Below are 144,179 nucleotides of genomic sequence, written 5' to 3'. Positions count from 1 at the left end.
CCGGCGCTATATATATTTGTGTGTGTGTCTGTATATATACACATATATATACAGACACACACACAAATATATATAAAATATAAATGAAGACATATATATAAAGAAAGAAATATATATATGAAGAAATATATATATAAAGAAAGAAATATATATATAAATATATATATAAAGAAATATATATAAAGAAATATATATATAAAGAAATATATACAAAGAAATATATATATATATAAAGAAATATATATATATATTTCTTTTTTCTGGCTGAATTTCTTGGTTGTATTCTTTACCTATATATCCTGTCTTGCTTAGATATATATTGGTTGTATTCTTTACCTATATATCCTGTCTTGAAAATATATATATAAAGAAATATATATATAAAAGAAATATATATAAAGAAATATATATATATATAAAGATATATATATATTTCTTGGTTGTATTCTTTACCTATATATCCTGTCTTGCTTAGACAGGACCAGACTCCTCTTTCTCAGAATTAACCTAGATTTGAGGTGCTCAGTTCTGGATCTCCCTGGGACCATTATCCTAACTAGACGATCTCACATCTTTAAAAATCTGATCCTCCTCCTATAAACCCTGTATACAAATGACAACACTGTATTATTAATTATACATTCAAATATCTGGTAATCTTGTGATTTACTTGTTTTATGAAAGTCCTTTGTAAAAATTATCTTCTTAACCTAACCTAGTTCCTGACACATTGCAAGCACTAAATAAATTTTTGATGAAAGGAAATTAATTAATAATAAAGGTGTGTAATATATATCCATGGCTCTAGTCTTACCTCCCACAAATCAATACATTGAATACATTTCTTTCTTTTTTTTTTTTGAGACAGAGTCTCGCTCTGTCACCCAGGCTGGAGTGCAGTGGTGCAATCTCAGCTCACTGCAACCTCCTCTTCCTGAGTTCAGCAATTCTCCTGCCTCAGCCTTCCAAGTAGCTGGGACTGCAGGCAGACACCAGCATGTTCGGCTAATTTGTGTGTGTTTACTAGAGATGGGGTTTCACCATGTTGGCCAGGCTGGTCTCAAACTCCTGACCTCAAATGATCCACCTGCCTTGGCCTCCCAGAGTGCTGGGATTACAGGTGTGAGCCACCATGCCCGGCCTGCATTTCTTTCAAAGTGTTATTTCTAAAAGGAAGATAATAAATTGATCTATGATTCCATTTTCAGTAAGTTAGAATTCTAAATATTTTCCATGGCATATGGAGTCGCTTGTTTTCTGTGTTAGGCTCTTCTTGCATTGCTATAAAGAAATACCGGAGACTGAGTAATTTATAAGAAAAGAAGCTTAATTGGCTCACAGATCTGCAGGCTGTACAGGAAGCATTGTGCTGGCATCTGTTTCTGGGGAGGCCTCAGGAAGCTTGCAATCATGATGGAAGGCAAAGGGGGAGCAGGCACATCCCATGGTGGGAACAAGGACAAGATGGGGAGAGGTGCCACACACATTTACACATTCAGATCTCATGAGTACTCACTCACTATTGCAAGGACAGCACCAAGCTATGAGGGATCCACCCCCATGACCCAAACACCTCCCACCAGGCCCTACCACCTGCATTGGAGATTACAATTCAACATGAGATCTGGATGTGGACAAATATCCAAACTATTTCACTTGTCATCCAAACACTACTTGTATTTCTTGCTTATCTTCTGCAAGGGTTATTTCTTCTTCAGGGATTCTGTTTGTACTTGTCACTTAGTGGGACTCTTATTCTTTGAGACTAAGGATTTTCTCATATAGTTCTTTTTATATGTTTTACAAAGGCATTTATCATAAGGCATTGTCCTTATTCCTCTCTCCCCTTACTAGATGTGACCTCACTGAAGCAAGGATTGCCTGTTTCGTGTAAACCAGCATAGTGCCTGGCACAGAGCAAGTATTCAAGAATTTTAAAAACAAACTCTATCCATATTCCTCATTTTCATGATCTGTTTCTTATTCCCCTTCTCAGACCACACTATTTTAACTTCACAAATATGCCACAGTCTCTTCCATGACCTTTTGCCTTTGTTTGTTTCTAGCTTAGCATATTATACTGCAGGAATACAAGATGAGATTTTCCAAGCTTGCACAAACCTTCTCCATCATTCTTGTTGTCCACCTCTTTTGCCTTGGCATGAGCTTGGACTTTGGAAGAAAGATTGGTTTTCTTTTATAGATGTTTGAAAATATAACTTTAAATCTCTCTTCAAAGATTTTCTTATATGTGTATAATATAAACCGTCAAGAGAAAAGAACATCTCTCTGCTTATTTATAATTGAGAGTCTCCAGCTTACAAATGGAGTCATATCTTTTTGAAAAAATGTAAGACAACACTTTGAAATCTATTTTACTTCTTAACAGAAATAATATACATCTAAGAAATTTGTCAGGCCAGGCCAAAAGGGATTATATATATATATATATATATATATATATATATATATATTATATATATATAAAAATAAAATATATATATTTTTTGAGATGGATTCTCACTCTGTCTCCAGGCTGGAGTGCAGTGGCATGATCTAGGCTCACTGCATCCGGCTCCCTGTTTCAAGCTTTTCTCCTGCCTCAGCCTCCCGAGTAGCTGGGATTACAGGCATGCGCCACGATGCCCAGCTAATATTTATATTTTTAGTAGAGATGGGGTTTCACCATGTTGGCCAGGATGGTCTTGATCTCCTGACCTGGTGATCTGCCTGCCTCAGCCTCCCAAAGTGCTGGGATTACAGGTGTGAGCCACCGTGCCCGGCTGGGATAATATATATTTTTAAAAGAGAAAAAATTGAATAAACTGGCCAGTAGACTTTTCGTAGATGATGATTCTGGAGGGAGAGGAAGGCATATTTCTCACGGAACCTCGAACTCATGCCAGATATCACGCTCTGCACATCACAATCATGATCAGTCGGCTCAAGGTAGGAGCCATGTGTTGAATTACCTAATAGATATGAAGTCGTGTTAGGTGCAGAAAAAAACAAATAAATATAAATTAATAAGACAAACTCCACATGAGACATCAGGGAAAACACAGTCTTCAAAATACTTCTATGGACAGGTAATAATATATCCTCATAGAAAATAAATGATATCCCTGAGGCCACATTTAATAAATAAAAAGTCCAAGAAAACCAGACCTGTCCATGTCCACAAACCTGTATTTGGCAACTCAATTACCAACACCCAAAGAAATACATAAGCAGGATGAATCTGTTCTAGTTTACTCAATAGAAATATTCTGGCAGGAAAAAGCAAACAAAACTATATTTCTTTATTTCTGATTAAATACATAGGTAACAGGAAGTAATAAATTTTTTGTCCGGATATCCAAATAGTGGGATTTGAAAAAGTAGCTAATAGATTAATTAGCAGTGAAGTTCCTAAAGAAGATAAGTGAGGTTTATTTTGACATCCATTTAAGTTTGTTTATTTTTTATTTATTTTTTTCCTCTTTTTTTTTTCCTTTTGGTTTGTTTTCTGAGAATGGTGTTGGGGTAGCTCAGTTTCAGTTTAAAAGAAAGAAAGCACCAGACAGGCAAGGAGTAGCCTGGTTAGTACCCCTGAGGAAAGAGAGGGTAAGAGGTGGTTTTCACCAGGGAGGTTGATAAAGAAGAGGATATGCAAAACATTCTATCTTTCTGAGTTTCACAAAATCAAGAGCTTCCACAGGAAAACTGAAAAGCAGATACTCTTGGGAACTCCTTCTTTTATAACCAAAATATGAAGCCTTTCAGGAACACTAAAGATTCACGAATGTAGGAGAAAAATACAGCATAAACTTTCTTTTGGAAAAGTTCCTTTTTCTCCTACAATCTTTTATCTTTCTCCAATAATATGCAGGCATTATCTGCTTCCCTTAGTTTCTCCAAGTCTCGCCTCCTCAATGATTTCAGTGAGAGCCTTCTCCCCAGGAGTCAGAATAAATTCTTTGAACTATTTTTCTCTTTCATATTCACCCTGCACACTGCATTTAGATATGTCTTCCTAAGTCTTTTTACATACATCAAATGCTGATACTGGTTCTCATAACTGTTGTCACTTCAACCAGTAACTTTTCTTTTGCTAGATATAAATCTAGCACTGCACTGAAATTGATGTCATGCTTAAAGTTATTAATTCACAGACATAAGTAGATTGGAAAAAAAAGGAAGGTGGCAGATTTTTCTGTACTATTATTAAACAATCGTCAACAGAAGCCAAAGAGAACTGTTATTACAATGATGCATAAGCATGTTCTAGTCTTTTCTGCCTTCCAGGGCACTTGTTCAATCAATTAGCTGGATTTTTTTCTTCTGTCTTAACAGTTTCAACTCTGTTGTTTCCTTTCCCTCTATTTCCATATATGCTCAGATATTCAAATCTTTAAAAAATAATAATTTTTAGGATCTGAGGCTATTTCACACTATTTTTCTTCATTTCTACTGCTTTGCTGCTAAACTTTTAGAATGGAAGTTATCATTTATGTCTGTAAGTCCTTTACCTTTAATTGCTTTTTACTATTGTAGCCTAAGATTTAAAAATAATCAATGCCTTACCCCACACTTTCCAGCAACAAATTCTACCATCTCTAGTCAACCACTTTTCCTTCTCTACTTACTTCTCCTATTTACTTCTTCATGCCACATAATAAATATTACTTGATTTTCTAATATTAGACAATATCTAGTATCTTCCAAATACAAAAGAGAAACATATATCTCTCTTATATTAGTGTCCCTTTTCCCCCAAAACATATGGCCTTTGTTCTCCTTGTAATGTTAGGTAAAAATTTACCATAAAATTATTATTCAGTATTAACATTATTTTACTAATAAGTAATGTTCAATGCAGACCTATATTGGATAAGATAATTAAAATTTCCTTCTTGCCCATCATTTTTTCTGAAGTTACTAATTACCTCATATTTTTTTAAATTCAGGGGATACATGTGCAGGTTTGTTACATGGCTATACTGCAGGATGCTGCTGAGGTTTGGGCTTCTAAAGATTCCGTCACCTGAGTAGCAAACATAGTACCCAATGGGTAGTTTTTCAACTTTTGTCCCCCTCCTTCCCTACCCTCTTTTGGAGTTTACAGTGTCTATTGATCCTGTCTTTGTGCCTGGTATACCCAATGTTTAGCTCCCTCTTATAAGTGATAACATGTAGTATTTGGTTCTCTGTTTTTGCATGAATTCACTTAAGGTAATGGCCACCAGATGCATCCATGTTGCTGCTGAGGACATAATCGTATTATTTTTTATGGCTGCATGGTATTCAATGGTGTATATGCACCACATTTCCTTTATTGAATCCACTGCCATTGGGCACCTGGGTTGATTCCATGTCTTTGATATTGTGAATGGTGCTGGAATGAACATATCAGTGCAGGTGTCTTTTTAGTAGGAAGAATTATTTTCCTTTGAGTTACGTAGCTACCCATCAATAATGAATGAATATGAGAATATAAAAGTTTTCTCCTAATATGGTCAGGTACATGAAGTAATGGATGCATTGCTTTTTTCCTATATAAATATCTTGAGAAACCCTTTACCTTCTTACTCTAATTGTATGGGCTGCCCCTTTCCTATTTGGGGACATTTTCTTGGCTCTTAAGAGTGGGAACTTCATTATTTCTCTCCTTTGTCAAGTTTCCCTTTCCTAGTTCCTATGTCTTTCTTCTTCCCTCCCTTCCAAGTTTTCCCTTCTTCCCTCCCTTTTTTTCCTTTCTTCCATCATTCCTTCCTCCCTGTTTAATTTATCATTTTTGGAACACATCTTGTGGTACCTTTCTGATATATGAAGGGTAGATTTTTGAGGCATCCCACTTTTGGAAAAAAAGTTCTTACCTAACATACATAATTGAAATTTCGCTGAATATATCATAATGGATTGAAAATAATTTTCTCTTAGAATGTTGATGAAATTCTTCTATTTTCTTTTATCTTCTAGTATTTCTGTTGAGAAATCTAAGGCCAATCTAATTCCTGATCTCTATCTTTACTAACCTGAAAGATTATTGTTTACTGAAACAAACTTTGTTCTTCTCTCTTTTTTTCTATTTTGGACTCTTCAGTCGGCGATTTTGCTAAATTACCTATTGAATCATGACATCTTTCATTTGTCAAAATCAAGTATTCTGAGAATAATGTGCACACTTCTTGGCATTTTTGCATAATTATTTATACTTTACCCACCAGCCTCATCTCTTCACAATGAAGTCTTGCACTCAATGTCTTGAAATAGTATAAACCTTATTTCAGTTAGCTGAATATATTATGTTCTCATAAACATGTTGGCTTTTGTACATATTTTTTTCTGGTATACCCTTTGCATTCACTCTTACCTTTAACTTTCATCCTTCAGGTTCTAAACTTGGTAACTTAGCTTTGTTTAGGGCTCCACATACATCTCTAAACCAGAAACTAATACATTCGATCATATTTTTCTGTTTCTGTCTCCATGTCTTTCAGTCAGTTGACCATTTCTTTAGATAAAGACTGTGACTTGTTTAGGATGTTCACCCAAGTCCTAGATAAAGGCCTGACATCAATAAATACTTTCTTTTAATTAAGTGGATTCCATTGGTACAAATCATATTTTTATTCAAGTCATGCTTCACATGCAATAACTTCCTTGAATTGTGAACTATCATTTTCATTTTAAATTCTTGCAATGTTTTAAACATTATTTGCATCTATCACATTTTTCCTTGTGGTTAACCTACTTTTGAATACACGTAACTAATTAGCAAACATGATTTTTGTTTGTTTGCCTAGCATAAAGTTTTGTACCTAACAGTCATACACTGAGAAGATCAGAAAGAAATAATAGGAGGTGGTAAATAAGACATTTCCCTTATTTAACCTCCAACTTATTATCATTCTTTAGGGAACTTCATGGGGATCAATGTAAAAAGATTTAGAGTAATTATCAGTGGCACTCTAAAGTTGTCTGCATACAAATAGGACACTAATAAATCAGGTGTGTGTGACTCAGAGAAAGTAATTATTAGTAAATTTGTCTGTCAAATATATTTCATTTAAAATTTTCTGACTCCAATTAATTTCATCTCAACGTGCAGAAATAATCCCAAGAAGCTTATTACTCATTCTGAAGAAACAGATGCTGTGAAAACCAAGAATAGTGGAAAAAAATCTTTTTGTTAAATAACACATCTAGCAAAAGATATTCCCTTCCATCTGTGGTCTAATTATCAAGAGATTCCAGGATATTAGACTTCTAGACTGGCATCATATTTTTTAATTACTGAGGAAAGAAAAAGGAACTAAAAAATCTTCCAGTTTTTAAAAGCACTATTTTAACTGTTATTTTTTAAAAAGTCCAAAAAAATAAGATGAAGTAAAACTTCATTCAGATTTTATGTTCTAAACCTGAAATTCTCTAGGTACAAAATGTTAGGACTTGTATTTGAACTTAACAATATTTGTTTAAATAACTCTCTTTCTCACCACAAAGATAATGTATCTCTATGAATTCTGTAAGGTTTTGTCAAGCCTTAAACAATCAATTGATATGTGGAAAGTTTCAATAAAAGTTCGTTATTCTCTAAAGTAGACTAGAATATGAATTGAAAATAACCTCCTTGTAAAATATATATTTGCTTTCCCTGATAGAGAATTACAAAGAGGAGAAAGCCCTTGAGAAGTTTCATATCACGCTAATACGGAAAATGCAGTGTAGAGGTTAGAGGAGTAGATGCTGGATTTCACTGAAAGAGATCTAGTCCTATAGACACCAGGGTTAGTCGTAAACTTCCCTGCCTCATATTCTCCTTATCCTGTAACAGAAAAAGGTAGCACTATGTACTGCATAGGACTTTTAGCAATGTTAAATAGGTAGTAAGGAGAGTCTATGAGGCAGCAATTACCCTTTTAGTATTTGGCCACCCTTGTGGGTGGATGCCATCAGGCAGATGTGGGCCTCAGCAGAGTGATTTAGGCTCAATATTTAGGCTTCATATCTAGACACAGATAACCACTTAAGATGTGATCATGACCAATAGGCATCCCGTTGTATTCTTATATATGCTAATTTGGTATACTACATTAACAGAATGAAAAATAAGAATCACATAATCATCTCAACAGATGCAGAAAAAGCATTTGACAAAATTCAACACCTTTTCATGATAAAAATTCTCAATAAACTAGGAATAGAAGAAAATTACCTCAACTTAATAAAGGTCATATGTAAAAAGCCCACAGCTATCATCATATTGAAGATGAAAAACTGAAAGCTCTGCTTCCAAGATCAGGAACAAAGCACAGATATCCCCTCTCATCACTTTATTCAAGATAGTACTAAAAGTACTACCCAGAGAATCAGTAAAGAGAAATAAATAAAAGACATTCACACTGGAAAGGGGAAAGTAAAATTGTCCGTGTTTGCCAATGACATGATCTTATATACAGAAAACCCTAATGACTCCAACAAGAAATTGTTAAAATGAATAAACAAATGCAGTAGAGTTACAAGATACAAAATCAAGTATACAAAGCAAAGTAATAAACTTAATACAACATATATAGAGGTTTCTGAAAAACACACAATGAACTTAATGAGTGTACCTTCCTAGGTTAAAAACTACTAAGAAAAGGCTGGGCATGGTGGCTCACAACTGTAATCCCAGCAATTTGGGAGACTGAGGCAGACGGGTCACGAGGTCAGCAGTTCGAGACCAGCCTGGCCAACATGGTGAGACCCCGTCTCTACAAAAAATACAAAAATTAGCTAGGCATGGTGGCATATGCATGTAATCCCAGCTACTAGGGAGGCTGAGGCGGGAGAATACTTGAACCCGGAAGTCAGAGGTTGCAGTGAGCCAAGATCGCACCACTGCATTCCAGTCTGGGTGACAGAGTGAGACTCCGTCTCAAAAACAAACAAACAAACAAACAAAAACTACTAAGAAAAGAAAGCCTCTCCTCATCATCTTGGAATCATCATGACAACACCAAAGACATTTGTATTTCTTATTTCTTTATACCAGTGAGTCTGTCACAGGGAAAAGTGCTTCTCACATGCTTTACTGGTAGATTTTAAAAAAAGAAAAAAAAAGAAAATTAAAAAAAAAGTATCTTTTTTCTTTGTGTTATTTATTTATTTATTTTTGAGACAGGGTCTCCACTCTGTCACCCAGGCAGGAGTGCAATGGAACGATATCAGCTCACTGCAACCTCTGCCTCCTGGGTTCAAGGGATTCTCCTGACTCAGCCTCCTGAGTAGCTGGGATTACAGGTGCCCACCACCACGCACAGCTAATTTTTGTATTTTTAGTAGAGACAGCGTTTCGCCATGTTGGCCAGTCTGGTCTTCAACTCCTGACCTCAGGTGATTCGCCCACCTCAGCCTCCAAAACTGCTAGGATTACAGACGTAAGCTACCATGGCCATCCCTAGTATTTTTTTTTTTCTAAAAACATGGTAAAAGTGTTTAAGTCCTGAGACGAGTATATAAAACCATGTTTAATCCATAAGAAAACAAAATATTGTGTATATCAGCAATAGTATCATCTTGTTTTATTTTTATAGTTTACTTTTAAGTACTTTACATTTTTACATTTTATAGATAAAGTATAATCTGACCTACAAACCACTATTTAACATTTTATATACAAATATATGTCAAAATTCCAATAAAATAAAAACGTATTATTTTTTGCTTTCATTTAATACATGCAATTTATATATATAATTTTATTTTATTTGCTTATCCTTTTTCATGGAGTTATTTTAAGAGATATACAAAATACACAAAATACAGCAAGAGGTACTAATTAGAAGACAACATTTTTCACTTAAAATATCTTTTGTCTTTATACATATTTTATCTTATCCTAATGTATACTTTGCACATACTCTTAACTTCTAGCCATCATTCAGGTTGTAATAGAAGTTTGGAACCTCAGCCTTGTACTAGAGCACCACATACATTTCTGAACTGAAAACTAAAACACTATGTTGGTGGAGGCTCCATCACCTTTTCAACAAAAATATGAAGAAAAATGTAAAAGATACAACTCACAACATAATTAAAATCTAAAATTCTAATAAAATATCCTTTCGGAATTTGGAAAACATTCCAGTAATTATAATTCTAAGTGCAGTGGGGCTGTGTTGGAAAATTGAGAAATTTATTGATATGTATTTCACGGCCTACCCAGTTTTTAAGTCCAAAAAGAAAAGCCTCCTGCTTGCTCTGTATCCAATAGAAAGTCATTTCTCTATCAGATTGATGCCACTCTTTTAGGTAGACAAAGACACTGTTTCTTCAACTCAGTTTTAGTCATCATTGCACACTGAGTTACATAATATAGTAGCATACTCTTTCTAATAAACCCTCTTTCTGGTAGAAATAAAAAGAAATTTATTTGCAACTTCAGCAAAGTCTCAGGATACAAAATGAATGTCCAAAAGTAACAAGTATTTCTATACACCAATAGACAAGCAGAGAGCCAAATCATGAATGAACTCACGTTCACAACTGCTACAAAGATAACAGAATACCTAGGAATACAGCTAACAAGGGATGTGAAGGAACTCTTCAAGGAAAACTACAAACCACTGCTCAAGGAAATAAGAGAGGACACAAACAAATGGAAAAACGTTCCATCCTCATGGATAAGAAGAATCAGTATCATGAAAATGACCATACTTCCCAAAGTAATTTATAGATTCAGTGCTATTCTCATCATACTACCATTGACATTCTTCAAAGAATTGGAAAAAAAAACTACTTTAAATTTTATATGGAATCAAAGAAGATCCCATATAGCCAAGACAATCCTAAGCAAAAAGAAAAAAGCTGGAGGTATCACACTACCTGACTTCAAACCAAACTACAAGGCTACAGTAACCAAAATAGCATGGTTCTGGTACTAAAACAGACATATAGAGCAATGGAACAGAACAGAGACCTCATAAATAACAACACACATCTACAACCATCTGATCTTTGACAAACCTGAAAAAAGCAAGCAATGTGGAAAGAATCTCCTATTCAATAAATAGTGCTGGGAAAACTGGCTAGCCATATTCAGAAAACTGAAACTGTTCCTCTTCCTTACACTGTACACAAAAATTAACTCAAGATGGATTAAAGGCTTAAATTTAAAACCCAAAACCATAAAAACCTAAAAGAAAACCCAGGCAATACCATTCAGGACATAGGCACGGGCAAAGACTTCATAATGAAAATGCCAAAAACAATTGCAATAAAAGCCAAAATTGACAAATTAGATCTAATTAAACTAAAGAGCTTCTGCACAGCAAAAGAAACTATCATCAGAGAAAACAGGCAACCTACAGAATGAGAGAAAATCTTTGCAATCTACCATCTGCCAAAGGTCTAATATCCATAATTTACAAGGAAATTGAACATATTTATAAGAAAAAAACAACCCCATCACAAAGTGGGCAAAGTATATGAACAGACGCTTCTCAAAAAAAGACATTTATGCAGCCAACAAACATATGAAAAAAAAGCTCAACATAACTGATCATCAGAGAAATGCAAGTTAAAATCACAATGAGATACCATCTCACACCAGTCAGAATGGTGATTTATTAAAAATTCAAGAAACAATAGCTGTTGGAGAGGCTGTGAAGAAATACAAATGTTTTACACTGTTGGTGGGAATGTAAATTAGTTCAACCATCGTAGAAAACAGTCTGATGATTCCTAAAGGATCCAGAACCAGAAATACCATTTGACCCAGCAATCCCATTACTGGGTATATACTCAAAGAAATATAAATCATTGTACTATAAAGATGCATGCACCTGCATTTTTATTGCAGCACTATTTACAATAGCAAAGTCATAGAACCAACACAAATACTCATCAATAATAGACTGAATAAAGAAAATGTGGTACAAATACACCATGAAATACTACACAGCCATAAAAAGGGATGAGATCATGTCCTTTTCAGGGACATGGACGAAGCTGGAAGCCATCATGCTCAGCAAACCAACACAGGAACAGAAAACCAAACACAGCTTGTTCTCACTAGTAAGTGGGAGTTGAACAATGAGAACAGATGGACACAGGGAGGGGAACATCACACATCTGGGCTTGTTGGGGTGTAGGAGATGAGTGGAGGGAACTTAGAAGATAGGTTAATAGGTGCAGCAAACCACCACAGCACACGTATACCTATGTAACAAACCTGCACATTCTGAACATGTATCCCAGAACTTAAAGTATAAATAAATAAACGAAACTACAATAATCAAGCAAGTATGTTAACGGCTTATGGGTGGATATATGTATCAAAGTAACAGAACAGAATCCAGAAATAGATACACATACATATGTGGTCAACTGATTTTCAATAAAATCAAGGTAATTCAATAGGGAAAAATATTATTTTCAATTAATAATTCTGGAGTATCTAGATATTCAGTTGGGGATAGCCCCAAATTTTCTCACACTGAGATTATAGTTATGAATTTGGGATATCAATATATGAATGCTATAGATGTGGCACTCTGTTCTTCTCAGTGCATTCTAATAGAAAATCCATGAGGCCAATATGTCCTATCACCTTGATAGTTGGTGTAAGTGGTGTCTGCTGAGTCTATCCACTATAGTTATATATATATATACATATATATACACATATATATGTACATATACATACATTTCACATATTTTCTAGCTTTAATTGCTAAGGCTAGAATCAATGAGTAAACTCAGGACTCAGGTTCTGTCTCTAAACACCATTATCTATTGAAAGGTGCCATATATATATATATACACATATATATATATACATATATATATATATATGCTTGTATGTGCTTGTCTTTAATAAGTACCTTGTGGGGAGACACTTTGATGAATATAAGTTTCTCATTACACTTTTTCCAACAAATTTTGACACCCATTAGATTTTGCTGATAACATATACTACTGAAGTGTTTTCTTCATGGTGACCTATTACCTTCATTAATTCTACTTGTAGTAATTGAAATTTCACTCTAAGGAAGAGTTGTTCTGTCTTATCAATTTATTTATTTATTCATTCACTCGGTTGAGTATGGGTTAAATTATATTTGTATTATTTTATAGATTATAACTAATATTTTCATTATTTCAGCTCCCAGCATTCCATTTTTGCCATGAGAAACTCTCTCAGTGTCGCTTTTGTGTCCTTTCAACATGCCCCATAGTTTATAAGCACTTTCCTACTTTCTGACACCACAAAATGTTACAGGTTCCTCTTGGACTTTTCCTGCCCTGGCGCTGGAATTAAACGTCTTCAAGGAGTCCCGGCACCTTTCATTAGATGATGGTGTTTAGAGACAGAACCTGAGCCCTGAGTTTACTCATTGATTCTAGTCTTAGCAGTTAAAGCTAGAAAATATATGTATATATACTACCATACATATACATACATGTATTTGATTTGTGCATCTCTCCAACATTTATATGAACGATTACCTCTAATCCTACTGAAACACCATAGGGTTCCTTCTAATCTTCCACCCTTCTATTTGTTTTCTTGGCAGTGAGAAACCTGTCTCTCATTAGTCACAATACATTTTCTTATTTATTGAACTCAAGTGTACACATAAATTGGTTTCAGAATTGCTAACTCATATTCCTGTGAGAATCAAATTTTCTAACTACAGTACATATTTATATTTCACTTTGTGTTTGACTTTACAATATGGTAAAAATATTGTTTTCTAGCATCACTTAGGTTAGTCTTCTTTTTTCCCAACTCGTTGAGTGTAGTTATGTTATTCATTCGTAAACAGGTTATGTGTTACTGTTTGTATTCCATTTTAGTCCTTCCTCCATATACTGGTTGATTGTTGTTATTTATTTACTTTGGGATATATGACACCATACCATGGTACTAGCAGAGGCATAAGAGTCCAAGAAATGTCCTAAGAAGTGTCTGTCCTCTCAGATGCCTATTACCCCGTTCCTTTTCCCACTATTTCTACCCAGTGCCCACCAACTCTCTGTAGTAATCAACCCTACTAGTTTGTAATATTTATTTATTGTATTCTCTTGCACAATGTCTCTCAACAATAATTTGTAGGTCTTGATTATCTTGAGTCAAATGTATTTCTAGATATTTTGCATAACAGAACATTTAAAACATTGTTTTGGAACGTTTACATTGTAGTAGAGAGAAATTCAATTGATTTTAAATATCAATCTCTATGTTTAATAGGTATATATTCCCTTGCTAAAATCACATAAAATTCTTGTAGCTATTTTATAGATGGCTTAGAAGTGTCAATTTTCACAGTTACATCACCTGCAAATAAAGATTTTGCATTTTCCTTTCTAATCTGTTTGTCTTTGATTTTCTTGCTTCGTTGCACTACCTAAAATTTGTAATAAATCATTTACTAGAAATGGTAAAGGTAGATCTCTTTATCTTGAGGCAGCTCTGGATTCTGTTTTGTTCTCCTAAATTGTCTTAGTTCGTTCTTGCTGCTACAACAAAATACAGCAGAGTAGGTAATTTATAAACAATAGACATTTATTTGCTAACGGTTCTGGAGGCTAGTAAATCCAGGATCAAGGTGCCAGCAGATTTGGAAAATGGTGAAGCTGCCCTGCTTCTGAGAATGACGGCTTGTTTCTGTGCACTCTGGAAGGGAAGAATGATGTGTTCTTACATGAGAAAAGAGATGGAATTGTACACAGAGCCCAGCTAGTTCCCTCCAGCTCTTTTATAAAGGCACTAATCTCATTTGTTATGGCCCACCCTCCTGACTCAATCACCTCCTAAAGGCCCCATCTCTAAATAGTACCACTTTGATGATTAAGTTCAACATGTAAATTTGAGGTGGGGCACACATTGAGACCATAGGATAAGTGTTGTTGATTTTCTTTTTGAAAAAAAAAAAACTCTAATTTTAATTCCAGGGGTATATGTGCACGTTTGTTACATAGGTAAGCATGTGTCATGGAGATTTGTTGTATAGATTATTTCATCATGCAGGTATTAAGCCTAGTACTCATTAGTTATTTTTCCTGATCCTCTCCCTCCTCCCACACTCCATCCTCCATAAGGACCCAGTGTGTGTTGTTCCCTCTATGTGTCCGTGAGTTCTTATCATTTATCTTCCACTTAGAAGTGAGAACATGTTGTGTGTGGTTTTCTGTTCCTTAATAAATTTGCTAAGGATAATGGCCTTCAGTTCTATCCATGTTCCTGCAAATGACATGATCTTGTTCTTTTTTTTCCATGGTGTATATGTACCACATTTTCTTTATCCAGTCTATCATTGATGGGTATTTAGGTTGATTCCATGTCTTAGCTATTATGAATAGTGCTGCAATGAACATATGTATGCATGTATCTTTTAACATAACTAGTTATATTTCTTTTCTTTTTTTTTTTTTTTTTTTGAGACCGAGTCTTGCTCTGTTGCCCAGGCTGGAGTGCAGTGGCACAATCTTGGCGGCTAATTTTTTGTATTTTTAGTAGAGACACTGTTTCACCGCGTTAGCCAGGATGGTCTCGATCTCCTGACCTCGTGATCCGCCCACCTTGGTCTCCCAGAGTGCTGGGATTACAGGCGTGAGCCACCGCGCCCGGCCACTAGTTACATTTATTTGGATATATACCCAGTAATGGGATTGCCAGGTTGAACAGTATTTCTGCCTTTAGGTCTCCGAGGAATCACCACCCAAACTAATTTACACTCCCACCAACAGTGTATAAGTATTGCTGCTTCTCCACAACATCACCAGCATCTGTTATTTTTTGACTTATTAATTATTTTCCTTTTGGTTAAGCAATAATCATGCCTGAATTCCCAACATGAAATCTCTTTCCCCACAATGTACAACTACTGGTTGCTTTGTTTTATTTTGTTTTGCATAAGCCTGCCATCCCTAGGTGTCTGCGTTTTGTCTGAATAGGTTAGTGGAAAATCACTTAAGCAGTGGTATGTTAAGATAATTGATGCCATCTTATAAGATTTACACTCTCTGCCCCCTAAGCTGATTGTGGGTTGAAGGTGCAGCAAAATTGCAAATTTCCTCAGGCTTCCAATTTTCTCTAGGTATTTGGGGTTTCTGGCATGCATTTGTAACTTACCAGTCAACCAAAGATGTAGAGACAGCTTATCAACTCAATCTATCTATGGCCCTCTTGCTTCCAAAATAATTTTTTAGTGGCTCTACCATTCACCCCAAAAGGGATCTCTACCCTTCATCCAGAAAAAACGGGCAGATTTTTGTAGCCTGAGGTGGAGGTAAGCCTGAGTTAGCAAAATAGGAATGCATTCAGGCTAGCAAGCCACAAACTTTCCACTAGCAGTTTTCATTTGTAAGCACTTCTCAACTTCTCATCTTCGGTTGATTTCTAGTGCACTGAAATGCTTCTTTCAAATAAGTGTGTGCAGTTTCATACTTTTTTTAAGGAGTTTGCTTTACTTCCACACACTTTCATTTCCAGGACCTGCAAACTACTTAACAGAACATAGAAAAATATCATTATAGCCTCAAAGTAGCAAATGTTTCTTAAATAGGAAAAAATCCTAACTATAAATGAAAAAAAAGATACATTGGACCATTTTAAGTCTAAGAATTTTTGTTCATTAGTAGATATTATTAAGATAATAAACAAAAGGAGAAGACATGTGTACCATATCTAAACAAGGGCTTATTAAAATACGGTTTTCTCAAGATGGTAGAACCCCTGCAAAGGGAAGGGTTGCAGTATCACAATCCCACTCAGTTTGCTCCTGAAGGACAATGGAGGGAAATCCTCTCAGTGTGCAGAACATTGAGCAACATACCTGGGTGTTTAATTTTTGCCCTTTAAGGCATAATGGAATACAGATCTATGCTGATTCACTGTCTATATGGCAAGTAGTGTTCTCCAGAGAAATGAAACCAACACAGGGTGTGTGGGGAGAGAGAGATTTTTAAGGAATTAGGTTACATGACTATGAAGGCTGACAATTCCAACATTTGCAGAATGAGTCAGCACCCTGGAGACAAAAGGAAGAGCCAATTTTGCAGTTCAAGTCCGAAGGGCATATGCTGGCAGAATTCCTTCTTGCTTGGGGCACATGAGTCTTTGCTCCATTAAGACCTTAACTGACTGGATGAGGCTCATTCACATCATCACAGACGATCTGCTTTACTCAAAGTCCACTTATTTAAATATTAAACTCATCCACAAATCTCCCTTACAGAAATATCCAGAATAATATTTGACTAAATATCTGGGCATTGTGGCCCAGCTATGTTGACACATAAAATTAGCCGTCACAATAAGAGACACAAAGGTGACATAATTAAAAATTTGGTAAAAAAAAAAAAAAGCACACTTCTGAGAAAATGATATTTTCTTTGACTTTTAAGAGTGGGTACGAAGATATCTGTGTCCAGGGCGTTACATACACAATGGGTGGGTTTAGTCACTTGGCAGGTGACAGCCCAATGACTGCAATCGAGGAGGATTTGGCAAGTAGGGAGAACACCTGAGATAGTTCCCAAGGCAGTGCCTCTCTGGACAAAGGTCATAGCAGAGCTTTTATTGCACTGGTTAGCTGAGTTATTCTATGTAAAGGCTGGGCAAAGGCCACATAGGCATAGTTCTCGATCATGGTTCTTCATACATCACATGTATTGAAAATGGCCAACAAGCTCCTCCCTGGGCACAGTTTTTAGTATGATAATGTGGAGAGATTACCAAATTTCATCTCCAACTCAGGCATCTCTGGATCAAATGGGTTTTCATTTTGCTGGAGCTAGATTTCTTCATGGGACTGTTTGAAACAACAGAAACGCAAGTTGTCACAGTTACATGTCGGTACTTTTTTACAGTGTGTACTCCAAAATCTGGGATCTCTGAGATATGACAGGAAAGCTCTCAAATGGCATTCCTGCTGAGGAGGCTCTTGGTAATCTTGAAGCAGCATCCCCTAGGGCAAATGGCAGTCAACAGAGGCAAGTTTATTTAATTGGAATGCTTTGTAACATACGGTGCAGCAGTTTATCCTCATTGGACTACAAACTTTCTACAGATACGAATTTTTCTTCCTGCCCATTCAGTACTTGAAGGATATTTCATTTATCACCATTGTTTTCCAAATAGCATTACTTCTGACCAAGGAGCTTATATTGTGATGGAGTAAGGCACTAGACTCATGCCCATTAATTTACTAATGTTACTAATGTCTCCTTACCCCAATAAACTGGCATAAATAGTACAAGAGTGGAAGGGCTTTTGAAGGTCAAGTCCTGGTGTGATCTGGGTGGTGACAGCCTAGAGACTAAGAATGTCTTTATCTGTATGAGGTTAATCTACTTAATTTTAGGCAGAAGCATGGTTCTGATCCTTTCATTACTAAATTAAATATTGGTAAAAGTGGCATGAATGAGGCCAGGTGTGGTGGCTCACGCCTGTAAACCCAGCACTTTGGGAGGTCAAGGCAGGCAGATCACGAGGTCAGGAGTTCAAGACCAGCCTGACCAATATGGTGAAACCCCGTCTGAGTAAAAATACAAAAATTACCCAGGCATGGTGGTGCGTGCCTGTAATCTGAGCTACTCAGGAGGCTGAGGCAGGAGAATCACTTGAACCTGGAAGGTGGAGGTTGCAGTGAGCCGAGATCATGCCACTGCACTCCAGCCTGAGTGACAGAGTGAGACTCCATCTCCAACAACAACAACAACAACAACAACAAAAGTGGCATGAATGAACACTGACTTAGTAAATGATCAGGCAAGGTTTGGTTCTCTGTTCTTGAAGCATCTTTATTGTAATTCCCCTTCTCTGCTTTTTATGCTATTCATAAGGAAAACTCAAAATCATATTCCCAGTGTCCTTTTCCCCAGAAAGTTTCTAGTCAGTTTGTTAACAAGATACAGTCAGATAAGACTTGGAGGCAGAAGACTTTGGGAAGGTTACTGTTAACTGGAGGCAACTGCACACTTGTGAGAGAGTAGACTGCTGTTTTGGGAGAGTTCTAGGTTACTCTGGAGAAGCACCTGTTTAAATGTTTATGACTGATATTATGGGTGAGAGGGTCCATCTCCTCTGCTCCACCAGCTCTTGCAAATGTTGTATTAAATCCTCCTTTGCTATATTAAAGTCCTTATGCTTATAATAAGTAGCATCAGTTCTGATTTTTTCTCTTATGAGTATTTTCCTATACTTTGCTATATTAAGGTCCTTATGCTTATAATAGTGTCAGTCGTGATCTTTTTCTCTTATGAGTATTTTTCCTATACTTAAAAAATATTTGTTATTGGTTTTTACTGCATATAAGTAAATATATGTTAATAAATAGCAAAATGACTATCAGTTATTTTTGGCAGAAGTTAGTATTTACTGAGATTTTATTATGTGCCAGGAATAATGCTAAGGGCTTTAAATATATTGTTTCAGTTCATTCTCACAATACAGTTCTCTTTTACAGAGGGGTTTGCATTTTTAAAATTAATTAATTTCAATTTTTGAAAAAAATTTCAATGGCTTTTAGCATACAACTGTCTTCTGGTTACATGGATGAATTGCAGATTGGTGAAGTTTGAGATTTCAGTGCCCCTATCACCTGAGTAGTGTACGTTGTGCCCAATATGTAGTTCTTTATCCCTCACCCCTCTCCCAACTTCCCATTTCTGAGTCTCTAATATCCACTATACCACTCTGTATGCCTTTGCATACCCCAAGCTTAGCTCCCACTTATAAGTGAGAGCATATGATATTTGATTTTCCATTCTTGAGTAATTTCACTTAGAATAATGGCCTTAAGCTCCATCCAAGTTGCTGCAAAAGACATTATTTCATTCTTTGTTACAACTGGGTGTATGTAAATATGTGATTTTATTTCTGGGTTGTCTATTGTGTTCCATTATTCTATGTGCCCATTTTTGTACCAGTACCATGACATTTTGGTAACTTTAGACTTGTAGTATAATTTGAGGTCAGGTAATGTGATACCTCCATTTTCTATGGTACTTACATTAAAATCAGTGTATATATGTGTATGTATATATATATATATATGCCACATATATATATGCCACATATATATATATGCCACATATATATATGCCACATTTTCTTTATTCACTCATTGGTCGATGGGTAGTTAGCATGGTTCCATATCTTTGCAACTGTGAATTGTGCTGTAATAAACATACACCTGCAGGTGTCTTTTTGATATAATGACTTATTTTGGGGGGTTAGATACCTAGCAGTGGATTGCCAAATCAAATGACAATCTACTTTTAGTTCCTTAAGAAATCTTTACACAGTTTTCCCTGGAGGTTGTACTAATTTACATATCCACCAGCAATGTATAAGCGTTCCCCTTTCACCACATCTATGATATCTATTGTTTTCTGACTTTTTAATAATCGTCATTCTTGCAGGGGTAAGTTGGTATCTTATTGTGGTCTTAATTTTCATTTTCCTGATGATTAGTGATGTCGAGGTTTTTTTTAGTGCTTGTTGGTCATTTCTGTATCTTGCTTTGAGAAGATACAGAATATCTTCTCTCTACAGATATCTTCTCTACAGAAGATACAGAATAATCATGTCATTTGCCCACTCTGTGATGGGATTATTTGTTTTTCTCTTGCTGATTTGTTAAGTTCTTTGTAGATTATGAATATTAGTCCTTGGTCAGATGCATAGTTTGCAAATATTTTCTCCCATTCTGTTGTTTGTCTGTTTGCTCTGCTGATTATTATTATTTTTTTGCTGTGCAAAAGTTTTTAGTTTGATTATATTCCATTTATTTATGGTTGTCTTTATTGCATTTGCTTTTGGGATCTTAGTCATAAATTATTTGCCTAGGCCAATGTCCAGAAAAAGTATTTTCTAAGTTTTTTCTAGAATTTTTATGTTTTCTTGTATTACATTTAAATCTTCAATCCCTCTTGAGTTGATCTTTGTATAAGGTGAGAGACAGGAATTCAGTTTCATTCTTCTGCATGTGGCTACCAAGTTTTCCCAGCACCATTTATTACACAGGGTGTCTTTCCCCCAATTTATGTTTTTGTACGCTTTGTTGAAGATCGTGTCTTTTGCAGGAACATGGATGGAGCTGGAAGATATTATCATTAGCAAACTAACACAGGAACAGGAAACCAGATACTGCATGGTCTCACTTACAAGTGGGAGCTAAATGATAGGAACTCATGAATACAAAGTAAGGAACAAAAGATACTGAGGTCTACTTGAGGGTGGAGAGAGGGAGAAGGGAGAGGAGCAGAAAAAATAACTATGGGGTACTAAGCTTAATACCTGGTGATGAAATAATCTGTTCAACAAACCCCCATTACACGAGTTTACCTATCTAACAAACTTTCACATGTACCCTTGAACCTAAAATAAAGGTTGAAAAAAATAAAGGTCAATTGGTTATAAACATGTGGATTTATTTCTGGGTTGTCTATTCAGTTCTATTGTTCTATGTGCCCATTTTTATACCAGTACCATGCCATTTTGGTAACTTTAGACTTGCAGTATAATTTGAGGTCAGGTAATGTGATACCTCCACTTTTTGTGGTACTTACATTAAAATCACTGTATTGAAAATGTCTCTCCCAAGTGAGGAGAAGGGTGGATGGAGAGTACCATATCTAGTCTTCTCTAATAAGCCCATTGGTATTCAAAATCCTCTAAAAATTTTTGGTTGAGATCTTAAAAAATTTCTAAATAATAATCCCTAGTAATTTTCTGGTTTACTCCTTTATTTTGGCTACAGAAGAATTAGAAAGCACAATTTTATTATTTAAAGGTTTAATGGAGATGATATTTTATTATCTCAGGAGTATTGGTTTCATTTTCAACCATTGCCTTTCTCATCAGACTCAAATACTTATTTGTTTTACCCAGAAAACTAGATTAGTGATTCTCAAATAAAGGCAGTTTTCTTCCCAGGAAAACAATTGTCTAGAGAGAGTTTTCACTGCCACAATTTGGAGAAGGGGTTTGTGCCACTGGCACATAGTGGGTAGAGGATAGAGATGGCATTAAATATCACATGATTCAACGGAAAGTCTCTACCCCCACTCAACCCTGCAACAAACGATTATTCTGTCCAAAATGTCAATGGCACCAAAGTTAAGAAATAATAACCTAGATACTTATAAGGGTAATGTGATTATTCCTAATACAGTGATAATCAAACTGAGGCTCAGAGAAGTTAATTTATTATCTATCTATAATTATACAATTAGTAAGTGAAATAATCAGATTCTTCTTATTCTCACTATGTGGATTTCTTCTAAACCTACTATTAAGTAAAGTTGCTTTTACCAGCTGCTAAGTGAGAAAATTTTTGGAAATGTCAGACGTGACATTGTATTTAAAGTGCACAGGATATGAAACAACTAGCTACAGCTCTTGAAACTGCATGTAGTCTCACTCATAATAAAATGCTTTCTTTTCAGTGACATAGATTAACTTTCTTCTTCAGACCTATGTTTCCAAGTAAAATGATCTGGTAATCAGTGTAGAAATATTCTATGTAAGTAAATAAATGTAAGTTACAGCACAACTTTATCTTTGGAAAGTAACTTTTTATACATACACTTGTGTCTTACCAATAAACAACAGTAACTTTGTATAATAATTATTCTAAAATAGTAGCAAATAAATTTAAGTATATTTGATTTATAATTATATACTACACTTAAAGAGATAAAGGAAAAATTAGCTGAACTAAGTAAATTTGGAAAGGAGTACCTTGATGAGATATTGTAAAGGTAAAAGCAAAAACAATTGCATTAAAACACTGTAATCTAGTTGGTAAATGTATTTTATACAGGAATATGATTACTCATTCTTGAAGCCCTTTATACCTATACTAGGGTTGAACAAATAACTACATAAATTATCAATAACAGGAACCAGGTTTCTCACTGCAAGAGAAAGAAGTTACAAATACTCAAACAATGGAGGAAATATTGATCAAACCCTGTGGTGCTGAATTAGAGTAAAAAATATTAGCATGAACTCATTTATATTTTAAGAAATACAGAAATAAATATAGAAACATGTATATGTGGGTTAGTATAAACATATTATTATGAATACAGGTATCTATATTTCCTTCCCTGTCCTCTGAGAGGTGTATACCCCAGTTGCAATGAACACACATACCACCCAGATTTGGTTTCTAAATACCATTTTGCAATAAAAGAAACCATGGCTTTCTGAAAAAGCAGTTGGTTCTAGCGTTGGGGAAGAAAAAAAGCAAGGTAAACCTGGAGCATCATGTAGTTGCAGTAACAAAAAAGTGCTAAAAAAAAAGGCTCGGGTTCAACTTGAAGGAGTTTCCAATAACCACAGATGAAAACATGTGAGCAGCAAAATAAATTATAATAGTATTGCATTAAAACCAAAGTAATAACTTTAAATAACGTAGGTGAGCACACCCTGATATTAAAATGATTGAATAAATAAGGAAGAAAGAATAAATCTGTTTTACAGATGAATGTCAATGAATTAATATTGAAGAAATTTTTAAAAGTCATCTGAACACTACAGTCATGGTTAGAGTAATAATATTAGGTTGGTGCAAAAGTAATTGCTGTTTTACTGTTACTTTCAATGAAAAAAAAAGCACAACTACTTTTCCACCAACCTAACAATGAAGATCTATGGATGACTGCTAAAATTAGTTGGAAAAGCTTTAAGAAAAATAGGATATTTGTATAGCCCAAAATATTTATTGATTACCATGGTATATTTAATATGTTTTCACAAATATTAATTTTTTTCTACCAGCGTGTGAAACTTAACTCTCTTTTTCCTTGAATGTAGACTTTATATAGTGACTTATTCTAAGAAATAAAACATAGAAAGGGAAGCTAATGATGGTACAATTTTATAAAAGCAAACTAGCAGACATAAACTTACCTAAATAATCAAGTTAACAGCATCAGCAATAAAACATGTTGATGCCATGTACCCCTGATATAATGCAATAAGAAGGGCATCTTGCCCTGTGATATTCTCTTTCAAGTTTCACAGTGCCACTACATTCACTAGGAAGCATCAGATGAACCCAAATTGTGGGGCGTTCTATAAAATATCCGACCAATATTTTTAAATATGTCAAGGTCATGAAAGTCAAGGAAAACACAATAAACTGCCACAGACTGGAGAAGACTAAGGAGACATGAAGTCTAAATGCAACGTGATATCCTGGGTTGGATCTTGATCAGAAGAAAGCTATTAGTGAGAAAACTTGTGACATCAAATATGTGTGTAGTTTGGTTAATAGTATTGTACCAATGTTATTTTCTTGGTTTTGATAAATGTTCCCCAAAATGTTAACATTTGGGGAAACTGGGTGAAGTTCACATGGGAACATTTTTCACTTTTTTCCAGTTCTCTTGAAAATGCTATCTTTTCCAAAATTAAAAAAAGTTTTTTTAAAATTTTGTGAATGCTTCAAACATATCTAAGTATATAAATATAGATTAACCTTTAAAAGTTTAAGTGACTATTCTAGAAGCTTTTGTTAAACTCAACTAAAATTACATATGTATATGTATGGGTCTGTGTGTATGTGTGTGTGTACATGACTGTGTATGTGTGTCAGTCTTTGCTGAGTCTTCTTGAGAATAATTACAGAGGAATCAATTTGTAACATAGGGTGACTCTTACAGGTGATCCATTTATTCTCATCTCCAGTAGTGCAAGATCCTGAATTTTTTAAAGCCTCTGTCTCCTTTCACACTCCTGGGCATGAGAGGTGCATGCCTTCCATATTTTCTCCAACATGACCCACTGCTATCACTCTTACTTTCCCAAGAGGTTTCAGCTATGTTTATACAATCTAGAGCAGACACAAGACCCAGCAATTAGAGATCTATGGAGGTTTATATTTATATATAATGTTGAAATTTTTTATAAAAAAAATTATTTGTGTATTAAAATGTGCATCCATATTTTTACTATTGTTTAATGAATATTAGATTAGATTAGATGGGTAGATATAATAGATATAGATTTTTCACTGCTGGTTCTCAAACTTTATCATTTATCAGAATCACATGGAAAGCTTATTAATGCAGTTTCCTAGGCTCTATTCCTAGAAGTACTAATTCAGTCTTTTGGGATTAGTATGGTCCAAGAATTTGCATTTCTAATAAGCTCATCGCTTATGGCAATAACTGCTGGTCCAAATATCACAATTTGAGAACTACTAATCTAAATATCTTTCTGCAATTAGATTATTTTTAATAACATGGTGCATATATATAATGCATAGATATAAAATATTTTATATAATCTGTCAAGAGAGATTCTTATAAATATTATTTTTACTCTAATAAGTCATCTGTACATAGGTATAGGCTGGATAGCTCTATTTCAAGAGCCATTGCGGCTAACACATTGCTTATGTTAAAATATAAAAATATGATTATCATAACCCTAAAACCAATGGCACGCATGTAAAAGTCCTGTCTCTATGTATGCAGTATAAATAAAGTACCTACACGGTATGCAAAATACACATACAGAGCCTCGTTTTGCTAACATATCATTGCCATTTTAAGGCAAAGCATCAGCGAACAACATTTATTACTTCAGAAGGAAAAAAGTAAATTTGAAAACACAATAGCTGAGAAGCAAAAGTAAAGGTAGTGTTCAAATTGAAAATCCAGTGACATATAGAAAACAAAAACGTCAACTACGTTAACTACCATTTATGGTATCCTATGCATATAGAATAAAAATTACCAGGCATTAAATTTCTATCAAACGTATTGTCATGTTTTCTATACATATTTGAAAAATTGTATAGAAACATATCCTGCTGTTTCTACAGCACTTGTTAAAAAATGTGTAATCTAGGTTATGAAAGCAATATTAATAATTATTTTCAGACACATATGATAAAATGGGGACTTTTCTCCTTCATCACAAAGGCCTTCGATCACCAACTCCATTCACTGTTATTTTGGAATATTCTTTTTGAACTGCACACTGGTACTCTCTCACTGAATTTTAGGCTGTGTTCACAAGCAAAGGGCAAGTTGACTATTCTAGAGTGAAAACAGACACAAATGTATAATGATCTCATTTTTGTGTTCATCAGTTGCTCATCTTTGCATTAAAATTTATCACACAGAATAAATTATTTTGTATTGGACAGTACACGTAAACTGATTTACCCCCAGGTTTACTTCCTCACTTTAAACCACTGGTCTAAAGAAAGTAATCATGTTCCTCAGATAAAGAATATTTAGAATATGTGAGCCAAAACAAGAAACACATTCACTCATTGTAGTTAAAGATAATCTAAAGTATATCAACAATATTTATTGTGGAACGAACATTTTGTGTAAACTGCTAAGAATTTTTACAGAATGACCATTCTGCTCTATAGGTTTATAGATTGTCTCTTTCCAAAAATTAAGCCCACTTGTTTGTTAATTTACCACACAATAAATAAACATTTTCTCTTTTTAAAGCACTGCCATAGGCATAATCAAGAAGAAACTAAGGTGAATTGGCAATTCCCATCCAAAATAAGGGTCATATTGTAGATTTACAGAAGGAAATTCACAATAAAACTCAATAACTAATAAAAAATACACTAAAAGTGTAAAATTTCATTTTATAAATTTTGTGTAGTTGCCTGAATGTATACATATCTAAATGTATAGGTGGTATAACTTCAAATCTGAAAGTAGATCAGTGATCAATGTTGCCTTTGAAAATGAACTGATTATTCCTGTCCTGCATCTTCAGGAACAAGACTGAGTTAATTACAGACAGAAATTATAGGATGAAAATCTGCAATGTGAAAGTTCTAAACAATGGGAACAGCCACACTAAAAAAGGAATTGTATGTAATAGACACAATTTGATATGTTTAACGTATAAAGAAAAGTGATGAAATACAACTTCTAATGAGATCTGGATGGGGAGTCAGAACATGAAAAATAAAGATTAAGAATCTCAAGTAAGTAACTATACTGGCTCAGGCTTACTTTTTTACCTCATCACTTACAAGGTCTGTGAGCTTAGAAAAATCACTTCACTTCCACAATTCAGTTTTTCCATATGCTAAATGTGATAATAAAAATACCTACCTAATAAGGTTCATTTGTAAACTGTGTTTCATTTCTGGCATACAGGGTATATATGTGTGTGTGTGTGTGTGTGTGTGTGTGTGTGTGTGTATCATGATACTCATGATACTAGAGTTAATTTTAAGCTAAAAGACATAGTGATTCAATGAAAGAATATATAGGAATCCATATTACTTCAAATAAGTTCTAGCTCACAATTTACTGCAAATTTGTAACAACCAATTTCATACAGGTAGGTAAACCAGCAGAAAATAAAATTAATAGATGATAATTGAATGAGTATTCATGGTGATTTGATATTAATGAAATGTTAGGTCCTAATCTGGCTACATTATTTACTGAATTTTGCAGCTTGACAAGAGATCCTAAATCCTAAATTTTGATCTGAGGGAAGTAGTTTTCTTTGTTCAAATGAACAAATTCACTATCTTTAAGTAAACATCTCAAATGCTGTGCAAATAATAGAGACTCAGTATATTTACCAAATGGATAACTGGAACCCTGAAAAATTGGGAAGATTGTATTAATTTATAGAAACAGAAGCACAAAGAACAATTAATTTGAGATTCAAAAATACATCTTTCTTTTATTTTTCCCTTTCTTTTCTTAGCTGTCTTACCTTCCTTTTCTGAAAAAGTCAGATATAAACTATTAGATGGGAGAAAGCAAGATAGGCAGCCGTTTTGGAGTGGGGGTAGGGAGCACAGTGGCGCTGAGCCCTGTAGGAGCCCAGGTGGACTGAGGCAGGTTTCTATGAGGGCAGAGAAGGCCAGGCATAGGAGGCACGGTCAAAGAAGGGAGACAAGACATACACACAGAGAAGCAGGCTGACAGGAGTGCTTGGAACCTGATCAAGGAGAGGAGCGTGCCTATCTTCAGTGGGGGTAACTACATGTAAAGTGGGCATTTAGAATCATAGCTCCCCAAAAAGATAAGTGGGGCATCCATGCACTAGGATGGTTCAGCAAGGGATGCTAGAGAGTAAGTGGAGTGAAGCGAAGTAAGGTTCACACAGGAGGCAAAGAGTCGCACTGGGATGAGGAGAGCAGCTGTGAATGGGGCTGCCAGAGAATGATCAGCCTGAGAGGGTCATGTGTGCCTGTGAGTGGCCTGGGGTGGAGTGTTACAGCCCAAGAAATTTCAGGAGAGCTTTCACATAGAGGGGTACTCTGTTGTAGGATGTCAGAGCCCAAGCAGGGTGAGAAGGTCATCCTGGGATGAAGCTCTGGAACCTAGGTGCAGGGAGGAAAGTCTGCATTTGGGAGAAGGGTAAGTGCAGAAAGAGGAAAATCTAGAATAATATTGTAGTTTGGATAGAAATGGGATATGAAAGTATAAATGCGTGACTTTTAATATAGAAAGATAGGTCAAAAAATAAATATACATATTAACATGCACATGCATGTTTAGGAATATGTGTGTAGGAATTCACATGCACTGCCTAATTATGCTCACTGAAATGGGCATAATTAGAATAAAAGCCAGTACATTTCGTGACTATACATTTGCCTCAACTTAACATTTTTTATGAAAAACAAATAGAGGACCTTGGAGAAATAGTTGATTCTTAAACTGGGCCAAAGAAAATACAAAAGAACATGCAATATTTTGTACAAAAAAGAAAAGAAATACTTAATGAATCAAAGGGATATGAAAAAGGACACAAAAGCTAGTCTAAATGGGACTTCTCTGACCAAATCTGGGGCAATTTGAGCATCAAAATAAATAATGATGATAATATAAAATATAATTCATTAAACAGGAAATCACAGCTTCATACAGACATAAATAAATGAGTAAATTGAAGTTTTAATGAGATATTGAGAATTACATAATTACAATGTATCTCCCAGACAATCCTTATTAATTATGGACAGAAGCATAACTTTACAGTGAAGAAGTCTGGCAGACAGGAAATACCTGAATAAAGTGAGCAAGGTGAACATTATCAGTGACAGAGCAAAGTGAAATATTGTGCCAACCCGTAGGATGCAATGAGCATGCAGCAACATTTGGAATGGTATTTCTGTGATAATCCTGCCTAAAATGCGTGACTTCGATCTAGTTGTAATAAAACATTGGACATTATGAACTGAGGGACCTTTTACAAGTAAGTAGCCTGTAGTCTTCAAAATACCAGGATCATAAAAATCAAGAAAAGACTGAGGAACTTATCAGACTGAGTAAAACTAAGATGTCATGGAAACAATGCACCTTTGGGTCCTCAGCTGGAATATTTGGCTCCAAAAGGCATACTGAGATATAGATCCATCCCAGGTTTAGATAAAATTTATGTTCATTAGCTAATTTTTATGGTGTTTTTTGGTTATATAGATTAATGTCCTTGTTTTTAACAAATACATACTGATACTCCCACCTCAGCCTCCAAAGTAGCTTGGACTACAGGGGTGCATGCCATCACGTACGGCTAATTTTTTGTATTTTTAGTAGAGACCTGATTTTGTCATGTTGCCCAGCCTGGTCTCCAACTCCTGCACTCAAGCTATCTGTCTGCCTTGGCCTCCCAAAAATGGTTCTTCTATCTTTATTATTGTTCATTTGTATATCTACTTTTCTGCATTTAAAAACTTTTCTCTTTATAACTGGTTTTCAAAAATTTCATATAAGATCAGTCTTTTTAAAAATATATTAGTTCTGCTTAAATTTCATTGAACTTTTTGGATTTCTAGGTCTACAATTTTGATTAAATTTGTAAATTTGGGGGCATTATTTCTTTAACCTTTTTTTTCTGTCTACCCACTTTTCAATCTAAGACTCCAATAACATATTTTAGGCTCTGTTATATTGGTCAATGTTTACCAATGTTTACTTCTGTCATTCTTTTCTTTCCATTTGTCATTTTGAATGTTTTATTGTTTGTCTTCAAGTGAAAGTTGTCTTCAGTTAGTTACAATCTGCTTTTATTTCCAGTGTATTTTTCACTGTATACATTTAATTATTGATTTCTAGAAGTTTCCTGTGATTCTTATTATCTGTGGTAGACTCAGTAAGGCCTCCAAAGAAACCAGGTCCTATTTCCTGCAACCTGTGAATGAATAGTGCCTTATAAAGCAGAAGGAATTTTGGCAATCTAATGAAGTTAAAGATGTTAAGATGGGGAGAGTAATCTGGTTTATCAGGATTATTCTGGAAATCACAAGTGTCTCATAAGAGAGAGGTAGATGGATATTTGATACCTGTACAGAAAAGGAGTAGGAAATGTACTGCAGAGGCAGGATAAAGGTGATATGGCTATAAGGAAAGAAATGCCAGCAGTTAGCCAGGTGCGGTGGCTCACGCTTGTAATCCCAGAACCTTGGGAGGCCAAGGTGGGAGGATCTTCAGAGGTCAGGAGTACGAGATCAGGCTGGCCAACATGGTGAAACCCCATCTCTACTAAAAATACAAAAATTAGCTGGGCATGGCCGTGCACACCTGTAATCCCAGCTACTCTGGAGGCTAGGTCAGGAGAATTGCTTGAACCAGGGAGGCGGAGGTTGCAGTGAGCCGAGATCGCACCATTGCACTCCAGCCTAGGTGACAGAGCGAGACTCCACCTCAAAAATAAAATAAAATAAAACAAAATAAAATAAAAGCCAGGAGTCATCAGATATGGGAAAGGACAAGGAACAGATTATCCTCTAACCTCTTATGGGAGCATAGCCCCACCTTGAATTTGGTTCAGTGAAACTGACTTCAGACTCTGTCCTCCGGAGCTGCGAGAGAATACATTTCTGTTGTATTAAGACACCAAGTTTGTGGTAATTTATCATAGGAGCCACAGGAAACTAATAAGTTATTCATTTTTCTGTTCACCATGTCCAAGAATTCTTCTACCTTCTTGAACATTTAAAACCTATAATAGCCATTTTAAGAAAATTATCTATTTATTAAAGTATCTGTTAGTCTTTCATCTGATTCTATTGACTGAGTTCTCTACTGATAAAATAGGTTATATATTTCTACCTATTTGACAGAGTAGTACTTTTTTTGTTAAGTTTATTAAGGTATAACTTTTGACTGGACATCTCATATTGTGGATTTTGGTTGTTGAGTCCTGCATTTTTTTGAATTTTATTAAAATACTTCTGAATTTTGATCTGGCACACTGTTATGCAATTTGAGGATCAATTTTCCTCTTTGGAGCCCCACTTTTAGGCTTTTTTTATCGCAGGCCCAGAGCCATCTTTAGGACTATTTGGCCTCACCTCAAGAGCAAGTCTTTATGCCCAATCTCTGTGCAACATAGAACTCTCCAACCTTGCTGCTGAGAAGTGAACTTCCAGCCTGATGTGGATTATTTGGCCTTTGTTTCCACCAGTTCTTTCCTGTCCTCTCACATTTGCACCTTTCACCATCCAAAGATTCAATGTAAGTCTCCATAGCTCTTTTTCTTTCTCTTTATGTAGCTTCCTCCTTTCCAAACCTTTTGTCAGGAATTCTTCATCAGCCTCTCAAATTCTGATTCCCAAGCTGTTGGGATTCTCCAGTCCTGAGCTATCCCTTGGAAAATGAAGCTGGGAAGAAATCTGGTAAGATAATAGGGCTCCCGTTCTTTTTGTCAGGGTTTATAGCCCTGCACTGCCTGTTGGTCAATGTCTGAAAACTCTTGCTTGAGATTTTGTTTGTTTTTCCCAGTTGTCTGTGGCAAAATAGCAAATTTCCTAACAGCTAATACTTAACGGACAGAAGTAGAAGTCCTTCTTTCTCTTTTGTTTTTTTGTTGTTGTTGTTGTTGTTCTCATTTTCATTAAAGAAACCATAAGGTATTTATAGGGAGGAGGAAAAGCATTTAGATGATTATAGCATTAACATGAAAATAAGCAAATTAATATAATAATATCCTAGAAGAAATAGAAGAAGATGAGACAGTAATGATAATAACTATAATTGATTTAAGATTCAATATGTGAGAGGTCAGCTAATGCAATGTACACCAATTGGTTTCCCAAAAGGGCATTGAGGAAAAGACAGACTTTTATTTACAAGTAATTAGATAAGTCTTAGGGTACATAAAAGCATACATTTATGTTGTAAATAAATAAGGATTAGAATTGAGGGAGAAAGACAGTATAGTTAAAATAAGAGTACCAGCAAGTGATTATGATGGATCTTTTTCATTTTCTTCCAGTAATTAGTATCTAATCCTTCTAATTTTGACGAGTTTCTCAAGCCGATTCCATCAGTATCAGCAGCCTCTGTCTCAATCTAAAATGTTTAATCCTATGTTGCGATACATATTTGCGCGTTACCGCATAATGCCAACTTTATTAACGGCACTGACTTTTGTGGCGTATGCTGTATTCATCACGTTCCACAAGTGTATAAGCCTGTCAGTCGTTTCCCTGTGCTGACCAGTAAGCCATCAATGTCAAAGACACTGGCTCAGTAAAATGCAGAAGAATCCACTGGGGTTTGTTATCATTGAGGCTCAGGCCGCAGAAGCAATACAAAGTCTTTCAGTAACAGAGAATGATGGATATTTAGAAAGGATATCTAATCTATATAGCTACATAAAACATTAACACATCAGTGTTTAGTTAGCACTAAAAGTAGTATTTATATTTATTGTAGACTCATGAAAAGAATGAGATTTTTATGAGAAAATGAAGTTTTATATCCCTCTTTAAAATTTGGATTGGGACAGTTAAAGGAAATTCATTATTAAAAGATGTTTAAAATGCAAAATCAAACAAAGGTGAGTCATCATGGGTCAGCCAAGCAGAGAATGAACTAGATTAACTCATTAGATCTTTTAGAAGTTATGACAAAAATGGAGAACATTTCGTATAGGAGGTCAAATTTCAAGGTCTTTCTATTCACACATATTACTGATACTCCAGATGAATTGGGGACCATATATTAATAACCATTTTGCTCCAATGAAGGAGAAAACGTGAGACAATGGTATTGTAATAGGTAGAATAGTGACCCTTCAAATATGTCCAATTCCTACTCTCTGGAACCTGTGAATGTGTTAGCTTACATGGAAAAAGCGTGTTGCAGGTGTGACTAAGTAAAAAACATTGAGATTATCCTGATTTATCTTTATGGGTATAATGTGATCATAAAAGCTCTTGAAATTAGAATATAAAAGCTGGAGAGAGAGTCCTAGAACCAGAAAGATAGCAGCATGAGTATTGAGCCCCACTTCGCTGATTTTGAAGATGGAGGAACAAGGCCATGAGACAAGTAAATCACCACCTCTAGAAGCTGGAAAAACACAATGAAATAGATTTTTTCCTAGTCTTCAGAAAGTAATGCCACCTGCTGTTATCTTTATCTTAGCCCAGTGAGATCTCTGTTGGACTTCCAATCTACAGAACTGTGAAATAATAAATTTGCGGAGTTTTCTTAAGTCGTGAAATTTGTGGTAATCTGTTATAGCAGTAATAGAAAACTTAGCATCACCATACCAAGGAAGATAAGACATGTGGTTCATCAATGCAATCAATATATTTAGAATAATCCAGGGAAACTATTAGTTTCCAGGAAATGTTTGCCTTTGTTATCTCTATTTGTTGAGATTTATCATAAGATAGTGTATTAATCAATACCATTATAGCAACAAATGGCCCCAATACCTCAGTAGCTTTCAACAGAAAGCTATACGTGTTGCTCAAATTATAGGTAGGCTGTAGATGGGCTATGACTCCATGCCAGGTGGCGCTCTGGGTCTTCGCATTCAGGGAACCAGGGAAAAGAAGCTCTATTTATGAGACATGTCCATTCTCATAACAGACATAAAGGGGAAGGCACCTCTGCTCTGGGGTAGTGTGCAGAGAATTTACTCAAATTCAGTTGACCAATTCATGTCATGGGATGATTACATAAACTTGTCTTCCAGTTTTAACTAGACGTGTTAGGTGAAAATTACCAGTGCCCTCTAAAGAAGTAAATATTAAGCACAACAGAATTTCAAGAGAATAACAAGAGATCACTGCTCTGTTTAAGGGAATGGGTGAAACGGGGTTTCACTAACTTCCCATATAAATAACTCCTTCTGGCCAATGCACAAGGAACATGTTTCCTGGGATTTGATAGACTATTAAAGATTAAACAATACGGTTCCTCTGATTGCTTCTGTTGTATTTGATGCAGTAGAGTCTATGAAGCAACAATAGGTGAAGGGGAACTGGCATGCCCTTGAAAACCTGGATAATAACTTCTCTTCCAATTCTAATGCAGGAGGACAGTCAAGCACAATTTTCATTCATGTGGAACAGAAACCCATTTATGACAGGGCCTGCTCAGCTCAGGAAGAGTTAAGGACTGTAGTTGTCCGTATGACAAATATAGCCCGGTCAATGAATCCAGCTAAAATCCAAGACCCGATCCAATCTGTGGACTTTCTCAGAATTAAGTGGACTGGATCAACCAGACGTATTCTTCAAATTGTGAGAATTACATTGTTCTCTTGCACAGATTCTGCCAATCAACATGAAGCTCAGAGACTACCCCTTTTCCAGGTTTTGAAAAGATAATATTTTTTATTTAAGAATCCTTCCAAGCCCTGTTCACAAAATCAATAGAAAAAATATCTGAATTTAAGAGAGGTCCTAAAGAAAAATAATCATTAAAAGATTGGTGGAGATTAGTGGCACAGTCTACATAAGACTTTATGATTCAATTGTTTAGTTGACATTAGAAATATCTGCAACTGCAACATTGCAGACCAGCATCTGTGGTATATATTGAAATGGGATGCTCAGTGAATACCTCTTAGTATTTTTACTCCAAAAATGCCTGAGGAAGCTGCTGTTAAAAGCCAAAAGTAAAACATGGCTAGAGTCTTACTGGGTGTTGGTCAAACCAGATTGTATTAATGGATGACTATAGACCTCTATCAGTAGGCAGAAAATATGATATGTGAGTATTAATTGGGATCGAACTCTATTTTCCCGTATTGTTCACTCATGTTGTCTGGAGCAACACCATGAAAACAAGTAAATATTTCAGATAAAGAATTAGCTATCAATTTAGCCCATCTGGATATTTTTCTCTTAATCAAGGTACAGTATGCATTTCACTGTTTTGAAAGTAGAAAATAGAAAAAAAACGGGGAAACAATATTACACAAATTTTACTTAACAATCTCAGAGCAGAAGCCTCATTGAAAATTAGAATGAATAATTAAAATATTTGTTTCACAATGGAAGCGTGTTTTGAACAGAAAGTGACAAATGGAGATCTAATTCCTAAACTGTGCATCCTACACATATAACAATTTTTTGTTTGATACAGTGTTCTATGCTCGAGGTTAAACTTACCTTTATCAGAAAAGCTGAAATCAATACTCAAGACACAATATTGATTACATCGAAGTCGCTTGTTCGTATTCCTAAAGGCATTTTGTAGGTGAGCAGTATCTTTACTGCCTTGAAGCATCAAGGCAGCTCCATTGCCAAATAACACTGCCTGTTTTGTTATTTCTTTTTTGTTGTTGTTGTTTGTTTTTGTTATTTTACCAGATATGTAGCACCTATGCTGAAATAGAAACTCCAATTATGGGGAAAAAGTCTGGGTCAAAACAGGTAATAAATGTGGAAAAAGGGGAGAGGACATACAGATGGCAAAGACAGTCACAGGTTAATCTAATCCCAAGGAAGGATGTAGTTACATAATTCCCCATATTAGCCTTGCAGAGCAAGAGAATAAACTCATTGCTCTTTCTTAGATCTGGTACTGAGTAATAGCCAGTGCTGAGAGAAATCCTAAACTGGTTACCTCTGGAGAAAGGAGACTGGATTTCTACTGATCTTCAATAGAAATTCTACCTGGTGAATCTGAGGAAAAGATGGTATGTAGCACACCCTGATGACTCAAGGTCAAGTCAATGGGATAAAGTGAAAGATGCTGTGAAGTTGATCTTCTGTCATCCTTGAGTTCATAAATCAAGATAATATATGATTCAAACAGCTGCCTGGGTGTGATATGAAGCAAACTGTGGCTGCCTGTTGAGTATGTCCCAATTTGTATGATCGTTTGATTAAGTTAAAAGTGAATTTCATGGATTTCATCTAAATAAAATCGAAACGGAACCTGAATAACTTCAAAGGTGTTAGGCATGGGTGTGATTGTGAGATCTGACAGGATAGATATTTTCCCTCCAGAAGCAGACAAAAAAGAAAAAAACTTTTATGGGAAGCCTTTTAGTATACCCAGCTGAAGCTATATTTGGAGGTAGAAAAAAAACCATTGACAGTTGTTAGATATCCAATGTTTGGATGTTCAGATCATTTTCCTAAATTGTACGGTTGTTTAAATGTACAATGAAACAGAATATGAGGTAACTTGTTCAGCAGCTGCCCAGGAGATAGCAAGAGTTTAGTGAAGACGTTAGGAGTTAGTCATGCTATGCTAAATGAGGCTAAAAAATATTACTAGAGGCTTTTTGAAGGGAAAACTTTTTAAACTAAAGGGAATTAGAAGCGGCTCTTACAATAGAAAGATAGCACCATTTTAATAGAATAGAATGATCAATAATGATTGTATTTTCACTTCTGAACTATTCTGGGAGTAGTCCTAACCTCCCCCAGGGATAACTATTAGATATTCAAATCACAATGAAATTTGATTTTTTTTGGAAAGCTCTCTGGTAAAGGGCCTTACAGAGCCAAGTCAAAGACATATACCTACGGGGAAACTTTGGTAACCTTAGGTTTTGGTAAGTCATCACGAATACTACGGCTTTCATTGTTTTCCAATGACTCAAACACCTCAAGTTGGAATGATTTCCATCTTCTTTTTATTTTATGCTATTACCTATATCCTGGAACTTGTTGTGCAAGAGGATAGAAATGAAGGAAAAGGGAACCACTCAGTGTAATTTCTTGGGGGATAGATGGACAGCATTACATAATTATGATGACACAGAAGCTGGTGTCCATGAAAAACCTATACAATGCTATCTGGAATATAGATATGTCCACAAACCAGATAGAATATAGGATTAGCTGGAAAAAAAGTCTCTGTTCACACTCCCGTCGTTGCTAATATGGAAAAATTTGCTTCTGTTGGGAAATGATGAAATATATTGCTATAATCTTAACTGACATATAGTGTGAAAAATACTAATCTATTTGTCATAGAAACCTGGTAACAGAGTTTTAAGTTATTTCGCCTGAAAATCTGAGTTGTGCATACCATAACCTCAGGATGAGAAAATATTTTGGATGCTAAGATTAAGTCTTGAATTGCTATAATGTCTGTAGAGACCAAATGAAGTGAGTTTGGCCTTATGAAGATTACATACCCAATAGAATGCCTCCAACATATAAAAGTTTCAATAATTATGTATAACAGATGATAAATTGTAACTCAACTTACAAAAGAATATCACTATACCCATGAAGGATTATAAATAACAATTTACATGTTTTGTAGGGGAAATTTCTCCTCCCCTTTGTAAAACAAATTCTAGTGATCACTTAGGTCTTAATGGCCCGTGTCATATATTTGCTACTCTTACTGGAAGGAGGCACCCACAGGAAACGAAATAAACAAGATGGTTCATTCTACTCCTTTGACAACATAAATTCAAGTGAACCTAAGGGTTAGTAGACTTATGAAATTTGTGACCAGGGTCCTTATCTATGGAAGGTTCTAAACAGAGTATTTCTGACTAATGATTTTAGGAAGTAAATAAACCTAGAATCTATAGCTTAGTGGGTTCAACTCCCACAAGCTTCAGTATAAAATTGGGATATTGATAAGCTAATCATTATCCACTAAGTGAGGGGAAGTGACATCACACTTACCTTCTTACAAACCTCATCTAGTCTAGGTTTCAAAAAGTAATTTCTGCTGTGGGGATGATGAACCTGTAGCCTGCATTTCATGTCTCAGATCACTTTCTGCTTCACAGAAGCATGTCCATTGCCTGCATTTTGGAATTAGTTCTAAAATTTGAATAATGGATAAAATATTGGATTCTATGAATCTCTGATTTTACAATCATATCTTCATATCTCTTTCTTAGCTCGGTAGCATTCTTAAATCTGTCGATTTTTTTTTTTTTTTTTTTTTTGAGACAGACTCTTGCTCTGTCACCCAGGCTGGAGTGCAGTGGCGCCATCTCGGCTCACTGCAAGCTCTTCATCCTGGGTTCACGCCATTCTCCTTCCTCAGCCTCCCTAGTAGCTGGGACTACAGGTGCCCACCACCATGCCTGGCTAATTTTTTGTATTTTTAGTAGAAACTGGGTTTCACCGTGTTACCCAAGATGGTCTCTGTCTTCTGACCGCGTGATCCACCCGCCTCAGCCTCCCGAAGTGCTGAGATTAGAGGCGTGAGCCACCGCGCCCGACCAAATCTATGGATTTTTAAAGATCAGTTTAAGAAAATTCTTAGCCACTAGGTGTTTCTTACACTCTTTTCTGCTTTTCTTTTTTTTTCTTTTTGCGTCCTTTTTTTCCTTCCCCATACTAAAGTATAGAGACATCATCTGACATATCATTAAGTTTTCAGCTATGCTGAATTCACTGTTAACTATATCCACTGATTATTTAATTTCATTTATTGTAATTTTATTTTAGAAATGTTGTTTCCTCTTTTTAATTGTATCTAGTTTTCTGCTGAAATTTTGAATATTGTTATTTGACTCCTTCAGCGTATTACTTAATTTAATATAAAATTTAAATCTGATAAATTCAATATCTGTATATCCTGTGAGTCTGTTTTTCTTGTCTATTTTTTTCTCTTGGTTTTCAATTAAGTGTTATATTCTCATGTAATTGATTACATTTAATTGAGTGTTGACATTATACATAAAAGAAATAGGGATAATTTGAAGCTCTGGATGTAGTTTTCTTTTACTTTTGGCAGGAGCAAGCCCAGAGAAGGTCACTTTAATTGAATCAAGAAATTAAATTATTTGAACTTCTCTTATTTCCCTTATTTAAAAGTCTAATTACTACAAAGATGTTGTTCCCCAGTGTCCCAATCAGAACCCTCGGTTGTTTACTAAGCCTTTTAACTTTCTGCAGTTTCTAAAAGTAAATTTTTGTCCCCTCATCTCAGACTCTCATACTCCCAATTGTGTCTTTTGCTTTATATAAGGTGGAGTCAATGGAAAAGTTGTACAAATATCATGCTCATGACTTAGCTTATCTTAACTTTCTGATCTTATTCCTAAAAATTCTCTCTGCATTGGGTTCCTATTGAATAAGAAGTGTGGTGAGGAGCATGGTGGGAAGGAGTGACAACTTTATAGTGTAAACAGGTTGGACCACAGCATAATATATGCCAGGCACTACTTTATTTGCATTACGTCATTATTTCAGTTAACAATATTTTCCACAATTCTGTGGAGTGGGGTAGTTATAATTCTCATATTGCAGATCATGACACTGTGGCTTAATAAATTTAAGTAATTTTTCCAAGTTTGCAGATTGTTAAACAAAAAATTCATTATTGACTGTAAGACTTCTCAACTACACAAAAAGCCTCACATGGAGGTACAACATAAAGATCCAAATAATTATGACATAAAATCAATACACCATGCTGAGCCTTAACATAATATTATATTTCGTGTTTTTTGTAATTTCAACAATAACTTTAAAAGCCCCATCAACAAGAAAAAAGTATTTAAATTTATGTGCTTTAAAAATATGCCTCTCAGATTTCAAACTTAAATATTTATTCTGTATCTTAGTAATGCCAAACATTAAAGTTCAGAGTATACACAAAATTACCTACCTTCTGATTTCCTTATCAGGTACACTTCCAGTACAAATAATGAAAAGTGAGGACCTTTGCTTAGGAAAATCAAAGCTACTTATTAGCACCTAATTTAGTTTATTGTCATCTGCTTTTCTTTTTGGTATTTCTGTATTTTTTTTTAACTAAACTTTAAAAAAATTCTGTCATCAATTAAAATCCTCTTTAATCTCACAATAACTATGACAGGAAAGCAAAGTGTTTTATAAACTAATTAAATGTTAATGAGACATGCCTGAAAGACTGTTTGTTCATAAACATAATATAGCTGGAAGCAAATCTTATCAGGAATTAATTAACAATGTATGTGATTAGGATAAATGGCTACCTATTTTCTTTGAAAACAGTTTTACTCCACTTAATACACTTGAAATAGCATATTTCATTACGAATATTATCCAAGTTTGTTATTAAAATACTAAAATACTTCTGGCACTGGTAAACAAGCATCTATAAATGGAGTGTTACAATTCAAAAAGAAGCAGAAACCTCTGGCTGTGATTTTCAATGTCCTCGATATTAAATTTTTTTTAAGAAAATACACATCTCTATTTTCCTCTTAAATTGAATAAAATTTCATAATAAGTACAAAGTGTATGATTTCTGCTTCCATTCAATCCAGCTGGAGGAGGTTTTTTCATGTGACCTCCCAAAACTTGTTAATTGTGCCTGTTCATTCTTCAGTGATGGAGAACCTATTGATAGTTTGTGTGTACCATGCAAGGGACAGGTGAAAATTATCTCGGTGATATCCAATGATTATCTAATAGCATCAAGAGAAAAACTACATAATAAGAGTTTTAAAATGTAAATTAAACAGGTAATTTGTGATGTCTAGGAGTGATTAAATTAATTGTTACTAGTCTAATGAGGTGTTTTGTCCTTGATAATATTAATTCCACAGTGTCTTTCTATGGCAAAGACAAATGTCCACCTGCTTTCTTCCCCCAATATGTAATTTATTTTCATAACCTCACACATACAAACTTCATCAAATATACTATTTATATTTTCTAGGACAAAAATAAACATTATCAGTCTTGATTTTTCCCACAATGCTATTTTTCCTTTAAAAAATACCTTACATGTTAATGTTTTAATTTCTTCTCCCTGTCTATGTTGCAAAAACTAAAGTAAGTAAAAGACTGGCATTTGCTTCCTTCTTATGACCATGTTTTATGGTGACAATATAAATGAATTTTCTGAACACCTGATTTTTTTAAACATGATAAAAATCAAAATTTTTACCTAACAGGTATATTAAGTAAATAAATAAATTCTATCAATAAGAAAGCTCTCACTGTAATCAACTGCTGCTTTCTTGAATATAGCTAGTTTTTGTATCTCTGTTTCTTCTATTGTTAATATGTATTACTATATTTCTATTATATGAGGTAGCAGTAAAAAGTAGAATTTGTTATAATATCTACATCAAATTCAGGTGGCTAAAAATTTTTTATTCGTATTAACATTCACCACGAATCAAGATACAGATTTTGAAACAAAAATAAAATTTTTAAAAGTACACTTTTGGATCATTTTTCTTTACTAAATACAAATTAAAATTAAAAATAGCTTCAGAATCAATTAATTAAGATCTAAGAGCAGTTGGGAAAAATGAGACTCACTTCAAATATGTTTTAAATGTTTGTAATAATTTTATTTTGGGCATATAAATTAAACACAAACAAATTAAGATTGACACTAATGAGAATAAAATTCTCCAGCTACATAGTTTAACAGAAATAAAATTACAAATATTTTCCCTTCTTTGTTTTTTGCTTTGACATTGTATCTCAGCTTGCACTGAAAGATCTATTTTAAAAATACGAATGAGTCATGTATTACACTGTAAGATTAGTATTTGTGATAAATTCACCTAACTCTTACAGATTGAACTGAATTTTATTTAATATGGATCCAAGAATAATTATTAAACAAAGTAATATAATTTGTGGTTTATATAACAGTGCTTTAATGATGTATAATAAATATAAAGCATAAAGATATAAAACAGCAAACTTCAAAGAATGATCAAAAGTGGCATTAACTTTTTATGCACAATGTATAGGTAGATAAGAGAAAATATATGCAATATAGCTATTTCTTAAAATACAAGATTCAGTTGTGAATGTAGGTTGATTCAATCTCTGCTTTAAATTTTAGAACGTCAAATTAAACTACATGAAAAGAAGAAGTAGAATGAAATACAATTGCTCCTGTGCTGGGTCGAATAGTACCTACAAAGCTTCATGTCCACGTAGAACCTGTGGATATGACCTTGTTTGGAGATAGAGTCTTTGCAGAGGTAATTAGTTAAATTAAGATGAGGTCATACTAGATTAGAATGGGTTCTAAATCCAATATCCACATAAAAACATGAGGAAAGATATACACAAAGTCACACACAGGGAGAATGTCATGCATACGTAGATGGAGGCAGAGATTGGAGTGAGGTATCTACAAGCCAAAGAATGCCAAAGATTGACAGCAACCACCAGAAGCTAAGAGAGAGATATGGAAAAGATTCTCCTGTAGAGTATCTTGAAGGAGCCGATTCCACCAACACCATTGTAAATTTCTAACCCCCAAAACTGAGACAGTGAATTTCTGTTGTTTCAAGGTGGTCCGTTGATAGTCACTTTGATAATGCAGCCTTAGGAAATTAATGCAGCCATGTACCTGGAATATCCAGGTTTCAGTTGGATTCAGGTACAGTGGGAATAATAATCAAGTAGTAAGTTCTGTCTTTCTTTGTAGTAGCTTTATTTTCAAGAAAATGGTTACCAGACTTTCTCAGCTAATGTTAGCCATATAGCTAGCAACCCAAATAAAGAGTGAAGGTAACCTTCCTAATAGCCACAGATAAAAAGGCTCTAGATAAGAGATATTTGCCTAGCTCAAATCAAATACACTTAAAATAAATATGATGGCCAGAGGATTAGGAATTCTTTTTGGAAAACCCTGAAGTATACACTAAACCTACAGCTGGGGCTGAGATAAAACTTCATAGAAAGGGAGTAGAGAGGTGATTGCTACCTAAAGAAGTTATACAGAATAGAATTTCCTCACATCTCAAAGAAATTTAGCAGATTTTCACAATATGAAAATACTGGATACTATGATATCTTATTGGACATTTCATAATAAAATAGAATTATCGAAATATAAATTGTTCTATTCATTTGAAAGCTAGAAAAAAATAAGCAGATAATTAGATTTTTCTAATAAGCCAATACAAACTTATCCTCATAAAAAGAGGATTAATTTCAGTTCTGGTAAGAAACTAAGATAATTTACAGTTAAAAATAAATTAGGTAGATGAAGTGATGAAAATTTATTCTACTTTTATTTATAGGACTTTTATTTATTAAGATATCATCAATATCATCTATAGAATACTATTCCTAACTACTCTATGTAAAAACCCTTCTACTATTGTTTAAATCAGAGGTCACAAACTTTTAAATCATCTCCAAAATGGAGAAGTACTGGAAATACATTTTTTATTTAAAATGGTCTTCGAATATTAAGACACACAATCACAGACATATATGCACACATGTATATAAAAATATGGTCAGCACATATGACTTATCAAAGGAAAGATAAAATTTGATTGGAAACTTTTCACTTAAATATTTACATATAATTCTAAATTTTACAGGCATTTTAAAGTCCTCCCTCTCACCATCATTTTATAAATTCTATTCTATATGTTTATAAGCTGTGTGTACCTACTTATCTTATTGACAATATATTCCTTTATATTCATTTAAATTACAGTCTAGTGAAAATCAATTAATTATACATTCGTATATGCAAGGAAATATCAAGCCTATTTTAATTCAGTGAAATATTTAAAAATAAATCTATATAATTGTTGGGATAAATGAGTCACCAATAACTTCATGCATTTATTCACCAAATAAGATACAGTGATCACTTTCTCTTAGTGGAAGAAACAATTTTTTGAGCTGAATTTCAAAAGGTAGGTGGATATTCTGTAACATCAAATTGGTGAGAACAACATAGGGTCTGAAGTGGGCATAGAGACAGAATAAGAATGAACCTACCTGGAAAGAAAGGAATTAGTGGGCTTCAAAACAAACAAACAAAAAGGACATAACCAGGTATAAGGCCTTAGGAAGGGGGTTTTGATATTAGTTCTATTCCAAAGAACATTTGAAACTCTTGCATGCATTAAAAAAGAGAAGGGTATCCTGTAATCAACATCTCTGCTTTCCTCATTGCTTCTCCTCACCCACCCACCCTCTCCAGCTTCTAGCAACCACTCTTCTCCTCTGTTTCTATGAGATCTCTGTTTCTTAGTTGCTACATGTAAGTTAGACCATACAGTATGTGTCTTTCTGTGCCTGGCTTGTTTCACTTAGCATAATGTCTTCTAGTGAGCTAGACTAGAGGAATAAGTTTTAGTAATCTGTTGTATTGCATGGTGAGCAATGTAAAAAATAATGTGTTGTATTTTAAAATTGCTAAAAGAATAGAATTTTAACATTCTCACTACAAAAAGTTGGTAGGTTGATGGATATGTTAATGAGCTTAATTACATCTTTTTACAATATATACATGAATGAAAACATCACAGGGTACCCCATAAATATACACAATTACTATTTCTGAATTAAAGAAGAAAGAAAGGAAGAAAAAAAAGAAAGAAAAACAGAGAGACAAAGAGACAGAGAGAGAAGGGTATAAATGTTATGCTAAAATTATGTATAAAGAATAAAACATAAGGAAGCAATGCAATTTCCAGAAATAAAACTGTTTTAAAATGATAGAAAATGTTTTGTATTGTCAACATTCTCCATGTCCTGCAGATGCGAGAGCTTCAGAGGCACTGCTGGATACACACTGCACTTAAACCTTTTTATATGCAGTTTCATATCTTGGGTATATAATTTATGTATGGACAATTTAAGTGATGTTAAATGAACTTAAATAATTCCAATAACAGTGGCATATTAATGCCACTTTAAGCCTTTGTAGGCTTTTAAATAGAACCAATTTGTAAAAAGCATGAAATCCATACCATAGAGTTGACTTTGTAATAAGAAACTGTGGGATTAACTATTGAAATAATCACTATTATTCCTTGTAAAAATTCTTCTGTAGTTAAAGATTACTGTTTTTTAATCAAAAATTATGTTGGTATTATATGTAAAAGAGAAGGGCTTTTTTGGAAGGCCCAAAAGCATCAAATGAGATATAAATTTAGCTCTTTCCCACTTCACTTCTCTTCCCTAATGTTTCTTCTCCTTTGGCTTTCCATCTCTTCCAAAACTTTCCCTTAAAATACAGGTAAATTGGTTGGACAATATAATGTTCTCCTCCCTAGGATACTCTACTAAAATAGAACATGACATTCAGATGCATCAGTGACTAAATAAAGTCACACCATTCTGTGTGGAGAGTACAAATCTCTGCCTATTATCTTATCTGAATAATTTCTCATGTAGTAAAATAGAGCAAGGACTCAGAGTTTCATGATGTAGAGAACAACATGATGCTGGGGTGGAAAGTGGTTTATAGAAATAGCCAAAGAAACTCTTAGGGTCAAGGGCTTCATAAGCTACTGCTGGGATAACCTAAAGTTACTGTGCATTATACTTTCTCCTTAACTTCAAAAATAGCAAAATTGTTAGCAGAGCACCAATTTTCTACTACCTTTATTACAATACTTATATGGAGAGATTATTGTTCCTTCCTTAAATTTCATTTTAATTAGAATAGTTATAAAATTTTAAGACCAATTATAGGAAATCTATTTTGTGTGTTCTTATTTTTAAAAGGCTCCAAAGTCCCTTTCCGAAGACCCTTGACTTAAGAAAAGGATAAAAGCCTTCTTATGCAAATTGCCCTTTCTTGGTAGTCTATCATTGGCAGCAATATTAAAATTGCTTTCCCTTTCCTGAACAAAATAAAGGCTACGTATAAGCCATGGTCTTCATGGCTAAGAAGATGAGTGCCAGCATTAAACAGGAAAACAACAAATTAAATATTGTTAGAGAATAGGAAATAATCAAGATTTGAAAAGAACACCTAAAATTTGAGGCTAAGCCAAAAAATTACAATGCTTACATAAAGTTACCAGATTCATTCTTTACTTGCCCATTGTTTGATATTTATTATCTCAGCAGACTGCATAAATGCACTAGCAGTCCTCTGAGTATTCAGAGGACAAGACTTCCTCAGATATTTATCATTTTGATATTATTTTGAAAAAATAAAATGTAACTTTTTAAATTTAATTTATTTGAAATCTACAATTATATGCATAGTAATTTCTGAACTAAAATTACATATATAGTTTAGCTAAACTCTTGATAATATAAGTAAATGTAGATTGAGTATATTTTAAATGTATACAAATCTTTTTCAATATTTAAAATGAATTAGAGAACAAAGAAAAATTTTATGAGCTACTATAGCAATATTACTGACACTTAAATATTTATTGCATGCAGTGCACTAAGATGTGTCTTCTCAAGGTTCTAGAGACATCAAAGGTGTGTTTCCTTGTTATACAATGATTTTTATATGTATATTGGAAGGTAGACCATTCTTATGAAAAACTGCAATCTCCCCTGCTTAATATTAAACTTTCAAATAAAATCCATAGGCCACAAGCTCACAGCTAACATCATAATCAATTGTGAAAAGTTGAAAGCTTTTACTCCAAGATGACGAACAGGACTGGGATGCTCAATCTTGCCACTTCTATTCAACATTGTAATGGAAGCCCTAGCCAGAACAATTAAGCAAGAGAAAGAAATAAAAGGTATCCAAATAAGAAAAGAAAAAAAAGTAAAACTGTCTCTATTTGCAGATGGCAAGATCTTATATTTTGAAAACTACTAAACCCTAAAGACTCTGCAAAAAAAAAAAAAAACTGTTAGAACTAATAAACATATTCAGTAAGGTCACAAGATACAAAATTAATGTACAAAAATCATTCATGTTTCTATACTCTAACAATAAACTAACTGAAAAAAAAATGAAGAAAAAAATCCCATTTATAATAGCATCAAAAGAAACAAAGCACTTAGGAATAAATTTAACCAAAGAGGTAAAATATCTGTATACTGGAAACTATGTAACATAGATGAAAGAAATTGAAGAAGACACAAAAAATGATGGGTCAAGAGAATCAATTTCATTAAAATATCCATGCTATGCAAAGTATTCTGCAGAGTCAATGCAATCATTTTCCAAATTTCAATGGCATTTTTCACAGAAATACAAAACAAAGCATGGAATTATTGTGGAGCCACAGAAGAATGTGAATAGCCAAGGCACTTTTGAGCAAGAAGAACAAAGCTGGAGTCAACAAACTTTCTAATTTCAAATTCTATTACAAAACCATAGTTATCAAAACAGAATGATACTGCCATGAAAACAGATACAGAGACCAACAGAAAGAGCTGAAAACCCAGAAATAAGTCCATGCATATAAAATCAATTAATTTTTGACAAAAGTGCCAGGAACATTTAGGAAAGGATAGTTTGGTCAATAAATGGTCTTGGGAAAACTGGTTATCTACATTGAATCCTTATTCTACACCATGCACAAACATCAATTCAACATGGATTAAATGTTTAATCTAAGACTGAAAACCATAAAACTAGAAAACAGAAACATAGGGGAAAGCTCCATGACATCGGTCTTTGCAATGATTTTTCAGGTCTAAGAGCAAATTCGCAGGCAACAAAAGCAAAAATAAAACACATCAGACTATATAAAACTAAAAAGTTTCTGCACAGCAAATAAAAAAATTAATAAAATAAAAGGAACCTGAACAATGGGAGAAAATATTTGCAAACTATATATGATAGGGAGTGAATATCCAAAATATATAAGGAACGTCCACAAGTTAATAATAAAAATACAAACAACTTGCTCAAAGAAAGGGCAGATGACCTGAACAGACTTTTTCAAAGAAGACATGGTCAGTGGGTATATGAAAAGGTGCTGAACTTCACTAATGATCAGGCAAATGCAAATAGAAACCATAAGGAGATATCACCTCACACCTGTTAGAATGTCTATTATCAAAAAGTCAAATGATAAGAAGTGTTGGCAAGGATGTGGAGAAAGAGACTCTTATACTTTGCGAGTGGGGATGTAAATGGCTATAGTCATTATGAAATACAGTATGGAATTTCCTTAAAAACTAAAAATAAAACTATTGTATGACCCAGCAATCCACTTATGGATATACATCCAAAGAAAACAAAATCACTACCACGAAGTGATATTTGCACTCCGATGTTCATTGCATCATTATTCACAATAGTGAAGGTATGGAAACAATCTAAGTGCCCATTGATGATGAATGGATAAAGAAACTGTGGTGTATATAAATATTGAAATATAATTCGACCTTAAAAAAAGAAAAAAATCCTGCCATAGCAAAAACATGGATGAACATGGAGGATATTATGCTAGGTGAAACATGTCAGGAACAGAAACACACCTACCGAATAATCTTATTTGTATGTGGAATCTAGAAATGTTAACTTCACGGTAACAAAAAGTAGAATGGTGGTTACCAGGGGTTATGGGTACAGTTATAAGATGAAATATTCCAGAGACCTAATGTCCAGCATGGTACCTATACTTAAAATAACATATTGTATACTAGAAGTGTGTGAAGAGTAGATATTAAGCATTTTACTTAAGGTACCTGTGTGAGATGATGATTATATTAATAAGCTTGTTTGTGTTAATCATTTCACAATGTAACCTATATAAAACATTATATTGTATACCTTGAATATATGTAATTTTTGTCAATGATATCACAATAAAGGGAAAATAAAGTTAAGCTTTCATAACCCATTTCAATGCTATGTCTATTTCATAAAATCCCTTTCTTGGAACATGTATACTTTTGGATTTATTGAAAGTTATTTGGTATGTAGTGATTTCTCCCATTAATTCTTTAACACACATAAGTAAACAGAGACTTAAATAAGTATTTAGGTTCTAGTAATAAATTGGAATCCTAATATAATAATTAAAATGCAATAATTATATCTCTAGCTGAAATAAGACCAGAGTTACTCTAATTGAAGAGCCTATTTTACTGAGGAAAATTAATGTGATTTAACATTGCAAATACATGAAGTTAATTCTCAGTGTTTATAAAAAATTTGTCATTAGTATAATTTATTTTTTGCCAGTAATGTTAGTCTGTGCTTGGATATTTGATTTTAGCTGTTGGGATAGAAACACACTGAATCAGTCACTTCTATGTGAGGTCAAAGACTAACAACAAAGTATTTTTACTGATGTCAATAAATGTTCCACAATGCTTAATAAGTAAGTTTCTAAATATTCATGGCTTATATATTTTTTCATTCTATCTCTCCCAGAGATGCATAATTTGTATGTTAAAGGAGTTTATTGTCCACTTGAGAAAATAACTTATTCCTAGAGTGTCCTCCAAAGACTTGAAAATTTGTTATATTTTTAAAATCCAAAGGTGTTTTGGAGGAATATTTAGGAAGTGAATGCAGCAATGTACAATAACTTTATGAAGTGACAATTATTTCAAAGATTCCAGTACATTGTATGATTCTCAAATAACTAAAACTCAATGACTAAACATTTATTGAGAACAACTATACATCAGGGACTGTTCTTACTTGTAAAAGCCACAGGCGTAAAAATACCATAGGAGGTCTTGATATTTGTGAAAATGTACCTACAAAGCAGGGTAACACACAATAAACAATTAAATATGCTTTAAAACCTGCAAAATGGATTTAACAAGCAAAAAAGCAAAGTATTAATGATGTGGTTATATATGTAAGATAAGTGTTGATTAAAGAACAGCTTTACTTTGGTGGCTAGAAAAGGTTTTTCAGCAGCTTCAACCAATAGGCCAGGAGCTAACCACAAAAACAAACGAGCTAACCACAAAAACAAACAAGCAAACACAAAAGCAGACAAAAAAAAGTGAAACAAGGAAACAGAGAGAACATCTTTGTTGGTAAAGAGCTCTTGAGTGACTGTAACCCAGAAATCCCCTGGTAGTTTTAGGAAACTAGCCAGCCTTTGTGGCTGGATTGGAGACAGCAAGAAAGTTCACATGGTTAGGATCTTAGGTGTGCTTGAAATCTGCACTGTAAATCTGGATACTGGATATGGACATTTTCCTCCTAATTTTAGGAGGTAGCAAAGAATGGATTTTAAGCAAGAGATCGACATGATTTGACTCATATATTTTATAAATCACTCTTGCAGGTATTTGGAGAACGGATGAATGAGGCAAAAATAGAGACAAGAAAGCAAATTTCATTACTGCATCTCTCCAGGTGAAACTTGCAGTGCAAATGGAGAAAAATGAATTTGTAATCTGATCTGAGTTGAAGTATAAAGGATATTCTGATGAATGAAATTAAAAGTAGCATAAAAAGAGCATCAGGAATGAGTCCTTTCTTTTTGAGTTTCACGGATAAATAGAAAGTGGTGCTATTTATTAAAGTAAGAAAGTTTGGGGAAAATAACAGGTTAAGGGGATATTTAAGAAAAATTATAATCTACATTAAATTTGTTGATTTTCATACATCTTAGAAGATTAAGTGAGGGTTCTTAATAAACAATTAGATATACAAGACCAGAATACAAGAGCAAAATCAGGACAAAAGATGCATATTTAGGAATCATAAACATATAGATGAAATTAAAAGCCCCCTGACTCTATGAAGTTACCTAGCTAGATAATGTAAAAGTAACTCCAAAAGATAATTGAGAAGCAGATTATACCACATTCTTCATATGTATTGCTCCTGATTCAATTAATTCAAGATTTCAAGTTTTGTTTATAAAAAATGATACAAGGTATGGAGTACCACCCTGAGGTGATGGTGGGGTCAAGGCTGGAGCTGAGCCTGGTGTAGCTGCTGTGCATTGAGAGAGGACAGCGATTGTACAAATGTCATCTGCAAAAGTACATAAATTCCCTGGAGGACATAGTGCCGGTCTTGAAGCCCCAAAAGAGTCTCCCAGGTGATTCATTAATATCTCTGTATGGTGGATTTTCCAGAGGAGATGCTGCAGGCACAGAAACCGACCTCCTTCTCCATGAAGGCACCAGCCAACAAGTGTCTGGTCCCTGCCACATGCAGCCCACATCACAGAGAGAGTGCCTGCTGCAATGACAGTGCATGTGTGGTCACCGTGGGGTACACCAGTGAGATGTGGAGTGAACTGCCAGCACTGGCTCTGCAGCAAAGTCTGTGCAGAAAGTGAGAAAGAGGGCTGGAGTGGCAGGACAGAAGCCAGCGGAGGAGAAGCACTTGGGGGTGAACTAGACCTTCTCCTGCTGTGACATCAGAATCTCCAGGAAAAACTGGTGCAGGAGATTCTAGGCTTGGCCTAGAGTCTCAAGACACTGGCTACACAGAGCATCATCAAGAAGGACAATCAGACCATCACACTCACTTACTATGGCTGAACAGAACCTGTAGAAGCTCAAGACAGAGTGAGAGCAGCTGGAGCAGCACATGCAGAAGTCCGTCATGTGGGTGCTTTGGGCCATCCCTGCTTCATTTTCATTAGCATGGTCTTCTTCATTGGTGTCATGCCCAAACTCAAAGATAGACAAGCCCCCTACCCCAGGGGAAAAAAAAAAGATACAAAAGATGTTTGCTTTTGTATTCTCAACAAGCTAAAACCAGATACAATAAAAATCCAGGTTTTCTAGTGTGCTATCAGAGAGCCAGGGGTTCATTGCTTGGTTAGATAAAATAGATTAAAATAAACAAACAAACAAATAAATAAATAAATAGCCAGGGTAAAGAAAGTCTTAATAAACAGAATTCTAGAGAAAGACAAGCCTTTCACTGGTGAGCAGTGTGTGGACAGTATATTCCTGTTTTGAGTGGGGACGTGTGGGATGGTGCCAGCCACAAGGGGTAAGATTTTGCAGGCACAATTTTTCCACCCATTTGAACGTTGTCCACATTTTTCACAATATATTTCATATATCATTGATAGTTATTTTAATATCTGTTTGTTAGTCTCAACACGTAGGCCATGTTTGCATCTATTTTGTCGACTGGTTCATAATGTAACAATGGACAACCTTTTTTCTTGCTTTACATATGTCTAGTAATTTATGTTTAAATTCTGGAAATTGTCTGTAAAAGAACAATAGAGATAGAGGTAAGTAAAATTTTTGACTGAATGTTGTTGTGCCTCTTTTTTTGTATGTCTGTTAGCTGGGAAACTGAGTTGAGCTGGGTTTGAGTATTTGTTGTCATGGTTTCTTTCAGTATTGCCATCTTCAAATTCCTTCCACTGTTGATTGATGCTGCCTTGTTCTTAGTGTTGTTCATGCAATGTTGGTTTTTAGTGCAACTTTTCTGCTTACTTTTAGCTTTCAGTAGATCTTGCAAACCTTTGTCATGGAAGGGCTTTCTCTCTACATTCTGATGTTTCTTTCAATGGCAGTCTACTCTTGTTTCTCCATGCATGGCTTGTGGAGAACAGGGGAATTTTCGTTATCCTCTTTATTTTGTTCCAAGCTTAATATTAAGTAATCCCTCAATGTTTGACCTTCAGAGATGAGAATTTTTCAGTGTTTTTGCCCTTCCTTCTTAACAGAAAATCTCTTCTTCCTACTCAATACGGAGTCTAGCACACAGACAAGACTTCCGCCCCTCCTGCAGTGATAGAAGACCTCTCTTTTTCATTTGAATAATATCTTGTCATAAGTTAGTTTGCTACCTGTCTTCCAGCAGCTGATGACTTTTGCCAATGTCATTGTAATAGTTTTGCCTAAAACTAAAGGAATTGGCGGGGGAGGCGTGGATTTCTACACTTCTCTTTGTGGTAGAAAACTTTCCACTCAGATCAGGGTCATTTCCTTGCTCACAGAGATGTTAGTTTCTAAGCTGAACACAGTTTCTCAAGAAAAACAGCTTTTGATCCTGCCTCTCTATCCCCTGCAAAACATCATGAGAATTTTATGTGAGTGCAGTACACTGTCAAGAAAATAGTAAAAAGAGAGAAAGAGCAATTTCTATCAATTTATCCAGTATTTCTGGAGGAGGTCTTTTCTAATCTTCCCTGTGATCAAGATTCTTGCTTTTCCTTCAGTGACAGACACCTGCTGTGTACCAGCCTGAGTCTGTGGTGTGATGGGCTTCATGTCTCTCTTCCAGCAGCCAGTCGCTGCCTTTTACTCATCCAGGGTGCAAATGAGTTTCTCCACCCTTAATCTTTGCCAAGTTCTATGGGCCTGCATTACCAACATGGAGTGTATTAAGTAAAAAATGAATATTTCAAACCCTAGATCAACTACTACTGAAAAAAAAATGAATCAGAGTGGTAGTTAGAAAGCCAAAAAGGGAACACAACAGAATACTAAAGCAATGATTCACTTCATCCTCACTGCCTGAGCCTACCTACCTGTTCTTAACTGCTTGCCATGCTTCTGGGCCTAAGGGTAAAAACTCTGGCCACTTTTATCATAATATTACTTCAGAGTGTTTTGGCCTTTCTTATAGTCAAGTGCTGGGTTCAGCATGACTTCTGCTGTACGTGATAAGCTTGGGACCACAGAAACACCAGTGTCCATTCAGACTTGACTGGTAACCATAGAAGCTCTATGTTCTCCAACAGCTGCCCATAAAGGCTGGCTAACACATTCCGGAAGTGCAGGGGAGGATAATTTCCCTTAGGGTACACTTTAAGCAATAAGAGGCAGGATACTGGATAAAACTGATAGATAAATTTTTCTTTCTCCTTTTTTTTTTTTTTCACAACGTACTGAACTCAGATGAAATTCTTCTGTTTTGTGCTATTTTGCCGGGGGTAGAGGGAATGGAAAGAAAGTATTTCTTGAGAAACTGTGTTCAACTTAGAAATTAATCTTTTATTTGCTTTTCTCTTTTTCCTTGTTTATTATTAAATAATAATTTCCTTTATTCTAACTTTCTTGGAAGTCATTTCCTAATAAAACATTAGCAAATGATCTTTGCTTCAGGTTCTGTTTCTAGAGGAACTTGGACCAAGACTTGGGACACAATAAAGTAATCTGAAAAAGACAAGAGTGTGAGGTAAAGAGACCAATGGAGAAATGTGATTTTAGGAAGAAGTGGTCTACTGAAACAAATTTGGCTGCTAAGAAATTGAATAATATAATGAGATACAACCATTATATTTTCAGTGTGAAAGCCATTTATGATGTGATAAGACTCAGTTCATTTCAGGAAGATTAAAATTATTTATGATTATAAAAATCCAACCATTACTGCAGTCTTCTATGTATAGTAGATATTTTCGGTTTTCATTCAGCTCCATTCATATATGCCAGATTAAACTGCTAGAGTGGCTTCTTGTTAAATGATCTTGTTAGTGTTAAATATCCTTGCCTTCTAAGTGAATAATGATGCCTCATTGAATTTTATTCTTTTGACAAAAACCAACTCGTGGCATGAATATACCTAATTTCTCAGGTGTAGCTAAGAAATGTTGCCTTAACTTACAACATCAGGAACGTTGTATTACATAGACCAAAACTTTTTAGTTTAAATGGAATCTTCCTCCTAAAACAAAAACAGTTGTTGATTAGATCAATTACTATTTTAAATTTAAAAGTAACCTATACTGTATTATCAAATTGACATTGAGAAACTAGTCGGTAGTTAGATTTTTTTGAACAAAAGCCTTGTAATTGGCTATAAAAAATGTTTATATTTCAGCTGACACATACTTTTTGAGTCCTTCTATACAATCAAAAAGAAGGAAATCAGAAGTGGCTACATTCCACAAAGCAAAAAATACATCTCTGCATTGCAACTGGGAAGACTCAATGTTTAAGAAAAGCTGCATTATGAGAGTTATTCAAAGGCTAGTGCATTTACTTCCAGGACCCAGAAATACTAAGCAAATATGAAAGCTCCGTATAATGGGTTTGCATTCTACCCACAGTGCCACAGTGAAGTCCCAGTTAAGTACAAGTCATGAGAACTTTATTTTTCAAACCACCACTGCTTCTCTCAATGTCCACAACCTCTTTTTCTATGTTGAAGGTTATAAAGATAAAAGTCTCCAAGCCACTGAAAGACAGAAGCTCCAGATAGGACAATAGAGATAGTGATCTGAAAATTTCAGTACACAAGTGACAATCATTTCTGCTGAATGACTTAGGGGAACTGTGCCAACTGGAAGCTGCTGACAGTGTATTCCTTCACTAAAGAGAAGAAAAAAAACCTAGTAATCACCTTAGGTGACAGGTGTAATTCACTGGGCTGACAAAATCTATAGACCAAGGGTGTCCTATCTTTTGGCTTCCCTGGGCCACACTGGAAGAAGAATTGTCTTGGACCACACATCAAATACACTAACACTAACAATAACTGATCAGCTTTTAAAAAACTGCCAAAAAAAACCTCATAATGTTTTAAGAAAGTTTATGAATTTGTGTTGGGCCACATTTAAAGCTATCCTTGGCCACAATGTGGCCTGCAGGCCACGGATTGAGCAAGTTTGCAACAGTCAACAGGCATTGGTTTGATTTTGTGTAGCTAATTTTTGGCCCTCACTGTGTTTCTTCCCATGAGATCCACTCCTGAAAAGCACAAAATCTTCTCTCTCCAGCCCTAATAACTTCCACTAAAGACAAATCCCATTAAGTGGCTTCCCCCTTTTCAGACCAGATGACTCTCATCTATTGTCCCGAGAAATGGGCTACATGGACTGTTCCTCTAGTGTCCTTCCAGTTCATTATTAAGGTAGTAACTCAATAACCTGCCTTTTGGGGGGATGAGTTCCTTTTAATATTCATTACTCTTTTCTTTTTAAATTTTACTTTAAGTTCTGGGATACATGTGCAGAACGTGCAGGTTTATTACATATGTATACATGTGCCATGGTGGTTTGCTGCATCTACCAACCTGTCATCTAGGTTTTAAGCCCTGCATGCATTAGGTATTTGTCCTAATGCTCTCCCTCCCCTTGCCCACCACCCCCACAACAGGTCATGGTGTGTCTTGTTCCCCTCCATGTGTCCATGTGTTCTCATTGTTCAGCTCCCACTTATGAGTGAGAACACGCACTGTTTGGTTTTCTGTACTCTGGTTTATCTTCAGATAGTATAAACTTTTAGCTTTTTTTTTTTTTTGAGATGAAGTCTCATTTTGTTGCCCAGGCTGGAGTGCAGTGGCGTGATCTCAGCTCACTGCAACCTCTGCCTCTCAGGTTTAAATGATTCTCCTGCCTCAGCCTCCCGAGTAGCTGGGACTGCTCTTTTTTCTTTTAACAAACTCTTTACGAAAACAAAATATATTCATTGATGCGGAATTTGTGAGCCTGTTTTTGAAGGTAAGAAATATAAAAGTATCTTATAGAGTTAAATATGCAGCTGTGCAATGATCTAGCAATTTCATCCTAAGTATATTTCCATGATAAGTTAAAAGATAAGTCCACAAAATGTTTTGTATGAGAATTACCATTGCAGCTAATTCATAGTGTCCCCAAAATGGAAACAACCCAAATGTCCATCTACAAGTGAATCTATATACACCTGTGACATAATGGTAAAATGAAAATCTACTCAGGGATAAAAGTAACAAACTACTGATACATTCAACAACATGAATAAATGTTATTGACTCAAGAAGCCAAAGACAAATAATACATGCAGATGAGGTGCAAAAATATGAAAACATACTAATCAGTGGCAATAGAAGTCAGTAAGTTGTTCCTTTTGGTACAGAGGAGGATATTTACTAGAAAAAGATATGAGGAAACACTCCAGGAGGAAGGAAATATTCTATATCTTGTTTGGGATAATGGTTATATAGGTGTAAACAATGACCAAAACTCATTGAATGGATAATTCGATATCTGTACGTTTTTGTTATGTCAACTATTAATATATTTTGGTTGAAAAAGAAGTTATTTTCTCTTTGAATTTCTGATATATCAATGTCGATTCTTTTTTGGAAAATCTTAAATGTTATGATTTACTATGCTTCCTCCTTAAACAATATTGAAGTGTTATTTTTGTTATACTTTATAACTTTTAGAGCAGTAATATTCTCACTAAGCTTTCTGTCATACCTCCTGTTTTCTCACCACCATGCTTAAGATAAACAAGACTTTTTTTAACCTAATATATATTTCTTCAGAGCAGTAGCTTCTATGTACCACATGGCTTAAATGAGCATTCTCCTTAACTTAGCAGAAAATCACACCCATTTTTATGAAAGTAACTCATTGTTCAATCCTTTCTTCATTTCTGGAGATTAAGAGAGAAAACATATACTTTCTCATTGAGCAACTGTCCCTGCTCTTGGGCACATCTTCTCTGAACAGGATGGAATACATGACTACAAAGAGAATATTACTCTTGGAATTCATATGTGGGAAATCGATTTTTCTACAGACAGCAAACTAGCCAGTCTCAATCTTCTCTATAATTTTGTATACAAGTAATATAAGAAAGAGCGTAGATGTTCAGATCTTTCTTTTACTTGAAAGTCTACAGCATTGTAATTGAAATTACAATTGTAATAGAAATGATAGTCACAAAGACTCTTTCAAATATTCCAATTCTGCTTTTAGACATGGCAGAATTGTACTTAACATGACTCTTTGACATTAGTTACAGCTTTGTTACTTTATTTGGCCAATGAGATGTGGACTAAAGTTGTGTAAAATGCTTCTAGGTCTGGTGCTCTCTTTCCCACTAAAGTGAAGGTGGACAGTATACTCCACTGTGGCCATTTCCTCAGCCTGAATGACAGGAGAAGATAGAGCAGAGCAAAATCAGCAGGTGGCACAATGGACATGTATCATGAGTTGGGAATAAGTGTTGCTTTGAGCTGCTGAGCTGTTGAGTTGATTGATTACCAAAGTATAATGTAGAGACCATCACAAATAATACAATTTCTTCTCTCCTTTGAATATCAGTTAGACATCATTCCATTGTTTTTTGTTTTTGTTTTGTTGTTTGTTGTTTGTTTTTCCTTTTACATTATCTAACCAGAGTAACTAACCAGGATTTTCTTGCAGCTTGCCCCTCTGGTTAGCTGCATATTGAGTAAACATTTCTCAATGCCTGACTTCCTTCACCCAGCTCAAAGTGGTGATCAATATGTAGCCTAGACTCCCTACCAAACATCATGAAACAAGAAGGAAAATCAATAACTGCATTCCTAGTGCCATCAGAGGCACACAATGGTAATTCTGCATCTTGTTTTCAGTGTAGTTTCTACAGCATATTCAGCAGCATTTAATTAAACTCCCAGGTCCTTTGCAGTGTTTTCGTTTGGAGATGGCTGGGATAGTGTCGAATTTCTTTACTTTAGAGGCCTGAAATTCGTACTGTGGCAGAAGTTTCTGTGAATTCTGAATTAATAATAAAATTATCATTTTCAAAGTGCCTGAGAAATGGCACATGACTCATGACCCCACATCAGAAATACTCATTCTTTACTAGTGAGGTTATTAGATATAACCCGTATTTCTTCTAGACCTTGGCCGTCAGTGTTTAATGTCAGGGAGGTAATGCAGAGTATCCCGTAAAGTTTATGACTTTGAATAAGCTTATGGGTCTAAATCTTGCAGGAATCTGCCCTAAGCTGCTCAAGGCAGTGGGCACTAGTTATACTTTGGGATTGGCCTTTACATTCATATGGGTCAAATAAATCCTTAAGCTAAGATTATTTCTAAAGCTCTGTCACTCCCCACTGGACCCATGTGGCCATAATCTGCTCTCAAAACTTTTCTTCAATTGGAGTAATGCAATGCTCAATCCATACTTTTTAACAGTGAATTCCTTCAAGAATAACTGACACCTGGTAATGATTAAATCTTCTCTTTTGTTGCCTCCATTTGTTGCTTCCATTTGTAGGTGATAATAATCAGAAGAGATGTTTCGGGGTCAGCTCAACAAAACTAAATTAAAATATCCTCTTAAAAGTTTCACCTGGCAAGGTGCAGTGGTTCATACTTAAAATCCCAGAGCTTTAGAAGGTGGGAAGATTGCTTGAGCCCAAGAGTTCCAGACCAGCCTGGACAACATAACAAGACTCTGTCTCTACAAAATATTTTAGAAATTAGCCAAGTGTGGTGTCATGGGTTTGTAGTCCCAGCTGCATGGGAGTTTGAGGCTAAAAGATCACTTGAGCCCAGGAGTTCAAGGCTGCCATGAGCTCGCTGTGCCACTACATTCCAGGCTGGGCAACAGAGCAAGATCCTATCTCTAAAAATTACAAAGAAAAGAGTTTTACCTACCTTTGGAGTCCTCAATTTTCTTTATCACTCCCAGCAGATTAATTTAATTGTCTTACACAGGGAACAGTGGGAAAGGCCATTTCTATCTTTGCTCTTGATTTATAAGTAATTCTAGCATATCCATACAGTAAGATTATACTCCATTTGTTGACTGCCACTATCTAGAGAGTTATGTAATAGAATGTTATAACTATCCATGTCAAAATATAATCATATGTTTATGATATATTCAGTCCTTATAATAAATGGCTAATTTTAAAGCCAGAAATTTTTTTCTTTACAAGAGAGTGAATTTGATTAATACTCTAATTATATAAATATTACCTTCTTATAAATAATGTACAGATAAACATAATGAAGAAAGATTAAATTCTAACACTTTGAGATAAAATCTATTTATATTTTGATACATGCTCTATCATGTACTTCTTCATAAATATATACAGCCTTACACACAAGTAGATTAACAGATATGAACTTTTTAAATCTATTTTATTAAAAGATAATTATTTTTGGTAATGAATGTACAAAGTTCATGGTTGTGGTTCTGAATGCTTCTTGACGGAACCTAACATTAGCATTGACAACATGTGCTAGAAATGGCATCCTCAGCAAATTCTTCTTAAACGTGGTCTTGGCTTACCCATTGGCAAGCCTTTCTTCATTTCTGCCTGTTTTCTCAGACTAACTTGTTAGCCTCCAAAGGAATTTTATAAGCCCCCCAAATGTCTTTCCAATAATGATTCCTTTTTCTGCTTAAGTTAACTAAATTAATTTTTTTTCCTGTAACCAAAAAATCTTACTTATAATCATTTACTTCAATCTTTCTATTGTACTTCCTAAAATTGTTTCTTATTCTGGCTTGTCGTTTCAGTGTTTGGTTAGAGAATAGGAGGAGATGGAAAGATCAGGTAAATAACTAGGACCATTTCTCTCACACATTCCATTTTTCTCCAGTTCCAAAGATTTGCTATCACTAACACAGCACATAGTTTGCAGCATCCAAAAATCTATTTTAAGATCAACCCTACTAAAGAGTTCTACTCTTTTCATTCTCCAGAATACTCAAGCCAAATAACATTTCCTATTATTAAACACAAGAAAATGAGATAAGAAAAGTCATACATCGACCACACGTGAGGCACTTTTCAAGATACTTTATACAATGTGTTCTAATAATTTTATGTAACAGGAATTATGCTGCCCTCTTTTCAATAGAGAATATCAAACAGGGGGAAATGATTGCTGAGATTCATGGGTAAATGACAAAGTCAATGTAACCTAGAGTCTCTGACCCTAATGTAATGTAATTTAAACTGTATTATCTTCCCCCCTAAATTTTCAAATATATTTAATCTTATATTTTCTTGTAGGGTGCAAGTGAAAATTAAAGATAGTGTGTGTAAATATATGAAATGTGAAAACCTTAATAGTCATTTTCTAATTCCTTGTTAATACAATTATCAGTATATCTTATAGGACTAACTTTAACTTTGGGGTTACTTGTATGCTCTAAAAGGGTCAAGGAATCTGAGATCAAAGTGAATGGGGATCAAGACTGGCTCCAGAGTTTGTCCTTTGAAAACTATTACAAATTTCAAGACAGTGATATCAGAGCATTCAACCAAGTGTGAGATCTTTCAAAGCATAAAGACCTAGACTTGTGACTGCACAGGTCATAACCTCATGAAGCTGGCCTGGACTTATATATTTAATTCTAAATACTCCAAGTGGGGTTCATGACAGTATAAATGGAAAATATGTCACAAATTGATAATTAGTAAATTTCAAGGATAGGCTCGGCCATGATACTGGCCTCTCTACCTTGTATATCACTGGAAATTTTTGGAGCAAAATGTTAAAAATAATTTTTAAAATATTGAACAAAGAAACATTCAGGTAGATGGAGAAATACCTTAATGTATACATAAACAAAACAGAAAAGTATATGACAAAATATGATAAATATGAAAGACAGATTTGAAAGATCTGACATTCACAAAAATTATGTTTAGAGGAATAGAACACCACAAAATGTATTCAATAATACTGCAGAAGAAAGCTTACCTCAAATTTCCTGAAACAAATATTTAAAACTGTGGATCAAAAGAATATCCACTCTATGAGGACAAAAAGATGCAAAATGATTGGCATCTAAATATACAGAGATGAATTTGCTGAAATATAATAAGGAATAAAAAATATGGAAATCCAAGCAGAAAAATAGCTACTAAAGTAAAATAAAACTGAGAAAAAACTTAGGCTGGCCTAGATTTTCCCTTAATAAGATTTTATGAAAGAACATTATTTAAAAGTATACACAAAGTTCTAGATAAAAGAGAATATGACCCAAAAATTTCTTTCAAGTGGAAGGATTGATAACAGATAGACTTTTAATACTCCAAGAAATAATGCATATTTAAGCTTGCCTTGATTAAAAAACAAACCAACCTTTTTTTGATAATCAACTGTTATCCTCATTTAGCTGTTATCCTCAGCATATTAATGCGGGAACAGAAAACCAGACACCGCATGTTCTCATTCATAAGTGGGAGCTGAAAAATGAGAATGCGTGGACACAAGGAAGGAAGCAACACACACTGGGGCCTGTGGTGGGAGGTGCGGTCTGGGGGAGAACATCAAGAAAAATAATTAATGGATGCTGGGTTTAGTATTTATTTAGGTGATGGGTTGATAGGTGCAGCAAACCACCATGGCACACCTTTATCTACGTAATAAACCTCCACATCCCACACACGTACCGTGAAACTTAAAATAAAATAATATAAAAATTATCAGCATGCAAAAAATAAAAATAAACTTAGCCAATCAAGAGATGAACAAAAGCAAAAACTCAAGAATAGAAAAACTATGGGGAAAACACTGGTTTTGAACGCTGACTTTTAAAATATAGATTAAAGGTGAGAAAATTCTAAACATTGTAGTTGCAGAAAGTAGGCAAATGAAATCTGTTTTCTAATAAAAAATCAGTATTTATAGTTTGGGTAAGCTGAGCAGCAGTGCATACAACCTCATATTGCAGAGCAGGAGTTAATACCAATGCCTGAAACTAAAATTTGTCACAGAAAAAAAATCACTTACGATAACAACTTATTATATTCAAAATGTTATGTTAGAGGTACCTTTTCAAAAGTAATATTTTTGTTTTTGAAGAAACGTGTGTCTACAATTTAATAATTGCTTCAGCTTTACTTCTATTTTTGTTGTTTCTGACATTCTATACATATATATATGTAGTATAGTGTTTACATATATATAGTTGTAACCAAGCGAGTTATAGAGAAACGCCACACTTTGAGACTAATTCAGGAGTCCTTTATTAGCCAGCAACCAAGAGACGGCTAGCACTCAAAATTCTCTCGGCCCCGACGAAGGGGCTAGATTTTCTTTTATACTTTGGTTTAGAGAGGTGAGGGGGAGCCTAGCTGTAGCAATCTTACAGAAGTAAAACAGGCAAAAAAAAAGTTAAAAAGACAAATGATTACAGGAAAACAAACAGTTCCAGGTGCAGGGGCCTTAAATTCATCACAAGGTGATAGGTGCAGGGGCTCTGGGTGCTGCTATCTGCCGGACACAAACGTGGGGGCTTTAGGGTACTATCACCCAGGTGAATTCCTGGGAACTGGAGACACAGCTTGCCACAGTACCTTATCAGTTAATTGCACTCTTTGATATGCTGGGAGTCAGCTTGCACAAGTTAAGTCCTTGAGGAAGGGGGTGGGTAAGGAGCCCTTGACGTCTTGCAAATGAAGGAGCCAAATGGAATCCGTCGGGCTTTCTCAGCTAAGGGAGAGTCTATTCATATTAAAACAAGGTAAGGTATCACTATATATATATATATATATATATATTTGAGACAGGGTCTTGCTCTGTTGCCCAGGATGGAGTGCAGTGGTTCAATCACGGCTCACCACAGCCTTCACCTCTGAGGTTCAAGCCATCCTCCCACATCAGCCACCTGAGTAGCTGGGGCCACAGGCGTGCACCACCATGCCCAGTTAGTTTTTTAATTTTTTTGCAGAGACAGAGTGTCGTTATGTTTCCCAAGCTGGCCTCGAACTACTTTGCTCAGTCAATCCTCCTGCCTTAGCCTACCAAAGTTCTGGGATTACAGGGGTGACCCAACATGCCCCACCTTATTTTTCATATTTCAGTTGCAATGGGAATATTGAGAAATATTCCATTTAAGAACAATGGTTTCTGTCTAACTTTCTACCTCTCCACCTTTCTGTCATTGTAACAATCCTTCTATCTGCATATATATGGAGTGTTAATTGTGGTGATATTCTGCAAATGTTGTCAAAGGCCTGTACTAGAAAGTGAGACATTGAATGGTTCTAGTTAGTTTTCAGTTGATTGTTGGAAGACTTGCTGATTCTTTTTAAATATTCACCTATTGTTTAATTTTTTTAAAAAAATTAAAATCCAGAAATTTATAATATTTTTATTTTATGGTATTGACACATTTCGATTCACCTTGTTTTTAGTTTGAGATACTATTTTTAAAAGATAATTTGTGCAATTAAAATTTAAGTTGTACTTGATATATTAACTGAGGTTTTTTAACTTCAACTACCATTTTGTAATTGTGTACACCTGATATTTTTTATTGCTGTTAGGCCTTAATGCAAGGATTTTACATGGTTTCCAGCTCCGTCTTTCAGTTAACTTCCGTACCTCTCCTCTCTAAAGCTGACTTCCTCATACTTCATAGTCATTCACTGCTATTAATCAACTACACTTTAAGTTGGGAGTGTTCTGATTGTCATTTGAGCCTTTGATTTAACTCTTTCCATATACAAAACTAGACCTAGGTTTTCAGTCATGTATTGTAATTTGCTGCTTTTTCTAACCAAGACAAACATTTTTAACTCTAGAATGTACAGAATAGTCAATCCCTCATTCACAATAAAAATGTAATTAGATATTATTTCAGATATTTAGAAATATAACACCTATATTATCAAATCTGTTGTTGACAGAGACAGTAAAATCTTCAATTTATTCACTAGCATTATTATTCTTGAGGATAACTTCTCACGAAATATAATTATTAGATGTGTTAATAAAAAACTCTGTCAAAAATTGCTATTACTTTTCCCTTAAACTCATATTTTATCACTTATCTTCTATTTGCAACATCCAGGAAATGCTTTCCATTAAATATTTTAAAATATGTTCAGAGTGTGTGTAGTGTAGCATACTAAAAACAGCAAAAACTAAAAGCTGGGGAAGGCGTTTCCACTTCTAGTTTAATGGAGTTAACAAGAGAAATGTTTTGGCTGTGTCCTCACCCAAATCTTATCTTGAATTTTAATCCCCATAATCCGCACGTGTCATGGGAGGGTCCCGGTGGGAAGTGATTCGATCATGGGGGTAGTTTCTCCCATGCTGTTCCTGTGATAGTGAGTGACTGTCACAACATCTGATGGTTTTTTAAGTGTTTGGCAAGTTCTTCCTTCGTTCATTCTCTCTTCATGCATTTTCTTGTGAAGATAGCGTCTGCCTCCGCCTCACCTTCAGCCATGATTGTAAGTTTCCTGAGGCCTCACCAGCCATATGGAACTGTAAGTCAATTAAACCTCTTTCCTTTGTAAATTACCCATTCTTGGTCAATTCTTATAGCGGTGGGAAAATGGACTAACACACCAAATTGCTTAACTGAAATTTAAGTAAGTGTTCACTTAGTGGTAAGTACAATATTTTGGGGGAGGGTGTCCTTTTGTGTTTAAATTCCCCTTCAAACCTGCCTCATACATCTGCTCTCCTGGCCTGGTCACTGGCTGTTCTGATCATCTCCTGATCATCAGGTATACAGAATTTCATATCTAGGTCCCTTATTATTCTGAATACTTATTATTACTATATAGCTATATAGCTCCTGGCTCTTTTTCTGCTCTAGCTTGAAACACCCATACGTGATTTTATTTCTATTTCCAATGTATAGGCACTTATTCCTGGTGCATTTATAAATTTTGTGCACTCTGAGCACACTTTATAATTTGTATTGTGGTCACTGTCGTAGTTTGTTTTCTGTTGTTTATAAAATACCTTAAACTGGAAAATTTATAAGGGAAAGGAATTTATTTCTTACAGTAATGGAGGCTGAGAAGTCCAAGGTTGAGTGACCACATTTGGTGAGAACCTCCTTGCTGACAGACACTCTCTGCAGAGTTCTGAGCTGGTGCAGGGCATCATGTGATAGAGTTGAGCATGCTAGCTCAGATCTGTCTTCCTCTTCTTGGAAATCCATCATTCTCACTCTTCTGATAACCCATTAATCCATTAATACAGGAATGAAATAATACATTCATGAGGACAGAGCTCACATAACCTAATCACTTCTATTTTATTTTATTTTTATTTTTTGAGATGGAGTCTCACTCTGTCCCCCAGGCTGGAGTGCAGTGGCACGATCTCAGCTCACTGCAACCTGTGCCCCCTGACCCCAGGGTTCAAGTGATTCTCCTGCCTCAGCCTCCTGAGTAGCTGGGATTACTGGCACCTGCCACCGCTCCTGGCTAATTTTTGTATTTTTAGTAGAGATGGGGTTTCACCATCTTGGCCAGGCTGCTCTTGAACTCCTGACCTTGTGATCCACCCGCTTTGGCCTCCCAAAGTGCTGGGATTACAGGCGTGAGGCACTGCACCCGTCCCCAGTCACTTCTTAAATGCTCTGGCCTCTCAATACTGCCATGTTGAAGATTAAATTTCAATATGAGTTTTAGAGGAGACAAAAATTCAAACCATAGCAGTCATGGTTTGAACATAGCAGTCAAGATTTATGTTCTCAGTTACCCCTGTCAGCTGTATCAGTAATGGTCAGTGGTGAAGTCTCTTAGGAAGAAAACATAAATATTAATTATTACATTGTAATATTGGAAGAAGAGTTTTCTCTCCTTTTTATCCTGTTATACCTCCTTAACTGATGTTGATATTTAATATAAATTCTCTATATTTGATATATGAAAATGAATTAAACATGTATTAAATCAAAGGAGGCCAGTAGATCATATACAGGAGATACTGCAAAGGCTTTAGTTTCCATAAATATTCAGGAGATCAAAATGAGAACAAGTCAATCTGAGGCTATTTTGCTGATGAGAGACCACCTTGACTCCTTCACGGAGACAAAGGTGTGCTAGGTCATGTGAAGTCCCTTTCCAGTGGTTCTCAGAGCATTGAACTGAGAGAAATGAAAGAATCCCAATCCAAGGGCTCTACCAGGAATGAATTATTCATTGTAAATACTGATTAATTTATAGTTATTATAAATCAGAGGTACTTGTCCTCATAGTAAGAGTTGATTGGTGTGATGATCTGCAAGATGAAGTTCTAAATCATATGGTTAATAATTGTCCTTGGTTAAATGAAGATTAATTTTGATCAGGTAAAGGAAGTAAATATGATTAGAAGCAAACTCACAAAACAATAATCAGACTTATTTTTAAAGAGACACAAGAAAGTTTTTGGAGCATTGAGACTAAATTCAACTGGCTATGTTCATTCAGATATTACTACTGAATATAAATGAGATTGTCTATGTTTTTGAAAGTTGCAACAGGAGCATGTATCGTATTTTTATAAATAATTGTAATGGGCAGCTTATTTTACAAAACATAATAATTGGTCCAATTATTCCAACCGAGACTTAATGAAACACTAGATTTTCATGCAATATTAGGTGAAATAATTTATATGCAAAAGTCAGTGTGGTATAACTAGCTAACGCAAAATGATCAGAAAAGGGAAGGAGACACTTATTGTGGCTATGGATGGTTTTTCACAGCTAAATACTGGATCTTCCACTGGGCTGGAAGATGCTGCATAAATCTTTTTCTGGCAAGGCAATACGAAACCCTTCAGAGGTTGACCCCACCTACGTCTAGATTGTCAGCTTGATACCTAGGATGAAATCCCAGCATAACCAAACTAGCCATGTGTTGGGCTTCATAAAGGAGGAAAGAGACTCTGTAATTAAATAATTGCCATAATTAACTGGCTGATACTAAGTCACTGGGAGATTAATCTTGGGATTTATTGGTTTTTGAGGGTGCCTGATAAAGGGGAACTGGAATGTAAGACTAGATAAGAGAGAATGTATTGACTTGAGAGTGTTTCCTTGGGATATATAATTTAACATCTAGTAAGAATTCCGGAGAATATGACAAACTTGCTGCTAAGTGTAATTATTAGAAATGTGATTTTAAAATATCTAAATCTCTCCCAAGTGGGAATGCCTCAGTTGCCATGGCAGATGGTGGAGAAAGAAGTGAGGAGGCTGAGAGAGATGGGCATGCTGGATTGGATGTATTATGTAAGTCCCAAAGTGCCACCAGAAGATTAGTTTCCATGGAAAGTCTCAGAGGATACTTAATTCACAGAGACCAACAGAAGTGAGGGTGGGCAGTGACAGTATCACTAAATTATTTGATGTCAACCCTGAAGACCATGGATGATAGAAAACGAGGCTGTAACAGAGCCAGGTTCATTTATATCTATTAGGTTGAAGTGGATCCCTTCATGCCCGTGGTGGCCCTTACTGCTGGCATCCAAGAGACTGGAATTTCCATGATGACTGCCAAGGTTAGAAATGGATTTGACCAATATCATTGTCCCTAGAGGCAAAATAGTTGAACAGGCAACAAATGTGCTACTTAACATCTATAATAACAATGACAAAAGGATTAGAGAATCAGGAATCTGAAGGTAATTGCCTAACTAAAAAGCCACGACTCTGTTCAGATCACAGACCTGAGATGATATTTAGAACCCGAACCCACTTATCAAAAGTAGGAATGAGTCTCTGGAACACAGGGCTCTGTAACACCAATGCAAGAATATATTGTGACAAGTCTCAATTTCTTTTCCAAAAGGACTTATAACCATTTACTTGGCTGATGGTACACTGAGACAAAGAGAATACACAGACATTTCAAGGACTCTTAGACACATTACAAAAGGATATTGATACCCCAGGACTCATATTATTATCTCAGCCCTGTGTTGCATTGGGGCTCACTGGGACTAGGTAATAATAGAGTCCTGGCAAAAGTCAGTCTCACAGTGGGTCTGAGTATCCACCCAGTGACCCTGTTCCCAGTTTCCATCTACATGTTTGGAAATGATATGTTTCGTAACTGGAGTAACTGCCACATTGGATCTCTGATATGTGGTGGAAAGGCTATCATGATGGGGAAGATTAAAAAGAAGCCTATAAAACTGCCTCCTCTTTCTACCCCACAACCAAGATAGTAAATCAAAAGCAGTATCGTATTCTTGTTGGGGAAGGGAGTGGAGAAGATAAGTGCCAATATTAAAGAAATAAAGGATACAGATGTGGTTGTCTATAATTTATCTCCGTTTAATATGTCAGTTTAGCTACTGTAAGCCAAATGGAGTCTGAAGAATGACTATAGCCTATAGAAGACCTAACAGGGCAGGAGTTCGGACTACACAGGCTATGCAAGACATTGTGTCATTTCTTAATGAATATTTTTAGCATACAGACTTTGAGTTGATGAATGTGCTCTTTTCCATTTCAAATATAAGAGGACCAGAAGTCATTTGTATTTAACATGGAAGGGACAACAGTATTTATTTATAGTTTTGCCTCAAAACTATGTTAAGTGTTCTACCCTCTGTCATAATATAATCAAGCAGAACTGGACAACCTGAACATTTCACAGAACATAACACTGATTCATTACATCAATAGCATGAGCTTTTTACATAGGACAAACAAGAGATGGTTAGTATGTTAAAAGTCTTGGTGAAATACATGCACCTCAGAAGATAAGAGATAAACTCTACGAAGACTCAGGGACTAGCCACTTTAGTGATGTTTTTAGGAGTCAAGACAATGCTAGAATACCTCATGCAGTGACAAATAAAAATTATTGCAACTTACATTCCCTACCACAAGGAAAGAAACACGGCATCTCTTACCCACTGGATTAGAGGTATCATATTTCCCACATAAGGTCACCACTTCGACTTATATACTGGAATTATATGGAAAGCTGACAATTTTGAGTGTGCCTTCTAGTAGGAAGGGATTTTTTTTGCAGAAGTCTCAGGTCATTGTGTTTCCATTTCTGCTGTCTGGACCATACAATCCAGCAGACCATGTCACAGTAGAGGTGACAGTAAGGATAAAAGAGGGAATGATGGGGTTATTGACAAGCTCGTGAAAGAATATGAGTGCATGTCTTTAAAATTCTGGAGCAGGTTTATGCCATCTGCAACAATTACACACCTTTTAAGAAACAGCTTTTGGCATGTTACTGAGGCCCAATATTTGTCCATAGGATTCCAAGTAACTATGTCTGGAACTTCTCACTGTGAGCTAGATTCTGTCAGGCCTATCAACTTCTAAAGTCATATGAACCCAGTAGCAGTCCATAGTAAGATAGCAATGTTACATGCAGCCTTAAACCTAAGCAAGACCAGAAAGTATGAGTGAGCTGCATTAGCAGGTTTCTCAGACCCCTATGTCACTTATCACCATTGCATGCATACTACTGCCTGGGCATATGTTGTATGGGAAGGTCTATATGACCACCTGAAAGATGAGGAACAGTCTAAGTAGGGTTTATAGGCAAGTTAGCTCAGAACATGGGTGCATCATGAAGAGGGACAACAACTGCATTACAGCTACATTTGGGAGCAGACTTGAAAGAGAGTGGAAAAGAAAAATATTTCTAATGAGTCGAACTGTAAGTTTTGCACCTGTTCATCCTTGTATATGACAGAAGAAATGGCCCATGTTGAGCTTATATACAGACCTGTGGACAGGAAAGAACTAGAAAGTTAAAGATAAGGGCATCTAGGTTAGATCCTGTTAATACACCTATGGCAGAGGATAAAGTTTGTTGTGTCACATGTTAACTCATACAAGAAAACATCCACTGTGAACAAGTCACTTAACAACCAAGTAGACAAAATGACTCAGTGAATACACGTAAGCTGATCTTCATCATCAGTCACTGCAGAATTGGTACAACAGGCATATGAACAGAATGGTCATGCTGTCATAAAGGGAGGCTATTTATGGGTCTGACATCACAGACTTACCAAGGCTGATGTAGCTACTACTATTTCTGAATAACCAACTTCCCAGCAAGAGACCTACATTGAGCTCTTAACGTAGCATTATTTCTCAAAGATCTCAACTACTTACTTGGTGGTAAGTAGATACCTCATTCCCTTTCTATAGTAGGTCACTTGGCTTGTCCTTAAAGGGGGAAGATTTCAGGTGGGATTTGCTTTTTCTACACACAGACTATCTGTAAGAGCCCTACTATCCTAGGGCTTTAAGAAGACCTGATGCACAGACAATCCTGAGAAATATGACATCTGACTAGGGGACCTGTTTAACACTGAAGAAGACATGAGGGGTAGGTGTATGACCCATAGTACCCACAGGTCATATTAGTACTGTACCATCCCAAAGAAGTCAACCATATAGAACACCGGAATGGCTTTCTAAAGGTGCACATAAAGCATCAGCTCAGAGAAAACTCTGACATGATGAAGTGCTGTTCTTTGGGGCACACTATATTTCATAAGGAGGAGATTACTATATGGTACTGAGTCTCCCATAGGAAGGACAAATGCATGAAACTGGGAACAAAGGGTTGGAAAAAGTGGTGACTCCCTTACCATCTACTCCATTGGAAAAAGCCCCAGTGACTCACCAGGGAATATTTTTTCCCCATCTTCTTTATGGGTTCTGCAGAACTGGAGGTCCTGCTCAACAGTGATTCATTCTTGCTAGGTGGCCCAATAGTGGGCTCACTATGTCTGCCAGAACACTTTGAATTCTGTGTACCACCGGGGAGAAGAGGAATCACCATACTGGCAAGGAGGAGGAAGGGCATTTTTAAAGAGTGGGAAGAGGGAAGAGCATTTGCGAAACCCAGGAGATCCTGCTTACCAATCCCATGCTTCATTGTAAGTGTAAATGAGCATGGACAGGTACTACACACTGAGGAGTGTATGATAATAAAAGATTACAGCTTCCTCAATGAAATTGAGATAGGCCACCAGAACATGCCAAAGTAGTAGCTGATGATAAGAGGAAATTTAGAGTGGAACTTTAGATTAGCTAGTGGAGAAACGAGAGAGAGAAGTCTCAATATCAATTGTATTGATGAAAGTGTAGTTTATTCCACTAAGTTTCTTCTTTCAAATTTTACCTGATGAAAAATGCACAGGACCACAGTGTTGCTGCCACAAATCCTTTTTGGATAAGTAGATCTGTGTGGCAAAGTGGTTGAACTGGGTTGACCAGTGTGTAACCAGTGTGAATGTACCTTATAGACCTCTGATTTTAGGGAGCTTAATTAACCAGGGGCCCCAAGTGCTGAACTAAACGATGTGTTATTGTACATCCCCATGGGCTAGCCAATGCAGTATGGCAGAAATAGTAAGCGTTATGATTTTTGGAAAATATTGGACTTATCTGATGGCCTGTCTGAATCTTCCCTAGGCTACAAGATATTCCAAGATCCTTTCACACAAACTTTATCCCATTCTCCACACTCAGGGTCAAACACAAGTCAAGGTCTGATGCTTCTTTCAGTCTAACCTGGCCTCACACACATTTCTTTTATAGAAGTTTTTCCAAATATGATTCTTACATGTTTAATATTGTTTTGCTATTTGCTTCTCAGAAAACAGTTGTAATTTTGTCTTGAGTTTTCCTAGACTTTGCCCCTCATGTATTTTGAAGTTCTGTTACTAGGTGAATAAGCATTTAGGATTTTTGGTCCTTTTAACAATTGACACAACATTATGAAAATGTCCCTTTTTATCCTAGGTAACAATACTTGCTTGAAATGTACTTTGACCAGATTTCTCTTCATTACTATGTCTATATTCATTATTTTATTTATAATATATTTTTGTCTTTATATTTAGAGTGGGCTGCTTGGAGAAAGCATATAATTGGGTCTTTTTAATTCGATATGACCATTGATTATTTTTATTTAAGTACTTAGAGCATATATATAAAATGAGTATTGACATAGATTGAAACTACCATCTTTGTATTTTCTTTCTCTATTTGTTTCATCTGCAATTTTTCCCCTTTTCCTCTCTTTTCTGCCTTCTTTTCGAATATTTTTAAGTCATTCCCTTTCATTGCTTTTATGGGAATATTTATAAAGATATTTTGTTTGCCCTTTTTCATTGTTGCATTAGGTGATAGCTTAAAAACTTATTGAAGCCTTACTTAAAACAATATTATATCACTCAGTGTATAATATAAAAACCTTCTAATACTGTAATTCCATTTTCCTTCACCTGGTCTTCTGCTATGGTTATCACATATTTCACTTCTTTAAATTTATGTTACAAATCACATAATACATTATTATTTTGTTTTTAAATAACATTATAATTTAAAGATATTTTTAAACTAGGAAAAGTATTTTATGTTTATAGGCATATTTGGCATTCATGGTGCTTTGCATTCCGTTCTGTGAATCCAGATTTCCATCTAGTGTCATTTTCTTCTGCTGAAGAACTTTTTAAATTTTATTTTATTTTTTTAAGAGATCAGAGTATTGCTTTGTCACTCAATCTGACATTCAGTGGCACGATCATGGCTCACTATAACCTCAAACTCCTGGGCTCAAGGATCCTCCCACCTCAGACTCCCAAGTAGCTGCTCTACAGGTATGTGCCACTTCCTGACTACTTTAAAAAAAATTAGATATGGGGTCTTGCTATGTTGCTCAGGCTGATCTCAAACTACTGGGCTCAAGCAAGCTTCTGATCTCAGCCTCCTGGGTAGCTGGGGTTACAGGTATGAGCCACCTTGTCATACTACTGCTAAAAGAAATTCTTTAAACATTTCTTGTAGTATAGGTCTGCGGCTGATGAGTTATTTTATATTTTTTATAACTTAAATAATCTTTATTTTGCATTCATTTTTAAAGACATCTTCACTGGATACAGAATTCTAGGTTACAGGGTTTTTTTATTTTTCCCAGTATTTTGAAATAATACTCCACTCTCTTCTCACTAAAAAAATTTAAGTCAGCTGCTATTGTTATATTATACTCTGTGTATAATGTGTCATTTTCTTTCTGAATCCTTTTAAGATTTTACTCTTTATTATTATATCATACAATCCAATTATTATGCACATTGCTGTGTTATCATTATATCTCTTATGCTTAGGTATTTTTGAAATTCTTGCATCTGTGGGGTTAGTTTTCAGCAAATATGAAAAATAATATATATCTTATTTTCTAAATGATTTTTCTGTCCCCCTTCTTTGGTGGTTATACTTACACTTGAATTCATCTTCTTGATATTTTCCCAGAGATCACTGTTGGTCTGTTATTTGTTTTCCATCTTTATTCTCACTATCTTTCAGGTTGGATAGTTTATAGTAGTCTGTATACAAGTTCATTGGTGATCATTTCTTCTACAACATTTAAACTTCTTTTAATCACATTTTATTTTAGATTTTTTTATCTCTAGAAGCTCAATTTGTGTCTCTTTTATGTCTTCTATACATTTTTAAACATGTTTATGGGAAGATCTACTTTTTAAACACATGGAATATACTTATAATAATCCTGTTAATGCCCGTGTCAATAAATCTTACCATATGCTTCAGTTTTGCACCTGCTTCTATTGGTTGATTTTTCTCTGCCATATAAGTCATACTTCCCTACTTATTTGTTTCTCTGATATAGTCTTTAAAGTTTCCAAGGCATCATTATGCTTATTCACAACTTCTTAAAATCATAGAAGTGATATATGCTCATGGCAAAATAAAATTCATAAATGCACAAAGCAAAAAGTCAAAGGTTTCTCGAATGTATAAAAAAAGACTTTCTAAAAGAACAAAAAAATTAAGAATTTATTTATTTTTCCTCCACGGTATATCATGGAAATATTTCTGGTAGCATGTTTTTATTATATTTAGCTGTTGTAAATAATTTTATTACAAAGCAAAGTGCATATGAGCAGATATATGTCTTGAAGAAAAAGAGGCCAGAGTTCCCTCTCATTGGGTGTCTGGGCACTTATAATATTTACCAGTTACTCAGAGACTTTTCATTCTACTTAACTTAGGGGGTGAGAAGGCAAATTACCCAGCATTAGTCTCTGCAAGAAGGGGAGGTTAAAGCATATAACTTTAATGATCTGGCAAGTCATCACCCTGAAGATTATCTTCTCTCTCCCCACGCAAAAGTGACCACTGTCCTGACTCCTAATATCATAGTATAGTTGCTATTTTTAAAAGTTTATATAAATAGAATGGCACATTATTTACTCATCAGCTTCTGGCTTCTTTTACTGAGTATTTTGTTGAGTGTTTCATGTGTGTGGCTTGTATGTACTAGTTGTCTTCCATGCAATGATGTTTTATTATTATATTTTCAAAATATATATATCCACTCTTCTGTTGAAGAATATTTGGTTTATTTCTTATTTTTGGCTGTTGCTTATAATGCTGCTAGAAACATTCTTATAACTCTTTCGATGCATACATACATATATATATATATATATGGTTCATTCCCATGATTAATATTATTGCACCATAATATTTTTCCAAAGTAGCTTTATCTGTTTACTCAGTAGTTTGAGATGGTCTTAGTTGTTCTGCATCCTTACTGACACTGAGTATGGTCAATATTTTAAACTTTATATTATTATTGAGCATGCATGTTTTTTTCTGATAACTATTGAGGTTGAGCATTGTTTCTGAAGTTTATTAGCCATTTGAATATTTTATTTGAAGGGCATGTTTATGTCACTGGACCATTTTAAATTAACAGTTAACCCTTAAATAATGCAGGGTTATGGGCACCAATCTCCCATGAGGTTGAAAATCTGTGTATAACTTTTGACTCTCCAAAACCTTAACTACTAATAGCTTATCAATAACATTAACAGTTGATTAACACCTATTTTGTATGTTATAAATGTTATATACTGTATTCTTATAATAAAGTATGCCAGAGAAAAGAAAATGTTATTAAGAAAATCATGAAAAGAGAAAATATATTTACTATGTATTAAGTGGAAATGAACCATCATTCCTTTGTTTGATGAAACACCAATGTTTTCATCCTCGTCATCTTCAGTTTGAGTAGGCTAAGAAAGAGGGGGAAGAGAAGGAGGAGGAGGTGGTCTTGTTTTCTCAGTAGTGGCAGAGTTTGAAGAGGTGTAGGAGGTGGAAGGGGAGGCAGGAGAGGCAGGCACACTCAGTGCAATTGTTGTCAAAACTCTGCCTGTAAGTAGACCCACACATTTCAAACCTGTCTTGTTCAACAGCCAAGTGTGTTTACGTATTCTGGAAAAATCCTTGGTTAATATTATGTTTTTAAAATATTTTATTTTATCCTTTTCCTCTGTCTCTATTCTCTCTCAATGGTGTTTTTGCTGAACAAAGTTCTTAATATTAGTGTAGTTTAATTTGCCCACATTGTACTTGTTAAAATTATTTATTTATAGATAATGTTTTTGTTTCTTCTACAATACTTATTTTATACCAATATTTAAATTTCTTATCCACCTGTAATTGATTTATATATATAGCATGACTTTCAGAACATGACTCATTTTTTCATTATTGATTTTCTTTTGACTAGAATTTTATAATGTATGAGATTGCAGCATGTTTCTGGCCACAGGGAAAGGCTGGAAGACACCAAATAAAACTGTATAATAATACTTTCCTACTAGAAAAAAATATTTTTGGAATATAGGTGCAAACATTAGCAATAAAGAGGAAAAACATAACACTTCAGATCTCACTCAGCTAATAAAACAGAAAGAGAATCTGTAAGACCATGTGGAATACAACAGTATATAAACAATGTATTACCTTTTTTCATATAGTAACTCTCTAATATCGCTATTCAAATACTGTAAAGTTAATTTAACAAAAATATCCACTTAGAATATTCCCTACAAAGTTCAATGCTGTGGTCTCATAGATGAAACCACAAATGACAACAAATAAAACCACAAATGAACAAAGTGTTAGAAGAACTACTATAAAATACGAGATCAGACGAAATTTAAAAGCTTCCTAAGACTAATTTCTATATGAAATAGCATCGGTCAAATTAATTTGAGAGTGTCTTTGTTGTGTTGAGAAACCTTAACATATTTAATATGAAATATTAAAATACAGAGAAAATAAGATTGCAGGTGTTCATGTACCATGATCCAGATATAAAAGGCTCTTCTTTAAATATTTTAATTGAAATATAATTTTAACTACTTTTTTGTTTTTGTCAGGTTGCTAATTTACAAATAGTCATTTACTTGTCACTGCAATAGTACACATTACAGGTAGGTTGCATTTAGACTTATGAACAATGCCCTTAATAAAATGACATTATTGTTCTCCAATAAATGGAAGTAATCTGAAATAGACTTAAACCTGTAAAAACGATAATCGTGGATTGATACTAAATGAACAGTAACTATGTGATAAATGGTGGGATCAATAAGAAGGGTTTAATACTAACATTATATCCACTTTCAAAGGCATAAATTGAGGTTATACAGAGAGTTTAATTTGCACAGTTTAGTGCATTCTAAGAAATTCAGAGGTTTTTATCAATGCATTTCTGTATATGCATTTCACGAAATTATTGTTGCATTCGGAAAGATCACTCCATCCAGACACTCCTCATTATCTCACACCGTGCTTTACTCTACCTAAATAAAGCATTAGTCTGAAGGAGGTGGGGAGGTGAGTAATAGTTCACTCTCCCAACAGAGCCATTCATTATATAAACACACAACTACTGGACAGAACAATTATTTACTAGGTGAATAATTAAATTGGAATCTCAAAAATATTGATTTGTGAGAAGAGAGATTTAGAGAGAAGAGAAAAATAACAAGAAAGAAGGCAAGGAGCAGGCATTAATAATAAATATCAAGGCAATGCTTGGGTAAAACAACAAAGTAACATCCTAAAACAATAATTTTACCCTCTATGGTTGATTATACATATAAAGCTAGTTATGATAGCTTTGTTTATAGGCTGTAGGCTTTGGAGCACCATAAATCCTTAGCAATTTCATTCCTGGTGTCTTTTCTTTCTTCTGCCCTTCTAAATCATTATATATTCACCTAATTTATATGTATTAAAATAAAGTATATAATGGCTAAATTATTCTAGCATTGCTTCAAAGAACTTCCAGAATAATATACTTGTTTTAGAGAAGAGATTAATAAGTTCTTTACATTAAATAATGTCCCTAAGAGATCTCAGGTTTTGCTACCATTTTAAACATGCATGTATATTACATTTTATATTTTATTGCATTTTGAATAAAGTTAGTATTGAAATTACATATCTAAGATATGTTTTGGCATTGAGAAATTTTCAAAGTCTAGAAAGAGGACATGATGAATACACAGTATATACTGTACACTTTGTAACAAGTCCAGTGTGTTAGGTACTGTAGCTTGTAATAAAAATCCTTAATATTTCTACAAGAAAATGTTTAAATATTCCAACCAAGTAAAATACATACATACCATAATAAACCTTTATTTCTTCAGGTCAAGAATTGAAACTAAATGAGATCAGGTCAGATACATTTTGCTTCCAAATGAGATACAAAACTATTCTTAGACTTTCTATTTAGACTTTCTAAAATAGAATACCTTGTGCCAAAACAAACAAGCTTATCTTTGGGTAAATCTGAGCCTAATGTTTTTACTTATTTCTAAATATAAATTCTCCTATTTATTGTGTAATCATGTTCACTCGACTTCTTTGAACTTGTTTTCTGGTCTATTTTAGTTATCTGGTGAGTTTAATCCTCCTCCATGCAATGTTATTCATGCAACTAGATCTCCCTAAAAAAGTAACAATACAGATAGTACACCATCTCTAATAACAATGAAAAATAAGCTTACCTTTCATTAAGTTATTATTCATTAAGATATTCAAGTACTTTTGAATCAGTGCTTATTGAATTCCCTATAGAAAAAAAGGAAATTCGAAAGGAAAAATTATTTATAACAAGAACAGTCAATTTGAATATGTTGTGTGTATGTGTACATGCATACATGCTTGTGTTTGTATATGTACTTGAGGGGATTGCGTGGAAATATTTTGACACTTTCAAACGTGTTTATATAGAAAATTATGTCATTGAGTTGGCAAAGTGTGCCTTGTTCATGTTTACAGGTTGGGTTTCTCAAGGAAGCAAACTTTGAGAGGAACTTTACATACAGGAATGTGATTAGGAAGTACTCTATTGAAATTAGTACCTAGGGTAAGATTTGGATGAGGAAGTTATTTTTGGCCAAGGGCTAGTCCTAAGAGAGAAACTCATTGGAGAGCTGTCAGCTGGGGGAATAAATGCTTTTGTTCTGGAAGTCAGGATTTATTCCTTTAAGATAATAAACTTATTTTGGAGTGGGCTCAAGTTGAAAGAGGAAGATTAATAGAATCCATTGCAACCCCTGTAAAAGGAAAAAAAAAAAAAAAACAAGCTGTTTTCTACTCTACACTCTCACACGACACTTATGACACAAAAATGTGTGGACTTTTTTTGTTTTTGTTTTTTTTGAGACGGAGTCTCGCTCTGTTGTCCAGGCTGGAGTGCAGTGGCGCGATCTCGGCTCACTACAAGCTCCACCTCCTGGGTTCACGCCATTCTCCTGCCTCAGCCTCCCGAGTAGCTGGGACTACAGGCGCCCGCCACCACGCTCACCTAATTCTTTGTATTTTTTAGTAGAGACGGGGTTTCACCGTGTTAGCCAGGATGGTCTTGATCTCCTGACCTCGTAATCTGCCTGCCTTGGCCTCCCAAAGTGCTGGGATTACAGGCGTGAGCCACCGCGCCTGGCCGTGTGGACTTTTTTTATACCAAGCAATTCTCTAATTCTCTGCAGATCCCATCTGATTGGCCTACAATTTAATTTAATTCTGATACTACCTACCTGGTGTTAGCATGAGATACAAGTTACCAGCTCAGTCTCACAAAACCACCCTCATTTCAGATGCCAATTACAAGTCTAGGTCTCCTTTCCAACTTCTGATCCACTGGCTATACATCTGAGGTTTCCACAACTCCCCCCAGGGTTTGATAATTTGCTAGCTTGGCTGCCAGAAATAAGAAAAACAGTAACTTACTAGATTACTGGTTAATGACAAAAGAATGTTTAATAAAAGTTATAGGAAGCCATTGTTTTGGACTAAGCTCCTCTACTCGGCCTCCATAGGCCAGACTAAAAACCAAAATGGAGTCACATATGCTAAAGTCCCACATCACCAAACTAAAGCTAAGTTGTTATCTAACCTTTTGAGAAATCAGGAAACATAACAACCAATTTCCTAAACAGGCCAGATTCAATCTTCAATTGGTGTAATAATGAAGTCCCTTCTACTTTAATCTTTACATGAAAAAGGTAGCCTACAGCCACCTGATGCTAACTAATTAGTTATTTTTCTAGGGTTCTCTCTCCCTGCTCCTGTCTTACAAGGAAGGTAACTTTGAAATGATCAGTCTGCTTTTTGTTTTTTTGTTTCGTCTCTCTTCAGTGCTTTCTGTCTACAAAACCAATCCTCTCTGCTCAACTTGTTGGAATACTTAGTCAATTTCATGAAATAAAGTGCTGCCCGATTCTAGAGTCACAATAGAGGCAAGTGAGATCTTTATACTTGTGATCTGAGACAACAAACTGGATGCCCCTGTTTAAACTTAGATGGACACAAATGTTAAGGAAACAAAGTTATCTGTTGAGAGTCCAGGCCTGGCTGACAAAGCAAATTTCTAAATTTCTGGGGCTAAACACCCTAACATTAGGCGTTCTCTGATTAGAGAGAGGTGTGGCCTTACAAATTCTTTTTTGATAAGCTACTGCAGAACTTAGGCCAGTTTCAACCAGCTTATAGAGGCTGTGCATAGATAATCTTTTTGTCCTATAGTTTACTTTTTGGAAACCACCTTTGCAAATATTGTAGTGGTAAGGGAAATCTGACATAACTGACTCCATCTTGCTTCTACCAGGGTGAATTGCTTTTGCTCCTTCTTGTGTGGAGGCCATAATAGTTCCTCCTTAAGCCAATCCCCTCCTTTATATAAAAAAATTTAAAACTGTATTTGTAAAGACTAACAAAAGGTCACAGGGTTAGAATCTTGGTAAGGGCTTGAACTTTGCTAAGCAAATACCTGCCATGGCTGAGCTTGCTTTTCTATAAGTTGCTTACTGCTCCAGAGTCACATAACCAAGGGGGCACAAGTTATAACTTCCTTAACTACTGCTGTAGGTAACATCACTATTGCCAAACTTAAAGAACTGGTCTTTGAGATATATTTCACATATGGCATTTCAGCAGACCAAGAGACATCACCTGATTCTGAGATCGTCTCCCAGGAATTGACTCAGTTGCAGGAAGACAGTGAAGACACCCATGTGATTTCATCCCCAGCCAATCAATTGTTTCAGTTCCCTAGATCCTTATCGACCAAAGTTCCCTTAGAAAACCCTAGCCTCAAAATTTTTAGGGAGGCAGATTTGAGAAACAGCTCCTTTTCTTTCCTCTGACTGCTCCTGTGATTATTAATCTCTTTCTTTGCTGCAATGCCTGCTTTTCCCAGTGCATTGGTTTTTCTGGGCACTGGGCAAGAAGAACCCATTGGGCTGTGACATTTTGATATAAAGAGCCAAATTTCACCTCATTTTAATGATAAAATCCAACTCCAAAGTAGACCTGAGATGCATGTTCTATATTGTACTTGTTTACCCAATCTGCATGCACTTGATTCCCCTCCTAAATGTGTATAGCTTTTGCCCAAAACCTGCTAAATGTGTGTGATATAGATCCTTTGAGGCATAAAATCCAACCTGTCCTTCCCCTCTTTGAAGAGAGAGAAACTTGGGTCCATACTGGAGACTTTCTCTTACCAGAGTGCAAACCAGTATTACCAGCCTAACTCTCTTTTCTACCGTTTAGCCATCCTGGTGGTCTTTCAGATGACAAACTAAATTTATTGTAATTCTGTCTTTTGACAAAGTTAAAACTCAGGAACAGACAGATGAAAGAGACACACAGGGCAAGATGTGAGGGAGAAGTGCATCCCCCTCTCAACATCTCCAGGTATTCATCAACCCAGGAGATTTCCAAACTCTTTTGCTTAAGCATTTTATGAAGGTTTCAGCACAAAGACATGATTGTTAAGTCATTGGCCATTGGTAATTAAACTCGACCATTATCCCCTCTCCCTTTCTTGGAAATGTCCCTGGAGTGGGGCTGAAGTTTGGACCCTCTAATGACATGTTTGGTTTCCCTGACGATCAGCTTCTCCATCCTTGGGGAGTTTTGAAAGTTACTTTGTTAACATAAACTCAGGTATGATTGAAAGGGGATTGTTATGAATAACAAAAGATGCCCCTTTCTCCTTTATAGCTCCAGAACTATTTCAGGAACTGGGAACAAGAACCAAATATTTAACAAAAGATGCTCCGATTGCTCTTATGACATGGGAATTTACCATGGTTTTAGGAATTCTGGCCAGGAACCTGGGACCAAAAACCAATATATATATCTCTTTATATCACAGTGTTACATCTTGCTTCTGTAGCAAATTTGGGGAGGTTTAAACTGGTATTTATTATCCCTCTCCTTCTTTACACATTTTTTTCTTCCCCTTACCCCTGGATAACACCTGTTAGCACCTGAGATAACACCACTGGATGACACCTGGCTTACCTGACTGGGTGAAATAACACTAACCCCTAAGAAATCTGAGTCCCTATATGCCACGCCTTTCTCAAGCTGTGGCTATTGGACTTGTCCATTTATAATCAAGATAGGACAAATAAGTATCAGGGGACACCTCAAAAGATCTGCTAGTTATGAAAGTCCTTCCCTGCTTTCATTGTATGAAGAATTCTACTTATTCTCAATGATCAGAACTAATTATTTCCACTGAGATTTCTGACTTTTTTTCAAGTCTGCTGGTGTTCTGGCATCAGGAGTCTAGAATGACTGGACAGTATCTTACCTAACGGTTTAATGAAACTCTTGCTCTGCCCTCAGAAGCATCTTGGATCTAGGAAACAGTACGTCTAAGCCTATGGGGGTTAGAGTTACAGTGATGAGAAAGAAAAATAAGACAGTTACTGGGATTAATGATAAGAGGTCCACTCCTGCTTTCACCCTTCTACCTATTGGTGACAAAGCCATTCTTTACTATAGTAAGCCACCAGCTTTTAGACCATATGGTATATTATGAAACCAGTAGATTGCATATCATGTGCCCACTGCCATACCTTCTTTCCTGAAGAGTAGATTTTATAGTTTAATATGATGTTTATGTAGAATCTCATGCTGGATATATTCAAACTTTTAAGCCCTTGAATACTGCAACAGTCAAGGCCCTGGAGATAGAAAAGGCAAACTTGTGCCCAGAATCGATGTAGACTCTAGTCAATATGAATTTCTGCCCTTTCCAGAGTGGGTGGCTAAAAAAAGTCAACTTACCATCAAGTGGCTGGTTGGTCTCTTTCAGGGAAGGTGCCATATTAAGAGATAGTCATTGGTCTCTGTTGCCAGCAGGCTGGAGTCAGTAACTATGTCAGCTTTAGTGAGCGGGAGTTTATGCTGTTAAGCTCATGATTAGCTTCTGTTTCTGTTATTATAGCTGAGTTATTCTGTCTACTTAGGTATTTAGTAGCTCTTCTGTTGTGAATCCTTTCTGGTGGGCATTGAGATGACACACAAAGATTTTGACACTTTGTGTCTACTCCTATAAGTTCATGCGTATGTCATTTGTCCTGATTGTCTTGTTCCCAATCATCCAATCTTTATATTTTTAGGCTCCTAATCAACCAGTCAAACTGATTACTACTGTTTATGAGTACATATATATATTCTAACATGTGGCCATTATTTCTTTTCAGACTCAAGGGTAGTACTGAGTGATCATTGGAAAATTAACCTCTGCACTATTTTTCAAGGCCACCCCTGACTGAGGCTAAGATATAGCCAGAATAAGTTTTTATTTTGCATTCATATATTGAGTTGATGGAGAGGTGCCAGGGTAATAGGTTAGTTACACAGAAGTCTGGGCCACCTGCTTGTGCGACTAACTTCTGTCCTTTGGTCTTATTTATGCCTGTTGCAAATTATATCACTTGCATCTTATAATGAATTGCTGCTAGTGTCATCTGACCTTATGATGTGGTGAATAGGACTAAACCTAGCTTACAAAGGGCAGTTATGGCTACAAGTTTACTTAATATTCCAAGGTTCAGTAATATTACAAGATCTATTTCTCAAGAGGTACATAAAAGTATACTGCAGGTGATATATTTTGACTTATCCCTGTACAAGTCTAGCTTATGATTCTTCTATTGAATCTTACCTTTAACAACCACCACATAGCATATTTTTCTTCAACAGACATCTATGATACAATTTTATCTGCTAGGTTATGTTTCCCATGGGACAGAACCACTTATATCTTAGCCTAGAACTGTTGTAGAGCCCTATCCTTCTCTAAACTCTACTTGAAACTAGAAGCATTTTGTGTCACTGGACATAAAGTCAGAATAATATTTTAAGTGTGTGTGCCATGCTTCTTTTAAAATCTGAAAGTCCTACTGGATAGTTGGCTTACCTTCTAGTGGTGGGAAATGCAAGACACAATAATATAGCCCTTATTTTCAGGGGATGTTCTGGAATACCTCAGATCTACGCTGTTGTGACAATACCCTATTCTTGGTCTATCTTGCAGTTTCTGGAGTTTATGTGCCTTACCAAAGTCTCCAATAAACTTCCCACTTCTTGCATATTAATTCAATTAACATGATGTTAATTTTGGAGCATACCAATGTGCTGCTCTTGCAGATGTTCAGCTGTTTTAGATCTCTTCGAATTATATTGTGACAGAGGACAGGAAAGTTAACATATTCTTGGGGCAAGACCATGAAACTAAATAAAGACAGACTGTAGTCTGTATCAAGTAACAGAAAATTATTTCTGGATTTTCTTTCTAATAGTAATGAAAATAAATACATCTATCAGATCACTAGCTACATATCAAGTGTCTTATGCTGTATTAATCTGCTGTAGCAAAGGTATCACCTCTACCATACCAACTGCAATAGGGGCTGCAGATTGAGTTTGCAGTAACTCGTGATCATCTGTTAGGATTTATGTGGTTTTTTGATGGGTTATGTTTGTGGATTTAATGACACTTATTGGTCTTTAAGTTGGGCATTAATCATCACTATTTCCTCAGGATATGGAATGGTATGATTTTGATTTAGTCTCTTTGTGAATGGAAGGGAGGTAGTTTCAGAGACTTCCATTTATCTTCACCTATGACAGCTCATATCTTACAGACCAAAAACCAATGGGATGTGTTGACCATTTATTGAGTATATTCACTTCAATTATACATTTGGCAATCAGAGAAATTACCATCAGGGGTTCCGTAGACCCATTGCACACTATGAACCAAACCTGATCACAGACTTTGCTTATTACCTACTTCCCGTACACATCCATTCACAAAAATTCATAAAATGTCATGAATCGTCTGGTGTCAAAGTTAATTTGGAACCTGTGTCAATAGTCCTTCAAAGATTAGGTATTTCTCTCTTTTAGGAAATGACTACCAAAATAAAAAGTCATACACATCTTTGGAAAAGATTGAGAACTTGTTGTCAAATATCCTTACATGATGTAATGTGATCCCTGTATTTTGGGACCAAGTTTCTTACATTCAATAGGTTCCAGGTCTGAAAACTAGCTCACATGCAGAAATTGGCAAAAGAATAAGTGTTGATTTGAAGAGATTGCCTCCTGATTATTCATTCTTTAGTTCCTTTGAACCATATTCTTGTCAGCTCCTCATCTATTTTGCTCTTAGGGATGCTATTCTATTAACAGTAGCTTCTGTTGTTTACAGGTAGTGATGCCCTGTTTGAAACTCTGAACTTTGCAAGCTTATCATAATAATTTTGCCTTCTTTCTACTTCTGAGTTAAGACAATTTGGATTTTATTACTTCAGGATCTTGCCAATTCCATTGCCATCAGATGTGCTATAATGATACATCTTACTGTCAGCTGTGAACGAACACATTTTCCACTGATCTCTTTAGAGTTCAGATTACCAGCACATTTATTATTGCCTTAATAAATAAGGTGTCTTTGTGGACCACTCATGCATCATATTTATCTGGTGAGTTTTCTTATTGTATGTAGTACATCTACTTTAGCATATCCACTTTCAGACTTCCCATTAGGTTGGTGTGCATGTATATAAAAAAATAGATGACAAAAAGCAATCCAGGATATAAGCATCTAACTATATGGCAAAAACTGCATTGCTTTTAATGGCAAAAACCACAATTACTTTTGCATCAACTTAATATTTCATCCTTTAACATCTCTCCTGATAAATTTGGTATTTCTGCATCATATACTTTGGGCTGTAAAATTCTCCAAGCTTATAATAGTCATTCTAACATATTTTTTAAGTGCAGTCTTCTAGATTTTCTTGCTAGGTTGGATGTTAAATTCTATATTACAGTAGGCTTTTATATTGATAAACTCTCCTTTGCCAAACTTTATGTGATGCCTCTCCAGTCCCATATACACTTTGCTGCCTCCTGGTGAAGTATTTTGGCAAGATCACACGGATTTATCAGGATATAGCCTTTTTTTCTCTTGGCAAACCCAGAGTTTACCAGAATGTGTTATATTATGACCTAATCTTTGTCGTTGATGTGGTAGACAAGAAGAATTGTATGAAATGCTAGGAGAAAAACACCATTGTCTTGAAAGATAGAGAAATCTTTGTCATCCTCAAGGAAGGTAGGATCACTAGCCTCTAATGGACAGGAAATCCTAGAATTTTTTATTTCAAGGACCCAGCATTTCTATCCCATGCCTAATAATTCCATCTTTTCCTAATCAAAGTTCTCACTTTGATGTAACAGGATTGTCAGTATTGAGACTTCAACTTTCTCTGGAGCAAAACTAGCCTTAAAAGCAGGTCCTGAATTTAATCTGAAGCTTTTTTCTGACCTCTGATAGCAGAAGTTGAAATTCCCTTTGTGTGTTATCAAGGAAACCTTCTGGTGTTCACTTTTTTGCTGTAAAGGGTGATTGATCACCCTCTTCCTTTTATTTTTTTTTTCTAATTCATCATTAACAGTCTTAAGTTAGAGCTACTGGATTCTACAGTCCTTATTTTTTTTCCAGTATTCCTCAAATGCCTAATAAATTGCCACACTAAAATTTTAACAATTGGATCTGCTGCACATCCTGAAGGCTACATGTTCTCCATCTACCACAAGTGATGAGGGCTTTGTTACCAGGAAGATAATAGATGATCTAGCACAAAAACCCTTTTTTGAGTGTGGTTTCTCAAACTATTTCTGGTGCTAACTGAAGGAGCTTATTTATATTCCCTGAAAATAACTCTGAGGAAGATTTGTGTGCAGCATTTGTTGGGGAGTGATATCAGTATCAACATCGGTAGGTAAAGAAAGCAAGTTGAATTATGCAGAGAGAAAGGTTTTACTGTGATCTAGAAATGGGACGGCTTTTTAGAATAGTCTGCAATGAGTTGGTCCTGCACTGACCAGTCATGAGAATGGAACATATTCTTGGGTGAGAAATCTCTCTTCCCCTGTAGGCAAATCTAAGAGAGGGACCTATGTGGAGGTAGTTGGCCAATAGCCCTCTCAGGAGACTAGGAATAAGTGCCTTACTCTTGCAAGAAGAGAAACTTGGGGAAGTATTTTTTGTGAATTTGAAGTCTGGAAACAACATGAATGCACATCAATGGGAGATGGATAAATGATATAGAGCAATAGGCAATAATATCCAACACTAAAATGAATAAGAGTAGATCTGTAGATATCAATGTGGATGGTTCCCAAAGGTCTGAAATTGAATACTAAAAGCAACACACACATGTGTCATTTGCATAAATAAAAATGCCCAGAATTTTTATGTTTTTTATATGTAGAATCAATAGTTATGAAAATTAATTGACTAAAAAGATTAAAATGAAATATTGAAAGTGCTTGTCATAGAAAAGGGAAAGAGGGAAATTAAAATGAAGAGAAACCCATAAAGAACTATAATTTTTTTCTGAATGTTTTTATTTCATTTATATGAAAATGTGAAGCTAGATATTGATAGTATAAAAAATTAAACTCTGATCTTCCTGATTGCAAGGTGAATGTTCTTTCTGCAACAATGTTTGGTAGCCCCTTGAAACTTTTTTTCTGAGTATTATCTGCTATATCCCAAGATGACTCATTTGAATTGTCTCTTTAATCCTGCTGCTTCTACCTAAATTTATAATTTTATCATATTTGTTTGAGTGATGCATATTTGCTACCTGCTCCAATCCATCTTATATACATCATTATTATGTAAATTATAATAATACCCAAACACACCAGTAAAAAATTCACTACCTGCTTCAAACCCATCAATTCTTCCTCATTGTTCACTAAATTATGTACAAAAAACCCTGGAGACAGAAAATGTAAGAAAATAAATGATAAAAAGCAATCCAAGATATAAGCACCTAACTAAAGACCCCTGGAAGAGAAGTAAAAAAAAAGAGAGAAAAAAATTCAAACAAGTAGCATCTTAAATCTTAAATTACTGCTATTTATTCATTTTGCTTTTATAATAAATCTTCAAATATGAATAGGTAACATTCATGTATCTTGTAATTAGGGAAAACATATATTCTGCTTTGCTTGGGACAGCCCTGGTTGACTTGGTTATCCTAGCATATTTATTAATAGTATTTCTTTTTACTCTTAAAATATTTCAACTTGGATTAAAATTTGTACAATCACTGTATATCATACCTTGTTTTTCCAAGCCAAATATTGTTAGAGCCCTTAATTAAATGAATCTATTTTATTTAATGCCTAAACACCTCATCCCTAGTAAAAATTATTATGAAATATTATATTAAGCTAAAGAAACATTCTCAAGATATTTACAGGGAAAAAATGTGTATTGCAAAATAATGAGAATAAGACAGGTGTCAAAATCTCATCAGTAACAGTGAATGCTAGAAAATGTATAAGGTGTTCACAATTGACATAGAGATTTGCTTTAAGCCTAGAATTGTATTTTAATAATCAAGTATAAGAACAGAATAAAAACATTTTCAGAGGTGTAAGAAGACAAAATTTATCTTGTCTTCTCTACATTACATTTTCAGAGAATTATTTCAAGGTATTCTCAAAAAACTGCATAAACCAAGGATTACATATGAAATTCCAGAAATATGGGTCTACAAAAAGAGAGAAGGTAAACCTCAGATCTCAGCTGGGTGACGGGATGAGAGATCAAGCATCACCATTTGGAACATAAGTGACAAATTTTACAAAGGCTTCAATATTATATAAGGGACTCAGTAAAATAGAAAGCAAAATTGATGGCTCAGAAAATCACAGGAATATGGTATATTTTAGTCCATAGCAGATTGAGCAAGAGCAGAAATAATAATATCTGATTTGAAGTTTTAGTGATGACCAATGGAAGAACTGAAACAATCATAGCTATTTGGAGGAGAAGGAGAGACTAAATATACCAGATTTTGTAAATGTGGTAAATCTCACCTATCAAAACAGAAAATAATAGGTAAGATTGAAAGTGTATAAATCAGTATCTAGAAGTACACGCATAGTAGTCAAAGATATGGAGGTAAAGTCTAAAATAAATAAATCTGGTAAAATAGCTGGCTCTGGAAAAGGGCATTAAAGGTAATAAAATTGGGAGAAAAATGTTCATTCTAGAATTTTCTAAGCTATGTAATATCCTTTCTTGATTAAAAACATAAATAAAGAAACAAAAACATGTGAGATTAAAGTGACAATTAAATGCCCCCTATGACAACTCATAATACAATTTGGTTTTCTGGTTTCTGTAATTTCAGACTGCAATCATATAATCCAGAAATTATATCTAGTCTCAGCAGAGGAAAAACTAGACTAATCTTTATTCACACATGCATTCATTCATGTGACAAATATATATAGACATTTTCCACATGCTAAGTATTCTACTACATTAGAATGAAAAGGTGAAGCAGACAAATAACAAAAAAAAAAGCAAATTTTTTTTCTACCTTCAAGTATTTTGTACTAGCGAAGGTAGCAGATACAAGGATACTAAAGAGCATGATGATTGTTTTTGGTGTATAAATTAGAGGATGCAAAGAACATAGAAAAAACATGCAAAACTAAATTCAAGAACATGTACATTTTTCTATGGACAATTTCATTTACTCCAATATCACAGTGATATTATAAAAATAATATGCGAATTTCTCTGCCTGTGCTATAACAATGAAAATCCAACATTATGCATATGCGTACATGCACTTTTTACTGTATTCAATAGTATCTATTCAGGGAGTAAAAACAAATTTTCCCTTTCATTGTAAAATAAACACATATCCTATTTAATTCACCTAGTTTTCAATTAAGAATTCTTTAAATAGTTATTCAGAAACCCAAACTGATGGAACATATTTTAGTATTACAGTATGGTGCTTTAGAGAAAAGTGACTAAAACTAGCATGAGAATGACAAAGGCTTAGATCCACTGAAAGAGGCATTGGTAGCACAGAAAAAAATGGCATGCACATTAAAATAAAAATAAAGAGTAAATGTGACCCAAGGTAACAGAAACCTTGAGAAAGGACCATAAAAAACAAACAAAAACCTTCTGTGGTTTAGGTGGCAAAGAAAGTATTTAGTTGCCAAATATTCAGTTTCAGGAGCTATGCTTGTTATTGAATAACTTTCTAGGTCAGTCACATGGAACTGCTCGGACGTTCAGGTAGACAAACATTCTGGGAAGGGTTGGTAGTCATGGTAAGTAGTCACAAGTTGAAAGCCATCTGAGGCAGGCATAGGCACTGGGAACGTTTCTGACAATGACAAGGAGACAGAATGGTTTGAGTGTTGTCAAGAGAGGATAAATACAAATGGAATTGTTAGAGACTTAAAAAACCCAGATTTAAGTTACATTCAGCATCAGCTCTTATCTCAGTAGGGAATGAACAAGGCTTCTAGCCAAGGAGGTTTTAAAAGCACAGGAAAATTGAAGAAATATGTTGCAGAACAAAAGAACAAGACTTGTGACTGGTGAATACTGGCTGGAAGTGACAGAAGCTGGAGGGACTGAATGATGTTGAGTTTTCCATCTGGGTAGTATTAAAATGATGTTAATGAAAAGAGAAGCAGGAAAGGCAAGACGTGGACTCTTATAAGGAATCATAATGACATAAATCAAAGAAAAATAGAAAGTAAAGTGAAATGTAATGCTAAGCAACACATCGTTATTAAATCATTTTAAGTTTAAGAAATTGATTAATTGATGCAAGTGATTCAAATATAAAAAATATTTCTAGGACTGTTTCTATTATTACTATTTTTCTTAAATGACAGAACTGAATTTTAAAGATACTCTAAACATGACATTATATGAGAATATACTCATATAATAATATATACCTCATAGTTCTCTACCAGTCCTAACAGTTTTAAAAGTTTAATCATAAGTATTAATACTTTTTTATTTTTATTTTTATTTTTTATTTTGTAGATGGAATCTCACTCTGTCACCCAGACTGGAGTGCAGTGGCGCAATCTCAGTTTACTAAAACCTCCGCCTCCCAGGTTCGAGTGATTCTCCTGCTTCAGCCTCCCAAGTAGCTGGGATTCCAGGCACCCACCACGATGCTCGGCTAATTTTTGTATTTTTAGTAGAGACAAGGTTTCACCATGTTGGCCAGGCTGGTCTCAAACTCTTGACCTCAGGTAATCCGTCCCCCGTGGCCTCCCAATGTGCTGAGATTACAGGCGTGAGCCACCGCGCCCGGGCAATATTTTATTAATACTTTGGTATTTTTTCCTTGTATTGTACTTCCAAGTGATGAAACTTACTTTGAAGTTTTCCCAGAAAGGTTTTCTTTCTCTCTGATGACATTAGAATTATTGAAAGATTGAATCTTGACTGTAAAATTAACAGATTGTTAAAAGGCATCTAAATCTTTTCAGATAGAATTAATAATTCATGTTCATTTCCATTCTTTGGTTGTGGAAGTGATTCTGGTTGTTAACAGTTTATTCAAGGAAGAAGTAAGAGAAACAAAAGTTACTATAAAATTTTTGCAGCTATGCGAAAGTAAGTTCCTGATTACCTCGACCAATTCTCCACTCGCACCATAATATCTCACTTGGGCTTATAAAGAAAATAATGTCATTGTTCTTTGTTTTCTTAAATTTCAAAAAGCCGGATTTAATTTGTTTCTCCTTATGAAATTATGAACTTCTCCAAAATGCAGAATATACACACACAATATGTCAACAATAATCTTAAAAAACCTAAGAAAAAATGACCAAATTATTTTTGTCATTTCTATATAAAATATTCACATTTGCTAAATATTATATCTAAATCTTTCAAGGCTAAGCAACAGTTTCATGATAAGACTTGTATATTAATTAAAGTAATCGCATTATTGAATTTCACTTACAAAATATTACCTATAAAGCAAGATAAATATAAAAGAGATAACTATGAGAAAAATAATTATCAAAATGTACCTGCACATTACTATTGTTGGCAGAAGAAAATAATGTTGAGTGAAGTTTTTTCTTTTAGTAATATATAGTTAAAATATAAATGTACATAAAATATATGTGCTCATTAATATGACAGTATATGCTAATCCAAGTTCAAGGGGAAAATCTGATCTGGCCATTTGAGATATGAGTAAGAGAACGGAAAAACGTTGCAATTCAACACAAGCATCATATTGTCCCAATGTAAATTATAGACCTTTTGTATTTAATAATACATTTCTTTTCAGTCTGGGCCCATTTTTTCCTCCTTGATATGTATGAAAAAAATACAGTATTTAATGTTTCTATAATAAATACTATTTTATTGAATTATAAATCAAATAGGCATTTGTAAAATCACCTGCTCACTCAGTTTGATTTTGAAAATGATTGTTTATAAAATAAATATTAAAATATCTGATGAGAGATATATATTGCAATACAATAATAGGAGGGGATTCAATACCCTGCTTTCAATATTGGACAAATCATCCATACAAATTAATAAGGAAGCATTAAATTTGAACACTTTAAACCACATTAACCTAACAGACATGTACAGGACATTCCATTCAACAGCAACAGAATACAGCAACATCAAGTGCACATGAAACATTCTCCAGGCCAGGTCACATGTTGGGACACAGAACAAATCTTCACAAATTTAATAGCATTGGAATCATATCAATATATTTTCTGACTGTAATGGTATGAAACTAGATATCAATAATGGGAAATTTTGATAAATTCACAAATACATAAAACTGAAAAACATGCTCCTGAAAAACCAATGGACCAGTGTAGAAATTAAAAGGGAAATTTAAAAAATCTCAAGAAAAACAAAAATAGAAACAAAACATACAAACACTTATGTGATATAGCACAAAGCAATTTTAAGATAAAAGTTTATAGCAATAAACACCTACATCAAAAAATAAGAAAAATTTTAAATAAATAATGTTACTCCTCAAAAAACTAGAGAAAGAACAAACTAAGTACGAAGTTAGCAGAAGGCAGAACATAATAGAACATAGAGCACAACAGATAAAATAGAGAAGAACAGAAAAACAATAGAGAAAATCAATGGAACCAAATTTGGTCATTTGAAATAGTCAACAAAATTGGCAGCCGTTTAGCTAAACTAAAGAAGAAAAATTGATAAGAATCAAATAAATAAAATTGGAAATGAAAAAGGAGGCATTACAATTGATTTTATAGAAATATAAAGGATCATAAAATACTATTATGCCAACAAATTGGATAACCTAGAAGAAATGGATAAATTTTTAGACACATACTACCCAACAAGACTTAATCATAAAAAAATAGAAAATCTTAACAGGACAAAAAATAGTAAGAAGAATTAATCAGTTACAGAAAGTCTCCCATCAAAAAAAAATTTTTAAATAAAAGAGAATCTGATGGCTTGATGGTTTCACTGCTGAATTCTAGCAAACATTGAAAGAATTACTAATACCAATGCATCTCAAAATCTTCCAAAAAAAAATGAAGAAGGAATACTTCCAAACTCATTTTACAAATCTAGCATTTCCCTGATAGAAAAGCCAGACAAGGACACTACAAGAAAAAAAAAAATACAGGCCAATAACCTTGGTGAGCACAGGTGCACAAATCCTCAACAAAACACTAGCAAACCAAATTCAATGACACATTAAAAGTATCATCTACCATGATTAAGTGAGATTTTTCCCTGAGATGCAAGGATGATTCACCATGTGCAAATCAGTAAATCTGATATATCACATTGCCAGAATGAAAGACAAAAATCATATGATTATTTCATTAGATGCAGAAAGGCACTTAAAAAATTGAACATCCTTTCATCGTAATAATTTTTAAAAAACCTCTTTACTTACACATAATAAAGACCATATATGAGAAGACCACAGTTAACAGTATATTCAATGGTAAAAATTTGAAAGCCTTTCCTCAAAGATCTGGAAAAATACAGGAATGCCATCTCTGGACAGTTTTATTCAACATGGTATTGGACATTCTTGCCAGACCAATTAATAAAGATTAAGAAAACAAAAGACATTTAAATGGGAAAATAAGAACCTTCACTTTTTTTTTTTTTTCTTTTTTTGAGACAGGGTCTCACCGTGTCATCCAGGCTGGAGTGCAGTTGCACCATCAGGACTCACTGCAACTGCAACCTCCCAGGCTCAGGTTATCCTCCTGCCTCAGCTTCCCTAGTAGCTGAGACTAAAGGTGTGCTCCATGACACCCAGATAATTTTTGTATTTTTTGGTAGACAGGGTTTTGCCATGTTGCCTAGGCTGGTCTCATATTCCTGGGCTCAAGCCATATGTCTGCCTCCAGCCTCCCAAAGTGCTGCAATTACAGGTGTGAGCCACTGCATCTGGCCAAAACGTCACTTCTTACATACAGAAAACCCTAAAGACCCCACATAAAAACTATTAAAACTAGTACATAATTTACCTCACTGTAGAGGTAAGTTGAAAAATACAAAAATACTCTCCAAAATCAGTAGTTTCTATACACTAACAAGAAACTGTCCGCAAATGAAATCAAGAGAACAATTCCATTTACAGTAGCTACATAATGTGAAATACTTAGGAATAAACTTAACTTGGGAAGTAAAATAACTCTACAGTAAAAACTGTAAAAAACTGGTGAAAGAAACTGAAGACACTAATACATGAAAAGATACCCCATGTTTATGGACTGGAAGATTTAATATTCTAATGTTCATACTACACAAAGTCCTCTTCAGATTCAGTGAATGTTCTATCAAAATTGCAATGTGATTTTTCATCGAAATAAAAAGATTCTAAAATGTAAATGAAACCCAAATAACCGAGGCAATTATGTACAACCAATAACAAAGCTAAGAAATCACACGATCTAATTTTAAACTATAGTAATTATATCAGCATAGTACTGGCAGAAAAAAATAACTGAAGACACATAAACTATGGAACAGAATAGAAAACCTGGAAATGAATAAAGAACACATGTATAGTCCATTAATTTTTGACAAAAATCCAAGAATACACAGTACAAAAAGGATAGTCTCTTCAATAAATGGTGTTGGGAAAACTGGATACCCACATGCAGAAGAATAAAACTGGACCCTTATCTCACACCATATACAAAAATCAACTCACAATGGATTAAAGACTTAAACACAAGTTCAGAAACTGTAGAACCACTAGAAGAAAACATAATGAAAAAAACTACATGACATTAGTTTGGGCAATATTTTGGGGGGTTTGACCCCAAAAGCATAGGAAATCAAGTCAAGAATCAACAAATGATTACATTGAACTGAAAAGCTTCTGCATGGCAAATAAAACAATTAATAGTGTGAAAAGACACATTAGGAATTGGGAGAAAATATTTGCAAGCCATACATCTGGCAAGAAGTTAATCCCCAAAATATACAAGGAACTAAAACAATTCAACAGCAAGGAAATAATAAAAAGCATTTCTAAAAGGAAGACATATAGTCAACAGACATGGCAAAATGCCCAACATTGCTAATCATTAGGAAAATGCAAATTAAAATCACAATGACATACCATCTCTTACCTGCAGAATGGCTATTATAAAAAAGATGGAAAATATGTTCTGGCAAGGATGTGGAGAAAAGACAACTCTTTTACACTGTTGGTGGGAACTTAAATTAGTTTAGTCATTAGAAAATTGTATGGAGGTGCCTCAAACATCAAAGACAGTATTACAGATGCCCCCGATAAACCCATCATAAGTTAAAGATATTGTAAGTTAAACATGCATTTAATACACCTAACCTACTTAGCAGCATGGCTCAGTCTAGCCTACATTAAATGTTCTCAGAACAATTACATTAGCCTACAATTGGACAAAACCATCTAACAGAAAGCCTATTTTATAATAAAGTGTTGAATACGTCCCATAACTTACTGAATACCTGGCTGAAAGTGAAAAACAGAATGGTTGCATAGGTACTACTATGACAGTAAATTTCAAATGTTCTCATCACAAAAAAGATAAGTATTTGAGGTGATGAATATGCTAATTAGCTCAATTTAATTATTCCAGGTTATAGTCATAAATCATAATATCGCTTTCTACCCCATAACTATATACAATTATAAATTGTCCATTTATAATAAAAAATGATAAAACAAAATAAAATGGTTGTTTTACATCCTCATACTATACTATTATATTTTATGGAGTACTTTTCTTTTAATTTTTTTTATAGATAAGGTCTCAATCTTACCCAACCTGGAGTGCCAGTAGCATATCATTGCTCACTGCAATACCAAACTTCTGGGCTCAAGTGATTCTCCCGCCTCAGCCTTCCAAGTAGCTTTGACTATATGCATAAACCACCATGTCCAGCTAATTTTTTAAGCATTTGTACAGAGATGAGGTCTCACTACATTGCTCAGGCTTGTCTCAAGCTCCTGGCCTCAAGCAATGCTCCTCCCTTGGCCTCCTAAAGGGTTGGGATTACAGGCATGAGCTAACACACCCAGCCTTTTAAAAATATATTTTATATTTTTTCATACATTGCCACAACTAGAGAGAATAGTATTTATTCCCCTTTGTATTTATTTCTAAGTTGCAACAATTAATGCAATTTAACCAATTCTGTTTTTGTCTATTTTATGCTGGAGAATTTTTAGGCAAATTCAAGAAAACTATTTTATACTTAAATAATTCATTACGTATCTCTAACAATTAAGATATTTTTTCTTTTTAGTATAGCCAGAATTTCATTATTATCTATTCAAATTTAAAAAATAATTTCTCAATATAATCTAAAGTCTAGTCTATGTTCAAAGTGCTCCCCTAGCGAAACAATTTAAAAATAAAATAGAAAATGTAAATTGTGCTAAGGATTTGCATGAGCCATTTGTTGAAACCATAACAGTATTCACTCAAAGAGCTCATGAATGAAGTGGCCACACTGGTAGATATGGATATGATGTATAAGCTCAACAACATGGGTTCCTCTTCACACACAAAAAAAGCCAGATCTGGCCTGTATTCCTCCATACTGCTTAATTTTCCAACAGAAGAAACAAATACTGAATCCATGATAACATCATGCTCTGGCATAGAGCAACCAAGTATATTTGTTAGCATGATAAATAACTAAATCTTTTTATTTACTGGAGCAGTCATTTCTTCTTGATGGATCTCTTGTTAAGCATTCACATAACTTAGAAATAGTGCCAAAGTCTGGGTGCATTCTGAGAGGGCCTTGTACACACCTCCATTTAAGGGCTCCTTGTGACCAATCTTCCAATCTTGTTTCTTCCAAGTTCCTCGACATCCTGCAATCTGATGTTTGTTGGTGACTGAGTATAAAAAAGCTAGAAATATATCTATGTTCATATATCTTTCCAAGCATGGTAAACAACTTGATAGGCATTCAGTTCTGCCTGCCATGATAATTTTCCTCCCCTAATTGTCTTTAGTGCTTCTCCTAGATAATGATATTCTCTTTTACTTCTGACTAATAGCAGAATTTTTTTTCATATCTATCCTTACATGAGACATGAATATCTTCTTTTTGGACAAACATCATATAAACCACTCTTTGAGGCTATAAGAAGAAATTGGTATAATGCAAATATGAGCAGCAAATGCAATGTTCTTGTGTTGTTACTCTACTGTCAGGATCTCCTGTAACTTTATCATGCCACTTTTATGTAGTGATAGAATTCTACAGGATACACACAGCTGTATGACTTGAAAGACAAGATATTATTTACATCATTTTTGACTGGTGAGCTCAAATTTTCACTCTGTGTACTATAGTCAGATCTTTCTTACTTTCTTATACGACTCAGCAATTTTTCAAAGTTTGAATATTTTTTTTTTTTTTTTTTTTTTGCCAAAGAGAATGTTACATTTCAGCAAAACACTCTATTCTGTTTCTTCTGTGGGGGCATAGGACAGGCACTATTATGCTTACAACCCTTGCACTGATAGTATGATCTGAGACAGTATTTGCTGAGAACTAAATCTAAATTTCAGGTTATCACCTGAAATTCAGTTGATATTTCCGGTGATATTTCAGGTGATATTTCAGGTGAGAAGTTCAGCTTCTCCTGCAATATGAAAAAGCCAGAATTCTTCTATTCTGGAAACGACTTGAAGCAGGCAGCCAGACAGGTTCCTCAGTAGATGTAGAGGAGCAACATGATCAATATGGTAAATGTCAAATCAAAAATCTAAAAAGTCCCAGCAGGCTGGGCACAGTGGCTCATGCCTATAATCCCAGCACTTTGGGAGGCCAAGACGGCAGATCACCTGAGGTTGGGAGTTCAAGACCAGCCTGACCAATATGGAGAAACCCCGTCTCTACTAAAAATTAAAAAATTAGCTGGGCGTGATGGTGCATGTCTCTAATCGCAGCTACTTGGTAGGCTGAGGCAGGAGAATTGCTTGAACCTGGGAGGCGGAGGTTGCGGTGAGCCAAGATCGCGTCATTGCACTCCAGCGTAGGGGACAAGAGTGAAATTCTATCTCAGAAAAAAAAAAATGATGTAACTATTTCTTAGTAGCAGCCAGCATAACTGGCAGAAACTCATCTTTAACTTTTAACAGAATGGGTTGACATTGTACCTCCACAAAATTCAATGAGATAACGAAACTCTGAATATTTCTAATGTTTATTTTCTACTTTCTGGCACGTATATTTCTTACCAATGTATGGAGAATACCTCCTTCTTCCTTGATCACTGAAGCTTGTAAGCAAGTTGTCATCAATACTGTGGAACATGATGATTGTGAGATGGTCTAATTTAATAAGTAAATTATCAAAGAGTTATAAATTTGTACTTAACCTGAGACACCATGGTAATCATTTATATCTATTGCCTATTAAAATAAATATAATATACTTGCATCTTATGATTAATTGCTGCCTTTGGCCTATGCCATGTTTGAATGCTATCTGTGGCAATTTGTTACAGATAATTAACAAATTATCAAATTAACAATAACATTGAGGCTAATAGTTCTCAATGCATCCCATCTCCTATATCCATGTTCTTGTGTTCCCTTCCATGTTGACTCTGGGCTTGGTCATGAGATTTTTCTTGGCCACTGGGATATTAGCATGTATGACAAGCAAATAATTGAAAATCCTTGTATTTACGGTTTAAGTGCTTGCTCTCTTGTTTCTGAAAATTCTTCCGTTATTATGTGAAAAATAGGCTCCTGGAAGATGACGGCATCTGATGAAGTGCTCTGGTGCTTCCAAATATATCATCATTCTGTTAGAAAACCAAACACATGAAGAGCCCAATCAACACCCTGGGAGAACGAGGCATCTCATGTGAACCCCCATCAAAGTGCGAAGCCTCAGAATTATAATTAAGTAAGTGGTGATTTTAGGTCTCTGTGTTTGGAAATAGTTTTCAAGGTAGAAACATATAATCACTACAGAAATTAATGGCGAGATAAAATCTGTTATTGCTATTATTATTTTAGACAAACTATTGTCTATTAGGTCAAGTAAAAGTAAGAAAACTGAAAGTTTGGCTGGTTGCGGTGGCTCACACCTGTAATCCCAGCACTTAGAAGCCAAAGTGGGCAGATCACCTGAGGTCAGGAGTTCAAGACCAGTCTGGCCAACATGGTGAAACCCTGTCTCTACTGCTTGTGCATATATATATACACTGATGTAGATTTATGTGTAAGAAAAATTAATGACAGCAATGACACAAGGGACAGGAGGGAGGAATTAGGATTTTTTGTTATTATAGGAGACTCACACTAACTGTGAAACAGTATAATGTTGTTTGGAAGTGGACTTAGATTAGTTGAGTAAGAAAATGAAATCATACAAAATGCTCAATTAAAACTACAAAAGGCAGAAAAAGAGTGAAAGACAAAAATAGTAACAAAAAACAAGAGCAACAGATAGAAAACAGTAACAAATATGGTTGATATTAATCCAACTGTATCTGTAACCACTTTAAATATCAATGGTCCAAACACACCAATTAAAAGACAAAGATCATCAGAACAGATAAAAAAAGAAATTAATGGAGAGAATTGGGAACTATAACAAAAATCTAAGACATACGGCATAGTCTGTGGAATTGGGAAGGCGATGGACACTGAGAAAAAACAAAAAATAGTTGGTGAAGATAAGAAAAATAAACAATGGATAATGGTTCTTGCGAAACCTATGAGTAAACTGCTGTTAGACACTGGAAAAATGGTGTCTCATATAGTTTAAAAGCAATTATCAAAACATCATTTGCAGTAACTGGGAAGCTGTAAAACATACCTAATGAACATGTGGACCTTGCCTTCTAGGGATAATATTAAAAGGCTCAATCAACTTCTTTTAGTCATGTATGAAAAGATACGAGCAAATACATTAGCTATTCAAAGGGAAAGGATTGGAAGGCACACATCGGTTTCTGGTCCATAGCAATTCTGAAATCCAACAAGGAGCATGTTGTCAGGTTCTTCTCAAGGGGCAGGGATGTTACTTTCTGATTTCTGTGAGTTCCTTCCTAATTCGATTTTTCTCTGTGGCCTTTAGGCAAACACATACAATTAATACAGAAATTAGTGTTTACAACTGGGGATTATAATTAAGGAAAGAATTAGAGAAAAAGTAGAGGATTTAGGAGTTGCTAGCATCTCTAGTACTTTTAGCAAGGAAAAAATTCTCAAAAATTAATAAATAAATAATACCCTCATGGCAAATTAATTGTGTGACCATAAAATCTCTTTATTAAAGACCTCAGAATGATTTTGGGAAGTCTCTGAGACCCTACTAGTTGTACAAAAGGGTCTCTAAACACACTCAAATTAGAGATATTTGTTTCAAAATGAATTAAGAATATGATATTTGGGTCATAAATTGAACTACCATAAGAACTACAGGAAACTAAAAATTTTAAACAGAGTTGTACTGCCAAGAACTTCCAGCATAGACTGAAAGAAGCAGCAATTGTTCAAAATGAAGTGGTCTCTGAAGTCTCAAAAGGAAGAGTTTCATTGGGCAGGATGTAGTCTGAGAAAGTGGCTCATTTGCAAATATATGTAATTTCTGAACAGAAAAGAAATGGAATCTCAGAGGGAAGCCCAATAAGTCCAAAAAGTTGAGGCAAGGGCCACAAAGGAAAAACTACTTAGGGAAGCACTTCCAGCAAACAGAAAGAAACATCCCCTGCCCCTTTAGTAGAAGAACCTGACAACATGCTTCTGGTTAGATTTCAGAATTGCTATGGACCAGAAATGAATATGTGCCTTCCAAACTTCCCTGTTGGAATAGGATTATTTACTGATTTTAACTAGCTCCTGTCTCATCACAGCATATAGCGTACGTGTTGAATAATTAATTTATTTTTTTCTTCATAGTTCTTCAAACATTTCTTAAAAACATTAAAATTGCTGATATCTAATATAAAATAATGAAATAAAGGTAATTCAGATTGTAATAGCATCACTTAATTCATTTTCTTAATGGAAAACTCTGAATTGCTTCCAAGTTATACTATAAAGTTAAAAGAATTCAATGTTTTTTATCATCCTCCTTAGACACATATCACACATTGGTAACTTAGTTTCTAATTCTGGCAAAGTTGAACTGTTTTGAAGTTCAGGAATGATTCTGTGTTATCTGGAGGATTTCTTCCAAAAGGTTATTTTATTTTGCAAGTTGGAAAACATTTTGTTCTTAATTTGAGAAGCTCATGTATTTCAATGTCTCTCCTCATTACTGCTGCCATTTTGGTAATCAGGTCAATAAGCACAAGTATTCCATTCTCCTATTCCCCAATAACTTTCCTTTTATGTCATGTTAATTAAATAGTTTCAGAGAAATATAAGAAAATTCCTTTACAGTTATTTCTTGGGTAGAATTTGAATCTTGGGGTGCTGTTTCTTAAGCTTTTTTTTTTTACTAGTATTAGTCTCTTTCCTAATACTAACAATGTAAAATTTACCTCCTTCAGTTGTTTATTACAACTTTTAAGACACGTGGGTGCATTTGTTAACTTAGTGAATAAGCAGTTAATATTTGTCCATTTCATTGTGTATAAACCTTATATCAAAAGAAAAACTATAAACAAATACTAAAACTATGTGATGGTATGCGTACTGAAGTATTTAGGAGGAAATCTATTGATGTCTGAAATTTGAAATGTAACAAAAAATAAGAAGGAGTAATGAATGGCTAGGGTGATGGGTAGTGGATACATAATAAGAATAAGTGGATACATAATAAGAAAGCATGGTAAAATCTGGCTGGTGAGTATATGGAGTTTTTATTGCATAAATCTTTTCAACTTTTCTCCATGTATAAAAATTTTCACAATAAAATATTGAGGATAAAAGCTCCAAGACAGATTAATTATCCTCCAGAACGTATAGAAATGATTACTCTTTTACAGCAGTTTTCTGATAAGTGTCCTTTTTTTGTTGAAATCTAATACTAACATATACTGTGACTAGTGTCTTGAAAACTCATAAACAACTTAAGTTGCTTCCTAAAATACTTTATTATTTTTCCTGTTTGTGTTTCTTTGGTGTGGTTTGATTTTTGAGTTGTGGTTTGTTCAATAAAATGCAGAACTTTATAATCAGCAGAAGCATTACAATTACATGACTCATTTTGTATTTTCCTGTAGTAACTAGGACTTGGATGATTTTATTTTATCATGAGGGACTGGAAGTCTCAGGAAATAGGAAGCAATGTGATCAAGATATCTAGTGCGGAGTATCAGAAGACCCTAGACAGAGGCAGAGACAGAGAAGGCAAAGCCCTGGAAACCCCTCTTTGTAGATTGGTAACAGCCATGTCACATCTGTCTTTCCAGCCAAGTGCCACTAAACAGCCTTCATTTCTCCCTCTTGCTTACCAGATGAGAATATTGGTAAGCAAGTTATGTCCTTGTCATAACTAAGCTCTGATAAGGTTCAGAGTTCATGTGGTTAATTAAGACAAGAACAGTACTCAAGTGCATGGATTATTTCCTTTACAATCTTTACATTATGCTGGTCACATGGATTTGTTAAGCTCCAAATTTATTTAACCTATACCCCTAAAATAAGCTTATGGAAGCTCATTGGCTTGATCAAGATACACAAAAATTAAGTAAAGTACTTACTAATGCATGTGTAACATCCACATAGATGTCTGGCTATTGCAAATGCTCAATAAACATTTGTCAAGAAAAAGAAATGAGGACATGTACATTTTAATTGGCTTAATCATCAGCCTTGCCTAGTTGTTAGTATGATGTCAATACCATGTCTCTAGCCTTATGCCATACTTGCATTTTTGGTGCTTCCTTGTATTACCTTTTGTTTGTCATGAATCATATGGCCTGTCCTGTGTTGATTACTTACTCTAGATCTCAAAATATAATCTTCTGATCCAAGATAGTCTCAAGGAGGGTTCTCTCCTATTATGTGTTGATAAAATAGAAAATAAGAGTTTATTCTTTTCAGATAACAGATTCAATACATATGTCAAAACATTAAAAGAGGAAAGCACAAATAAGTTTTGTTCTGGGTTTTCCACTTTCTTTCCTTCTTAAATAGTTTTAAATCTTTAGTTTTTATAGTTTTATAATTTTCCCCATGCTTTGATATCTAATAAATTATATGAAGTTCTTGACCTAAGACATGGCTATCCAAACTTAAGGTATATGAAATTTATATACTTAATAAAACAACTTAAATCACCAAACCAAAACAAAAAGTCACCCAATACCAACATATAGTTATTTCTTTATTCCATTCCCACTCAGAGAATTACTGTATAATTGTAGAATGTACTTTGAAAGAAGTAACACATGTGATTCATATACAACTTCCTTAGAAGGTAATTTTTTATACTGTCTTAAAAATTACACTTTTGGCCGGGCGCGGTGGCTCACGCCTGTAATCCCAGCACTTTGGGAGGCCGAGGCGAGTGGATCACGAGGTCAGGAGATCGAGACCATCCTGGCTAACATGGTGAAACCCCGTCTCTACTAAAAATACTAAAAATTAGCCGGGCGTGGTGGCGGGTGCCTGTAGTCCCAGCTACTCGGGAGGCTGAGGCAGGAGAATGGCGTGAACCCAGGAGGCGGAGCTTGCAGTGAGCCGAGATCGCACCACTGCACTCCAGCCTGGGCGACAGAGCGAGACTCCGTCTCAAAAAAAAAAAAAAAAAAAAAAAAAATTACACTTTTAAGATAAAGATATTTAAATTAATTTTCAACATAAATGTTAAAACCATAAATTTGAGAGATAATACACCTATTAATTACAGAGAACATTCTTAAAGAATGCATTTTCTTTTTATAATTGCAACTCTTCTCACTTACTGTATAATGTAGTCAAACATTTGAAAAGTCTGTAACAAGTTATAGATGAAGGCATAAAAAAAGTATATTATTTCATAGTTTTAATCCCAAGCCAATTACATGTCCATGAGTTAAAACATTTATTGAAATTTCAAAACAATATTTTTAGTGTATTCCATGAAATAAAGTGTCTAGTTCCCCAAAGGAATTTTTACTTTATAATATTACAAAACAATAATACTAGATACTTCTATGATTATTACAGAAGAATTGCAAACTGCATACTTTCAAATTTAAAAATACATATTTTGACTACTTTTACAGCCTTGTTATGTTTGTTACAGTGAGATTTCTCAACAACCATCTTGTACAAAGATTTTCTCTTACGTTATAGTTCTTTTCTTATTGTATTCTAATTAGAGACCCTTAAGTTTTAATATAAATGCTTGTGACTAAATACAAAATGGAGTTACAATATTTAGTGCTCCTGGGAATCCTCATAATATCTGCTCTACTATAGTTATCTCACTGTTTTGACGATCCCACACCACCAAAAATGTATGTTGAGATATCAGCATTTATAGTCATTATTTGTAATAACTGAGGAGATTCTGAATACTTTCTCAAATTTATCTTCACATTATAATTCTGTTTTAATTTTTATCTAAAGTATAAAATTATTATTTTTTAGCTTTTCTTTTATGTTTTATATTCAATGTTTTATTACATACTTTAGATGGGATATATACATATGTATATATCTTTTAGATATGTGATTTATCTATCCAATTAAAAGTTTGAACCAGCAGTTAGGGAACTTCATATTTAGTCTTCTCTTGTCATACAGTCTCAAACTATTTCCTTTTGTACTCTTAAAACTTCTAGTTATAGATGGCATCTTTATTATTTATTTCCTAAAGCATCAACATACAGTAATAAGAATTATCAGGTATAAGTGGTTGTTTGTTTTTTCTGGCAGTTGGTAAATAGTTGATAAATGCTTTTGGAACTGATTTATGGAGGGCCCCAAAAACCAGAGAGTGACTTTTTTTGATGCTAGATCTTTCTGCAAAAATAAATGCACAAAAAGCTATTTCCAGAATGAAAAAAGTATCAAAATACAATTCCTCAAAAACACATTTTCTAAATTACTAATGTGACGAATTGTGGAGTCCTATTAAAAATGTTCAAGCTCTACTTGCCTCAGCATGGGCAAGGCAAGCCTAGGAGCAAGGGCAGAGGCAGGAGTACACAGAAACAGAGACAAACTGCAAACTCTATTTAAGAAAAACTTCGGGAGGCCGAGGCGGGTGGATCACGAGGTCAGGAGATCGAGACCATCCGGGCTAACACAGTGAAACCCTGTCTCTACTAAAAATACAAAAATAGCTGGGCGTGGTGGTGCGTGCCTGTAGTCCCAGCTACTCGGGAGGCTGAGTCAGGAGAATAGCGTGAACCCGGGAGGTGGAGCTTGCAGTGAGCTGAGATCACGCCACCGTACTCCAGCCTAGGCAACAGAGCAAGACTCCATCTCAAAAAAAAAAAAAAAAAAAAAAAAGGAAAACTTCACTTGTTTGTATATCAGATGGCTGGGGTAAATAGAATACTAAAGCTTTGTAAAACTCTGATAACCAGCTTTCAACTTCTATTTAAAAGCCTAGAAATTAAATAAAACTGGTTGATTTAATAAGATGTCCAGAGATAGGCAGGGTCTGGTGTTCCATCAGCAGCTCAACAATGGGGGAACTGACATCTTTGTGATTCTCTAGCCCTTCCTTCCCTTTGGTTAAAAGGACTACTCTAGCTTCAGACATCACTTCGGTGTTTATGGCAGACAGAGGAAGAAGAGATGACCTAGCTGCGTATATAACTTTAATGAGGAAGCAAAAGTTTTCCCAGAAATCCTGAAGCCAAAGCTGTGTTCCCAAAGCCATGCATAGTTGCAACAGAGGCTGCAAAGGGAGCAGTTAGCTTTTCTAGGTTCTTTAGTGGAGGCAGGGAAGGGAGAAGCAGAGTGGGAATGGCTGGCAAATTAGACCACCAACATTACCTTCATAAATAACTAAGTCTCTTTCAAAATGCATAGTTCATATGTCGAGAAATGTCTAACAACAATTTTAGGGTTATAATTTGAAATTCAGTTCTGCTTTCAATCATGATGTATTTGTAACAGGTGCATTTCATTTATACTACTTTTCTTGCCTGCCCCTTCCCCGACATTCTAGAATGAAAATAAAATAAAATAAAATTACTCTCTTTCAAGAAAGAGTGGGAAAACAAAATCAAAAGGTCAACAATGACAAGATATGTTCAACTACTTTTCTGCTCATTGTCCTTCCATGTTAAAGAACATTTGGAAAACATCTGCACATTCTCTGGCATTTAAGAACTTATGCAGCTGACCAAAGCCATGTGGTTTCCTCCGGCTCCATTAACACAGAATACTTTTTCTGCAAAAATGGAAAATTTCCTTAGTGTCCATTTCATCATTTGAACCATAAAAAGGAATGTCTTCCTGATGGCGAATTAAGATTCTCTTCCAGTTAAATTTTCGGAGTCTTGATCAGAATTCTTTACAGGTACTTTAGGAGCCTTCTACACAAACAACGTCAGGTTTCCCAGGCATGATACCCCATACAGAGAAAGCTCCTTTGCTCACTCCAAAATATACCTTCGTTTGCATTTGTTTTAGAAATGATGGCTGTAGATCCAGAGTCTCATGAAGATGAGATCGACTGACTGGATTGTACTACCGTTGTGGGAAAGGTGAATAATCTCTGTTGACATAGCCAGAGGCGTGTTCTCTAACCCACTCTGGCATTCAGTATAGAGACATCTCTGTGACAGTTTTTTTGCAGGCATGCAGTCAGATCTGTGTTCACCTGAGCCACTTAATAATAGCGATCTTCTCAAAAAGATTTTACTCTGTGAAATCAAACACCTTTAGGTCAGTAGTGTCTTTGTGGTATTCTTTCTAATCTCTTGTGAAGGTTTATTGAACGGCACTACATGGAGACCTTCCTCCTTCATGCCTTCCTTTGGCTTTCTATTTAGTCCTGAGACATGGTCCTCTTACTGATGGACCCCAGGTCCCTTGGCTGCACAGAGAGCTCAATTTTTATTGGGAGGGAGCCTCAAAATTCTAGGATACTGTAACCCAAGACTTATAAACCGCTCCTGGAGGGTGGCCTAGGGAAAAAGTGTGATAGCACCCTCTTGGCTTGTGCCTGTAAGTGCTTATATATCAACTGTCATTCTTCTTTTGGAATTCTGGAGTGACTCCCAGTTGCCTCCAAAAAATTCTTAATTCATGATTTTAATGCTTCTTCCTAGTCAGCTATGTTAGTCACCCTTACGGTTCAATATCCTTCAGTATTGGGTTTTAAGCAATAAATTATCTTTGTCCTTTATTGTAATCTAAACATCATCAGTAATATTTTTCCTAAGTGTAACATTTTGCTTCAAATCATTTCTCTGCCTTTTTAAAAAATGTTATATGCCATTTCCTACATGTAACCATTCCAGGTACATTGCTGGACAAAAAATTACTTGAAATATTTCTGCCCAATTATTTTTGTGGCCTAAATTGCATTATACTTAAATCTGCAGAGTAATTCATGTATAAGTTTGTTTTCATTTGTGTGTATTTTGTGTTTGTACATAGTCTTACTTCTGGATTGCAAGGTTCTCAAGTTGAGAGACACACTATCTCATTCCACAGTAATTACTATGAGAATGAGGACTGAGGAAAATAAGTATTTATCAATCACTAATTTCCTCTTTTATCAAGAATGTTAACAACTTAATTTCTTACTCATACAACACTTTGCATTACACTAGGTTGAGTTTATTTACTTTTGAATCAATAATCAATAATGTAACCCACCAGAGACTGTTCAATCAGCGCTTTTTTTTCTTTCTTTCTTTTTTTTTTTTTTTTTTGGATTTAGACCTTTACCATATAAAATTGCACCAAGTTCTCTTTCCGTTTTCTTAGGACTCTGGCATCAATACAGGTAAACCTTTTTATACTACATGTTGAGTTTCCCTATCCTCCCATGGGTGTCAACGGAAAGCTCCCATGAGAATAAATGAAGATGTCTTCACAAGTTCTAGTACTATGTATTACGCTTAAGTTTTTAAGGAGATCTTGTTACAAACTCTAAATACAGGGAACTTATGATTTATTTCTAAAGCCATGACTTAACAAATTCATAAGACAACTCTCACTGGGCTGTATTCTGTCTACCCAAAGTGAAATGAGAATTATGGGAATGGTTTCCAAAAATATGATGAAAAAAAGAAGAGCTAGGTCATCTTCTAGGTCATGACATTTTCTATTTAAATTCCTCTTCAAATATTGTCTAATGAAAAGATACATAAATTAAAACTTCTCTTTTCCAGGGACACATAAACTACTAATATTGCATGAGATCCTTTTTTCCTGATGAATGTTTTTATTACTAAGCTCAGCTTAACAGTTTTAGAGAGCTACAAATATTACATGAGTTATATGGCAGCCTGAAACTATGCTAAATTAAATTAAGTGTTTACTCGTACTTAGAAAAGAAAGAATCTGAGCACTTCAGAAAATTTTCAAGATTAAAATAAAACTGGCATGAATTAGAAATATGCAAAAAAATCAGCTAAATGTATTGATCACATATAGAAATATGGTGTTATCTAATTCCTCAGTGACAATGGTGGCAAATACCTGACTGCTGTGAGATACTAATGTTTTTGTAAGATACTCTTTGATGTTTGAATCATATCTAAGATTAATATGCAGTCTGGTTCAAAGTACACAGTTTTTGTATTGCCACAACCTCTGTATACCTTGTATGAGAAGAAGAGATGTAAAGGAATCATTAAAGAGCTGTTGGCAACACAGAAACTAAATTTTATCAGATTTTTTCCTCTTCAAAAGTAAATGTTTAAATAATAAACTTTAATGCCTTTCACTACAAACAACACTTGCCTAGTATTTGTATATTTAGAAATATAAAATGAATGAAATCTGAATTCAAAGTTACAATTTAATCCAATTTCCGTCTCTCACTTTGTATTATTTGGAACACCAGGGTAGAGATTTAGGTGTGAAAAAGGAGTCCCCTTGGTCTTTCATAGTCCACACCTCTTCTCTCCCTTCTGTCTTTGAAGCCCTGTGAGCTAAGAGATTGAGGTGTTTGAAAACCTGAGACTTTTCCCATATCCAGCCTAACGACCTCAGTGGGTTGCAATATTCCGTTTTACTGAATGTAGCAGGGTTTTATTTGTTCATACCAGGGACATTTTCTGATTGTTCTACCTTTATCTTACTTTCTAGCCACTCTCTCATCCTTCTCTTACTCAGGGTCAGTAAATGCTAGGTAGATCAGTAGTAGAAAGAGGATAGCTTTTTCATGTAGTTTTAAATTTTTAACCTGAATGGTTGGTACTAGCTAGGATGGTCATGGAACTACACATGAAAGCTCTTGTCTATCAGCTCACTGTTCTGGTGTTTGTAATATCATCCTCTAACCTTTCTCTCAGTTTCCCTTTGGTGATTACTCAGACTCTGCACTTAGTGTCTGCAGGCACATCTGAAAATTTCACACGCAGACCACCTCCAATTATGGAACTCAATTTTCTTTTGTTAGAGACTCTCCTTGGGTGGTCCTAATCATGAAGTCCGCCTCCTTAGGGCTTTTTCCTTTGTTTTTCTCTCTTTAACAACACTTTTACAAGGGTCATGATGGCAACAGTCTGCAAAATTTCTTTCAGATTTCCCTGCTCTGTTGTGCTAATTTAACACTTTCTCCCCTTTTATAATAGACTACTCTGGTCCTGTTTTTCAATTAGAATTTTCTGATTAGTTCTTCATGATTTAAAGCATCTTTATCTCTTCAAGGAATCAGATTCATTTAACCTAGAGTAACCTCAATTTTGTACACAACATAAGTAATGCATTCCTTACTTCTACCTTTTAATACAGTCATGCTTAGATGATGTTTTTCCGGTAACCTTAGGGAAAGTTTAAAGAAGGATTTAGGTAAAACATTGTAAGAGCAGAAAGCTAATTGGAATCTCAATAAAAAAATTAATTGCCATATCCTACAACAATAAAGAGATCAAGCAAATCTCCAGTGTATTTTGTCAGCAATATATTTGCATTAGAAAAGATCAATAGAAGGTAATATAGCAAATTAATTTAGAAAGGTGAAATTTGTTAACCCTTGTATTACCATTAGGGGTAGTGCTACTGATAGAACTAAAATTAGTGTTTTGTTTTTTTCATAAAATTAATCTTATTTCTGCTTTGTACTGCATGGTCAAATAGAGTTCCCTGTAATAGTATTAGGTATGCATTAAGGTATAAAAATACTTTATCTGAAACTTTTATGGAACCAGAAGGAGTTCACAGCGTGACTGTTGAAGCTACGTGTGTGTGTTTCTTATTTTCTGATTTCAACACGTTAATTTTACAGACATGTATGATGTATTTTCAACCAGAGACCTGTCACACATTTCTTTCTCTTCCAGCTATTGTTGGGCACAAATATTTGAAAGAATTCACACTCTATTTGAAATAAACTAGGTTGTTTCTTTGTTTGCCAAAGAAACTAGGTTGTTTCTTTGTTTGCCAAAGAAACTAGGTTGTTTCTTTGTTTGCCAAAGAAACTAGGTTGTTTCTTTGTTTGCCAAAGAAACTAGGTTGTTTCTTTGTTCATTCCACAGTAAAAGGAGAAAATGAACTGCATACATACTGCTTAACAACTTTCTTCATATTCCTTTTCTGGACTCGATCAATATCTTCTCATGACATGTTTTTCCTTAATCAGTTTTTAATATTTTCTCTAATAATTTATACCAAAATAACCTCACAGGTCTTTTGATAATTGTTCACCAGAATAATTACTTTTTTAAAAAAATAAATAACTCATAATGCTTTGAAATTTTTATATGTGATGATGGGGACATTTAATTGAGTGTGTATATTTTTTAAGGCCAAACTCGAGTATTTTTCTGAAAAAAAAAAAACAAAAAACAAAAAACAGTTTCCATAGGCATTATATAATTTGAGGGTTTAAATCAAACTCCCTGAATGTTTTCTCATCCTGGGCATCATAGTCTACATGAGCAGTCAGGAAATATCTATGAAGTGTCAGTGTACTAGTTTTCTTGTTGCTGCTGTAGCAAATTTCCACAAATTCAGTGGCTAAAACTAGCACAAGTTTATTCCCCTGCAGTCTTGATAAAGAAAATGTCTAAACTGAGTTGAACAGGGCTAAAATCAATGTATCATCGGGGATGCTTCCTTCTGGAGACCCTGGAGGGAGAATCTATTTTTCTGCTTTTTTTTAGCTTCTAGAAGACACTTGCATTTCTTGACTAATGATAACTGCAACCTCTTGCTTCCATCATCATATCTGCTATGGTCTCTTGTGTTCTGCTTCCCTCTTATAGGGACCCTTGTGATTACCTAACACCCACCAGGATCATATGTACTAGAGACTATGGCCTGAAAAGTTTAAACATAATTTAATGGCGCCTTTTTCTCCCTGGAGTGTCTTTGTACCTTTTCCCATCTCATAGCCGGGTAAAGTGAGAGAAGAATTAAGGAATCGCAGATACACATTTTTCTCCTGCTTCTCTTTTTCTCTTAGCAGTCCTTTTTTTTTTTTTTTTTTTTTGTGGTTACTCTGGAAGCAAGAAAGATGACAAAGCACTTACTATATTCCTGAAATTGTGATTAAAGTTTTCAATATAGATTTTGCTTTTGTTTAGTTGAATATCATGTTAAAATCCTTATGCCAAACCAAATAGGTAGCCAAACCCATTTGTACTCTTGAGAGTAGTTTTATAAAAGTCAATATATGTGATCAATTCTCAATACATTTTAGAACTTTTAAGGCACCATGTTTGTAAATCGTATTTTAAAAAAATCAGTGGTGGAAAACTTTTGGCTTTGAGGTTTGACTTGATTTTTCAAAACAACCAGAATATTGTTGAATCATGCCAGATTAATCTAATTTTAGTTAATTAAATTTAGTTTTAGGATAGTTAGCATAAATCAAGAGATTAACACTATGAGGCAAATATTCTCATACTCATAAATTTGCTTTGAGATTCAATTCATAAAACGAGTTCAAAAAGATTTTAGATACAAATAAGATACCTGAAGCATAATATTATTTTTAAAATTTTTATTTTGGTTAAAAGCCTATAACAAAATTTATCATCTTAACTATTTTTCAGTGTGCAATTTATTCTGCTTATTCATTCTTCCTTTGATGGACACTTGGATTGCTTCCTTGTTTCAGCTATTGTTAATAGCACTGCAATAAACACAGGTGTACAAGTATCTTTTTCAGACCCTGTTATCAATTGCTTTGGGTTTATACCTGGACGTGGAATTGCTGGATCATATAGTAATTCTATTTTTAATTTTTTGAGGAATTGCCATACAATTCCTCAAAATTCTGTGGCCATACAATTTTACATTCCCACCAACAGTACAAAAGGGTTTCATTATCTCCACGTTCTTGCCAATATGTTATATTTTCTGTTTTGTTTTTTAGTTTTAGTTTTATCATAGCAATTCTAATCGGTGTGAAGTGCTATCACAATGTAGTTTTGATTTGGATTTCCTTAGTAACTTGGTGATGTTCAACATCTTTTCATGCACTTAGTGATCACCTGTATGTCTTTGGAGAAATGTCAGTTCAAGTCCCTTTCCAATTTTATAATTGATTATTTTTTATTCTAGCATTTTAGGAGTTCTGTTTGTATTCTGAATACTAATATTTATTCGATACATGATTTTAAATTATTTTTTCTTGTTCTGTGGGTTTTCTTTTTATTCTTTTGATAGTGTCTTTTTTTTTTTTTTTTTTTTTTTTTTTTTTTTTTTTTGAGATGGAGCCTCACTCTATAGCCCAGGTTGGACATGGCTTACTGCAATCTTCAATGCCCAGGTCCCGATTCAAGCAATTCTTCTGCCTCAGCCTCCTGAGTAGCTGGAATTACAGGCATGAGCCACCATACCCAGCTAACTTTTGTATTTTTAGTAGAGACGGGGTTTCACCATTTTGGCCAGGCTTGTCTTGAACTCCTGACCTCGTGATCCGCCCACCTCAGCCTCCCAAAGTGCTGGGATTACAGGTGTGAGCCACAGAGCCAGGCCAGTAGTGTCCTTTGATAGAATCTTTAAAATAATCATACAATCCAATTTGTCTAGTTTCTTTTGTTGCCTTTGTCTTTGTTGTTATAGCCAAGAAATCAACACCAAATCCAGCGTCATGTTGATTTTGTCCTACGTATTTTTCCTGAGTTTTATATTTTAGGTGTTACATTTAAGCATTTGATTTATTTTGAGTTAATTTTTGAATGTGGTGCTGAATGATAGTCTAACATCATTCTTTTGCCTGTGAATATTTATCCCAGCACCATTGGTAAAAAAACCTGTCATTTCCACATTGAATGGGCTGGACAACCTTGTTAAAAGTCATTTGACCAAATACACAAGGGCGTATTTGTGAGCTTTCTTTTTTATTTCATTGTTCTATATGTCTGTCTTTATGCGAGTACCACAGTGTTTTGATTACTATACCTTTGTGATAAGTTTTTAAATCAGGAAGTGTCAGTCCTCCAGGTTTGCCTTTCATTTTCAAGATTGTTGCGGCTATTTGAAATTTCTTGAGATTCCTTATAAATCTTAAAATAGGTTTTCTTATTTCTACAAAATCTTATTGGGATTTTGATATGGATTGTGCTGAATCTGTAGATTGCTTTGGGTAGTATTAACATTGTAAAAATACTAGTCTTCCAATTTATAAACATGGAATGTGTTTCCATTTATTTATGTTGTCTTTAATTTCTTTCAGTAATGTTTGTAATTTTAATTGTATAAGACTCACTTTCTTGGTTAAGTTAATTTCTAAGTATTTTATTATTTATGATGCTATCATAAATTGAATTGTTTTGTAATTTTGTTTTCCAATTGTTCACTGTTTGGTATATACAATTAAAATTAATTTTTCAAGTTGACTTTATCTCCTGTTAATTCAATCATTTAAATTTTTAGTTCTAACAGGCATTTCTTTGTGGTATCCTTAGGGGTTTCTACATGTAAGTTTATGTCATGTATGAACAGAGATAATTTTACTTCTTCCTTTCCAATTTGAATCCCTTCTATTTTTATTTTTTGCTTAATTTCTTTAGCTACTCTTCCCACTACTATGATGCATAAAATTGACAAAAGTGAATATCCTTCTCTTTTCACTGTTCTTATAGGATATTTTTCAGTAATGGGTTTTTTATATGTGGGTTTTATTCTGTGAAAGTACCATCCTTCTATTCTTAATTTGTTGATCATTCTTATCGTAAAAGTGTCTTGATTTTGTCAAATAATTTTGCAGCATTAAATGAGATGATTGTGTTTGTTTGTTTTCTTCCTTCATTATATTAGCGTGGAATATTACATTGATTTTTGTAGGTTGGACCATGCTTGCATTTCAGGAATAAATCCTACTTGTTTCTGATGTATAATCTTTTAATAGGCTGCTGAATTTGATTTGCTAGTAATTTGTGGAAAATTTTTACATCACTGTTAATAAGACATATTGATCTATAGTTTTCTGGTGGTGCTTTTGTCTAGCTTTGATATCAGGGTATGGCAGGCCTCATATAATGAGTTAGAAAGCACAGGCTTACCTTGGTGATATTGAGGGTTTGGTTCCAGACTACCAGAATACAACAAATATTTCAATGAAGAAAGTTATATAATTTTTTTGTTTTCCCACCACACATAAAACCTATGTTGGCCAGGCATGGTGGCTCACACCTGTAATCCCAGCAGTTTGGGAGGCTGAGGCAGGCAGATCACGATGTCAGGAGATTGAGACCATCCTGGCCAACATGGTGAAACCCCGTCTTTACTAAAAATACAAAAATTAGCTGGGTGTGGTGGCACGTGCTTGTAATCACAGCTACTCAAGAGGCTGAGGCAGGAGAATCGCATGAACCAGGTAGTCAGAAGTTGCAGTGAGCCAAGATCGCGCCACTGCACTCTAGCCTGGCAACAGAGCGAGACTCTGCCTCAAAAAAACGAAATGAAACAAAACAAAGCAAAACAAAAAAACTATGTTTACACTATACTGTAGTGTACAAAAGCATTATGTGTAACGAAACATGATATATACTTTAATTTAAACATACTTTATTGCTATAACATGGAAAGAAAAACTTCAGTGAGTCACTATCTTTTTACTAGTAAGGGTCTTGAAATTCATGCCTGCTGACTGAGCACAGTGGTGGTTTCTGAAAGTTAAGGTAGCTGTGTGTTAGTCCATTTTCAAACTGCTGTAAAGAAATACCCGGGACTGGGCAATTTATAATAAAGGAAAGAGGTTTCACTGACTCACATTTTCGCATGGCTGGGGAGGCCTCAGGAAACCTACAATCATGGCAGAAGCGGAAGCAGGCACCTTCTTCACAAGGCAGCTGGAGAGAGTATAAGCATGTGAAAGAGGAACTGTCAAACACTTATAAAACCATCAGATCACATGAGAACTCACTATCGTAAGAACAGCATGGGGGAAACTGCCCCCATAATCCAATCACCTCCCACTAGGTCCCTCCCTGGACTCGTAGGAATCACGAGGATTACAATTCCAGATGAGATTTGGGTGAAGACACAGCCAAACTATAGCAGGCCGTGTCAATTTACTAAAATAAGACAACAAAATTTGCTACATTGGTTGACTCTTCCTTTCATGAGAGATTCCTATAAATCATAAATGTTCTAAATGGAATTTAGGATGGTGAATTTTTTCCACAAGCTTTTCAATTTACTTTATCCATATCCATCAGAGGAATCACTATCTATGAAAGATATAGAGCCTTATGAAATGCATGTCTCAAATAATGAGACTTGAAATTCAAAGTTACTCTTTGATCCATGGGCTGTCTAATGAATGTTGTGTTAGCAGGGATAAAAAGATTAATCTCCTTTAGCATCTCCATCAGAGCTCTTGGGTGATCGGGGACATTGTCAATGAGCAGTAATATTTTGAAAGGAATCTTGTTGTCTGAGCAGTAAGTCTCAACAACGGATTTGAAATATTTACTAAACCATGCTGTAACCAATATGCTGTCATACAAACTTTGCTGTTCCATTTATAGCACAGGCAGAGTAGATTAAGCATAATTCTTCAGGGCTCCAGAATTTTCAGAATTGTAAATGAGCATTGGCTTCAACTTAATGTCACTAGCTGCTTTATCACCTAACACAAAAGTCAGCCTGTCATTTGAAGCTCTGAACCCAATGAGTTACTTCTCTCCAGCTATGAAAATCATAGAAGGCATTTTCTTCATATATATGGCTGTTTTCTTCCAATATAAGGCTGTTTCATTTACATTGAAAACCTGTTTTTCAGTGTACCACCTTCATTAGTTATCTTATCTAGATCTCAAGATAACTTGCTGCAGCTTCTCCTTCAGCATTTGCTGCTTCACTCTACACTATTAAGTTATGGAAAAGGCTTCTTTCCTTAAACCACATGAATAAACCTCTACTAGCTTCCCACTTTTCTTTTACACCTTCCTCACCTCTATTATTCAGCTTTAACAGAATGGAAGAGCAAGAGCTTTGCTCTCAATTAGGCTTTCATTGAAGAGAATGTTGTGGCTGGGTTGATCACTGAAACTTTCTTCATATCAGCAATAAGGCTATTGTATTTTCTTATTATTCACATGTTCACTAAAGAAGCACTTTTAGAGGGCCCAGCACGGTGGCTCCCAGCACTTTTGGAGGCCGAGGCGGGTAGCTCACGAGGTCAGGAGATCGAGACCATCCTGGCTAACACAGTGAAACCTCATCCCTACTAAAAATACAAAAAATTAGCCGGGTGTGGTGGTGGGCACCTGTACTCCCAGCTACTTGGGAGGCTGAGGCAGGAGAATGGCGTGAACCTGGGAGGCGGAGCTTTCAGTGAGCCCAGATCGAGCCACTGTTCTCCAGCCTGGGCAGCAGAGTGAGACTCCGTGAGAATCCACCTCAAAAAAAAAATAAAGGCACTTTTAATTTCCTTCAAGAACTTTCTCTTTGCAATCGCTTCTTTTTTTTTTTTCAATCTCATCCAGCTAAAGTTCTGTCAATGTTTTTGAACTTTTCAAAGAACTAACTTGGTTTTATTGTTTTGTCTATTGTTTTTGTTTTTATTTAGCTCTGCTCCTTTATTTTTTTTGGTTTGTTTGTTTGCTAGTTTTGGTTGTAGTTTGTTCTTCCTTTCTAATTCTTAAGTAGTAAATATAGGTTGTTAATTTGACATCTTTTGTGTTTTTACATTGTGTTACATTGTGACAGAATGTAAACGTGTATTTTACAATGTGTTATAATGTAAGCATGTATAGCTATAAATTTTCCTCTTATCACTCATCTTACTATGTCCTACAAGTTTTTATGATAATACTTTTATTTGTCTTTAAGTATTTTAAATGTCAGCTGTGATTTCTTATTTGATCCACTTATTCTTTATGAATGTGTTATTTAATTTTCACCAATTTGTGAATTTCTCAGTTTTACTTCTTTTATTAATTCCTAACTTCATCCTGTCATAGCTGCATAAGAAAATATATATGATATCTCTATCTGAAAACTAACATAATTTCTATTCCATAAAAGGTCCCATTCACACTTGGAAGGAATGTGTATGCACGTGTTGTTCAGTGGAGTGTTTTTATATGTGTTAGATCTAGTTAATTTATTGCATTGTTTGGTTAAGTCCTCTATTTTCTTCTTTATCTCCTCTCTGGATGTACTATCCATTATTGAGAATGGGATATTGATGTCTCCAATTATGACAGCAGGACTATTTATCTCTTCAATAATGTTAGTTTTGCTAATATATTTTGATGGTTTGATATTAGCTGTTTAAATATATAATTATTATGGCTTCTTGCTGTATTAGAACTTACAACAATATAGACTGTTCTTCTTTGTTTCTTATAACTTTTTAAATTTAAAGTCCGTTTTGTTTGATATAGCTTAGTCATCTCTGATGACTTTTGATAACTTCTGGCATATAATAAATTTTTCCATCCTCTCGCATTCAATCTGCTGTCCTTGAATCTAAAGGGTGTCTCTTGCTGACAGCATATAGTTGAATTCTGTCCTTTTATCTGTTCTTCCAATCTGTCTTTTGATTGGAGAGTTTATTTATATTGAAGGTAATTACTAATAAAGAACTTAATCCTAAACTTTTGCTATTTGTTTTCTGTTTGTCTTGTAGTTTTCTTGTCCCTCACTTCCTGTATTATTGTCTTCTTTTGTGGTTAGTTGATTTTTATAGTACAATGTTTAAATTCCTTTCTCATTAAATTTGTGTATTTTCTATAGCTATTATATTTCTGATTATCTTGGAGATTACATTTAAAATTCTAAACATATATATTAGTCTAATTTGAATAATTTCAGCTTAACTTTAATAATAACAACAACAGAAATCTGCTTTTTTACCACTCTATCCCAAGTCCTTTTGGTTGTTCATGTATAAAATTAGGTTTTTGCATGTTTGTGCCTCAAAACATTTATTAATAATTATTTTAAAGGCACTATTCTCTTAAATTAAGTATAAAAGTTTTCAAGCTAATTTTGTAATATTGGCTTTCATAATTTACCATGTATTTACCTTTATTAAAAACTTTATTTATTCATGAGGCTTTTACTTACTGTATAGTTTTTTACCCTGAAGACTTTCTTGAGCATTTCTTGCAGGACTCTGATCATTTCTTGCAGGGCAGGTATGGTGGCAACAAACTCCCTCAGCTTTGTTTATCTGGGAATGTATTAATTTCTTCCTTACTTTTGAAGGACAGTTATGCCAGATATAGGAATTTGGTTCACAATGTTTCTTTTTTCTCTTTTGTTGTTGTTGTTTACATTTTTAAATATATTGGCCCACTGCCTTCTGATGTCCATAGTTTTGGATGAAAAAATCAGCTGATAATCTTTTGAGAATTCCTTGTGTGTGATGAGTTGTTTCTCTGTCATTGCCTTTAAGACTTTTTCCTTGTTTTTGCCTTTTGAAAGTATGAATACAATGTGTCTTGAGTGCTAGTTTCTTTGAATTAATCTTATCTGGAGTTTAATGGACTTCTTGGATGCTTATATAAGTTTCCAGATATTATTTTTTCAATTATTCCCATCTCTTTTTTTTCTCTCTCTCCTCCTGAGACACCCAGTATGTGTATGTTTCTACACTTGATGGTGTCACACATGTCCCTTAGACTCTGTTAACTTTTTATCAGTGATTTTTTCCAATTTCTTAGACTTAATATTTTCCATTGTCTTATCTTCAAGTTACCTAATTCTTTCTTATGTCTGCTCAAATCTGCCTTTGAATTCTTCTAGTAAATTTTTCATTTTAGTTATCATATTTTTCAGCTCTGGAATATTTTTAGTTTCTTTTAAAATTTTCATTCTCTTTAGTGACCTTTCCATTTTGTTTGTACATGATTTTCTTGTTTTTCTCCATGTCTTCCTTTAGTTCTTTGAGTATCTTTAAGATAGTTGTTTCAAGATATTTGTCTATTACATCTGCCATCAGATCTTCTTGAGAACAGCTTTTTTGTTCACTTTTTATTTGAATGGGGTATACTTTTTTGTTTATTTGCATGTCTTGTGATTTTTTTGTTAAAAATTGAATGAATTTAATTATGCGGTAACTATTGAAATCAGTAGCTTTCCCTTCAGTAGTGCTTGCTGGGTTTTTGTTTTGTTTTGCTATTGTGTTTATTTATTGTTTTTGCTTTTTTGACAGTTGTTGCCTATCTCTACGTTAAGGATCAGCCTGAGGTGTAAACTCAAGGTCTTTTTACATCTTTTCTGGGTTTTTTCCCTTTCTGTGGGCAGGCATGGTCACTTTCTAATTTTCTCCACATATGCAGATGCTTTTGAGCATCCTAGCCCTAAATGCCTGTTTCCCAAAAGGGGAAAAAATGAAAAATAAAGGTTGGATAAAAATTATGAGCTGACCCTTTAAATCCCTGAAAAGTTATTTCAGCCAGATGGGGAGAGGTTTGCAACTGTGGGAGATGGTTCAAAAACAATGGCTACCCATCTCTTTGTAAACACTTCTATGATTGAAAATAGCAATCAGCAGTCAGTGCACAGATCCCTGGTATTTGCAGGACAGGGTCTTTTTGCCCTGGCATCTGCAGGCTGTGTGCAAGCTCTTCCAGGAACATGTGCGCAGCTGCCTGCCAGGGGTTTAGGGTTGGGTAAGTGTAACTGCTACTGTGCTCAGAGCTGAAATTGACCAAAATTAATTACCATTTATCTTTCAAGTATTTCTCCTGGAAATTGCAAGCCTTTATTAGATGCTAGAGTTTCAAAATAGTTGCATGAGACAGATTTTTGCCAGTGGAATTGTTGACTAGGTAGAAAGACAGATTCCTAGTGTTGGTTACTCTACCATCTTGAATCCTCATAATACGCCTATTTTAAGTATTTTTCTATGCTCTGAAAATCCACTGGAGAAAACACATCTTGAAAAGTTAAAGTGACTGGGCATTCTTCTAATATAAATATTATGTATAATAAGCCCACATAGAAACACAAACTGTATTGCCTACATAAGTTAATAGTATATTACTTTGAATGACTATTTTTATCTATAAGAATTTGCCAAATATCTCGGAATAATAAAGTGTAATCTTGTCTAAGTTGCAAATGATTAAACATTCTTGTATTTCTATAGGAAAGAAGGATTAAATAAATGTTACTGAATTCAGATAAATCATCTTTAGAAATATCTATATAATAGTGAGTAATTATTATCTAATCTCTTGGCCTATTAGAAGACATACAGATACATATAATGTTTTATGTATTATATGAATATGTATTTTGTGGTACATGTTAATGGGCAATAGTAACCTAAGATGACAACCTTTTGAAAAACATTAGATTAATTTAACAACTTCACTACGTGTTTTAAAATAAAGTGAGATATTTCAGTGAAAATATTTGTAATAGAAATGAATTTGTCATATGAAAAACCTTCCATGTTATGTTAAAAATAAGCTACCACACATCTTTCTTTGGGTATATTTGGTAAGGATACTTCATAAGCAAATGAAGTTATAATGGTGTTGTAAATTGCCCTCAGTTCAAATTTTCACTGTCAAATGGAAAGATAAAGTGACAAGGAGGGAGATTTACCTTTGCTTGTTTGCTCTCTAAGCTTTCTGCCTCTGTAGTCTGCACATGTGCAGGTGTAAGGTGGAGTAATAAATCCTCTAACATCAATTTAGAAAACATCAAGTCTAGTTTTAGTCTGTATGTGCACTGAGAGCTGGAGTTTCAGGAGAATTACTTTCTGGCTTGAGTGCAATTGTAATTTAATAAACAGTATATTCATGCCACAAAAATTTAAATTCAGTTTTAAATACAATTGTACTAAGCTTACTAGATATTAATTGCATTTCTAATAGAAATAAAAAATCACTAATCAGCCATAAGTTTATCTTCCTTGGCTGAGTGACATAAAAAACCAAATAGATATAATCCCTGAATAAACTTTTTATGTGAAAAAGTTATGTTCAAAATTTTAAAAACACCAAAATTGACTTTTGTCTTGAAATATTCTCTTATCTTGATTAAATGTATATAGAAAATGTCATCTATTAAGATTTAATTTTCTAAAGAAAAATGAAGAGTTTGGACTATACGATCTTTTGGTATATTCCCAGTTTGAAAAAAATTAAGAATAACATGAATAAGATGCCTAATTACATAAGTGTTATATGATACATATGTTTGACAATATATTTAAATATATGATAATTTTCTCTATAATTTTGTTGTTCTCAAAGGCTAAACAGTAAGACGATTCTTATCACTATGCCAAGAGTGATACCTGGTATTTGGGAATGTGATTAAGATGTAAAATCTTTTTTTAACACAAGAAATTTTTCATGCTAAATGAATACCAATCTACAGATAATTATTTTGTGCCTGCTCAGCTCACTTAGCTCTTTCCACAGGCAGGTTAAAATCTGACAGAGAGTAAAAGTATTTTATAAAACTAAGCACAATGAGGTACTATTTTGCTTTTGTTACATTAGTATCTGATATAAATTAGGAGAGTGTAATTAAGGAGAAAGAAAATGAAAAGATGCATTAAACCATACTGTCAAATTTTCAGAAAACAAAAGTAATATACCTGAATACATGGTTTCAATGATTCATTCATTCATAAAATACATATTAAGTATCCATTTTATTCCTAACTCAAAAGAAAACAAATAAAAATGGATTCTTGTCTAAAGTATTTAATAAATTTTTGAAAAGATAAAAAGCAGAGATAAGAATTCAGCTGTATGATATTAAACTAGAGAGTGAAGAGATTTGTAAAATGTGAAACATTGTCTCTCTTCTAATTAATTTTTGTTTGATTTTATAAAATATTCTTCTATTCCATAAAAATATTTTATTTATGTTAAACTTTAATGGGTTTATTAGTGTTATTTTAAATACATTAATAAACTTTTCAATTATTATTATTTCTAATTATAAAAGTAGAAAATATCAATAGACATAATCCATATAAATAAACACTCTACGGTGACCTCAATAAGTGTTAAGAATTTAAGGATTTCTAGACTGAAAAGTTTGAGAACCCTTGTTTAGATCAATTATTTCTCTTCAAGCAATGAGATATAAAATCTATCTGGTTAAATAATATTCTTTCTTGTGTATGTTTTGTTTTCTCATTTGCTTTCTAGATCATGCTTGTACTTTTTTTAGATACCACATACTTTATCTTCTGTTGCTAATTGTACATGCTCCTTAAAAATCATGAGTAATACCTTTACAAGTACTGAGAACACTACAAAATAAATGAATTTTCTTGGAAAACTCACCAGTGATTAAAACAAACATCATTCAAACTAAAAGTTAATTTTCCTAAATAGCTAAAAATTGCTTATTCTTTTTTTGAGATATTCTTAAAGTACAGAAAAGACTTTACATTATGGAAATCACATAGAGGTGACAGAAATCATTCTCTATTGTTTCTTATCAGGAATATTTGCAAAGTAATCACATGATCAAAAGAGGTTCTCAGAACATCTGTGAAAGACTTCCTTTCAGCTGGAGTTATATCTTTCAAAAGCAAGAATTAGTAATTGTTTTCATGTTATAAAATTTATTAGTTTTAAAAAGATCTTAATAATAGCTTTAAAAATACAAAAGGTAATCTTTGCCATTAGTGGTTTTTGGCAAATATATGTATGTTAAGTTTCATTTCAAAATATTGTTTTATTCAAAAATGTGATAGGATAAGTAGAGCTTCACTCTTTTAGTCCATTCATTAAATCATCTGGCCAAAAGTTGGTACTGGCAGCTTCCTGGCTACAAAAATATTGAACAATAATGGAGTAAATAAAAAATAAATGCATAACAACATCTAAGCAATATAACCCAGTTTTAAAACTTAGAATTCCAGTGGAAAGTCAGGCTATAGCTGATTGCCCCAAAGACCAGGGGAAGCTATCTGCAATATGTTCTAAAACCATTTATTTGTTATTCTATTAATTAAATCTGTAACTTGCACTAGATAATCAAATTACATATATTTTATCACGGGGAAATTAACAAATGCTTCTTTAGTTATCTTAGAATAATGAACTGAAATCTGGTTGCTTCAGGACCACGTGATCTAGACAGAATAATTGTGAAGAAAACAAGGACGAACATACTTTAGCATACAGAGTGCAAATTATCAAATATTATATTAGTAAACACACATCTCTCTTTTTCTATAATTTGTAAAAAATTGTCTTTGTATACACTTGTACAACAACAGTACATTTCAATAGAACAATTATTCAGTCTCTATTCTAAGGACATACCAATATTAAAACACATTTAAGTACCATTACTTCAGAAAATACATTGCTCTTACTCTAAAATAGCCTCCAAAACATATCTGCTGCTGGGTAAATTATTATGTGATTATACTTCTCTTCAGACATGATTAAGCTATAAAATATATCACCGGAATAATCTTCCTCTCTCAATTTTATCCAAAAGCCTCTTAATATGACTGTATAATCCATGGTAATTTTTGAATCATGTTGTGAATCCTACTGCAGTCCTCATATGCACTGTTCTCAATTTAATAATTGTTAAGCTTGACAGCCAGAACTGCATGTAAATAAGTCAGTTCTAAGAATGAGCATTTTAATTATTGGTTTTATTCATACACATCCATGAAGTTAATAAAGTACTCTACTTGTCATCAAGTCTGTTAACAAGAGAGAGAAACTCAACGAGAGAGATATTTCATTTCACAATTAAGAGCTCACTTCCCTGTGTACCACAGATACATTTTTATACATCTCAATTAACGTTTTTCAGAGATGAGAATTAAATAAGTAAGCTAGTATCCCAATTAAGAATGTGATTTTGCACATTTAATACTACTTATGTTTTAATTTGTGTTTAATTGACAGCCACTAAAATAATGCAATGCATTTCTTATCATCAAGGAAGGAGAAAATGTTCCTTTTTCTCTGTAACTCTGCAGTAGTAATTTTGAATTCCAAACACTTAAGAGGAAAAATCTTTAAAGGCACCCTCATCAATTGAACTATTAATAGTTAACAGCTGCCTGTTCTGAAAGCAGCTTCCAGAGGATTAACTAATACATAATTAATATATATCTCAATTTTCCCTACTTCTGTATTTCACCTGTCTTAAAAAGAGCTTATCCTGATTTTTTTAATGTGTTTGTTTATTTGTTTCTCTTTGCTTATGATATCAGAAGTCTTAGGTTGAGACATAGTACTATTTCATAATACTTGGGTGATACTGTATAATTTACTAAAACATTTCGAGAGTCAGTTTTCTCACTTTCAAAGTGCAGGCAATTATAATACCCACTTCATAAGGTTACTTTTGAATTAAATAATGTAATGAACATTAAACACTTTGCGTCTTGTTTGGTACATAGTAGGTGCTCAGCTATGATGACTTTCCCTTTTTCAGTTTCTCTCATTTCACTGACTTGAACTCCATCATGCTGCTGAAGTCTCTCTTTTGTGGGTTCTCAAAAAATGACAGTTGCACGAGTTTGCTGTACATTACTTCACAGCCCAAGTATTTACATCTTTGTTAATGAAATCTTTGGAAGAGAATCAGGTACAATTTGTCCTATATTACACAAAACACACACCACAAAATTCTACCTGTATCTGAATCATTTCAGCCGTCTTTACATTCTGCTGTAGGTGTCTCCGGTAGCAGGCTGTGTGCTAAGTGTTACACGGGTTAAACTTAAGTTTCTCAGAACTGCTCCTGAAAACGATAGACATTGTATAAAACATGCATTAATGTTATTGCTGTTTCATTGCATTTTGCCTTAACAATCTCTTTCTTTTTCTTTTTTTCTTTTTTTTTTTTTTGGTATCGGGGCTCAGGGTCTCACTTTGTCGCCCAGGATGGAGTGCAATGGCGCAATCTCGGCTCACGGCAACCTCCGCCTCCCGGGTTCAAGTGATTCTCCTGCCTTAGCCTCCTGAGTAGCAGGGATTACAGGCACGCATGACCGTGCCCAGCTAGTTTTTGTATTTTCAGTACGGAAAAGTTTTCACCATATTGGTTATCAATCTTTGAATAGTCCCTAGTAGTCCTTAAATCTTCCCAATGCTGACACTTTTCTTTTATTTTCTCTTAACCATCTAAACCAAACTGTGACTTATTTTACTAAAATAAAAGCTCTCCTGCATCCCAGCTTCTGATTTCATTGAAAACATTATAGCTAAAAGACAATTTTTTTTTTAATTTCCTCCCTCATCATCCACCACAGCTCCATTTGCAACTAGTCTTCCTTTCTTTCCTTTTGTTCCCATGGAATAATTTTATCTCCTGTTTAACTCCAATCACTTTGGTAACATGTTTTATCAGTGGTCTTCAAAAGATAGTTCTGTGCATCCCATAAAATAATTTTGGAAAACATTGTATACCCTCATACATTTCCAAGTTTATATCAAAATATTTTAACATATGTTTAAATGCTTGAAATAAACAATTTCCAGTCTAGTACAAATATTGACAATTAAAATACATGTTACATTAGTCTTTTAATCATATTAAATCAGGAATACAATTAAGCCCATATATTAATAGAAAGTTGACAGTTTCCTTTTTATCATAATGAATTTGAATTTTCTTTTTTTCCACAGAAGTTTACATTATAGTAATATATTTTATTCTTAAATTATCTTGTTAACTGACAAGTGCACATTCACATATACAACATAAATTTTTTATTTAATACAATTTTTAAGTTATTTTTTGAATTTAAGTATAAGTCCCTAGGTATGAATTTTTCTTCTAGATTAAGTTATTATCACTATTTTTATTACTGCAATCAATTGAACTGACAAATTAAAATTTAATATAAAGATAGTATTTGTAGGAAATTTTGATTGAAAATTAATTTTAATTTAAATTAAATTTAAATTGGAAGAATGGAGCTCTGAAATAAATATATCAATTTAAGTGCTATTAAATTCTATTACTATTAATTTAAATACTATCATTCTCTTACTATTGCTCATTCTATTATTTAGTATTAATATTAAATAATAATCATTATATTACTATCTTTATATGCTATTACAAATTCTGAGAACCTCTTTTAAGTGTTATACTAACAATAACTGTAGGATATATTATTACATTTATTCTAAATGATACATCTGCTGATAATCTCGTTTTGTAATACTATTAATATAATTTTTGAAAGAATTGGAAAATCTCTGTTTGAAGGGACCAATCAGAAATTTTACAAAAACCAAAAAAATTATTGTAATTGTAATGGACTATTTTTATTTGGTTGTTTTTAACTTCTCACATATTGCTTTGTAATAAAAATTAGTTTTAAAAGTATATATTTAATACATGCACACTATGTAATATATATCATATATAATTCTGTGTAATTTTTTCTATTACACAGAATAGAAAAATATTCTATTTCTAAATTAAAAAATTCTATTTTTCTGTTACTATAGTGTTCTAATAGTCTACATGTCCAGCAAAACTTTTCAAAAGCATATGTGGAGGATATTGTTTTCTCACAGCCTGTAAGTTGCTCCATTATTTAAAATGAATAAAATAGAAATGTCCATGTTATGAGAAATTTGGAAGAAACATTCTACTATGCTTTCTGTTTGGCTCACTGGCTCTTCTGTATGGAGTCACTTGCCTGCTTACTGAAGACTATACAATTCTGTACTTTTTGGTTCTCATTTCTTCATTGGCTTAATTTGAAGTATATAATGGCCCCATTCACATATAAGGGTTGTAACCTTTTTTCCCCCTCCTGAAGTTTGCAAACTGTGAAATATGGTACGTGTTATGAGTAACATGAAGCTGGCTAGGTAAATGCCTTCCTTCTCTTTCGAACACACCTATGTTATGACGTACGAATCTCAAAGTCTTCATTTGAAGTGAATTAAAAGAGAAATGAAAATATGATGAGCTACCCCACCTTCAAAAACAATAAAATTTAAATGCTATCCTTTAATTGGTCAATAACACTGCTAGTGACATGCTGCAAAGTGGTGTGGCATAATATTCAGTGAACCATGGAATTACATGCATTTAATTTTTAGACTTATGTCAAAGCAAAGACACAAAAAGAAAACAGTGATAAAGTAAAGAGAGGTGGGGTAAATTTTACAATAATAGACCCATTTTACAATTTTAAGTTGAATGAAATAGTTCTGTCATTTTGAAAGTAACCATTTATTTCAAAATGTATTATTAAGTTTTAAACATACTGGGGAGGCCCCGATTTAAAAATGTGTTTACCAACATCATGCTTTTGCTGAATTTCTCTTTCTGCTTCTTTAAATCCCTTTGCAATTATTTTCCTTAATTTTATTTTGGATTGCTGGTTTTGAAATTATACGAGGACAGGAGCCAGAGAGTAATTTGCTGAAAGTTGCACTGTGGCAGCGGGTGAGCAGGACAGCACGTGATGCCTGCCCACCTTTGTGTAAATGATGATACCTTCCTTGAAAGGCAACATAGAATTTTGGAGAAGAGAAGAGTTAAGTAGAATGAAGCATATCGAGCCATGACGTGCTGATCACAGATGGGCCAAGCCCTTTCAATATTTTATTGAAAAATTACATTTATTTTCATCCTTCTATGTTGGCTTTCATCCGAAGCTACCTATTATTTTAAACATAAACATAAGAGCTTTTTAGCACTCTTTTAATGTTTATCACCTTATGACTTCAAACATGAAGTCTTTTAACATTTCTTACTTGCCCTTTTTTTCAGTAAGCTCAAGCTGAGTCTGATCTCTCTAATCTTGACCTCCTTCTTTGTTTTTCATAATATTGTTTCTGACACATTTTCTGAATAATTTTCATGTGTGTGTGTGTGTGTATCCACTTTTAAGATATTCCATGTTAATACTTTATTAATGGGAACTAAAAGACTCCATTTCATCCCCAAATGATGTAATATATATAACAATAACAACACAACACAGGTAGATGAATCATCCGACTTAAACAAGGCTGTGATTAACCCAAATGTTATAACTATGTCAGATTACATTTTGTTTATGCCTTTTCCAACCGATATACAATCTCTCAATTAGAAACTCTGAAATGTGCCTATTGCCTGTTGTGTTTTGAATGTTTATGCTTCGGAGCACAGCTTAATCTCTCTGCAGCCTTAATTTCTGAGTATGAAAGTATTTCAATGAAAGACAGTTATTAAGAAACTGCCCTGAGCAGAAAATGAAACCATTAATACTTATAAAAGTGTGATAGACTATTTAACCTATTTTGGAACCAATGTCGGAAAACAGTCATTGACACGAAATTTAGAACTATGACATATATAAAGCCACATTAGCATAAATATTCTGAGAATGAAAAAAACATGTCGGTTTGTCCACAACTAAGAAACCAAAGTACAAGTGTCCTTTGTGTCCTTTATCATCAGCAATCATGTAATTTTTCCTTAAATTTTGAAATAGACTTCACTGCTTAGTGAAAGTTTACATGGCCGAAGATAATTATGACCACAGTATAGAAAAACAAATTAACTTAGAAATCTTCACTGAAAAAGAAAGAAGGATTTATGTAGAAACCTGAAGCCACTGTAAACCTTTGTGATAAGCAGGAGCTTGGAAATCCAGAAAAGGGGTAGAATTCAACTGTGGATACATTTGGTATAGAGAGGTGTTCTTGGTGAATCTATATGGGGCATGGTGTTGAGCTAAAGGTATGTGGGAGCTCAGGTTATTGCAGGAGGAGGCCGTCCAGGCAGCATTCAATCAACAAGTATGACTTTAGCCCTTAGTGGTTTTTTTTGTTTGTTTGTTTTTGTTTTTGAGGTGGAGTCTTGCTCTGTCGGCCCAGGCTGGAGTGCAGTGGCGCAATCTCAGCTCACTCACTGCAAGCTCCACCTCCCAGGTTCATGCCATTCTCCTGCCTCAGCCTCCCGAGTAGCTGGGACTACAGGCGCCCACCACCACACCCGGCTAATTTTTTTGTATTTTTAGTAGAGACGGGGTTTCACCATGTTAGCCAGGATGGTCTCGATCTCCTGACCTCGTGATCCGCTCACCTTGGCCTCCCAAAGTGCTGGGATTACAGGCGTGAGCCACCGCACCCTGTCGCACTTTATTCAACAAATCTTGAACAAAAATTTATTCACAGTATTTATTCAACAAATCTTGAACAAAAATTATACAGCAGTCTGTATACTAGGTACTAGAAATAACACAGTAACAAAACAGATATAATGTCTATTCTTAAGGAGCTTGCACTAGGGGGAGGTGAACGTTGTATACATAATTAAATCATTTCAGATAATGGTAAATCCTTCGCAAGTTTAAAATAGAGTGTTGAAAAAAAAACAGAGCGATGAGAATAGGGCTATTGGTGACGTACCTTACACTTGGTAATTTAAAAGGTATGTTATGTTGCTGGCAAGACATAAATGGTCCTCTCAAACAGGGCGATTAAAAAAAGTTCAATGGAGAGACTATTCATAAAGAGAGATGTAGGCAGGACTAGAAAAAAACCAACAAGATGCGGTAAATTCCTTGGAACTAACAACTGAGGAGCCATTACCACCTTTCAGCCTAAAGAAGCCCTGGAAGGAACAGGCAGAGGACCCCAAATAAATTAGCTATAGGAGATGTGTGACAGAGAGGAGCTGCAGGACGTTGCAGGAGAGACAACTTTAGGATAAGCAGGAGGGGGCTGGGAGAGGAGTAACCCACAATCAGCCTTTTCCACTCTCCAGAATCTCACTGACTACAGGTCAGAGGTGAAGGATTCAATTGAAGCCCTCCACAAAAGTTAGCATCTTAGGGACATAGCAAGGCAAAGAATAATATAGGGTGGCACATAGGAAATTACCAACATAGAAGGCCTCTTCAAAGAGGTGACATTTAATCTAAAACTGAATGACTATCAGCAAATGTGCTTTTGAAGATCTGGGATTTGGAAGTTGCTGTAATTGGTAATCCAAAAACTACATGCTGTACTTCTCATTCTTGCTTTTACTATTATAAAAGCTAAAACGTCTAACCTTCTTTTCATGTAGAAATGTCAACAGGGCATATTTCTGGTCTATGTGATGAAGAAATAAATATGAAAATAGGGCTTTCCTAACAGAATATATAAACAAATTCTTGTAGGAAGAAGACTTTGAGGACTTCCTTCTTATTCCTCCCTTTGTATGGATATGATGCCTGGAGGTAGACCACATGGCTTTCTTTCATGAGGACAAAAGACCTACACAAAACATGGTTGTGCAGAAAGTTAGAAGGATCCTGATTCATTTACATTATGATTGAGCTACCAGAAAATTTCTAGACACTCTACCCTTAAATTTTTGTTGTGCAAGACAAATAAATCTGTTTTGTAAAAACCACCATGGTAGAATTTTTGGTTTTTCATTGTTGAACATAATTATAACAAGTATAATTGATGTATGGGGAAAATAGCATAAAGTAGCTATAAAGAAAATAGATAAAGTAGCAGTTAATACAGAGACCTCACACCAGGAACAAATTAGGTAAGTTCAAGGCTGTGTCATTGGAGCCCAGTGGGTAGGATGTGAGTCAGGACCTATTATATCTAGAACCTTAGAGTCTGTCCATCATAATTTGGATTATATCATAAATCTAATAGGGAAGTAAAGAAGTTGTATCAGCGAAGTACATAATGTGATATATTTTACTATAATTCTTCTCTATCTGTGATATAAATAATGTATTATAAGAAAAAGGAGAATTAGGAAGACCAATAGGGAGATTATCAGCACATGTGGCAGAAATTGCTCTTTATCAATATCCATCTTCTTCCCTTCTCCTGGCGTACATGTACACTTCATTATCCATATTTCCTTGCAGTTGGATCTGGTCATCTGATTGTGTTCCAGGTAATAAAAAGTGAGAAGTATTGTGCGTCCTGTGAATACCGAATCCATTACATCCACGATCCGTCTCTCCCACTACTTATTTTACTCCATGATTGTTCCTCCTCTCTGGCTACCTGGGAGGGTAATGCCCAAGGGGACATTGGAAGTTATATATTGAAGATGATGGAGCTGCTGTCAGCCTGGGTTAAATGATGGAGAGTAGTGGTACTTTCCTCATCTTCTTCCTGAAGAAACAAGAAAGAAATATAAGTTTATTTTTATTACATTTTGGGTCCATTTTTTCAGATACTTTACTATGCTATCAACTAGATACAATATTAGATATTATGGGAGAAGCTGGTTTCTGAAGCAAGATGTTGAATAGTGTTTTATATTGATTGAGTTTAAACAACTTGAGGATTAGCCTTCTGTAATTATTTGTCAAGTTCAGATTTTCAGGGACTTTTTTTCCAATTCAATAAAGATTTGAAAGTACTGATTAGAAGATGCAAATAGAGAGTTGACTGGGGAAAAGTGTAAGTAAGAGAGAATGTCTCAAGAGGCGTTTTCTGATATTGAGCACTAGAGATTAGGAGTTTGTAAATGGGAACAAGATGCTTATGCAAATTTCACTAAGTTTGCTGAGGAGCCTATCAAGCTAACTAATTCTGTCAGTCCAACTGGGGTTTTGCTTTCTCTTGTGGCTAATTAATTCTAATATGACCATATTATTTATCTTTCAAACTGGTTCAATTTTGGGAGTGATTGGAGGTGAAATTAACTAATCCATTGGGAAAATATACATAAATGGGGACAATCTTGGCCAAACAGGAATAAATGATGAACAGGTGTCCATGGCAGTTAATGCAGAACTGGTACAGGTAGGGCTTTTCCTCAGCATCCCCAATTCCAGATGGCTAACTTCCTGAATCAGAGGCTGTCAACAACAAAGCACTTAACTCTTATGTTGCTTATTCAATTTTTATAGATTATGTCTTTAGGTATGATGTACATACATTGTATAAGTTTAATTAATTTTGACAAATGCAAGCATTTCTATGAAAACATACAACAGTTGACCACCCCAGAGAATTGCCTCATTCCTCTTTTTATCAGTCTGCCCCCCCAAGTATTGTCTGTTCTGGTTTCTATTACTATAAATTAGTTTGGTCATGGTATGGCTTCGTATAAATGGCTTAGAAGAGTTTGTGCTTATTTTGTGTTTGATCTCTCACACAGCATCATGTCTGAAATTCATGTGTCAGTAGTTTGTGCCTTTTTATTGCTGATTGGCTCTATCCAATGTTATTATTAATGCTATTACAGTATGTTTTATTCTTTCAAAATGATTTATCATACCTGTATAGAGTAGCTCTAAAAATAAGAGAAAAAACTTTAGAGTTATAGAGAAAACCAGATGCCGAAGTCTTTTTAATAATTATCTTTCTACTTAATTATCCCTATAAATTATCCTCTATGAGTAATTCTCAGATTCTGTATCACTGAGTAGAGGAGATTTACCAAGGATAAACTTATGGAGGGCCTAACAGTTTGTTATGGAGTCAATGGAGAGACTCCATAAAGAAAGATATGGGTAGGAGTAGAACAAAACCCAACAGGATGAGGTAAACTCCTTGGAGCTAACAACTGAGGAGCCATTACCACCTTATGCTTAAAGAAACCCTGGAAGGAACAAGCAGAGAACCCCAAATAAATTAGCTGCAGGAGATGTGTGACATCTTTTATTTTAGTGATTGTTACATGCCTTCTCAAGTCTGTTTATAATCCATTTTTCAGGAAAATCTTTAGAGAAAAGTAGGAGAGGTCCATATTACAATATATTTACATTGATTTGGTGAGAGAAGTAAGGATCATCTTGGCAGTTATAAAACTGATCTTTGTTAACCAAGAAAAAAGTGGTATAATATCAATTTAGAAATATAGGTAAAATATTATGGATTACAGAGATGCAATAGTTATAAAATCATACACATTAAGACTGTAAAACAATTATCAATGCTAGAGAAAGATACACCTCTCTATATAACTACATGCCTTATATTGTCAGAAGTTGACCTAGAAAACATTAAACTACTTTCTTTATTCTAAAGTATATTAGCGATATTTACCTGGTAGAAAAATGTTAAATAACAGAATGTATGGTAAGTATGCTAATGCCTTAGCTGAAATAGGAATAAGCCAAAGAAGATGAATTATTGTACAGGACATACAATCAAATGTCTGTTGTTCAACTGAATTTTTTTCTTTTTATTTATTTATTTATTTGTTTGTTTATTTATTTATTTATTTTTTAGAGTCAAGGTCTCCCTCTGTCTCTCAGCCTGGAGTGCAGTGGTGCGATTATGGATCACTTACTCCATGCTCCACCTCCTTAGCTCAAGGGATTCTCCTGCCTCAACTTCTCCAGTAGCTGGGATTACAGGTATGCATCACCATGCCTGGATAAGTTTTTAAATTTTTTTAGAGATAGGGTCTCACTATGTTATCCAGGCTGGTCTTGAACTCCTGTCTTCAAACAATCCTTCTTCTCAGTCTCCCAAGTAGCTGAGATTGCGGGCATGAGCCACTAACATGGTTCTGAAAAAAATTAGACTATTCCTTTAGACGATGATAAACAGTATAGATAAATAAGTTACATATATACACAACATTTGGGCAAATTATTTAACTGTTTGCCTCCAATAGTTCTCTTTTTAAAATAGGTAAGAAATAGCCCTATGTTATAGGGTTATTATGGTGATTCAAGAAGTGAATATGGCCAGGTGCCAGTGGCTCACATCTGTAATCCCGGCATTTTAGGAGGCTGAGGTGGGAGGGTTACTCGATGTCAGAAGTTTGAGACCAGCCTGGGAAACATCGTGAGATCCCATCTCTACAAAAAAGGACATTTAAAAATTAGCCAGGTGTAGTTGTTCATATCTGTGGTCTCAGCTACTCAGGAGGCTGAGGTGGTACAATCACTGGAGCCCAGGAAGTTGAGGCTGTAGTGAGTCATGATTGTGCCACTACACTCAAAAACAACCCCAAATATATGGACAATAACTTAGAGAAATGCCTGTTACATAGCAACTCTTTAATAAAGGTGAGTTGTTGCTGATGTTGTTAGAAACTGTAAATGATTGCCAGGTCCCTTTGGTAAAAAGCACTGTTGCTAACAAACATCTTCACTATTAAATACTGTGGTTAGAGAATGCTTGTCTCTTACTTTAGTACAAAGTGGAGAAGAATCTGTAGAAATTATGAGAGTGGCATGTGAAGGATTTTCTTTTCTTTTTTTTTTTTTTGAGACGGTGTCACTCTCTGTCACCCAGGCTGGAGTGCAGCATGATCTCAGGCTCACTGCAACCTCTGCCTCCTGGGTTCAAGCAATTCTCCTTCCCTCAGCCTCCCGAGTAGCTGGGATTACAGGCGCCTGCCACCATGCCCAGCTAATTTTTATATTTTTTAGTAGAGATGGGATTTCGCCATGTTGGCCAGGCTGGTCTTGAACTCCTGACCTCAGATGATCTGCCACCTCGGCCTCCCAAAGTGCTGAGATTACAGGCCTGAGCCACTGTGCCCAACCATGTGAAGGATTTTCTTGTATCCTGTATGATATGAGAATGAACATTTCCCAGAAGCAAGAGATATTTAAATACTACTGTTCTTGAGTTTCAGCTATAATGTTTATATATTGCCCTTAAATAATAAAAATTGTCTTTCACGATTTGAAAGAGAGAGGACTTTCTAAAAACATAACTGGCATTTTGTTTTTAAAATATAAAATCACCAGTAGAGGTAGTTGCATTGAAATTTCTAGAACCTCAAAGATAATTTATTGCTGTTTCATTTTAAAAGTTCTTGATGGAAACACCCTTCATGTCATATAAAATGGACATCATTCTAGTCACCAACTCCCCCAACTTCTTGACACACACACACACGTTCCCAGTTCCAGGATTCTAAAGCAAATAAGTCATTGTGGCTAGCAGTTCCTCCAATTATCTATAAAACCCAAGTCTACACTTCTTCCACAAATCATCCACTTTAGAAAATGCCACATTGCTATCTTCTTCTTTTAAACATTGGTCCCTTTGGGGTCATGTTTTTTCTTTAATTATATGATGACTGAGCTTATGTAATCTTTATACATGTTTCAGAATTATGAAGGAAAAAATGTTTTAAAATTTGAACAAGTATTTCGAAACCTTGTGTTTTGCCAACAAAATCAATTTGAAGTTAATTTTTATTTATGATAAAATTTAAATATAGAAATATTATATTTCTTGATAGAAATATAGAAAAAATATAGATAAAGAAATAATATAAATGAGGAAAAATATATTTTATAAATTTATACAATAGAAAAATTATAAATAAAGCCAAACTTTGATTTTATCAAGTTGAATATTATTAATAGATCTCCAGCAATACTTTGAAACCAGCCAAATTGTCCCATAAAACTAATATTTATGATTTTTTTGAATAAACATAGAAATTTACTCTACCTGGACTTAAAACTTGAAACTTACGTTTTTCTTATCTGAGTTTCTTTTTCAGGAAACCAAACCTCAGGCAAGGACCTGAAGCACAGTAGATCACCACATCCAGACAATCAGACCCCAGACCTCTCATCCATCATGACTGCTTTGTTATCCCTTCCTAATTCCTGTTTTCCTGCTGCATTCCTTCCCACAGGTAGCTATATTTCTTCCCTGTTCTATAAACCAACAATTTTATTCAGTTGGGAGAGATGGATTTGAGGTTTGGTTTCCATCTCTTTAGCTGACATCACCTGAATAAAAAGCCTTCTTCTCTGTCAATACTCATTGTCTCACTGATTGGCTTTCTGTGCAGTGAGCAATGGAACCTAGTCCAAATCCTTGGAGTTACAGTAACAACTTATTATGGATTAAAATAAGAGTATAAATGACCATTATATGAAATAAAAGAGACATAACTAAAATTTAAAAAGATGTTATGGATATTATGAAGATAGGAGATTATATCACCTGCAAATGTCTGCCAGTAATTTTAAGTACTACATAACAGTAACAAGTTTCTTGAAACAAGCAAGTTATCAAAATTGTCAAAAGAAGAAATAGAAAGTCGGAGTATTTATTTAAAAATTGTAAGTAGTTCAAAGCAACAAGAGAAATGTCAAAAACATACTCTCACATTTACGAATATTTCATTTACAGCAAAGTTAACATTGGTAATGCATTGGAGATAGATGACAATTTTTAATAAATGTTACTGGCTAATTTATATATCCACATAAGAAAAAATAAATCATTAACCATACATAATAATATCAGTACTTAAGGTAAATATCATAGTATCCAGCAATAAATAATTTTAAAAAATTGTTAGATATTTGAAGCAGCCAGAAAGTATGACCAATAACTAGGAAAATATTCAGTTACCATAATCATACATAAAATAAAAGAGATGATAGACATAGAATACAGTTATTAAAGTACGTATTTAAAGTATTTTCAAGTAGTTAAACATCAATATAAAGAGATGGAAATCAAAAATTAAAAAAAAAAGCAAATTAAGGAAAATGTACTAGGAGAAATACAATGGCTAAAATGAAAAATTCTCTGAGTAGAATTAATGGTAAATTAGACAGCGAAAAAGATAAATGAACTGGAATACATAGAAATCAACAGAAACAGCAAGAAATTAAAGGAGAAAGAGACAGAAAATATAGAAAGAAGTCTGTCTTAGAAAGTTAATAGAGACTATAATGTTTGGATTAATGTCAAGTGGTCTAACATAGGTATAATTGAAGTCTAAGAAGGAAAAGAGAAAAGGGAGAAGCAGAACAAAAATCTATAAAGAAATAAGGGCTGAAAATTATCTAACTGTGATGAAAACTCTAAATGTGCACATCCAAAAAGCTCAAGTAAGTGCATGTGGCATAAACTCCAAGAAAACTACACCAAATAGTGGTATAATCTAATTGATTAAAATTAGTGTTAAAGAGAAAATCATAACAGCCACTGGAGACAAAGATACATCAAGTAAGTTTAGAGGGAAAACTACAGGAATGACAGCCAACCTAAGTTATTTTTAAAATGCTGAATAAAAAGCATTTATAAAAGAACCCTTAAAACCCAGAATTCTGAACAGAGTAAAAATATGTTTAAAAAATACGTACAAACAGAAGTTGAGAAAATTTGTCAACAGGAGACCGACATTACAACATGGAAATGTGGGGCTACACAAAAGAATTAAGATTGTGCCAAATAGTAAATATGAGGGTATCTACAAAGAAGAGTTTTATCATTTTTATATCTCTATGAAAAATAATTGATTTTTGAGATCCACATAGGATCAGAATGTCAAAACAAACTCACAGAACCAGAGATCTTACCAAGTATCGTGTGTTACTAAATTATTTTAAACATAAAACCAACAACAACAACAAAAATGGTTCAGATAAAAAGAGAGATCTGGGACATCAGGGAACCCTTCCTCCATCCAAGATATGCCCCCTTGTCCTAGAATAGAAGAGATCTCTAGCTAAGGCTCATGAGGCTCCTCACAAAGTGGGGATATTTATATAATGAAACAGCCCAGAGGGTTGTATAAACTATGTGACATTTGCAGGGATTATTTCTGATATACACTAGGTTCCATAGGTTGGTGCAAAAGTAATTGTGGGTTTTGTCATTACTTTTAAAGGCAAAAACTGCAATTACGTTTGCACCAACCTAATATTTACAATGGAACATTCAACTAAGGCTATCTCAGCGTTCAAAATTCTTCTTAACAATGTATTTAATCTATTTGATGTCTAGTTGCCAAAGATGCTTCTCTGGGTATTTACTGTCCCTTCTTCCTCCTAGAAACTTTTCTCAGGTAAAAGGAGACAATGGATCACCATCCAGCTACTTTAATTCATTCCTTTCAACTTTTGGAAACAAAATTAATAACTGAAGTAGTCTGTTCTTGCATTGCTATAAAGAAATACATGAAGTTGGGTAATTTATAAAGAAAAGAGGTTTAATTGGTTCACAGTTCCACAAGCTGTATAGGAAGCATAGTGGCTTTTGCTTCTTGGAAGGCCTCAGGAAACTTAGCATTATGCTGGAAGGTGAAGGGGAGGCAGACATATCTTACATGGCCAGAGAAGGAGCAAGGGAGAGAGAGAGAAGGTGCCACACACTTTTAAACAACCAGATCTTGTGAGAAATTTATCACAAGAACAGCACCAAAGGGATACTGCTAAACCATTTATGAAGGATCCACCTCCATGATCCAATGACCTCCCACCAGGCCCCATCTTCAACACTGGGGATGACAATTTAACATGAGATTTGGGTGAGGAAATAGATTCAAACCATATCAACGATGATTTATTTTTGCTTTTGTAACCTGTGTAGAAGTACAATATCTGTCAAATACAGCAAAATATTGGGTCATGGGGAAACGGTATATTATTATAAAATTCTTATATTATACCTAAAGTTATATACTCTTATTTGAAATGTGATAATTTAAAGATGCATATTTAAAACTCAAGCAGCCACTAAAACAATAAAATAATTGCACCTAAAAATAGTAAAGGTGCAAGAGAATCTAAATGCATACACTAATCCAAAATAAGGCAGGAAATGGGGAGGAAAGGAATAAAGAAACCATTTTAGAAAACAGAGAATAAATGTCAACATGACAAATAAAACTTAAAGAGATGTGTAAATGTACATGATAAAATAATTTTATTAAAAGAAGGAGATTTTCAAATGGGATAAAAAACCAGGATCCAATTATATGTTGTCTACAAGAAACATAATTAAATATAGAGATACACTGGCTGATATACTGTGCTATGAACATTCTTATCACAATAAATATTAACTGGGAAAAAGTAGACTTAAAAACAAGAAATATTGTTAGAAAATAGAAGCTTATTTCAAAGTGAAAAAAAGAGTCAATTTTATCAAGAAGACAATTCTGTATGCAGCCATTATCAGCACTTTGAAATACACAAACCAAAAACTGAAAGAATTGGAAATTTAAAAGTAAGAATTCTCAATTATAATTGGAAATCTAGCACTCCTGACATTAGCTGAACAATTAGCTTCCATAATGGCTAAAAATCAAAACAAAAAAAATACGTTGCAAGTGCACTACTAAACAGTGTCAAGAGTAGAGTGAATAACTAAAACGTGATATTTTAATAAAATACTGTATGGCAAGAAAATGAATTTCTATAGTTATACACAAAAATATGTATGAATCTCACAGAAATTATGTTGCATTAAAGAAGCCAAATGTAAAAAAGTGCATACTAAATTTACCATTTACACAAAGTTAAAAAAAAAAAAAACAGAGAAAATAACCTAGGTTGTTAATACTGAAGAAAGCGATTTCCTGTGGTGGTTTAGTGACCGAGAGCAAAATGGGTCTTCTCAGATGCTATTAATGTTTAATTTCTCGATATGGGTGCTAAGAAGGTATATTCACTTTGAGAAAATGTTTTGATAAATATATTTATGATTTCTCTGTGCATGTTAAACTGTAACAAACTTATATTAAAAAAGAAAAGAAAAAAGAAAGCCAGAATACTGGTACGTGACATGTAAAAAATGCTTAACAGAGACATTGATGTGTGTTTATGTGTGTATAGCTATTTATATATAGAGTGTGTGTGTATAGATAGATATGGATATGAATAGATATAAACCTGGTTGAGGGCTACAGCTATGCCTTTATATGATTGTGAGACTTTAGTGCAATCACTTAATTTCTCTTGGTTTTATATTTCCTTCTGTCAATGACTAAGTCTGGCTGGATAACATAGAAGATGCTATTTCATTTTAGTTTTGCGTATTACAATATATGAGGTAATCATGACATAAATATAACAGACTACTAACATGATATTGATCCAGGAAATATATAGGACAATTGAATTGGATGCCCATTTGTTTAAGTAAAAATTAGAAGTAAAGGAAAAACAAAATGCCAGAACTGCCTGCCTTTCACTTTCATGTATCCACTTATGTGTAATTTAAAATCTTTAACACATTTCTTTTTCAAGATTAAAAAATGTGTTTGCAGACAGCTTGGTAATGTATCCGGCTTTGAGGTTTAAAACCACATATGTTATAAAATATGTATAAAATTATCCTTCTGTTTTTTAAACAGATATCATACAAATGCCAGGAACAGACGTTATGTTTTCTTTATGATTTTAATTTGCATTTTTTCACATAAATGATAGAATATTCTTAATACACCTTTCTTAAACTGGTCGTCTAGCAAAGCATTGAACAACTCAATTCTGTGGTATATAAGCAAAATAATGTTTATTTTAATATTGAAAATTAAAGCATCTGATATTTACATTGTGATATTTCTCAATTACCCTCAGGATCTGATGCTGGAAAATCTATAATTTTACTTGGAATTTGAACCACGTGGAATACATAGAATTAAGCATTATCTTTCACAAAAATGTTGAACATTTTGCATGTTTACTTTAAACATATGTAACTTTTACTCCATGCATGAAGAAGAATTATACAATTCCTTTCTATTGTATTGAATTTCAATATGCCCAGGTAGAATATCTTCTATGCCCTGTCCTTCTTCATTTTTTGAAGACATTATTTGTTAGAGGGTTTTTTTTCCTGTTTTGTTTGTTTGTTTGTTTGTTTGTTTGTTTTAAGAAACAGGACCTTGCTCAGTTGTCCACTGCAGCTTCTAGCTCCTGGGCTCAAGTGATTGTCCTGCCTCAGCCTCCCAAGTAGCTGGGGTTGCAGGCACGTGCTACCATAATCTGGCTAATGTTTAATTTTTTTTTAGAGATAGCATCTTGCTATGTTGCCCAGGCTGATCTCAAACTCCCGGTCTCAAGCAATCCTCCCACCTCAGTCTCCTAAAGTGCTGGGATTATAGACATGAGCCACTGCACCCAGTCTTGTTTTTTTGTTTTTTGTTTTCCTTTAAATCAGAATGTATGATAAGAAAATATTTCCCAAATTGGTTATAAACACCTCATCTTCTTAACTCTTAAAAAACTTGCATTTATACACTCTTATATATGCATACACACATATGCACTATGTGTACATATATACACACATAATATGTACAAGTACAAAAATTATATGCATATGTATGTTTAAAACTGTATATGTAATGCAAATACAGCATGCATAACTATACATTATCATAAGCTGCAAAATTAAGCAAAACTACTCCCTACTCCATCAAAGTAACAGTTTTTTAGGATTACTTCATTAAAAAATTCACATACCTGTTTATATGTTTTTGAGTATGTACAGATGAATGTCTCTTATTTATACTAAATTAAGTAAAGAGTTAACCAGACACCTAGGAACAATCAGTAAGTCTCTTTGGTACTTTTCCTCAAATGTTCTTCCAAGCATTACCTGTAGAACTAATGATTCCCTTCCTTTCGCCAGAATGTTGGGCAAAGAGCATGAATTTTCCAGTCACTTTTGAATAACAAAAAGTCTTCTAGTAACTTCCAGTCCTCAAAACATTTTCACTGCAGTGTCATTTTATTCTATTTTAAAACTTCTCTTTTCCCCAGTTTGGGCTTGCTCCAGGCGGGTGGTTAGTGGTGGAAACCCCACTGGGCCTGGGTGGAGGAGAGAGGGTTGTCATTCTCGTCTTTTGTTTTACACTTTCTCCTTCTCCCTTTTCTGACAGCTTATTATGTGTGATTTCTGAATTCCACAGGGTCAAAACAGTATAGGCAGGTGGAAAACCTTAGGAGGCTGGAAAGGTCTTACTACACTGAAATGCTCATAAACTAGCATACCTGTTCTCTGAGCTTCTCAGATGAGTGTTTTTGTTCCACAAGGCCTCCTCATCACTAGACTTTTCTTGCCTGAGTTTTTCTCATGGCAGATGCAGGCATTTCTGTAGCTAATTGCCAACAGTCCATGGCTATCTGCCTGTAAAACTCTGGTCTCTTTTAGCTGAGGCCGCCTTCCCTTTCCAGGTCAAACTCCCAAGCCAATTCCAAGATAGCCCCTTGCCAATACTCTTGGGGCAGAGGTGATGTGTCTTGGATCCATTGACTTTCAGGACCCTCTACTCTTCTGCTTTTTACTCAGTAGCTTCAGGCCACGTCCTCAAGGCTGTATCAGGTGTAAGTAAATCACCAGTCAATGTCAATTCATTTTAATATCTGGATAGTAACACATAAAGTGGAATGCATGATTTTATTATTTCCTATTTGCTGTTAATCGCAATTAATTTTCTTTCTCATAATGACATTTGATGCATTTTTAATTCTTAGACATACTAGCAAATTGTCTTCTGAGAATTTACACTCCTGCCAACTAACAGTAGGCAAGAGTATGTATTTTTCATCACCATAAGTTACACTGGCAGAGCAGACACTATCATTTATCTTATTTTTCAAGATATTCTTTAATTTTTTGTTAATTTATAGTATCCCAGTGTGCCCAGGTCAAGGTGAGGAGGCATGACTGTTCTAAGCTGGTAAATGCAATTTAATTATCTTCTGCCAGTTTTGGAGTGTGTGACTCAGTTAGCCAAAAGGAGATAAATTAGTGAAAAGGAAAGCCCAATGAAAGATTCGCCTCTCTTCACCATATATGAAAATGTAATAATTAGATCTGAGGCAATCATATTAGAATCCTGCTAATTTAGTTCAGCAAGATCTCCCCCCCCATTGATAACTAATCAATATCTAATCAAGTTCCTCTTAGTAATTTTCCCTCCACTGACCCCCTCACTCTGCTTGTTGGCTATAGATATCCTCAGCTGTCTTTGCTGTATTTGGAGATGAGCTCAGTTCTATACAGAAATTGCATACGCCAATTTTGATAGCTTACCTAAAATCTGTCTTGCCATTTTTAACAAGCATCTGATGCAATTGTGTTTTTTTTTTACACTGGTTTAAGCTACCAAGGTAGTAGAAAGCATGAAATGCTATCTCCCTCAGTATTTATATTTTAAGAGATGAAGCCCCGATGTGGAGACATCTCTGGTTCATAGAAGCAGAAGGCACCTAGAGTTTATTTGGGACTTAGAAAGGCATATTTACATTTCAAAAGATTAGGCGAGAACCCAGGATTATTTCTAACTTATATCAAAGGAGCAGAATTTATTTCACCCTTCTCTCAAGAGGGGTTTGGAGAGACAGCTGCTTTTCTCTTGTACATAAACAGAGAATTGATACTCCTGAAAATACTAGAGGTTATAATTCTTGCCCTTTAGGTCATATCTTACTAAAATCAAGACCAAGATCAACCAGTCCTTTGGTAATCTAGAAACCAATTTATTTTCTCTCAATAATTTGACCCAAAATTATTTGGTAAGTTAGAGGTAGGCCATGTTCAAAAAAATAATAAAGGGAAAATCAAAAAAGAGAAAAGAAGGAAAGTAGAAAAAGAGAGAGAGAATCTGGTATGCAAAGAGAAGCAAAGAAAAGAGAAGCTAGGAGACACCAGAAGACAGAAATATTAACCTTAATTCTTGCCTTTCCATTTATAATCACACTTAAGTTTGACCTGTTTTTGAATACCAACACTTTATGTCTGATTTGCCTATTTGTTTTTTGTAATCATTACTGCCTCCCACTCCACATTAAAATTAAGTTACTTTGAGTAGATTTATGTCTCTTACAGCACTTGACCCTTG

At 34.6% G+C, this 144,179-nt stretch overlaps 1 long non-coding RNA gene and 1 pseudogene across 1 annotated transcript; one reads left to right on the top strand and one right to left on the bottom strand.

The window, feature by feature from the left end:
• The first annotated feature begins 70,227 nt into the window (after positions 1 to 70,227).
• LOC134758275 (uncharacterized) lies at positions 70,228 to 136,340 on the top strand. The gene is made up of 4 exons (XR_010133277.1): positions 70,228 to 70,304; positions 70,400 to 70,515; positions 98,963 to 99,126; positions 136,080 to 136,340. It is a non-coding gene; the product is annotated as an uncharacterized lncRNA (long non-coding RNA).
• Positions 106,392 to 113,712, bottom strand: LOC109025224 (RWD domain-containing protein 2B-like; annotated as a pseudogene).
• Positions 136,341 to 144,179: the final 7,839 nt, after the last annotated feature.

This window comes from Gorilla gorilla, chromosome 3 (genome assembly GCF_029281585.2).
Source record: "Gorilla gorilla gorilla isolate KB3781 chromosome 3, NHGRI_mGorGor1-v2.1_pri, whole genome shotgun sequence".
In the NCBI taxonomy this organism is placed as follows: Eukaryota; Metazoa; Chordata; class Mammalia; order Primates; family Hominidae; genus Gorilla; species Gorilla gorilla.
This window is presented reverse-complemented; position numbering and strand designations above follow the sequence as displayed.